This window comes from Mugil cephalus, chromosome 6 (genome assembly GCF_022458985.1).
Source record: "Mugil cephalus isolate CIBA_MC_2020 chromosome 6, CIBA_Mcephalus_1.1, whole genome shotgun sequence".
NCBI lineage: Eukaryota > Metazoa > Chordata > Actinopteri > Mugiliformes > Mugilidae > Mugil > Mugil cephalus.
This window is the reverse complement of record NC_061775.1, coordinates 6,426,059-6,552,578: the sequence shown is the minus strand read 5'-3', so window position 1 is coordinate 6,552,578 and position 126,520 is coordinate 6,426,059. Positions and strand designations below refer to the sequence as shown.

General features: G+C 44.0%; 3 protein-coding genes across 6 annotated transcripts; all 3 read right to left on the bottom strand.

Annotated features, from left to right (window-relative positions):
• Positions 1-3,025: 3,025 nt before the first annotated feature.
• On the bottom strand, positions 3,026-38,338 carry ell (elongation factor RNA polymerase II). The gene is made up of 12 exons (XM_047587041.1): positions 38,120-38,338; positions 22,990-23,034; positions 17,060-17,181; positions 15,467-15,630; positions 14,131-14,381; positions 13,898-14,022; positions 9,288-9,363; positions 7,079-7,697; positions 6,669-6,735; positions 5,936-6,107; positions 5,783-5,827; positions 3,026-5,695 (listed from the first exon to the last, which is right to left on the bottom strand). Exons 1-12 carry the CDS (start codon positions 38,252-38,254, stop codon positions 5,591-5,593), a joined length of 1,926 nt encoding a protein of 641 aa, XP_047442997.1. The 5' UTR covers positions 38,255-38,338; the 3' UTR covers positions 3,026-5,590.
• Positions 38,339-39,097: 759 nt separating this feature from the next.
• Positions 39,098-44,836, bottom strand: fkbp8 (FKBP prolyl isomerase 8). 2 transcript variants are annotated; one of them, XM_047587939.1, is made up of 9 exons: positions 44,680-44,836; positions 43,879-44,129; positions 43,238-43,407; positions 43,007-43,095; positions 42,548-42,768; positions 42,201-42,373; positions 42,048-42,125; positions 40,667-40,804; positions 39,098-40,504 (listed from the first exon to the last, which is right to left on the bottom strand). In XM_047587939.1, exons 2-9 carry the CDS (start codon positions 44,117-44,119, stop codon positions 40,418-40,420), a joined length of 1,197 nt encoding a protein of 398 aa, XP_047443895.1. In that variant the 5' UTR covers positions 44,120-44,129; positions 44,680-44,836; the 3' UTR covers positions 39,098-40,417. The 2 variants fall into 2 exon arrangements, with proteins under 2 accessions (XP_047443895.1, XP_047443896.1); XM_047587940.1 differs by lacking the exon at positions 44,680-44,836 and adding an exon at positions 44,388-44,505.
• Positions 44,837-46,088: 1,252 nt separating this feature from the next.
• Positions 46,089-124,802, bottom strand: ssbp4 (single stranded DNA binding protein 4). Of its 3 annotated transcripts, none has more exons than XM_047586716.1 (17): positions 124,635-124,802; positions 113,822-113,894; positions 109,867-109,928; positions 102,440-102,524; positions 67,794-67,883; positions 58,315-58,398; positions 56,022-56,148; positions 55,833-55,900; positions 54,555-54,619; positions 53,358-53,403; positions 53,221-53,256; positions 53,030-53,084; positions 51,742-51,812; positions 51,439-51,517; positions 51,000-51,028; positions 50,815-50,916; positions 46,089-49,239 (listed from the first exon to the last, which is right to left on the bottom strand). In XM_047586716.1, exons 1-17 carry the CDS (start codon positions 124,688-124,690, stop codon positions 49,210-49,212), a joined length of 1,158 nt encoding a protein of 385 aa, XP_047442672.1. In that variant the 5' UTR covers positions 124,691-124,802; the 3' UTR covers positions 46,089-49,209. The 3 variants fall into 3 exon arrangements, with proteins under 3 accessions (XP_047442672.1, XP_047442671.1, XP_047442673.1); XM_047586715.1 differs by having other exon boundaries at positions 46,089-49,073; XM_047586717.1 differs by having other exon boundaries at positions 46,089-47,716.
• Between the last annotated feature and the right edge of the window lie 1,718 nt (positions 124,803-126,520).

The following is a 126,520-nucleotide window of genomic DNA, read 5'->3' as shown; positions in this document are numbered from 1 at the left end:
AAAAAAAAAAAAAAAAGACCAAGTGGAGTCAAAAGAGTAATGCCTTTAGCACATTCACACAGAAATTGGCTGATTCATCTTTGTAATCTGCAACAGAGCCAGTATTGTTTAGTGGGAGGTTCAGACATGATTGTGAACTGAGATTATAGTTCAGCCATAAAAGGCAAAGTTCAAACATCGGTCCCAATTTTACTAACCTTTATGGCTCCGAGACAGAGCACCTACAGTCAGGCTTTAGAGTCTAGACTATGAAAGTGTTTATTGTATTCACTCAAAATACACCCAAAACAGCCAAAGCTCTCATATAACGTGGACTGTATGCCTCTACAAACAGACTTTCGTGCTGTGCTCATTGATCAGTTAAAACCAAATGAGGATGTGGAATCTGTAACCAGATCAGCACAGAGGGGAAAGAATCTTTCGCCTGTTAGAAGAGATGCTGAAGGTCATACCAGTCGATATGAGGCTGAAACAGTGAGCTTCCATTCACAAATCATCCACTGTCTCAGACGGAGACACGGGATCCATTACAGAGGACAAGACACAGCGAGTATCACAGACTAAAATGTCAAAGAGCTTTTAGCCAGTTAAAGAGGCAGTCTCAAAAAGTGGTACATCCCCGCTGTGGAGACATTCTTACTGCTACGGCTGCAATTAAACACTACTATGTCCGAACAAACTATGAAGACTGACAGTATTCACTGGTATCCCACTAATAATCTGATTCATTGACCAATCAGAGCAAAAGGGACAAATGGAACGGACTGGCCCACTCAGAAGGATTGAGAGGGGGGGTCTAATCACTTGATCATCTTGAACAGGAATATATGAATATTAGTCATATTAATGAGAAAGGAAATGATTGATAGAATAGTTTTACTCTGTGTAGAATATATACACCAATCAGGCACATCATTATGACTACCTTCCTAGTATTGTGTAGGTCTCCTTTGTGCCTCCAGAACAGTTGCGACTCATCAGAGAATAGAAATGGGTCTTCTGAGGGTGTCCTGTGGCGTCTGGAAACAGAATGTTAGTCGGTTGAGGGGAGAGGACTCTGTGGATCATCCCACAGATACTGGATCAGTTTGGGATCTAGTATATTTGCAGGCCAGGTCAACACCTTGTGTTGTCCCTAAATCGTTTCTTTGCGTGTGGCTGAACATCGTATCATCACAAGATGGTCAACGTTATTTACTTCTCCCGTCAGTGGTTTTAATGTTGTGGCTGACCGATTGGTGCACATTCTCTACGGCGTCAGATCATTTTATGTAGCTTTGAATTTAAAGGCCAAACTTGAAACTCTGTTTGGATCAAGAAACGAGTCAGTCACCTGCAAACACCTCTTATACCCCACAGGTACCGCCAAAAGAAACGCAAGAGTGCTACTTTTTGGCTAAGTTTGTGGGACGGCTGCAGATAGACAAACAGTGGCCATAGTTGTCACACAGAGAAATTTCATTGTCGTTTAGCTTATAGCAATGACCCCCAAAATACTCATTTTGTTCTGATGTACAAGACAATTCTCATACTCAACAAGGCAGGAAGGCTTTTAGTACCTAACCTGACAACTGTCAAATTTCTTGTTACAACGCAACGTGTGTTTAAGGGTTCAGAGGAGCGTTGTTACCGGCTCATCTGTCATGTTGTATTGTCTCAGTGGCTGACTTAAAAATGTGACTACATGAAGGATGTTCTGTCTTTTCTGTGTTGTACGTTGCAAACAATCTCTCAGTGCAGGTGCCAGGAGTCAGCGATGTTGGACCTTACATGTAAGGACACTTCTTTGTTTTTCTGTGGTCGGAAGCAGAGATGCAGAAAAAAACGACCATTACACTCAGACCCGTTATGAAATGCACTCCTGTCTAATGCACATACCAATTACCTGAAATAACTGACTGACCTTGATTTCAACCATGTCCCACATTTTCACATTAAAGCGTTGACCTGCTCTGTTAGCACACAACCTAGATCCCGCTTTCCCTTTCAGCACAGAAATCCAGACAAATTAAATCCCGTCTCACTTGTAAAAACCGTGGGGGGGGGGAGCCCTCGGCCCCTCTCTCCGCTGTGTGTGTAAACATGTCAGTGTATACGCTGCTGTATGTTGAGGAGAGGGAGAGATGGCAGCCTGCCACGGTGAACTCGCTGACTGGGCCCCCCCTCCAGCTCCACGAGCAGCGCCGAGGCCAACTTTGGAATGGGAGCCAGCAAAGCGAGGCTCAGGCACAGCTCAGCCCAGCCAACTGGAACACAGTCGCTATGTAGATTTCTGGGATCTTTCACAGTGTGTCAGATTACAGCGGGGCTTGTCCTCCGCGCTGCCTCGCCAGAGCATCTTCTGCTCACGCCTCCATGCCAAGGCCATTTTTGGATCCACGTTTCGGCGCAAGAAGCAACCCTGGCAGCGAGCAGCACGCACACTTAAACACTACAAGGATGCCAGTCAGACACAACACACGCAGGTACAGACTACACAAGCGCTACAAAATGAAAGGTTTAACTATTTTCCCACGCAATCAGACAGATCCCAGGGGGTGTCATTGACCACATCACAGTTTAACAACAGAGATAAACAATGCAATCTGGGAGACCGCAGGGATCTAAATATTTCCATTCAATTTGTTGCATTTGTGAACAAAAACAAGGTGAGCCAGCACTGTGTGAAGGATCTGGGAATTAAAAAGTGTGAAACTGCTGCCACCTATAGGGCAGTTCTTGTACTACACATTTAGGTCTATTAGTAGTTGTAAACTCGTGTTAAAATACTGATAAATTTGGAATTTAAGGAAGCTCAAGTACATCGTCTTTTATAATAATTTTAAGGAAGCTTCCAAAGAACCATTTTTTTGGATTTGAGTTTGATAATGTTCTGTCGGGGGAAGGCACTATCAAGAAATAAACCCAAACTTTTACCGGTGTCCTTCAGATAATCTGTTCAACAATATACCATTTTCAGTCGCTTTAATTCTGATAATCAGAGAAAAAGACCATTGGAATTATAATAACAGACAGCAACAACTGGTTCAGAATTCCAGAAATAAAGATTTTAAAGAATTTTATTGAAACAAAGATCAATTTCAGTCCCAGTCCCTTATGGTTGTCAAAAAGCGTGCTTTGGGTTTTAGCGCCAACATGTCATGACTACTCTCCAAAGCCCTCTTTGCTTATACAGCAGCATGAATATACTCAGAAAAGAAAATGAAAACCTATACAACAGGTTCTTTTGGCACAATCATCTCATACAGTGGTGCTCCCGTGCTGGCGTGTCATTACAGTTCGCTCTCCATTGGATCAAAAATAGGTTTTTCCAATGAACTCAGATTTCTGAACGTACTAGAGATGTAATACAGTAATCATGTTCGAAAGTGTCTGGAAAACAAGGTACAGTAAGAACGGTGAAAAGTGTCTCTCTTGCCAAGAGCTGATTGCGGTGGGGAAACATTCACATCCAGACTTCATCCCAGTCCCAGTCTCAGTCTAGACGCAGCAGTGTTCAGCATTGACCTAAATGTAGTGTTTGGATTTGGAGAGTGATCAGAAACCCGACATCACCCCAGACCATACCCCGCCTGGAGCAAAGGAGCCTCCTCTGACTTCTCTCAAGGAAAACACAACACAAGTTTCCACTGGATGGTAAATTATACTGACAAAAGATAGCGAAAACAGGAAATAGAGAATACTGAGACATGTTCCTTTGCCAACATTTGGTAGGGCGTTTTCTATCATCCATCTTAAGCACTTTGGTATACATGCTGGTCGGAGCCATGTCTATCGTTTACATACTGATTCAGTTGGACGAGGCCTTCGCTTGGATTTTGATGTCCTTGGGCAGTATATATATATATATATATATTTTCTTTTCAAGTAAAGGTACAAAGACTGATCATTGTAACACATTCATAAGGCATGCACTCTGATGGACAACGAGAAAAGTGTCGTTTTGGACAACCCCACCCCACCCCAGGTAACAGCAAGATCAGGAGAAAAAGTGCTGATTTTTCATATTCACATAAAAAGATCCATATAAGAAATGCATCCGCTGACTGAAGCCGACTCGGCCCATCGCCCATCAGGTTAAGTTCTGGTGCAGGGTTTCTCGTTTGTCTTCGGGTTCCGTCTCGACTCGACGCTCGTCGGAGAGGAGAGTCGATCCAGGAAATAGGTTTTCCGGTTGCCGTGAATTCTTGACATCACTTTTTTTTTTTTTTTTTTTTAAAAAAAAGGCAAAAACTGGTCCTTCTCTGAGCAGGAGGTCCACCAGGCTCCACTCGGGAAGATGAACAGAGATGGCTTCATTTTAACAGTCGTCTGTGACTAAATGCGGGTCGATCAGCAGACAAACCTTTCATAGACACTGTAAACAGGATTTTAACGTAATAAAGGTGATAATGGTGCACGCTAGAAGATATCAGATCGGACATTTCAAAGATGAAAAGAAAAAGTCTACAGGTCTGAATCCCGTCTGCTTCATCTTACAATTGGAGGATCTTCCATAGTGTGATTAACACCGACTGCGAACTCCTCAGATAACTGAATTGTTCTGTTGCTACAACTGGAAAGACACCCAATTAAGAGCTAAATATAGGTCCTTACTGATACAATACGGTGAACTGTAACTAAGGACCACTGCTGTAACCGAGCTCGTCACGACATCCAAAGACAATCCACAGCTTTACAGTGATTGGAAACTGACTCATGTCTCCTCTGTTAAGACATCTGCACGTTACTTCAGAAAAGAAAAGCCAAGCTCGCAAACCTGCGTCTGACCGTGTGCATTTGTTTTGATTTAATCAACAGTAATATCTACATCTCTTTAAAAGAGAGAAGAAAATGATCGCCAACAGATTGACAATTAAATGGGCAAGGCAGCTTCTGAATAAAATACTGGTAGACATTCAAGGTGTGAGGACAGAAAGTAGGAGACACAGCTTTTAAGTACTGATATTGAGGAGTGTAAAGTAGACTCACCCCCCCAGTTTAAGTGTCAAAAATAAATAAAAGAGAGAAAAAAAAACAAAAAACAAAGAAATAAGTTCAACATCACAACCGTTTGATTCAGTATGCAGGGAAAACCGATGTATCATTCACTTATTTTTTCTGAACTCAAAACAAATTAGTTGCATTTGGCTTACAAACTGCACGTTTCAACTAAGTGTGACCCCTTCCCTCCAGTTTCTAAAGCAGGAAAGATTATCTGAAAATCCACCCACCCCCACCCCCAAGAAAGTGGGAAAGTGTCCGTGTTTGACTGTTTGGGACCCCTCTAGCAGAGTGGTCGTTTGAGAAAAACAAAGCCAAACCAAACCACATTTTCTGGATGCACCATTAACTACAGCGACAGAGTCAAACCAGACTCAGTCCCATCTTCAAAAAAAAAAAAAAAAAAAAAGAAAACAAAAAAGGAAAGAGAGATCATGTGTCCTGTTTCACCCTCATTAGAGCCTTTGGCTCCAATGAGGGGAACACTCCCTTCATGGCATTTTTTTTTTTTTTTTTTTTTTTTTTTTTAGAGCAAGCTGACTCCAGAGTTTTCCTTTATCTGCGTGGTTTCCAGAGATAAGAGGGAAACAGTGTCTAGTGACTATTTCTAAAGTTGCTGTTGATCATACTCCGCAATGAGTTTCTTTATATGTGCCAGTTTGTTGTGTAGATATTCACAGCGGTTCTTCTCTTGGCTATAGTTTGGATTAGTCTGCAAGGGACAGGGAAGAGCTGTGTTATAATCTGATCACGTACAAGATACTTTCTTATTAGAATCACTCAAGGTGGCGAAACATACCTTTTTAATTTTATGATACTCTTGAAGTATCTGATTGTGGATTGTCTGTAAAGAGAAGAAAATGTAGAGGGTAATGAGTAAAAAGAGTAACTGGAGTTTATTTTGAATTTTTTAAGTGTTAAAAAGAGTTTTAAGTGTCATTTGGGGATCTACCTTGTACTTGTCTGTGCCTTGTTGGAGCTGTTTAAGCTCATTGTCGAGCACAGTGAACTGCCGGGTGATGCCCTCTATTCGAGCATGGAGACCTCGGTACTCACTGTACTCGTTGTTGAAATCGTTTTTATACCTCTGACGCTGCTCCGGAGAGGCAATCACTGTGTACTTCCTGGGAGGAGAAGACAAGAAAATGTAACTAAGCAGAGATTTAAAGACATAAAGTCTGGATAAACCTTTCTTCAGGCATTTAATATAAAAGAGGCTGATAAAGTCATTAGATTTAATGAGAGCGACTCCAGACGAATCAATTAGTTTCATTCTTCAAATACTTTTAAAAGTCTAACGGCGAGAGACAGACAACCTCAGACAAGCCTGGGGTGTGCGCCAAGGATTATCACTTCATCCCTATGATCATAATAATGTTCACGGAAAGTGCAATTTACACTGAAACCTACAATATGTGTACCGTGTCTGTGTGCTCAGGTTGCGACTGTGAGGAGTATAATCTCTGGTGGTGACTGCAGCAATGACGACGTGGTGTGCCAGCTGCACCTTCGTCTGTGGGGCGTGTTTTGGGCTGAGTGACAACCAGTAATAACACGTTGGCATGCACCTGTCTCTGTCACCTTTATTCTCGCTGTCTTTTTCTCGTGTCTGCACCTCGAAACACGAGAAAATGCTTCCAAGAAATAAATTTTTGTGTCTACGCCCGAACTTGTTAAATACTCACAATAAATAGTCTGCCACCTCAGGTGAGGATGAAGGAATACTGGTACTGTTGCACATTCCATTCAGATCTGAAACAAGGTCACACAGTGAGGAAGCAGAGTTAATCTACCACGGGTTATCTATAGAACCTGCTTTGGTGCAAACAGAAAAGCATCAGCAGAAAATTAATCATTCAGCACAATCTAATCACTCTTAAATGTGCAATGCTCTAAACTAAGAACCGCCCCAACTGTTGAATTCAGAGCCCTTCAGTCTTTTGCTGAAGACATAAAGCTGAACAGCAGAGGTCTCAGTTTAATCAGTGTGAAGCATACCGGTCCCATGATTCATCTCCTACTCACAGCGATGACTAACCGGTGTCCGTCCACATATCAACATTTATTCAGAAATCCTTTATCCTAATTGTCTCACCTGTGCTTTTTTGTGGAATACTGTTGCTTTTCAGGTTCCCTGGGCTCATCTCACAGGCTCGGTTGGGCTCAGGCACGCTTTCCTCGCGACTCTTCCTCTCCTTCTCCTGCTCCCTTCCTTTCACCCTCTCCCTGTCTTTGCTCTTCTCCTTGTCTTTATGCTTTTTCGACTTCTTCCTGGACTTGCTGTTTAAAGACGACGGGCTCTTGTCCCGCGGGCCCAACAGGACCGTGTGTCCGGGGGACGACGTGCTGATGCTCGGCGTCGTGGTCACCGTCGACACCGAGAAGAGCGAAGAAGGTGGCTGGCCGAGCCTCTCGGACACCGCCGTTTCCTGAGAGTCACAGTCGCGGCCATTGTGGCTGGAGTCGTTGCTGACGTCCGACAACACTTCGAAGGGACGAGGGATGTCGAGCACGGGAAGGGGCTGGGCGCCCGATGTCATGCCGCCCTCGGACGAAGACACTGCCCCCCCAGGCTGTGCTCCGCCCGCCTCTCCTCTCCCGTTGGAAGAGCTGAGCTTGCCATTAATTGGGGCTGTTGCAGCCTTGTTGGCGAGGTGCGATATCCGTGGCTTTTTGTTGATAAGAGGGTCGATGAAGTCAGCGGCGGGCCGTTTCTGGCAGAAAAAAACAGCCGGTTCAATAACAGGCTCTCAAACAGAGTCTAATATGAATTCATTTCAAGTCAAGAGTGAAAGAGGCGAAACATTGTAGTTAACAAAACTGTGGCGCGGCACGGAAGTGTACAAGGGTGTAAGAGGTGTAATAAGCACAAGGAGATAGATGGACAAAGCAACACAAAGACACAGTATTAAAGGATCTGCCTTCTTGGTTGCGCAGGGACTACCTGTGCTGCATTTCACAATACCAGAGATTACATTACAGCCAGGCCCTGTTTCAAACAGCCCACGCCACATTGGGAGTGGCAAACCCGAAACACTCTGCTTTGGCTTGCAAAAAAAAGAAAGACTTTCTGGAGTGAAACAGAGGAGAACAGTTTGGACTTGCAAGGATTTTCAAACCATTTCGTGAACACATTGATCTCGGTTTTATTTTCCTCCTTTAAAGCTACAATCCAGCCAAGTGATGAAAGAGGATACTTTTTGTAGCACTGCCGGAGTCATGCCAGAGGTTTGCACACATTTTAGCTTCCGTTTGTTCCAATGAAGCTAAAAACAGAGGCTGTCTCATGTGTGTTTGCTGAAGGAGGGAGCGGAAAGTATGGGGCATACATCCGAGGTGAGAACAACCTGAGTGGAAGGAGCTATTAATATAACGGAGCCGCTCCTCCTCCTCCTTCCACCTAATGGAAGAGTAAATAATGGCAAATTCAGAAGACTGGATTGACCTCACAGCAGGAGTGGCAGGATAAATTGAGTAGGGAGATCATTTTCACAAAATGAGGAGAATCATGGAGGACTTTTTTTTTTTAAAGAAAGTAATACTGGCCACAACGAAACCAGTTAAAAATGTGCACTGCAAAGGTGCTTGTGAAATTTGAGAAAACTGAGAATTTTTTTTTTTTTTTAATTTAAAAAAACTCCTGCCTGGAAAGTCCTAGAAACCACCAGACCACACCAACCCAGTTAGCAGGTCGGTAATCTGGCGAAAAAGGAAATGAAAAACCCATTAGCCTGATAAACATTTGATCGTGCCTCCCCTTTCTACGGGATCAGCTGGAAAGTAGACGAAGCCCAAACAAGATCAGGTTTAAGATTATGCAGAGTACTTCAGAGTGGGGGAAATAGTTTAGCTGCGGTCTAGAAATGAATAAAATGCTAAGATTTTTACAGTGGCTGCCAGAAATGACCCAAAAACACACAAGTGTGGGAACTCTTTAAATAGAGAAGATCTGCCAGTTTCCAAGTAAGACCAAACCTGAAAACAACTCTTTTGAGATTTAGTATTTAGTATGTATTGGGTAAATAGTAAAAGCTAGACCTTTATATTTCTCATTCACAAATATCAAAAGATGTAAATAGGATCATGCTTTAATAAACGTTAAATAGGGGAAGCTCTGTTTATTATTTATTGCTAAACTAAAGAATTAATTGCCTAGTCAGAAAATCCTCATCAAATGAATTATAAACGAAATGGAAAGATTAGCTGCTGTGCCGTTAAGTGCATAACTAATACATGGGAAGCAGAATAACAGCAGCTGGATGGAAGTGATTGGAGGCGAGAGACAAGAAGTGAAGATGGCTCACCTGAGATGGAGAGCTACTGGCCACTTCTTTGGGTGGGCTCTCTGGTGGAGGAGTAGAGCTGTTCTGGGCCTGTTTCCTAAAAGACAGTAAATGCAAGCACACAAACACAATGGAAAAATAAATGTCATATAATCACTGGACACTGTAAAGATCAGACTTAGACGGACTGTAATGACCCACAGGGGAACTTGCTTGGTCATAGCAGCTTACCAAACACTGCAGGAAACCAATTTATCTATTCAACTCCTCTGCTGAAGTGACACAGCATTTGGTCGGGCACTGATGCAGCAGTGAACGCTTTAAGTGGATGTGATGCACTCCAGCTTAAGCATCTGACCAGACATGTTGTTACATAGCCATCTACAGGCAGCATGGAATCACACTACTACTTTTATTGTGCTTGAAAAACTAGGAAACTCTCTCGTTGAAGAAAAGACGCTGTGCAACAAACTGTATGACTACCACTTATTTAGTGACAAGAAAATTGTATGTATAAGGACTTCACAGACAAGTTTGAGTCATTTTGTGAAGCGTGAGTGGGTAGCTATGACAACTGAGCAAAGGAGGTGGTACTAGACAGTGCAGCATTTTGTAATAAACAGTGGAGGCAAAGCTTCAGCAATTAAGGCCAAATTCACATGTACCAAAACGATCTTTTCTTTTCCTTGCCATTGTTTCGAGAATTACTCCATTACTCCAGATTGATCCATTGCCAAACTGCATCTAGTTGTAGAAATGCTGTAGTACCTATGTGTGGTGCTGTTTCTGCTACACAACGTCAAAAGAAGATGAAGAAGGCGGGGCATGTGCGTCATCCCAGCATGCCGTATAAAAACCAAGCAACAACCTCTGGATCTGAGCGATGAAGCCCATGTAAAGTGCAAAAAACTGCAGTTCTTCGAGTGGCCACTTGAGGCAAAGGGAGCAAATCCCCATAGACCCCCATGTTAAAAAGCCCAACTTTACAGCATTATTAAACATGTTTACAGCCTGGTACAAAAAATGATTTTGATTATTTCACCATTCATGATAACTGCACTGGAGGTGATTTTTTTTCCAACTCATTTGTTTATTTTTTATTGAGGTTTAAATTCTGCTTAATTAAAGGTGTTCACGCTTTGAGTGACAGGATGTAGCCTGAGCTAACAGGTAGCGGAAAGTTGGGTGGGTGGGTCTAAACATCCAGTTTACATCGAGGTCAGGTGTTGACATCATCGTGTTCATATCAGGCACCCACACGAAAGACAGAAAGAAACCGCAAAGGCTCCATATTTATCTTTTCATTCAAAAAAGGTGACTGAAAGTGACCGAGGAATGACGGCTGGCCTAAACATGCAAAACCTATGCGGTTTCACTCAAAAATCGTATTCATGTAAGCGTGGCCTCAGTCTATACAAAGCTTCCACCAGTTTCCTTTCAGCGTTTCTAAAACATACTACGTTATTCTGGCATTTTACAACCCCAGTGACACAGCTCTGTGTTTATTTCATGGCTGAACAATCTTGGCAGCTTTTTGAAGACAAGTGAGGAAGTGGTATGACACTGTAAAGTGACAGAGAGGAGGCGACAGAGAAGGAATATGGCACTGTAGTTCACTTTGGGAATGGATGCCGTTTGGCCGGTTCACCAATATGATTATGACAACAAGGTCCCTCTAAGCAATAAGGAATGTACTCTATTTGTTTTCACAGCATTTTGTCTGTGTCCTCCTCCACAAGTTGCCTGAGTAAGTGCGGTATTCACACCTGCCTTTAGAGATGTTCACTTGGGATTCACAACAGCTAAGAACCGTCACAGTGCCAGTTGTGAACAGATGAACACAACAAGCGACAGCTAAAACAAAAGAGAAATACCAAAATACAGCTGTAAAAGCTTAAGTGTGCTTAACTCAGCAAAGATGAAGTTAAAGTGAACAACTATTGATCCAGCTTTTACTTAAACTAAGACACACACAGCTGTTTGAGAACTAACTACTGCAGCTTGATTTCAGTCGGCTTGTTTGAACAGACAGTTGTATCCGTTCAAACACAGAGGGAAGAACAAACATGACATGCGACTCCAATGTAAAGCTGGATTTTGCACATGAGGAGACGCTGCTGTCACAGCTAATGACTTTATCAGTAGGGGGCACTTGGGTACACCGAGCCTGGTCAACGCCTCGCCCTCGCTAAATCAGGATTGGAGTGCTTCTGTGTGTGTGTGTGTGTGTGTGTGTGGTGAGGGCAGTCCGGCAGACAGGCAGGAGCTACGAGTGAGGCAGCACGCTGACCAATACGGCTGAACCTTGGACCAGCGCCACCTCACACACAGATCAGCATGTGCTGGAACACTGTTGCATCATGTTGCTGTGCTACTCCTGCGTGACTGGCTGCATTCGCTTCAAACTCTGGAGGAGCCAGGAAGGGGGAGGTGATATTAAGTGGGAGGCTGTGGTTGTTCAACCAGCTGATAAACTCCCAAACGGAGCTCAAAGTACAGTGACACAAAAAGGATGCATGCGTGGATGTGAATCATTTTACAAAGCAAATCAATCACATACGCACATATAAAACACGGAGTGAACAAGTATCTTTGACAAACATTTCATTTGTGCCACGACAAATGCTTTTGTTATCGCACTAATTAAACTATTATGGGCTGTATTCACTAAAACTAAACGTCGTCATCTCAACAATAACATTTCAGGCGTCTTGCAACACCGTGCACGTCGCAGGACTATCGGACTTCATTGCATTTCTATTCTTCTGGTCACTCCGAGTGTTAACATTCAGGCTGCCTTCAATAGCTGTGCCACCAGTACGCTTATCATGGACAATAGGCACCATTCTTGAGTTTATTACGTAAATACAAACTGAACACTGAACAGTGCTGCCTGTTCTATATATAGCAGGTAGTTGGGAGCTTGCAATTCCTCAGCGTCACAGATCCTGAGAAACCTGATTTTTCCACCAGGAAGTAGGCCAGCAGCCCAGGGTGTCAACAAATAAACACATGGATGAAATTTAGTGGAATCCACAGACATTTTCCTGGAGATATGTAATGACATCTAACTTCAGTCTTGCACATCAATGTTTACAGGACGCCAGACACCAGAGATTTCATACCAGCACAGCCTTAAATACAGCAGTCATCAATCACTGTTTTTGGTAGAAATGTTATTTCTACCTGGCCAGTCGTTTACTAGTATGTGTAGTAGAGTAATAGGAAACCAACAGACCCAACAATCAACGTCATGCATGCTGCTAATTCAGTGTAATTTAATCATTAATTGAAAGGACTGTGTTCAAAATAAAAGCAGTGGGGAGTTCAATTAGTGAGGACATTCATTCTGTGATAAAAACATTTACCGCCAAAAAGGTGGCCATTACTGAAGGACGAAGGCAGCACATGCTAGTTATACTGCCTTTCTCTCTGAAAACCAGAGTAAAATGGGTTGTTCTAGCATCGTTCAGAAGAACTCCGTACTCTGATTAAAAGGTTAATAGGAGAGGGAAAAACAAATTCTCAAATCCTTTAAATTTACAACCAAAACCTGAAAGATATGGAAGAAAATGGAAAACTAACCATTCAAAGAAGACTGAACTAATGATCAGCTCCAGAGAAATCAAAGATGACCCAAAGTTACCTGTGAGCGCTGTAACATTTATAAGACTCCTAAAATATAGATGCTACAATTTACCAAAGAACATATTCACTGGACTAAAGAGGAAAGTCGACCCCCAAACACGGTATTTAAGCCACAGCACCCTGTGAGGACAGTGAGGCACCGTGGTGCACGCATCATGATGTGAAGGTGTTTCTTGTACTAAGGTGCCCATTTATTACATACCAAATATCAAATATATAAAAACACTTGAGGAGGTCATGTGGCCTTATGCCAAACAAGAAATGGGTGTTAAAGAAAGAAAACAACCCAAAACACACCAGCAGCATCCTGGTTCCAGACCAAAAAGATTAACATTACGGAGTGGCCAGCCCAATGCCCAGACCTTAAGCCAATAAAAAAACTTGTGGGTGCCATCAAAATTGTTTTTTTTTTCCTGAGGAAAAAACCTAAAAAATGCAGAGAAATTGTGGAACGTTGTCCAATCGTCCTGGGCTGGAATATCTGTTCACAGGTGTCAGAAGTTGGCTGACTGTATGCAACACAGATGTGAAGCGTTTCCCAGAAACGCTGGTCATACAACTAAGTAGCAGTTCAGTGATACCCAGGAAAACTACATTTTCATCCATTTTCCAGTTTATATAGTAAATGGAGATGCTGCTATTATTTCTGAACAGCACAATATTTCCCTTTCTACACTTGCTGTATTTTTTTTTAATCTGGAAAACATTGTGCAGTGTTCCCAATATATTCATGTGTATGGAAATAAAAGCTAAACACACTGCTATTATTCTTAGAAATGTACTTATCTCTCATATCACAATTGTAGTAGGTTTGTTCTAAAATGTCTAACTGTCAACTCAGATAATCTGGCACTGACTCATAACATGTGTTGAACAGAAAAAGACATGACCTCTTAGAGGACAGCTGGGTGACATAAGCATCCCTGTGACAAAACACCGAAGACTTCGATTACACGTCGTTCTATTTCTCATCTCTGACATACCTGAACAGAATTCTTTTCAGAAGCTGCTGGTCTCCCTCTGTGTAGCCAGGCCAGTCCTTCTGAATTTCCTTATACAAAAAGTCCTTCAATGTGAAGGTGTTTTCTCTCCCATTCAGGTTTGCAACCTAGGGAAACAATAAGAGCCACGGATGAGTCTGCTGGACTCATCTGGATCATGTGTGGGGTTAACTCCAGTGGGAGATGTAAGTGAGTGAAAATACTCAGGGTGTGACCTGTTGCAGGTGGCTGTCCAGGGAGTCTTTGTCTAATGGCGAGAGGCCGTCCTTCTGCAACCTGAGGATCAGCTCAGCCTTTCTGTAAGGCTTGAGGGCCAGCAGGTGTATGAGGCGCTCTCGGAGCGGCCTATGCTGAGTCGTACTTTTCTTTAGTGTACTGCTAGAGATGATGACAGGCCGAGACGTCCTCCGTAGGGGGGCGATATCTGAGAGGGCAGGTGCCGGTTTCCGGATCTGAACCTTCTTACCTGGGAGGAAGTTACAGAAATAAGGGGAAATGTCAGGTTGATTTCAAAATAAACAGTGTCACGTGTCAAGAAAATCCACATTCCACTGATGACAATGACCTTAAGTTTGAAATTGCTGTATAAATGATAGATAATTTTTTCCTCTTTCTGGCTGGTGAGGAAAGAAGAATGGTGGGGTTGTCTGAAACAAGTGTGTAAATCCTTCAATAAAAATTAGTTTGTTCTGTTTACAGTGCATTTATGAAAATGAGTCCAGTCAAGCATACTATGATCTACCACAGAAATAAAGGCACTGCAAGAATATGACTCACCACGTAACCTTTTGCGCATACTTATTTCTGTAAGAAGAAAACAAGTAACCCCACAACAAATATAGTGATTTGAGTCAACATCTTTTATCTCAATGTTAATGTCGGGAGAAGCTGCTGATGAGTCAAAAATAATGGATTGTGAACGGATCCTTCGTGCTGCCACACACTCCATTTTACCTTTCAGTGCAGACACCAGTAATTACGTCTCCCACTGACAACCTTTCTTTTTTTTTTTCAGGTCATCCAGTGGGACTGACACACCGTTTGGTTCCACAGCACATGTGGACATGTGGCTTTCAATAGATTTCTTTCTTCACAGGCAATGAGGCAAGACTCCCGTGGCTTTCTGCTGCAACTGTAACATGCTGTGCATTACAGTGCAGGTCATCAGGAAGTTGATGAGTTATGCCTGGAGACATTTCTACCTCTTTGTGTTTGAATTACATTCACAGTGGTTCAGAACAAAGAGGATTAGTGTGTATGTGACAGATTGAAGAACCAAATGTCAAATTCAGTAAAGTCCTGGTTATAGATGAGGCGTGCTGGCAGTGCGATGGCCCTTTGCCATGTGGCCTCAGCCTCTGTGCTCCAGTGTCAACCTGTTCACCAGTAGAACAAGGCTACACATACACATCTTGTACAGCTTGTAGGGTAGAGAAATTCCTTTAGGGAGGTCCTGTGTGTTAACACTTCAGTGGTACACAAGTGGAAATATCCATTCCCACCGGACAGTTAGAAAATGACCTAATTCTGTGTCATATCACGTCTCCTCACCTACGTATCTTCCCCCAGGCTTGATGACTATGGCACTCCTACTCCGAGTCTCCTCCTCAACTTGGGCCATACTTTCCCTGGCCTTCTGGTACGAGTCGTCTGTGGCACATACTGTGATCTTGTCCTGGATCCCGCCCAAACAGTCCAGCTGAATGCTCCCTTCACTGCCAAAACAAGGAGGAAATGGTGTGAGAGGACATCAAGGGGAGAGTAAACAGAAGACTAAATAGGAAAAAACAGAAAGGAAACAACTTTTAAGTGACAGTTATTTGATATCCACCAATCACATTTCATTCTAGAGAATATAGTTTTATAGTAAATCTAAGCTCATCAGCACTGATTCATTCTCAGTATGAAATTTATGGGCCATCTCTCTCTAATATCTCTCATTGCGTGTTCCTGCTCGGGCAAGATCCATTAAATCCCCTGAGGGGACAACTATTATTTTTTCAATTTCCACCCAACTGTGGGTTCCCAGAGTACGACTCACTGCCGCATCAAATCCCATTCTTTCCCTGACTTTCCGGTTCCCTTTGATTCCCCTCCACTTTGATGAGGATTTGGCAGAAAATGAGATGCCGCTGGCACAGTCAGTGGAAGCCGAGCTCTGTCATTTTGGGTTTTAGGCTGCAACTTTAGGCTGATTAGGATCCAGTCAGAGATTCAAATGAACTCCACCTGACCCACTTGTTAAAAATACTTGTAGGATAATGGGGTCAGAAACTTGACAGAGAAGCAGAAGATTCGTGCTGTTCCTCATTCTGTCTTTCTACTTCCTTCCTCTTCGCCACGGACATCTGGTGGCTTTCAGTCGAGTCAGTCAGCATTTTGAGTATGTGTAGCTACAGAAGATGATCATGGTCGCTCGGTTAGATGCACTGAAGGGAATGGTTCCACATCATAAGTTGGGCTTGTTATAAGTTTCTAGCTGATTATTTAAATTATTAAGTGTTCAAACACATTAAGTGTGTTGCTTAAATATGTTCGCACACTTAATAATTCAAATTAACACTGAAAATACAGCTAGCTATATAAAAACGTTACCATGACACATTCCTGCACCGTTTCTGTCTCGTTTAGCAACTGTGCTAAATCTGCAAAAACTGTCCCGTTCAATAAGTCAGATTAGACAAATATCAGATTATTAATATTAAAGCCCATTAATGGTTCATCGACTGAGCACCGCGGGCCACTTGTATCCGTTTTTTCACACCTGACCAGGACGTCATTTACCATTTGTACAGCCCTTTAACCTCAGAGTTTCATCTTTCAAATTTGTAACTGCCTTTTGGAGCCAAAGTCCCCATTATGTTCATCAGCTCTGCCTGTAAAGCTTTTAACTGAGAGGCCTGGTGATTAACATCAGTTCATAATTACGTCAAACAAACAGATTGCCTGCTTGAAAACACTCATTAGGTAATTTAACTGCAAAGAGTGCTGATTATATGAACAGAGCTCAAAAGGTAATCAGTCACATTATTAATTATGTGCATTTGATATTACAATGCAGCAAAGCTGTATTTTTACAAATGTCAAATTACGAATAAGAAAACACTACAATAAAGAAGCGCTGGATTGTGTGTTTTCTTCCACCTGGTGATGAACTGCTGGATGCAGTCGAAGCTGCCCTGGGGGTTATCTCTGCCCACATTCGACAGGTAGAAAGTAAACGTTTGCAGTTCACTGGAATTTTCTGGCCGTGGTATTGAGATTTTCTGTTGAAGACAAAAACACCAACACATTAAATCAGCATTAGATCCAAATGCTTGAGAGTTTTATAACAAATATCAGCGCATGATCTTTTTAATAAAAACGTTACTCTGGGCAGACTACAGCCTTCTTATGCCGCTTGAATTCTACTCAATATTTGTAGATATAAACACTTTTTTCCTGTCTCATATATAAACAATATAAACCATGAAGACTAGACCCTGAAAACTAGGCAAAGCTGTCAGTAGGTGTCAGGCATTTTCTTGGTAACACTGAAAATAAAACGCATCATGTGCACCATAACGTTTTTCTCCAGCATATATGTAGCACTGCAGTATTTCAATCATGCTCCCAACATGTAATTGAGGAAACTATGACAGGTATTTCTGCAGTCTGTGACTCCTGACATGGTTATGCGTATCCTATTTCAACCCTATAATTACCTCCGTCCAGCACTACAGGTGTTCCTTTTTTTAAAGACTGCGGAGGAAGTGGAGTTAACCACTGTCAAGCCTTAGCTGCTAAAGCCAACAAACATCTAATCATAGGCAAGCTGCTGGACACTTCAACCTTGGGTTAGAACGGCTGCTTAAACGGAAGAAATGCTTCGTCAACTGAGAATCAGATGCTGCATTTTTATTTTAAAATAGACACTATTAAAAGGAGCCGTCGAAAATGTGCGATGTTCTTCATGCGGAGCAAAGAAGCATTTTGGTAATCGTCTTAAAGAAAGAGGAAGCAAAACAAGCAGGAGACACGGAAACCTTGCCTTGACACATTTCTGATTCTTACTCAAAAACATCTCTTTAGCCTCTAAAGTAAATGGAGAATGTATTTAACAATCCTGGATAGGAAACACCAGTAAAAGTAAGTTTAGCCTGAGTTTAAGCCCAGCCCGAGGACCAACAGCTAAAGCTGATAACGGAAACTATTTTTTGGATCACCAACTTAGGGAGCAGTTCATCGTTAGAGATCTAACTAGATCATAAACTTAGTTTGTGGCTTTTTCCTCAGTGTTGGAACTGTTGTGTAGCCAGACTGTAGCCAGGTCTCCCCAACACACATGAAACCTGAAGGTCTTCCTTAACCATAAGTTTAAAAACTACTTTAAGATAATACTGTGTGGCTACAAACTATCATAGTATATGTTATATATATAGTGTATTTCATAGTATAGTTTATTTTGCTTTATTATCTATTATTTATTACAGTTAATCATGAGAAGTTTGCACCAGAACACAGGATAGTAAATGTGTTGTTAAATTCACATTCATCATTACAGGAGGTGTATCAGTGAGTGTTGTAAAACATTTCTGACCCCATCACAGAGAACATCCTGAACCACTAATGAGATACCAGTACATCTCCACCCAGCTCTGAGTAACCCGATACATAAACATTAATAATAAAAAAGCAAGAACATTCATTACTTATAATGCTCCAACCTGTCCCTTGCATAACAGACACTCGGCCTAAACAGCATCCTTCACTGAGGCCTACAACGCACAGAGCTACTGCAAGTCTGAGCTCCAAACAAACCAGGAGGTCAGTCCATGTCATTACACCATCATCTACATGTTCACTTTTATCTCTTCAATAAAACATTGACTCCATGCTGATGGAAACTGCAAAGGTACCAGCCATACCCAATACACGACACGTAACATGTTTGGCTGAGGAAACCAGGCCAAATTCTTGCTATGTTGACATGGACATGAACAATAATCTGAATAACATCCCAGTTAAGACTGGAAAAGCCTCAAGTAACCACCTTGATGAGAACGGACTGGCATGATTGGAAGAAATATTCGACTGGATCGAAGTAAAAACCATACATATTAGTGAATCCTTTCCTTAAGGGAATATCTTCAGCGTAAACACAGCTAATTACGAAAGCCATTTTGTATCATGGTATTTTCCCAGTTATACATTTGACAAATAAAATAAAATCAATGTGCGAATCCAGATATAATTAAGATGCAGAGGAACTGAACGGAAAGGCAACGCACAGGGGAGTGACTCAGTTGACTCACTGACTCACACTGAAGAGAATGAAAAAGTGAGAAGAGGCTCCTCCACACCAAATGGCTTGAGCTCCAGTTTAACAAACGTGTGAGTGTTGAAATCACCCTGCGCATGCGACAATACACTCATCCATGAAGAGTTTCTAAAGAAATGGATCATTCTCAGTAACGATCCATTACATGCACCCTTGTCCGTCATTAGTGAGTGTGTCTACATTGCATCATGACTACCAAGACGTGCACACTTGAGTGACCATCTTCTGAAAAATTATTTAATACTATATTATATTATATTAACAAAAAAGTATTCTTGATTTGGCGCATGGGATGAAATGTGTGCAGTTTTATTGTTATGATGATAAGATGTGATGTGAAGATGTGAATGTGTCCATGAATGTTTCAATTCAAGTGCAGCCATCACAATACACATCACATTTATTCAAGACCCAAAGAATCTACTGACACAGTAAAGATTTGAAAAGCACATATGGGTCCAGTTTGGCCAGTTCAGCTACAGCAGAAACGGGAGCAACGCAGCTGTGGGTGCTGTAATATCAAGCTGCCATTTTTTTGTTTACCTTAAATTCTGTAAAAATTGCAAATTAAAACCATTCCTCAGAGATTCAGGAGCTTTAGCCAGTCGTCTCAAAGCCCAGACAAACAGAGCATAACACAAAAGAGCAGAAAAGCACTTGAAGAGAAGAGCATTTTCAAGATGCTGTACATCACCTGCTTGTTAGCTGCTAGTCTCATCTATATCTGCATAGCACGTAGAAAACAATAGCGCTTTTCAAGCCGGGGCTTTTAAGGCGGGCCAACCTCTACGCACTAGCCTCCTTTTCTGAGGCGAGGGGAGAGGAAAGAGAGAGTCCCCGATGAACGGAGACAGCAACACAATGTCAGCAGTCCCAATTAATGATCCTAAAAACACTGTGGAAAAAACCTTCACTCCACTGTGATTCTGTTTACACAACCCAGTGTTGACAATATGAATGGAGGAAATACGGCAGTAAAAAAAAAATGAGATGCAAGAACATGAAGCACATGGAGAGATCAAGTGAAAACAGGTGACACAGCTGATTTTAAAGTCATCCAGATTTGTCTTTTTCGTCCTAGTTCGACAGATCAAACTGTTGTTCACGAGCTTGACTAGTGTCACTACACTTCAGAATCTACAACCACCAGTCGTCCAGGTCAGGGAATGTCCAAAAACACAGCTAAAACAAAGGCAACTGGACTTGTTGGGTTTTCCTCCTCTCATCCAAGCTGCATCTTCAGTTCTAAATGGGCTACAGATGATAACAAAAGAAACATTTAACAGATCAGCTTGGCTAGTGTCATCAGTCCTTAAACATGATCTCCATACATTTATATCTACAGGTAACCTAAACCAATCAAAAATCCCCAAACTGTGCCAAATGACATATATTATGACATGGCTACGGTCATAATATGAAAATCTGACTGCAGCGATGCCTCATTATTTCTTATGTAGCACGTTTGTGTTTTTAGAAATACAACCCAAAGGTGTCAAATAAACTGTTTTTAGTCTCTCCTTTCTAAAAGGTGTGCGTGTATGTGCAAACTTTGTCAGAGCTCAAAGCAAGCTGCACCAAATGAATGAATGCGAGTGAATGAATACGGGTTCTCGTGGTGACAGCCAGGCCATCTGTTCTGTAATTTAGCCACTTTCACACTTCTGACTGGCATTCTCATCTCAACAGTAACATATTTTTCCCTGGAGGTAGGCTGCTGCATCAATACATTTCATTACTTCTAACAGCCTGGCATGATCAGATAATAAACAGCAGGTGGATCTGTGACATGTGGGGGCAATCTCTATTTGTTCAACACATTTTAATGAATATAAAGAGGAGAGGGAGATTTAAGGCCGGTTAATGACAGTCTGTCTGCGACATTCTTATATATTTATGTGACTATATAGAAAAAAGTCAACTTCCCAGAACAGAAGGAATCAAAAGGATTCTTACAAAAATGAATTGTACTTGGCAGAAAAGCAGCAAGCGAAAGATGGGAGTCTGGCTCCAGTGTTCTGCAGAGCACAGATCCCGATTCTACACAGAAATATTGACAGGAGGAAGGAAGCATCAAGAGCACAGAGACAGCTAGAGGAGGTTGTTGCAGAATGAAAAGCCCTCATGGCATTTTGAATAAAAACATGTTGTCAAGAGAGGCTATCTGAAATGACGACTTCTATTGTAAAATACAGAAAAGACAGAACTGGGCTACACCAACGGTCATATCCAATAACTCACAGGAACAGACAATGAGAAAATATGATGCAATCGAAATTTGGTATTTGAAAAGCAGGTGCACCAAGAGCATGAAATGCTTTCAGTGAACAACCTAAGCAACAACCTGTGCTTCAGTCTGGGCAGAGATGAGATGTGTGTCCACGGGTCTTTGGCATGTGAGTTTACTGCTTATGCATCTACAGGTTACATTTTTCCACGAATGCTCATGATGAAATGCTAGAAAGTATTCCTCTTGTAAGCACTGCCACCTTGTTGACATAATTACCACAGACCTTGATGTATTGTCAATAGAATATTTGGATGCAGCAGGCCACTCCAATGTCAAACCAACCTGAAGCTTGCCAGAAGAGCAAAAAGTCTATGTCTGTGCATGTCAGACGAGGCAGGCTCACATTTCTTAAGCCTGCCTTTTGCCCTTGCCGGAAGCAGTTGCCTGCGCAGAGAATGCTTCTCAGTGTGAGAGCATTTATTGCCTTTGTGGCGACAGATAACTGCTGATATGGGGAATACTGATACCCAAGTTTTGTTATGATCATACACAAGCATGTACCTGCTGCACTGAAAGAGACGTGATGCTACATTCACATGATAGGATTTTAAAACACAACAAATCCACTGCCTTCCTTATTAGCTGTGTAGTTTCTAACTGTGTAGTTTCTAAGCTTAACCAACCATGTGTATTCATTATTACAGTAAAGAAGGAAGGCAGGCAGCAGCAAGCGTGAATACTAGCAATATAAACACAAGCAGCTTTCAGTCAGCTCTGAATACTTTCTCCATTTACTTAACTGATCATTTATGTTGCTTGCTTTACGAAACATACACAGTGCTGCTCATAGTAATCGGTTTTATTTCCAAATCATCTGAAGCACTAGAGCATCAGATACAACTCTGGTAACAATGCGATGCATCCCAGAGAAGTCTAACAGGAACTAAAGCACTAAGATCAAATGTCATCAACAGCCAACATTCATACTATGGACAGAAACATGAGTGTGCTGACAAGGAGTAGAGCATGATCCCACCTTTATCCGACTATATCCTGACTTATGGAGAACAAAGCCAGAGGACCTGGCATTGAAAGAAGCTTCCGAGTAGTTTTCTTGTTGTGGGATCAAACTGTCATTGGCATTTTTAAGAGGTAAAACAAAAGAAACTGAACTGTGTCGCCAACACGAGGAGAAGCTCGGCAGGACTTGCCTTAAGAGGCCTCACAGACGTGCGTTAAGGTCGAGCATTGCTGACGCGGCACGTGACACGATGACAAAAAGGGCATTATTAAATTTAGGATAGCTTTGCCAGCATCTTTCTCGCTGTTTTCTAAAGCAGACACACAGCAAACAGCAAACACGACAGCGAAGTGTCACGCAAGAGGAAAAAGGCAGATGACAGAAATGTTGAAATCTGTGTGCGCGTGTGTCAGCTGGTGTATGAATGTACTCTTAAAAAGGAAAACCGTAGCGATACTCTGAGATAGGAGATAGAAAGAGGAATGAAAGGAATATGTTCTTACCCCTTGGTTTCCATTAAATCTGATCAATGGTCGTGATGACAGGACCTGCAAAAAACAGACAACATAAAAAGTTAACATTTTTGTTCCACTGTTAAAACATTGTGACAATCATTTTAGTTTAAAGAAAGATCACACAGGTTTGTGTGGATAATAGTTAAATGAGAAGAAGAACAACACATAACTGGTGGCATGGTTAAGACTTAAGGCATGTGCTAAGGGCTACATTAAAGTTGCATTATGTAGTGAACTGGTCCATCATTTTTCTAACATGTGTAACCCATTTCTGCATGGCCAAGTTTACAACCAGGAACCATCTGCTTTTGTCATTTACCAGAAACCAATTCCAGTTTTGGTTCAGTGTTTACTTCCCATTCACCAAGACTTTACTCGTAACCAATACAAATCTCTTACATCCGTCAGAAGTGTTTGTATCAAGCTGAAATGTTCTTTCCGAGAGTTAAGATTTTCTCTGCCAGATGACACTTGTGATAACACATGAACTGAGCAACACTTTTATTTTTATTTTCCTTCTCGAGTCAAAACAGACAGCTTATCTGACATTACGCTGAGACAGAAATTGCCGTTTGTCCGTTCAGCCAGTCACCCAGTAGTTGGCGCTCACCAGTGACATTTCTGAAATATCGTCAGTCACCTCCAGCCCACATTGGTTCAGATAAGTCCATTCATTGTACTGGTGAGAAAGGGACTAATGCAGTTTGCTATGGAGAGACACGTTAACAACTTTTTATATATTCTGTTCCTCAAATGACCACTTGAGGCCTACTTCATAAGCAAATCAATCCCCACAGACCTCAATGTTAAAATGTCCAACTTGACAGCAGAAATAAAATTGCCCAGAAAAAAAAAACTTTTAGGAATCCGTCTTCTAAAAGTTATGCATAATGATATGAGTCGTCGTTTTGAATGACAGATGGATGACGTCAGATAGCTAGTTGCCGTCACGTCCACTCATGCTCTACCTCCTTGTCCATTTCTTTTTAATTAGCCGTGAGCTACTCAGACTGAGGCACTAGCGAGGTGGTGACGGTCTGAGCCACCACGCTGAGCTTTATAACCGACCCTTATTAAAGCCCGTGGGCGACCTCCTGGGGGTTCCTTCATCTCTGAACACGGCCCCGTCCCACACCAGGACTGAATCTTTGGTTTTTCGGACTAAATTAAACAAAACAACTTGAGGCGAATGGTCATTTCTCATCATTTTCCATGCTTCTAGACACGATTTATCACAACAAAAGTGATTTTTTTCTTACAGTAATTCAAGCTAACCCGAAGGCTCAGCAGCTACTTCAAGTTCTCAGTAACTAAATCAGAGCTTAATTTAAGCAGCTGCTGTCGGTTAGAATGTGCTTGTGATTAACGGTGCTCTGATCAATCAGCGGGACGGGGACAGGGGAACATAGAGGCCTCATACTGAGTCCTTGCAAGCTATGTATGCTGACCACAAATGAACATCTCCATATCGGAGCCAAGTAGGTAGTTCATCCCTCAAAGTGAACTGCTGCTTGCTTTATGGCAGGACACCATAGGGTGTTTTTGCTCATAGTGTAGACGAGAACAAGACCGTGGTCTTCTACTTCTCTTCTATTAGCCTACTGCAATTTAATTAAGGTGTAAATTAATACAGACACTCTCTTTTCATTCTTTTTACCAGCCTACAAATTTAAAGGAGGACATAGATAACAATTAGCCTAGTGGAATTGATCTTCGTGGCTTAGGAATCATTCATTTTCAAACTTTGTGTTTTGTGCACATTTCACTTATTTCTAGTTTTTAATTTTCAATACTTCTCTAAATACTGTTGATTCCAAACAAAATAAGTCATGCGTTACACTACTGTACTAGCTACAAATATCCAGGTTCAGAATTGCTGACTGATGTATATTAAGAAAGCACACACACTGTTCATAAATGAATCAAAGTAAGCATTATTAGAAACGGCTGCAGACAGACCCCGGCCGGCTATTTTTATATCCACAAGCACTCACATAACACCACCAATGAGGTTTGCTTGCGCCTCCTATAGCGAACAGCTAGCAGGGTTAACTTGTGCAACCCAACTCAATGAAGAGATGAGCAGCAGTCGCTGAAGCAGACGAGGAAGAGTTAATACAGAAGAAAGGTCGAAAGGGGTGGACAGACGATGGCCAGAGGAAAACATGATATCAAGTAAAACAAACAAATATACCAATGCTGCAAGCACAACTGGATGAAAAACAAAACAAAACAACACAAAAATGAATCGTGACGTTGGGTGGGCCTAGTGGCAGCCTCGTCTTACATATAAACAAATATCTAGAGACGGTTTTTATGTAGAGTAACACAGAGTCAATGTTACTTAAAACAAAAATACATAAAACATGAAAATGATCTAGAGACATGGAAAGTGAATTTGAAAGGTAAAACGATGTATTTGATTACTTTCATTCAAACAGGCTTAATTAGTATCTTCAGGTTGACTAGTACACTAGAAAAGAAGCATGAAGAGTGTTTCCACTTCGCCTCGACTGTATTCAGTTGTTTCAGTATCAGATCACTGGGTTAATCTAGTCTTTCAGTTTCAATGAAGAAAATCAGAGAGAAGCATTTCCTGTAAGTGAAAGCTTTAACAGAAAGACGTGCGACCGAGTAGGAGTAATTCAGTTCAGGTTGCAGCAACTGGATACCTTCGCTGTTGAACTCTGTGCCTCATACTGACTTTTATTTCTATAGCTTTTACAAAGGAAAGCACATGCAAAGCTAATATAAGCCATATCATGAGTATCAAGCCATGACAATCCACCTTTGCAACCCTAAACCATGCGATCACCCCAGATGCAGCCAACGAAGATGTTTAACATGTCAAAGCCACAGCGCTGACTGTAATAAGTGTTTTATGAAATTATGCTATGAACAGCGCAACAAAGTGAAAGCTATGATAAGAATAAATTTGGAACTGTATGATCTCAACATTACTGAGAGGAAGAGCCAATTTAAGACACAACAAGCACTGTATTCCTGCCTCATGCTGACTCAGAGATGTGGAGCGTGCCCGCAAATACTGGTGAGCATCTGTCCTCGGAATGGTTTCACCGACATGCAGCACACACTTCATTTACTCAAAAACAACATTTAAACCCAACCAACGGAGACCATGGGATCCACATTAAAATGTGAAATATATTATATTAGCTATATTTGGATTGTATTGCATCAAACAGTTCCAATAGATTATCAGAGCCTTAAACAGAAAGACAGAATCCCCCACGTCTAAAGAACTATAAAGATAATCACATTTTAATAAAAATGTTTTTACCTGTATTTATTTACTAGGTTGTGTGTTTTTGTGTAATCAATGTACTATGCCTCAGAAAATACCCAGAGCCTGTAATAATTTTCATTTCTTTTCTTTCTTTCTTTTAAAGTAACAGTTGAATATAGGATCTAACCCCTAACTCTGCATCTCAAAGCTAGTTGTCAACGTGTGCAGGCTAACTTGGTTCTTGCTTGTACATATCTTAAACTCAGGTTTAAATAAGATATTATTTAAGCAATGTCAGCAGTGTAGAGAGATGTTTAGGTCAAAGATTATGACATGACAGAGAACTTAAGCTGATGGTGAATTTTGTTGTGGAGGAAATTCTGCCCAAAGCTTAGTGCCAGAATGCTAATAAGTTAGATAAAACCGGCTGAGGCCCTCGGGCACTTGAAGATAATACTTTGTCTTAAATAATGACTACGTCTGTTGCAACATTAATTTACATGTCTGGCCCAATAGCTTAGCTAAAAATGCTGGATTGTGAGAAATTATTAGCAAAATACGAAGTAATAATACTTTGACACATCCATTCATTTTGCCACTAAACTCCTATAAGCAGTGAAAATTTGTGTTGGTAATATATTGACACAAATACAGAAACATCAAACGTAATACTGACTGTTCTGACCAGAATTACTGCAGAGGCAATTATTTCATTATGGTAAATTTAGTACATGATTTCACCAGTTGAATATCCTGCCTTTAGATCGAGGGTTGTGCCTCGTCATAATTTACGATGATGTTTACAGGCCTTAAGTTTCAGATAATCTTCCACTCTCAAGTATGCATGGTTTCTATTTCTCTCTCTCTCTCACTCTCCCTCGCAGTTTGACAACTGTCCAAGCATGGCTGAGAGGGAGACTGTGAAGGAGACTATGCTGACACAGGGTGACCCATATGGACAGACATCAAAATGCAGCTTTAACTGGGAGAAGTGTGCACAGACATGCATGGTCCCGAGAGGACAGATCATGACTGGTGATCGTCTGAGTTGCCAGCAGAGTCACGTTTTTGTAGACACAATTACTAGAAGGAGTGCCATGACATCTGGTACAGATATCCACGATGCCCAGGGGATTACCAATAATGACTGGTGATACCTTTTGTTTGCTGGGGCACCGACAGCAGGCGAATGTTTGCATACATGCTGTCAATTGTCTACACATCTACCAGATGAACTGGCACGAGATGTGGACAGACATGTATTGTTTTCTGGTATTAAAACCCAGACTTTTTCTGTTGCTCCACAATGATGTTGCCATTTGTATGCCTGCAAAACAAGTGCCACCTACTTCAGGCCCACTCCATTTATTGCCAATTAGCAAACATTCGCATGGTAAACGGTTCAATGCTGAAACGTTACAATTAAACACGGTGTCACAGCAGCAGCAGAACTTAACTCAAAGCAAACCTTTCCCTAAGTACAACCTCACAGATCCTCTAGTATATAGTCATGCTGTACATACAGTATCAAGCCGTGACTGACCGCTGTCGACGTGACTTGGGCTGGATATCAGATTTGATTTTCTGAGTCGTATTGATACAAATCATTTACTATTTTTTTTAAATTTGAAACAAATGGTTGTACGTCAAGTCACATCTGTCACATGGCTTTAGTCAAGCTCCTAATAATTTTTAAATGTAAAACGCTGCTAAGCTGCGGTTCTCTCAGAGTCGGAGCTTCTGTCATGTTTTTTTGATCTTCTTCACAAGTGTAGGAACAAGAGGATGCAGGAAACGGTACATATTTTACATATAACTACAACTTAGCTGATGATGGCAGAGACGGAAGAGCGACGTCAATGAGATCGTGGTTCAAACTCTTGCCAAGTTAGCAAACAACAGAGCAGAAGTTATGGTGCCAATTTCAAGATAATGGTAATTGAAGCTACAGAGTCATCAAACAACTGCCAGGCAGCACGAAAATAGAGCGTCACATAATGTCACATACGTAAATGATGAGAGCAAAAAGGACATCATAAAAAAAACGCAACGGGTCGTCTGCTATTCAGGCCAGTGTGGTACTAGTTTCGTTTTCTCCTGAACTCTGCACGCCCAGAGCCTATCCAGGAACACCAGGCCTTTCATGGAGCCCTGCGCCCTGGTTTAACCCTGCAATGTTTTACGCAGCACCGGTTTTAGCACTCCCCCCTACCCCTCCCAGCGCTGCTAACATAGTGCTACCCTCAGCCTGTTCATTTGAATGGGCTGCTGACATGTCACTATTCTCTGGGACCCGAGCCCAGAATGTTCCACAGAGCTAACCTTCGGGACAGAGTGTGGGTCCTAAGCATGGATCGGGGCCGTGGATGTTCCCACACACTGCCAACCCGTGACAGAAAGGGGATCAGACACAGCTTGGACTTGGAGCCAAGCAGCTGGAGACAAACTAAAGACAATGTTGTCAAGTCTGTGTCCTGTGAAATAAAAGCTTCCCTTCTGACTCTACATTTCCCCGGAGTATAAACAACACAAATAGCGTTTTTAAAGCTAATGTCGACAATAAATGGTTGCAGTATGGTAAAAACAACTTAATATAAGATGAGAGCAACAACGCAGTAGTTTTTGAGAGCCCTGAGTTACTTATGAAAGAAACACTGTTTTAAATGAAGTCTTTAAACATTGGATTAAAGCAGCTAGCATAACAACGTCATAATGGTATCCATTTATATACTCTGCAGCCATTAAATTTATTAAACAAAACAGTTTCCCTGTATGTCAACAATGATGTTCCACATATATATTTTGCTTCCAGTGGACTAATAAGATTTGAGCATGTAACCCTTTTTAGCCAATAGGCGTTAGAAATTCAGCATCAAATTTATCAACTTGACTCACCTGCTGAGCCACAATATCCCTGAGCCCTTACTGAAAAGAAGTTTGTTTCTGGCCTGTTAATAAATTACAAGATGCTATGTATTGTCAAAATGGTATGCAAGTTTGAATTCATTTTCTAAGAAAGTTAAATATGTAAGAAACATATGATTCATGGAAAATAAACACTGAAATTAAGGCTGATTTAAAGGTTGAGGTTAAATGATATTCCAGCAGCTCATCTCCTAGGCTGCCTCGTTGATGGATCACTTTGTTTTGTTGTAAATGTGCACAGGAATAGCCATGCCTAAATCCCTGTAGGTATAGCTGTGGTACCCAAATTGTCAGGTGTTTGGTTGCATCATTGTCACACTGATGAGACGTTCCACCTGTCTAGGATTTCAGAGGTGCAAAGAGCACTTTGTGCCATGCACTCTGCAAGGATGAAATGGTACCGGGTGTCCTTACTCTCAATACGTGCTGTGCATGCATCATTGTTGAGTATGTGCTGTGCGTAAAGACGTGGTACAAGTGTTCCTCTTTAAAATAGCTGTGACAGAAGTGTTTGAAGTAACACACCCACATGTAGGCTTAATTGGCCCCCCCTTGTTGGTGTATTTACTGTAACTGGCTCTTCACCACTAAAAAGCAATCCTTTGAAGCTTTTAGTCAGTTTTCCATCTAATGAATGCTGAGCTACGTTTGATCTTGTGCTTGAAACGGAATCATTGTTGTAAGGGTACATGCAGCATCTGGCAGTACATTCAAGAGACCATTAATGATTCCAAGTCATTTCATCTTCAAAAAAGTCATCCATCCATGCTGAGACACCACCAGAAACAGTTTAGAACAAAACTGCTACGCCGGAGCACTGATCATATACTGAGAGGGACATTAAATTAAAAAAAAGTTATGTAATACCTGAGAACACATGCATAAAATAAAGCTGTGTGGTTTTCTACATCAGTCGTTAAAATGAGTGACACAGTTTTGCTTCCTCTCATATCTGCTATAGGACGTCAACTTGAAAATAATCTGCTCTGGAGATCTCAATGCACTGTGAACATAGTAATAGACTTTTACTTGGATATACCGCTGTTGAATTTGTATTCAAGAGGAGTGAACGGAGCTCAGAGGGGCACCTGTTGACCTGTGTCATTGGACTGTACGTCAACCAAGTGCCAAAAACCACAGGGAGGAGAGATGACAAACATCGAAAACCGTGTTTGTTTGTTTTTAATTAAAATATAGCACATGGTCCACCTGCACTTCCTTCCACCTACCTGGCACCCCTGGCATACAATATTTACTAATCTCATGAAAACAAATACATTTTGTTAGCATGCATCTTCTTCCCCAACACATTAAACTAAGAAAACTTCAAAAACATCCCCGGAAAGCTTACTTTTCTAGTAATCTGCAGCCCTGACAAAAGTGATGTGAAAGTGATGACTCAGCAGGCTTTTAAGCAAAAAAAAAGCAAAAAAAAGAAATAAAAAAAGCCTAATGCAAAAAGAGGGAAAACAGCAATTTCACTTATTCATCTAAAAAATATATAATTTTTTGAGCCCCAGAACTTGACGGCTTATGTATCGGAAGTAGTTTTTCAAAAACGTATTCTGATTACAGTAAATGCCACAATACTTGAAAGAAGATAAACTTGAACTACTGGCCATGGCTGCAGGCTCAAATAGTTAATATCGTACATGAGAAGTTCACACAGGGATAGGCCAGGTGTGTTGGGTTCAACATGACCGCAATGCTATGACTACTATGCATGCTGTTAACTCACACTTAAGTAGTTGCTGTGCCTTGCCACTGACTATTACAGACAGCTTCTCACTTCAGTTATTGGAATTATTGGTAAGACAGGTACGACCTGCTTTGAATTTTCATTTTCCCCCTTGCTCCTTTTTGAAATATATATATATAAACATTTTTTAAATTAACTTGAAGTAATCCTTTTATACACCACTGATTATTGCAAAGGCAACACTATACATAAAATTAGTGGACGTGCACTTTAAGTTAGAATAATTTGCTTAAAGTGCATCTACTTTCATGGGAAAGAGTTGCAAACAGCCAAACTCATTTTTATTCCCGATGTTACTAGTGGCTTCAGGTGAAGACGGGCAATTAGGGAAACTCCCGCAGAGAGTTAATGATATCTCTGGGTCATTACGTTAGGGCCGCTGCCTGAATATTTAATCGCTGCGGAACTAAATTATGTAACCGAAGCTGGTTATACGAAACGTGCAGTGAGTTTGCAACGGTCGCAGTATTGCAGTACTTTGCAAAGCTGTTGGGGACTTCACATGAGTTTCCTTCATGCAACGCCACGAGAGAGGCGTATGGTAGATGTGCAGTGCCATGGCATTATTTTTCAAAGAATCCTCACTTCACTTTTATTGCTCAAAATGTTCGCACAGTATTGTATATGTGTTGTGTCCTTAGTCCAGCGAGCATGTCTCCAGGCTGATGACGACAACAATAAACGCTGGGTCTCTGAGGGAGAAAGGCAAGGTTAGATAGTGTTATTAGCTGAGTAAAAGAGGAATCTCCTTTCATAATGGGCCTTTTCAAAACACAGAGGCCTGCTCTAAGTTTACAGAGATTCCTCCAAGGTTTGGCCTAATTCAGGTCTTCTGTTTTTTTCGTTGCACCTTTCAGGTGTTAAATCTAGGTATTTATTCATTATCATTACAACCCACCAAGTGAAATAATGTCCTCAAAATGAAGGCTACATGCAAATTAAGCTCAAATGTGCATAAAGCACGTCCTTAAACTCAAGGCAAAATGTCTGAGGCACTGAACTGCTCCAATATTGATTAAAACCATGAACACAAAGCATGTTTGAAGACCAAAGACCGAACCATGACCTATGCACTGACTGATCTCTTAAAAAAAGGCACAGCAGGTCCAGGAGTCTGCTCTGTGTGCAGTGACATGGTCACTGATGGTAACCCAGACACAGGACGGAGGAACACCATGACATTTAGAGTCATATTTGGCCTTAGTGGTTACGGTCATCTCTTGCGGTGCCCCGTGATCTGCTTAAACTGGGGAGTAAGCATTCCTTAAATAACCATAGCGCCAGCACAGACCAACCAGGGTCACGCAGTGAAATCCCCACCCAGGCTCTGTTACTTCCCATGCCATTCCCATAGGGGATGATTTAGGGGGTATAAGCCAAAGCATATAGCTTGTCACCCTAAGTGAGGACCCTCATCTGCATAAAAACATTTGGCCATCTAATTTTTTGTTTTGTTTTGTTTTATATCTTGTGGCAAAACCAAACTGCAATCTCAGTAGTTCTGACAATCCTGTATCCGTGATGACAAGCTTTTCTCTCCAAAACAAAACACCAAGTCCAGTGCCAGGCACTTACTCTAAGCATTTCATATCTTATACATGCAACACACAAAACAATGTGGTTTAAAATGAATGAAATGCAGAATTTATTCCACAGGACAGATCGGAGTAGTTGGGATGTGATGGCTGAAGAATACAAAAATCAATGCTCAGAAGAAATCCTACTGCGTAATTCATCACAAATCACTTAATGTCCATGTATAGATTTGACATTTACTTTGACTTTTTTGGACCGTTTAAAACCTAAACTTAAATTAAAATGCTGAACACTGAACTTGTACAACCCCAGGTGGAATTTAAATAAAACCCAAAATGTCATGAATATTGACAAAACTTTGCGGTTCACTTGCAAGCGGTGTTTAATTTACATTTGAAACAATCCTTACAATTGCTAACCTTTTATGTTTGTGAAAAGTATTCTGAGGATTTAGAGATAGCTGCGTCTCAGTAAGAATAAAAATGGAACCTCGTCAGAAAGTGAATCACACTATTGAAACTGTGTTATCCACTACCGTGCCAAAACAACAGTCACCCAGAGCTGAAATTAAAATCTTCTATCTGAACTCTCCACAATCTTCAGCTTGATGACGCTCACTTGCCTTACTCACTTCCTTGCTTATGTCATAACCAGCAAAAAAAAAAAAAAAAAGGAAAAGTGAGTCTCTGGCCTGCCAGTCCCACAGCAGGAGCCCCAGTTCACTCTGTCCTCAGATGTACCAACAGAGCAACTCAGCTGACACTCACGTCTCATGCAGGAAGCAGTGAACACACTGAACTGTTGCTACCTGGTGATCAACAACATCTGTCATTTAACTCACACTGGAATGTGACCAGTAAGCCTCACGAACTTCTGGTTCTGCCACAATGCGGAACGTATGTAGTCACTTTAAAATGACAATTAAAAGTTATTACCATTTTCCTCTCTGAGCACGCATCTGCTGTTGGGTGGCGTCCAGACTCTGGATTACCAGGAAGCTAAAGGCATTCAGCTCCCCTAAAAATCCACACCGAAAGCAATATCTGCCCGAGTTGCGTCGGTGGCATGTGTTATAATTAGTGCTGCCAAATGATTAAAATTTTTCGTCAGAATGATCACAGGGTTGCTGTAGATTTCATTTCGATTAAACATCATTCATTTTTAATCTATATCAATCGCGTTTCATTTCGCGTGAACAAACAGACTCAAGAAGGAAGGAAATATATATATATGCACTTCACGGGTTTATAAAACATTTCAACAGCTTCGACACACATTTCTCCATATTAACGTGGCCCTGTTCCTCCTTTTTCAGCAGCTACTGAGACAAACTAACTTGTTGACATTGTCCGGGAGGAGAGCTGAAAACTTCTTATTTACTATGTTGCTGCAACTGAGAACAGTGTCTCACACAGTGACCAGATATTTGCCAGCCAGCATTGCCAGCTTGTCTTTGTCATGGTTCGTCTCAAACTGGGTGACGCGTTGGCCAAAGTACTAGCAGAATCCCCGGCTAAAGTATGTTTCGCACTGATGTGGTATTTTAAGCTGGAAGTGATTCAGTGAAAAGAAAACTCCTTCTTTTCATGATGGATTAACTTCAAACTTTAACAGCCCTAGTTATAATAAAACCTTCATTTTCTCTCTGATTAACTAAGGTTAATTTGAGGGAATTGACACTCTACACCAACGTACTGGACCAAAAATGCACATAGCTTCAAACTCTCTGATGAACTGGATTGTTTCTTTTCATTTAGATATATTGTTTTCCTCTTTTCATGAAGTACCATAAAAACAAAGAGAAAGGCAGATAAAACACAGTCCTTAAGCTTCTATGGAGTAACAAATCTGAACAACAACAAAAAAAATTATTCTCGTAAGAAGTCTTTGTCGGTGGGTGTTAGAAATTTGGGCTGTATTAGTTCAGTGTTTTATCTTTTTGCTCTGCAAACTAGTCATGACGTCGTTCTTCAATCACTGTCCGAATTTCAACGTTGTACTTTTCAAATATTCAAAGTTGGATCTAGTAGCTCTCATTTATGTAACATACACCGATCAGCCACATCATTAAATCCGCCTGCCTAATGCTGTGTTAGTCCAACACATGCCACCAAAATAGATCTAGCCCACTGACGCATGGGGTCAGCAAGACCTGTGAATGTGCCCTGAGCAATTAGGTCCCAAGATGCTTAATAGGATTGAGAATTGGGGCATTTGGAAGCCAAATCAGTACCTTGAATTCTTCATTAGTTTTTGAATAAGTGTTGCATTACCCTGCTGAAAGAGACCAAAGCAGGCCAGGATTCAAGGTTTACCAGTAAAAAATTGCCAAATTGCTGTATATTCTGACAAACGGTTTATCTTACTGTTGCCACCATTAAAGTGTTCATCAATTTGCTTTTTTTTTTTTCTGTTGGACCAGATCACAGGGGCCAGTTTTTGCTCTCCGTGTGCATCGGTAAGCCTAGAGCACCCACTGCCAGTTCACCAGTTGTGCTGTATTGAACCGCTTTTTGTGGTGTGAACCGCTTCCATTTGGACACTTTGACCTAATAATCTAGCTATCACAACATTAATCAGATCCTTATTCTGTCCATTTTCCTGCCTCCACAACATAAACTTCAAGAACTCACGTGTTGCCCGATATATCCCACTCCTCAGCAGGTGCATTGTAACAGCATAATCAGTGTTCACCCATCAAGTACAATCCTGTGAAATACACTTAGATATGCAGCACACCGACGCATGACTACAACTGGTTCAACATATACTCATCGTCTGTAATCGTGTGAAGCTGCTAACTACGCTGAAGCAAAAGCTTTACATAATTATGGTCTTTCTGTTTCATTGCATCTCAAATAAATAACAAAGTATTGTCACATTTTACTAGTAGCCTTTCCAAAGTGACACAAACTGAGATCTTCTGAGCTGCTGACTACAGTGATAAAGAATTCTCTTTTCTTATTGCGATACCTTTCACACCAGAAGCCAAATGCTTTTTTTTTTTTTAAATACTGGTTCCACTGCAGCATCTGACTTATCATTATACTGACTATACTATAGATTTATCACTGATATGAACCACAAACACAACTGTTGCTTCTATATCCTACACATAATATGTTACTCAAGACCCATCAAACTATGATAAGGTTGAGTAAGACTGCAACGCCCTTCCTAACAAGTGCATTTTAACTGTAAAACCACATTTCAGCGTCCCCTCCTGCCATGTATTTATAAGCTCAGTGTGCCAAAAAGACGGCCAAATTCCTGTCCATAGTGTGCTGATGATTTTTTATTTAGTTTTTGAATATTATTGTACCTAATGACGTATCAATTTCTCATATCCTAGTATCATGTACCGTTGTTTCTAGGCTTATGTGCAGCATGTCCACTTTATTTGGATGCAGTTTATGTGTTTGCTTCTGCTGCTCTCTTCTCCTCCTTTCCTCTACCCCCTCATTCATTTCTGTCTCCCTATCTGGCCAGCCCCCCTCCTCCTCAACATATTAGCCGGTTTCTGCACAAAGTTTTTCTCCCGTTAAAAGGGTGTTTTCCCTTTCTTAGTCTTTGTTCTGGGTGTTCAGGGGTATGGGTTCTGCAAAGCGTCCCAAGACAATGTGGACCGTCTTCCACACTATGCAAGTCAAATGAAAACTAAATCAAATTTATAGAACTAGAAGAACAATACCAAACCTTGGTCGTATTTCTATCAACAAGAAAAGCCTTATTTCTGCTTTAATTATTTTTTATTTTACCTGAAACTTTATGATGATTTGTTAAAGCAATGGAAGACTCGTCAAATCAAAGATATGTTTTGGGTAATGTAAAAAGTTGGATGTAGCACTAATTGCTCTTGTTTTAACACATAAAATGACTAAAGTTCTTCTGAAATTTGCAAAAGAATTTGGCAAAAATCACAACTTAAACAAAAGCTGTTCATTGCAGAAACCAAATATGAGAACAGTACTCTAAACAAACAATCAGGCATAACATTATGACTACCATCCTAATATTGTGTAGGTCTTTCTTGCCCCTCCACAACATTTGTGACTAATCAGAGAATGGACATGGGCCTTCTGAGGGTTTATTGTGGTGTCCAACAACAGGGTGTTGTTGGTGGAGGTCTTTGGGTCCTAATGGTTGAAATGAGGGCCCTAGATGGATCATCGCAGATACTTGATCAGTTTGGGATCTAGTGAATCTGGAGCCAGGTCAACACCTTGTGCTGCTTTCATGTTTTTGAGTTGTTCCTAAAGTGTTTTTGTGTGTATCCATGTGTCAGGCTGCATCCTGCTGGGGATGACTGCTGCCATCAAGGAGTGTCATTGGTTTGGGGTTGATGAGATGCCTGGTCTGGTCTAGGTGGGTGGTACAGATACCAGGACCAAAAGTTTCCCAACAGAACATTGTATTGTCACAAGATGGTCAATGTTATTTACTTCTCCTGTCAGTGGTGGCTGATCGGTGTATCTAAACAACAAAACTCCTTAAAAAAAAAAAAAAACACCAGCGACTGGAATCTTTGCTTTTTTAACTACCATAGCAACATATGTCGAGGAGCCGAGTGATTCTCCTATATGACGATTTCTTTCATGTGTCTAATGAGCAGTAAACACTCTTCCTACAACTAGTAGTCACCAAATCACCTGTCACAATTTGATTGTTCTGGTTTATGGGCTGCAGTAGTGCTTTACACAGCCACTGAAGTTGGAGATAAGGCCCTTTCCTCATGGCCTGCCAGGTTTTCCCTGTCAAATATTTATAGAAGCTGAAACGTTAGACGGCCACCAGCAGACTTAAAGCCAAGCCAGCAAGAAGAGCCATTTCAGACAGCAGGCCCTGCAGACTCTTATTTAAAAACCAGTTCCGACTAAGAAATGAGTTCAACCTAGTGTTTAACAACGTGGAGGAGATTTTAATGTTGCGAGGCGAACAGGAGTCTTTACTGGCAGTGAAGGGGGTTGGGAAATTAAATCTTTCGCATGAATACCGGGTACTTTTCCAGTAAATCCATGAAGCTGTCGTCTTGAAGCTAGGCTCTCGCTGAGATAAAAACTTACAGACAAATCACTGAGAGGAGGACGAGGCTTGTATTTCCAACAGAAGCCGTTGCCATTGTGTGTAGGCAGTTGTTGGCTAGTTCAGCTAGCTGGGTTTGCCCAAAACATTTTGACAGCTTAACAAAGTTTCTGGAAACATCTGTTCACAACATGAGTCGCCCCAGATCCCCAGTTAAGATACGGCTGATTTAGTAGAGCAAGTTATCAACACCCAAGTTTAAACTGTTGCGCCAGTTGAAACAAACACACTAATGTGATGAAATACAACGAACGGGGCTCTTCATCCAGTAGCGCCGAGATTGATCGATGCCCGAGTGCGGCGTTCACCACCAGTCGGTGTGGAGTCTGGGTGTAGCTGAAAGACTGCGCACACCCAGACCATCAGTCAGTCAGCCTGCCCGAAGGACCAGCTCAACTATACACTTCTCAAGCCCAACGAGCCAGCCTGCCGAGGCTGAGTACGGCAGCGTGAAGGCAGCAGCAGCAGCAGCAGCAGACGGAGCGGGGACCGACCTCACTCTGCCTGTCACACAGCACGGACTTGAGCCGCAAACCGAAATGTGTCGGTAGTCGAAAGGGTCCTCTTACCTTGCCGCTTTGGTAGCCCTCGAACGCCCTCAGCGCGCTGTCAGTGAGTTTAACGTGAAAGACGGAGACATTGCTGCCGTTGCTCACTCTTCCACAGGACAGTCCGTAGCACTGCTCCTCCTTCAGCGCCGCCATCTTGCTACCGTTCCCACCACGCGCACGGACGCACTCTGTCGTAAACCGAGAACTCCCGTCGCTCTTCAGTGAATATTCAATGAGCGGTCACTGACGGCGGAGGCACCGGCACCAATGAAGCCCTGTATAGCCACATGTTTAATGTCAATAAATAAAATAATAAAAGGAAATAAAAATACATTTACAGCACGGCATGCGCGACTTCATAATGGAATATTATTGTTTAACTGTTTAACGTTACAGTTACGTTGTAATCATTTTGTTTTTATTTCGACTTTTACTACTTATATTAAAACAACAATATAAGCATCAGTTATTGTTTTTTTTTTGGTATATATATATCTATTCCACTTTCATTTGTGCAGTTATGAATGTCTGATAAAAGTATGCATTCCTCGCAGTATGTAGTTAACCAACATTGCCCATCAATGATGCGTAAGAGCGGGGAAACGATAGGTCATCTGATCACGTCAGCGGTACGTCAACGGCTGGAGGAAGGAAATAAACACAGCAGCTTGGGGATATCCAGAAAGCCTGGGAATGTCCAGCTGTAAACACAATTAAAAGGGGAAATGCTGAATATATAAGAGATGTCAGGGACTGTTGTTTCTCTGAGGACAGCCACTGTACAAGTATTCATTCCTGAGGTTTAATGGGCGCCTCGTACAGGCATTACAGATCAGTAATGGTGTTTCTAAATCAACTCTGTTATAATCACTCATAAATACAGCAGAGGATCTGTAAATGTTGATGGACCAGGAGCATCCGATTAATTACTTGAAAACTGCATTTAAGACAAACTGCATTTGAGATAAAATCAAATACATGACACAAAAAGTAAACTGGGTTTGATAAGAGGCTTATTTTATTGGGATGAATACAAAATTAACAAATACGGTGAATGCAAGGAATGTTTTCTGATCACTTTGTTTGTCAGCAAATCTTTATGCAACTACACTGAAAAAGCCACAGATTTGGTGCAGTCACATTTATGGTATGCGGTGTAAGAAAGTGAAGATCAAGAACAGGGCCAATAAATAAACATCTAAAGTAACACAATTTAAAGGAAACTTCACTGGCAAAGAAACAAAAAACACATCCAACGTTGTAGTTTTAAGGTTCGCCCTTCAACATTTGGTCATCATCAGAAATTGAGGTATGATTTGCTAAAATAAACTCTCATTTCCTACCCACCAGTCCAGGTACCGTTTTCTGCCCTGGTGATAAGGTAATAACTGCATCTCAAAAGAAAGAACAGAATATCTGCATCAGCTAATGATTTAAAGTGTGCATGTATCGTGACCATAAATGAAAACGTCCTTCATCTTTAAACTGTAGCCCAACTCAACAGTTGTACCATATAATCTTACTGTACACTACCATAGTTTGTTTGTGTTGACAGTGTCCGAGTACTGCAGATTCTCTAATATGTTATGAGGTGTTTCTTACACATTTTATCCTCCATACATGGACACAATGGCAGTCTTTAAACAAACTTCAGCATATGTGTGTTGGAATGGACATTATACATACAGAAGAAAAGGTGAACATTATAAATTAGGTAGAAAATCTAGGATAGTTTCATTGCAACACTTTAAACGAGAGTTTGTACCTCTGATCACTCATGTCGTGTAGTGTACCTGTGTCTATACAAAGAGCGAAAGGGAACGGACACACCAGGTTAACTAGCCGTCTCAAAGTGAAATTACGTCTCAGAGATAATTTATATTAATTTAACTGAGCAACCTGAGACATTAAAACTACAGGGCAATCATAGGACCGTATCACAATAGCTATTTTTAAATAAGAAAAAATACTTCTGAGCTGCTCCTATATGAATCTATTTTCAATCATTTTTCATTTCAAAGCTCCAATAATCAGTTCTCACCAACTACCAAAGACAAAGAACAATGGCATCAAAAGAAATGCGTTGGGTGATGTGATAGATATGCATAAACCTACACATTTGCAGGTTTGGAAATGCATTTCTCATTTGCAGTAATTGATGATTTATTATTTGTCACATAGAGTTCTCAAACATAGCAGAGAAAAGAGAGCCACAGTGAAGAGGCAACTGACCAACTGATATTTCAATCCTCTTTGACCAAATGTTTAGGCTCTCCCATTGCATGGTAGTGGTCAGGCCATCACTACAGGCTGGCTTCAGTTTCTAGCAGCTATGACAACGGATAAAGCTACACCGCCGATGGCTACTGCAGTGGCACCAAACAGCCACTTCCAGCTGAGACCCTGGGGGAATAAAAGGAGACAGCACATGTTAATTAGGTTGAATAATATCATGACACGGTGAACACCTCAGAAGCAAGATATTCATCTGACATAAAATAGTCACACACTACTATTATTACAGATCGCTCATATAGAATTAATAAAAACGTATGGGTGTCTCACCCATGAAGCCTTGGCCCGGTGTTTCTGCGTGCCACTACTGCTGGAGGGGTTACCCAGCATCTTCTTATACATGGCCTGCTCTGCACCCCTCTGCTCTGAGTGCTTCTTCACCAGCTTGGAAAGCTCTGCGTGGATTGTCTGTATAGGAGAGATGCCAGTCAAAAATGTGAAAAACCCTCTTTTGTCTACCAACGCTGTCATCCTGACATGTAACAACGATGTGGAAACAATGTTGTGCTACTGTCTAACTGCGCGAGTCTAATTTCCTTGAGGATAAATATGCGTCCGGACAACAACCTCACAACAGACACAAGTGGCCACTGTGCTGTCTGGAAAAAAAGGCTTTTAAAGACCAAAAAACAGCCAACAACCAATCATCGCCTTTGACTGTTCCAGCTGGATTAAGATATTTTTTTAAAATCTCAACATAAATAAAGTTACCCTGACATTTAGCCCACATGTCCACACAATTATTCTAGGATATGGGTGTAATTAGGGCATCAGGAGCCGCCACAAGTGCAAAAAACGCAGGCAGTCAGTCAGTGCCTGCAGAAGGAAACGATAGTGCGTCATCTTGTCACTTCATGACGCCCTCGCCATGACCGCCTTATTGATTATAATGAGAGTGTCCTAGTATTGTCACTGAAGCACACCCACTGTTACTGCTGTTAGAACACTGGGTTATTTAGGGAGTCTTTTCATTATTATAAAACTTAAAAACAAAACTATTTTAACATTGAAGCAACAAATCGGGCACCCATTGGGCATGTGTTGGCATGTGTTAAATATACACTAGTGAGTCAATCATGAAGTGACACAACGCAAAAGGGAGCTTTGGTGCAAATACCTATTTACTCAAGATAGGCAGAGATTCAAAGACGTCAGATTCCCAACTACACGCCCACTTCAGCTAAGCTATACTGTTACAAAAGGCAGTGGTACACTTATTTTAGACTTTATGTGTTGGCTGAAAAGTGGTGTGCAGGCCATGTGCTGTCTGACAGATTGGTGTAGGACGGAAGCGGGGTGTTCTGGGCATGAGTACCATGGTGCAGCAGCTGATCCAAGAAGCCCACACAATTAACGGAGTTCTGTCAAATGGCCTTGTGTAGCCAAGGAACCACATGTACCCGGTTGTACAAGCGGGAGAGCAGAAACGGTGGCTGGGCATTAGATACGGCTGGGGTGCAGGGCGAACCTATTTACAGCAACAACATGAAAACAGATCCTCCGAAAAGATGAATCAGCAGTCCACCTGACCTTGCTACAAGCTGTGTGATGTTTTACCCTACAGCACCATCTACTGGCCAAAAGAGCAGGCTGCCATTTCCCTACAAACAGGTGGTTCACTAAACAAACAGTGAGATGGGGTCAGTAGTACCTTGTTGCTTGGTTCCAGCTTCAGTGCTTTCCTCAAGGTTTTAATGGCTTCTGTGTATTCACCTTGCAGGGCCAGTACCTAAAGCGAGAACACATAACTCATAAGATATCGAGCCTTACAGAGAAAAACTGAAAGAACTACAACAATGGATACCTTGCCCATGCGGAAAAGTGCTTTTATGTTTTCTGGCTGATGTGCAAGTGCTGAGACGCAAGATTTGAGTGCGGCATCGTAGTGGTCCAGTTTCAGCTGAGAAGCAGCCATGTTGTTTAGACATTTCACTTTCACGTCCATCAGCTCATTCTCCTCCTCAGGGCTAATGTCAACTGCCATAGAAGTACAACAAATAAAAAAAACTCAATAGTCAAACCTTCCAGAAGTGTATCATTGTAATTAAGGCACTGGTTAAAATAAATGAGAATTTACATCTTTTTTGTTTTCACCTTAGACAGAACAACCCAACTAATACTATAACAGTGACTCCTTTACATGCATTTTACCTTTAGAGCTAGACTCTGTTATCTGCAGGGCGATGCTGTATGAGTTGACAGCAAAAGCGTAGTCCCCACGCTGATAATGGACATTGCCCCTCTCCCTCTTATGACTGGCCAGGGCAATCTTTTCTAGCGGAGGCAGAAGCTCCAGGTCCGGAGCATCTGTAGCATCCAGCAATTCCACTTCTAAGGATAGCTCAGCATTTGGGGGAACCTCAGGTTCAACACTGGAGAGGAGAAGAAACGATGCCACGTTTAGAAATTCGCTAACAGACATTACTCAGGATTACACAAGAAGAATTTTAGCCGTCATATGTTCCAGTTGGGAAAGCTTGTTGTTGTTTTGTTCAAAGTCAAGAGAGGGAGAAAGTAAAGATTTAACTTTGAAATGGCAGCTCTTGTGTGACTATATTTTTGAGCTTCCTGGGCTAACACCAGGTCAGGTATGTTAAAGCACTCTCATACCTTCCCCGGGCACCATATGCGTATTTTGCATTAGTCTGGATGAGTGCTTTCTCCCCCATTTCCATGAGCTGCACCGTCAAATCCAGTGCCTAAAATCAGAAAAAATGTAAACAACAGATATTTACAATGTCCCACTAGTGGCTGTAGCATAAAGCAATCCATCAAAACAGAATTTCATGTATATGTGTTTTCCACCTCTTAGAAACATAAACAAACTAAACAAGGTTTTACCTGGATGACGTCACCATCTCCCAGAGTGAAAGAGAGGTCACTTTGCTCCTCTACAATAGTCCCGTCTTTCAGGTATGTTTTAAGAACAATCTTTACATTCTGTCCTTTCTGTGGCCGACTGTCTCGCCCTTTCCCTGCTTCCAGGACTTTTTTCTTCAGCTGGTCATTGCCTGAAGACACACATTAATTTAAGTTGCAGCACAGATTATTCTCCAGTGACTGTGGGGTGAATGGTATTGCAGGACAGTGTGTGGATTGGATGGATGGATAAAGCATTTTACACAGCCCCACACAAAACAACTTGCACTGTCTGTTCTGACACCTCTCTAGCAGAACCAGCATTACACTTCCAACGATTTGAGCTACAGTAGCTTGTCTCTTAGATCAGAACACATATGCATCTGTGAGCTTTGTTCATCCATGACAGTGTTGCTGGTTCATCACTGCTTTTCCTCCCTTGACAGGTACTGACCACTGCAAACCAAAAACAACCCACAAAGAGCAGCAAATTTATCCCACAGACTGACCCTCATGAAAATGAGATGATCTGCGTTATCCACTCAACCGATGACCATGACCTGGTGATCAAACTGTTATAGCTGATGGTGTATCTGTTATGTAAAGGTGCATTTGTAAATTACCTAACACGTCCAGCCAGTCATCAACTTGACCTGGAGGATCAGGTTCTGACTGATCAGTCTGTTTCCCCTTCCCGCCCCCAGCATCTTCCAGAGGAGGGGGGTCATCGTCGTCAATGTCTTCTTCGTCTAAAACCTCAAAGTCTTCCCCGCTGTCCAGCAACAAGGTCTGTCCAGTCTTCTTGGCGGGTGGTGGACTGTCGTAGTTATCTGACGCGTCCATACTCTCCTCTTTATCACTCATTGGTTGAGCTCTAACAGAAAAACACACACGTATATATACATATCGTTTAAAAACAGCTCCTGAATGATGTACCCAACCCGGAGTTAGCAGAAGCCCAAATCAGTCTAGAAATGTTCATTCACTGCTCGTGACATTGTCCAGCTAATAACTATATGATGCTAACATCTAAAATGAACACGACTGCTATCCGAAACTGTCCAGAACTACAGCGGTCATTGTTTTTAACATGTATACAGCTAGAGTTATAAAACAAAGTCACATGAGCTACCACTGTGATTCTCGCCACGCGTTTCCCGAAGTTTCCAACAAGGTATCCTACTGTTGTGTCCTAGAGCGGCTAGCCGACTACTGCTAACCAACGTTAGCCGAGAGAATTGTTTGGCATTAGCAAACTAGCATTAGCTCAACTCTAGCCAGGAACTGTTAGTGAACATTAAGTGAATGTTTATGTCTTGTCTTGCGATTAACCGCTGCTTATATCTATTCCAGGCGAAGTGCCGCAAACTAAATGTGTGATGTATATTTTTTTTTAATCTAAATAGTTTGCCTTAATGGTTTACCTTTTAATATGTCAATGAAGAGCCTTATTTTGGTCTCGTGCAGCCTCCCTTCAGCCGACAGTGGTGAAGTCAGCTTGCTGTTGGTGAACAGGCCACCAGTGTAGGGAGCGTGTGTTCGTGCATATACAAAACCAAACTGACTTCGTCGCAGTCTCTTGACATCAAACTGTTTCCTGTTAACCTTGAGCTCCTGTCCTGCGGCTCCGGCTTGTCTAGTGCGCATTTTAGTGCATCTTAATGTCAGTCGTTTTACCAGACAAGCAACCAGAGGACGGCCGTTTTATGTATTTTTTATTACATCAGTTTAAACATTGACTACATTTAAAAGCAAATATAAATCGAAATACTTAAGAAAATACTTGAAAATTCCAAATTTCAACCCTAGACAGGGCATAAGAAGACCTTTTTTTTTCATTTTTAAGGAGAAAATATAGATGAATGAATTTACCATACTATAGAACATAAGAGCCATTAAAACATACGAGCTGATTCTGGCATTTGTCAACATTATCACATTAGACAACATTAGGCCACTTCTTCATGGTACCTAATAAATCAGCTACTCTCAGTGTTCATGCAGAGGTGGACCTTGCAGACCTCATTTGACCCTGATTTCACTTGAAAATGTCATCAAAATCTATTTTTCCTGCTTTAATGGGCGTTGGTTAGAGTCAGAGCTGCCAAAATTCAGTGGAAAATGAAGAAGGTGATAGGAGAAGAAGACATTGTAGTGAATTTACCATGTTTACCTGTCCTTAAGTGGTTCATGCAGAGGTGGACCTTGTAGACCACATTTGACTCCGATTTGACCAGAGGATGTTTCCTTGATCTTCTCTGATTGGCTGAATGAAAACCACATGCTTCTAAATCTTACTGGGAGACACAGGGAGGCAATTTAAAATGTGCATGGAAGTTATCAAAGGTTTAAACTGACATTTGTGCCCCAAAATAGTTTCTGTAAATGTTTTAGCCCTTTACAGTCAAATGTCTTGCTTATTTGGATTAATAAGCCATTAGATTCAAAATATTGTGGCCAGTTACAGTGTATTGTTGTAGCCTTAACCAAAGCCAATAAAACTGTTTCACATAGACTTTATCAAACATTAATAATTTATGAGTATAAAAGTGTGTTCAAAGGTTCAATCTTAAAGCGAGCAGTTATGATAGAGCAGTCAGAAGTTAAAACTAAACCTAGTGCACTGCAGTCCTTTCTAATCATATACAGTATGTCTTAAAATTAACCATTGCCCCCCATGTTTTTTTGACACAGGCTTTTGTCTTAAGCATGGGTTTATCTGATCAAGCAAAGCAGACAAAAAGGATGTGTCCACTATGTGTACATTGATTCTACAAACTATGCTGATGTTGAAAGTTCAAGAGTTCAGAGGAAGGAGATTCAAACACAGAGGAAAAATCAAATGACATTTATTATTGATGCATTGTTTCTTTTTTGATAAGCAAATTATCTGTTTTCTTTCAGTCTAAAGAAACTTTACAATATAAAGAAACATACAAAGAACATCTTTATTACCTACACAAGACACCTAAGTCCCTAAGACAAGATTCTGAACTACCCTACTATGAAATACAAAGCAAACCCAAGAGACAGACTGCTTCATATCGAATACTGCCGTGTCATCAGAGAGGACCATGAATGGTACAGGAGAATCATTAATATCCCCTTCCCTTGAATTCCCACCCCTTCCCGACTCAATATAACCACCCCGCCCGACCAGCAAATCTCCCTAATGGTACAGTATTATACATCACAATAGAAGTACAGAGATGGCCAACGATCGATATACACAGAGGACTGAGAGAGGATCAGTGAGAGAGCTTCAAACTATACAACGCTATTACAGGAGCGAATAGCAAAGGACACAGTTTTTCCCCATAACTATTACTTTTTGATCTACACTTAATTTAAAATGAGGTTTTCGTAAGTATTTTTTCCTTTTTAAAAGTTTTTTTTTTTTTTTAAATCGATAAAAATCCTTCATATTAAAAACTGCAATATGAGGTCACATGTTTCGTTTTGTGAGAAGATGCCCTTTGGAAAAAATTATTCACACGATTTTTCAAACCCAACAGCAACTGTGAACAGAAACTTAAGGAGTCAAGGGCAGAGTGAGGACGCCACAGCTGGTTTGCTTCTCTCTGCCCTGTCCTCTCTCTGTCCCATCCTCCCCACCATACAAGGCTTCAGCACACAGTCTGCATTAAGTGTTACTGTAATCTATACATTTAGCAACGTTTACTGTATTCTATAAATTTTGCCACATGAGCCACATCGTCAGCACATCCTTTCTCTATGAAAAACATGGACAGTTTTATTTATAATTTACTTTCAGCTGTATTCATTGGTAGTGACTGACATATCAAAACATGTCAATGATATCAAAATGCATTATACAGTATTTACAAAAAAGGAAATTAAAGGGTGGGGGGCGGGGAGGGGGTTGGGTTGGGATTGGAGGGAAGAAGGGAGGCGTGTGTCACTACGTAGAAGGAACACCGGAGAGCGTGACTCCCATGCCACCGATAGCCAAACCCTGCCTGCAGATGTCCCTGTTGAATTCTGGGTACAATATGTTCACATTGATATCAGGAATACGTACGTCACCATCCCCCACAGAGGATACAACGTTTGTTATTGTTGGTTTGAACACAGCTGCGATGTAAGTGTTGCCGTGTGGTGCCACGAGAGATTATTTATACCCCTTGAAACAGAGACAGTGAGAGCTGATTAGGCCAACAGTACAGAACATAAGAAAAAAAAAATAATTAAATAGCATAATATGATGCTATGCTTTTCTTAGTGTGCAGATTCTATGGGCTTTCATTTTTTTTTCATCAGTTGAATACATTTAAAATAAAAACAAATCACAAAATGGAAATATATCCGCTGCAAATCTTTCCTGTTACTGTTCCGCTTCTTTAGACCGACGTGGCCGCATGGTCTCTGAATCCCTAGGCGCATTATTCAGCCACCCAGGCATCTGCATCATTTATCCCAGGGAACTCATCGATGTAACCTCTGTGGAGACAATCATTTGCCCTGGGCTTAGAAAGTGTATATCAAACGGGATCTGTGAGTTCAATACAAACTCAAAGCAAGAAAGGCTTCGTGAGCGTATCGGAGGTCCCACAGTATCTCCGAGTCCGAGAGGGGATGCTGGTGAGACCAGAATGAATCCTGGGAGGAAAACGGTGCCACTTGCGAATCCACAGTGTGGTTGAAATCGTAGCGATGAAGGGGGACGAACCACATTTCAGGATTCACAGACAACTTGTAAATAACGAACAATAAAACAACATCAATACAAGCTAAATATGCTGTATTTACAGACCGGACCAAATCCAAAAGAGGAGGCGAGAGCATCCAAAAAACGCCCCGCCTGCTACTGAATTAGAAACGGCACCCATCCCGATAATCATCTCAGGATGTCGTCGGAGCCATTTTCCCGCAGTAAAAACATAGACAGGTGAGGGAGGGTTTGCTTATTAAGACGAGATAGCTACACATCGGATTATTCACCAACAGACACTTTGTACCAGAGAGCAGCGGAGCTCTGGGCGAGCCTCTGCTTCAGCTGTATGGCTAGATTTATCTGACACACCTCAGCACGTCATCAGGTGAAGACACTCGTTTTCGCTCTAACGTTTAAGTGGCAAAGACACAAACTTACGAGATCAGAAGACGCTTTCAGGAGGAGGTATGTGAAGTGAGACAGACCGTGACAAAAAACAAGACGAACGACAAACAACCTAAAGTCATGTAAACAGAAAATCATTGTGCATTTTTCGAGTGTGTGCTTATTCTGTCATTGTTGATGCTGCTGCTGAGATAAAATGTGCCCTTTACAGGAAATCATAACTACATTAGTCAAATAATATCAATCATGAAAATCAGAACAATAATATTATCATCAACAAAAAACAAAAAAACAAAAATACACATTGAATGAAAACCATATTCGCCCTAAAATAACATTATCAGTTCATATTTTTCTGCCACAGGCGCATAGTTTTTGAACGAGGCTCTTTCGGCCCCGTGTCAGTCAACTACTGCGTGCCCTCATGACTTGTGATCAGCATGATATAAAGGTGGGGTGGTGGTGGTGGTGGTGGGTTGGAGCTGAATGCAGAGGGACATCTTGATTGGGCCTGAATGTCACCCATGAGGGCAGGTTTTGGATTTGAGAGAGACGGGCTCGGGGCAGGCTCAGGCTCACGCTGTCCGAGGGCCCCCGATGAGGCCCAGCAGGCGAGGAGAATCGGAGAGGAGGCCTTCCTGCTGCTCGGTGGCCGTTTCATGCTCTTACAACCATTTTACAGGCGTTGGGATGAGGGGCCTTCAGAGGAGTCCTGCCTTCCAGGGGAATCCCCAGGGGCTGTGTGGCACAGCACACCGTCCACGAAGAGGAGGAGGGAGGAGGGAGGGAAGTAATGCAAGACGCACCAGGGTGGATGGGAAAGGGAGATAAAGGGAGATGAAAAGTAAAATAAAAGATAAAATAAAAAAAAAAATCACACACTCATCGTCATGTTGGGTGAATACTGTAAAGAGAGAAAAAAAAGAGAGGGAGGGGGGAAAAGATAAGCCAATACTATATTAAACTTGTTATGCTACCCAGTTTAAGATGAAAGCGATACTTCAAACTAGATGCCATGTCCAGTACACCAGCCCTTTGCAGCAGACATTAAAACATAACTGTTAACCCTCTCTGACGTACTGTCCGTGTCAGTAAACCAAGCAAGCAGAGCAGAGTTCAGCCCAAAGAGAAAATGTTAGGGGGTTTCAGATCACAGTGACGGCGCAGTCTCGTATTAATCACTTTATGACAATCTCTCCATGCATCAGAGAAAGCATACTGCGTGTTTGTTTTTTTTGTTTTGTTTTTTCCATGCTTGTGTCTGTGCATGCTGTGGTTGAGTTAGTTAAACTGGAGAGAAGGGGTATAACTATAAAAGAATCAATTAGGCCACGGGGGCTCATTTTGAAACCATAGTAGATTGTGCTAAATAGAGCAGGGTTGGGTTTTACAAACACAACATTTTGGGCTGACTCTGTGGAGTCATCATTTTGTCCTTAGGTCACTTTAAAGCAAAACAGTTCAACACAAATAAAGACTTAAGGAGTAAATTACAAAGATTCCCCAGAGGCAGAGGAGACATTTGAGTGTACTCATCCTGGAGTCCTGAACATCTTGAGACCTGGCTTTTAATTGCCTCGCGATTTTTATTTGCGGATTTTTTTTTATTTACTGACATTCCACGTACCAAGCTGTGTTTCCATGGTAACAGCCACAGACACACGCTGACCAGTCGAAACCGAAATAGTCGGCCAAACAGAGCTCATAAATGGCAGTTTGTTAGCGGTGTTGTGCAGTGAGCTATAGGAAGAAAAGTTTTTCGGTGTCCAGCACAGTGACCTGTTTGTATCGCAGTCAGACACTGTTAGTTGAAACAAAACGACGTCCTGAGTCCGACCGGTGAGTTTACAGCAATAGAAAATGACAGCACCCCAGCTCTGCCACATGTCGGTGTGAGGGAAAGAAGATCGTTGGCATTGTTACTGGTTACACTCCGAATTATTACTGTAAAATATCGTTGTAACTGAACATTTTCCATCTCAACTTCACTTACTTTAATGTGCACGCAGGAGGTGAAGAAGTATGGAGCGATCGAGACTCCAACAACACTTATTATATTATTATTATATGAAACAACTTTATTAGATTTGATTCTGCCTTCAGAAGGAGAAACTTTTTCTGCACTTTCAAGCTGAAAGTCTAATTAAATTCTTTCAAACACAACTAAGTGAGTTTGATTTGTGGATTATGTGGAGTTAAAGGAGTGGATTGGAACGCTTGAGATCCGTTCAAAAATGTCTTAATTTACCCAGAATTCATTACAAACCAGTCCTGGTCGAGACAGTCAGGTATGGTTTAGCACAACGTCCGTCTGTGTGAAACCAGTCCCAGGTTGCTATGGACAACTGGGTAGTTTCTAATGTGCAGCGGTCTGTATAAGTGAGGCTCGTGCCAGACGGCGGAGTCACAGTGTTACATGTATTGAGCTTCGTTGTGGGTGAACTTCTGGAGAGGTGGTGGTGTACGATACTGTACTCACACTTTCACTTTGGAATGGGTTTAAAAAGTTGCCTGCCATCTCGCTGTCGTCCCGCGGGGTGCCGGGAGGATTGTTCATGCCTGCCATATTGTTGGGAGAATTCTGCAACACACAGGTGGGCCGATGAGGAATAAAGAACTCACACATACGGACAAATAAACAAACACACAGATAGTCAGCCTCACCTTTGGCAACCCATCCATGTCACCAGAGCCTGTGATTAGAAATAAAACAAAGGAACATAACCATTAGCTTTAACAGATCCTCAGCATGCTGCTGCTAATTCAGGGCCAGATCAGGGCATCTAAAGCAAGTGGAAACAACCCTCCCCCCTCTTACACATAATGGTCTTTAATTAAGCTATTTGTTTCAGATACAGATGAGCACAAACTTCACTGGCTTCACTGATCCCATCTAACACATCCACCGGATCAATTGGCCTACTCACTGCCCCACTAATCTGTTTAAACTTTGATCAATACCAGGAAGGGGCCGACACTTCCTCTACCTGCCATTAGAGGGCAGAGTGTTACTTCTAGAAAAGTGTTCAAACAAGGTTTCAGTGAGTATACCCAAGAGCTTATGCAAAGTATCTGCTACATACACTGAGCAGTAGTTACTCACCTAGTGATCCGTTCATATGATGCTGCTCCATAGTACCCATTCCACCCATGGGCCCATCGGGACCTGGCCCCATTGGGAACTGTAGAAAAACAGTCGCGTTGTTTTCATTTACATAGAACAATATCACAAAGCTGCCTCATAGGACTTGACAATTAGAACAGGAACATCACCTAAGGCCACTTATGTTGCTTTTTACAGGCTTATGTAATGTGGCACGGTGACAAATTAGATTTAATCAATGATTATTTAAATGTAGAAACTCGGAAAGGATTTCGAGTCAAAATTAAATAAATAAATACTTACATTGGGTCTATTTACACCAGGGCCAATAGGGTTCATCATTGTGTAGATGTTTTCACTTGAATTTGTTGAATCTGTGAAGAAAGACCAGTTGTTTTAAACTGTGAATACATTAAAGTAGACTATGGCACACATGCTAAAAAAGCTTTAGCACCTTCATATTTAATATCCAGTTATTCTAAAAAAAAAAAGTATTCAATATGGTTTAAGTATAGGATGATGAACAATGACGCCATGTCTTTGAAACAGTTTGATTTACACAGTTTTTGATCGGTACAAGCCTTCACAAGACAAAGACCATCTGTGTTAATTTCTACTGCCTGTACGCAACGTCAGAGAAGCTGTCAATCAACCTCTCTTTTTATCGTAATAATGGCATTTGTCGTTATCCGGACACCCTGGCATCTTAGCAACAACCGCATCCCGTGTCGCTCCCTGAAATCTTCAAAGGGATGAGGTGACCTTGATCTGACATTGCTGTTAAAACGTCATGAACACATAACTGGGAGCAGAAGGAACAAATTCAACTCAAAACACAGAAGCAGAGGCGGATCTAGTACATGGAAAGTGGTGGAGAAATTTTGTCCCTCAGTGTCCCTGAATGTAAGTTGTGCTGTCGTGACTCAAAGAGAGGTAGTGGTGGGGGGTGAGTGTGAGGTGTGCATTTTTGGGTGAGGTTTGTGTGTGTGTGTGTGTGTGTGTGTGTGCCTGTGCGCACAGTCTTGGCGACTGCAGTGGAAACATGTTTTCCATCCTAGTGTACGTGTGAGCAGCCCTGCAAAAGGTTGCCCCGCAACATACACAATAGAGTTATGTACATAAATAATAAATAGTGGACACAAAAGGAAAGTCTCCATATCTACAGGGTATCAACCGGCAGAGTTTTGTTCTCAGACGATCCTCCGCAGAGACACTTTATTGATGAGTCAAGGCTGAGATGGATCAGTGGACTGCAGACCAACATGCCTCTGCTTCCTGTCTCGGCTATGACAAAACACAGCTAGCAGCGCTGTTAGCTTTTCACCGTGTGCCTTAAGTGAAAAACTGTGTCACGATAAAAAATGTCTCTATGTGTGCTACATGTGAAATCGCACTCTGTGTAATATTTTTCGTTTATAAATGTTTTACACCAACAGATTCTCCTAAACACTGGATTCCTCCAGTATTTAGAGGCATATCTCTGTTTACCCCCCAAAGAGAGAGACGCATATCTGACGGATTTGATGTTTCTTCGACAGTGAAGGCTGGATAAAAGTAGAAATCAGAGGGGAGACTGAAGCGCATAACTCACCTCCGGGGCTAGGCATGATGGGAGTTCCTGGTGGGCCGCCTCCCCCTGGAGGGCCCTGAGGGGTTGAGAGGGAGAGGGGGAGAGAAATGAGCGCTGAGTGGATCTAGATGGCAGCGTGCCTGTTAGATATCACCGCTTGACAGGTAATTTATGGCCCGTGGTCGAACACGAGTTCACGACGGTACACTTACCACATAGTTGCCTGGAGATGAAGATGAATAAGCTATCTGTGGAGAGAATAGACCCGAGGTGAAACAAAACATGAGACACAGTTATTGTAAACACACTCAGTCATGTAGGAATAAAGACGTGAGAGAATGTGACTCACTGAGTTGGTGTTGGGGTTCGGCCATGGACCTCTTCCACCAGGACCCCTGCAAAAACCAACAGAGAGGTCCTTAGTAGGAGATTACTACGTAGAGGACAAGTCAAGTTATTTCTACATAAACACAGTCTAGCAGTTCATATGCACAACAGTCTGGAAAAGAAGTGAATTACACGAGAAAATGTTTTTATTTAAATTTCATTGGAGATAAAGCTATTTTGTCCTTTCAACACATCACTGACATCTAAGTTTTTATTCAGTATAATGAACTTTGCAGGGCTCAGTTAACTTTCTGGATTTAACGGTTCATTCTCGTCTTACTTGTGTTTCTGATTATTTTAAGGTCGTTTGTGTAAAAACAACTTTTTAAAAAAAGGGCTTGAAAGAAATGCGTGTCCATAACGTCCTTCGTCTGTGGAAAATAATTTTTCATTTTTGAAATGTTTCAATTTGGCTTTCATAAATACCACAGGAAAGAGACTGCTCTTTTGAAGGTCACCAGAAATCTCCTGATGACTTCGGATGCAGACATGCTACATTCTGGTGCTGCTGCACCTGAGTGCAGCCCCCGACAGAAGTGACGCCACGGTATTTTTAACAGACTGACTCAGGCACTCGAGTGAGGGGGGGTGGGGGGGCTAAGGCAAAGCTTTGAATGTGCTCATCTATAACTATAATTGTATTTCTCCATTTGCAAACATAATGTATGGTGTGTCTCAGGGATCAAATTTAGGTCCAGTTGTATTTTTTACTTATACCTGCTACACCAAATCGGGACAAATCACAAGGGGACAAGGGACAAATCACAAATAACTGGAAATGTTTCCTATCATGTTAAGCTGATGATACTGGCATTAGCATGTAGAGTTGAGGTCAAAAAATGTTCTCCGGCTTGAAACCAGCAAATTTGAGATTCATCGGCTCTGAGGGCATTTAAGGGCAATTCCTGCCCCGTGTCTTTTTTTTCCTTTCGTTTCTGGGACTTGTCGAGTCTGTTGTAAGAAATGTTTTGTTTGTTAGTAATTTTAGTTTTGCAGCACACCCCCAAGATTGCTCCAGGAATACATATTTCAAAAGTACACCCTTTCTTGGTGAGCAAAGTGTTATCGTACCCGACAGCTAAAACAAAAATAAGAAAGAAAAAAAAACAAAGTCTTTTTCTGGGTAATTCAGAAATGTTATTTTTCTTGGTTTACTAACATGTTCATGCCTGGCATCCCTGGCCCCATGGAGTTCGGAGGAGGCCTCATCCCTCCGCCGTAGTTCTGCACAAAGAGATGAACACACACAGTCAGGACAAAGACTCACACCTGCTCTGTCTAAAGGTTTTGAATCTTAATGAAGGTCAGCGATGATCATGTCTCCCACTAACTAGTGTTTAATTATGTGCATGTATGAGCTGCGTGTGGGCTGGTTGGAGTGGGCTGTGTGTGAGAGCGGACAGCTGTGTGTGTGTGTGTGTGTGTGTGTGTGTGTGTGTGACTGTTTGTGTGTGCCTGTACGTTGTGAGCCTCAGTATATGTGTCTGTGTGTACATGCTCTCCTCTGTGTATTTGCATGTATGCCTTCATGGCTGCCCAGTGGGTGGGTTTGGCTGGCATCACATGCGTGTACTTGGGCATGTATGTATGTGCGTGTGACTGAAGGAGAGAGTAGTGGGGCAGGCCAGAGAGCAGCTCCACTCAGAGGAAGAGTTTTGTTCGGCAGACGATTACACTTGTCGAGCAGATGCCACACCAGCTGCTAGTGCGCTCGCTGCCAAAGTCACCGAGCCAGGGTGGCACAGAGAGGGGCCGAAGGGCACAGGGAAAGAGTGTGTGTTTGTGTCTTTGTGCGAGGTGACGCTGGAGTGTGAGGTGGCTGGGTGCGGAAAGAAGCAGCTGTCTGGGTAATGGTAATTCAAAAGGACACTGTTCTTTAAGTGCATTATGCTTTACAATAAATCACATTAGCAAAATTTAAAGCGATGAAAGGAAACTAGCAGTGTTGACTTTGGCACCATCTTTGGTCAAATGTGTTGGTGGTGACTTCTTCATAGCTGCGCATCACACCTCTGTTTGTCTTTCCAGGTGGGAGTCAACAAGTAGCATTTAACACGTAGAACTGGCATTAGCGGTGGGTGAGCTCTGGTCAGAGCCAAGCTAATCACCAGAGCGTGTCTGACATTTAAAGACCAAGTTATGAGGCTGGCTGAACCAAAACTTCTCTTCGGCAGTGGAGAGTTTTATCTACATGCTGTTTATAGGCTGCTGGTTTGACATTATAGCCGTTTTTATGGGAGCCTTTATTGAAGGGCAACCAAACATTGGGTTTGCTCATAAACTGAGAGTCCAAGCACCAAATCTGACTGTGTGGCAGCTGCACAGAGTGAGTGCAGTGTGCTGGTAGAGCTGAGGGACACCATGCGCCTTCATGACTTGCTTTAGGTGTTATATTGTTCTATGCAACTAATATAGAAGTTAGTGTGCTCTGATTTACCTGTGGGCCCATGCCTCCCATGCCTCGGGGGGGATTCATTCTCATTGGACCTCCCATGTTTGGATGTCCTGCAGTGAAACACAGAGAGCATTAACATAGCACAAATGGGGAAAAGGTGTTTTTGTATTGATTAGATTCAAGTGGAAAAATGGAGGCTGCTGGGATTAAAACCACAATGTGGGTCCGCACCTTGAGGTCTGGTGGGGTCCAGGCTGTTTGGAAGGAGAGGCTGTGACCCGGGGATGCTCCCAGGAGGCTGATTTGGCATACGGAGGGAGGGCCTTGGGCCACCTGGGTACCGCGGAGACATGAATGGCTGCAGGAAGGGCAGGTGAAGGACAACGATTACTGCATTTCAGAGTGATCACACGCTAAATACTTGTTTAAATATACTAACGAGCTAACTCATCTTTGAATATCATCAAAAAGCTTATGACTTTGTTTAATCAAGTGAACACTATAAGCTTGGATCACTTACAATGAAGCAATGTTGAATTTAAGTTTCATTCAATTTGAAAGAAATTAAGTATCAACTTAATGGCGTATAAAAATCATTACATTCAGTAGCACAGATAATCAGTTTAGGATTGTTTTTCTAAACACATCGACTCTGATGAATAAATTAACATACTGTAGCTAAAGTGGAAACAATATTAATATAACGCACTCATGAAATTGTACTGACACTATTTATTTATTGCAGAGTTTGTAAAAAAATGAATGCAGCAGGAGTCATTAAACCGACTTCTAAGGAAATTAAAGCGTGATGAAATGACAGAAAGCACATACTAGAAAATACACAAACCGCAACAAGCGCACATGTCTCAACACGCCATAGTGATTATCAGCTCAGCAAACATCAAATTAGACGTCAAATTTTTGTTTAATAACATCACGTGCATAAATCTATTCGAGTCTTTGTTTGGGGATTTAAGACGAACAAATCTCACGTCTGTTTTTAAGAGCTACTCCTCTCATTGAGGCAACCTGACATTTAAAATTAATCAATTGAGCACAGATCTCTGTAAAATACTATTATGATGGTAATATTATTTCAATTAGCTCCAATTAAACGTCTCTCCCTGATGAATGTCTGTCTGCAGACATGTTTTCATCTAAAACAGAGACACTGTTCCTGATACGTGACACTCTCGGTCGGTGAATCGAGGTGGTAAACCTGGCTCCCTTTCTATGACCCGGCCACTATTGCTGCCTTTGCATTTCAGCAGGGGGAGCTATTGTGTTGAAGAATAGTGCTGCTGTAGTTTTGTTACATTTCCCAGGAAGGAGGGGCATGACATTAAGTTCTGGAAAGTAAGACCTCAGGTGGTAAAAGCCATTAGGGTAAAGGTAAGGGAGGACAGAGAAGGGAGAGCGAGACAAGAGGAAAATAATAATAATAAAAAAAATAGAGCGACATGAAGAGGTGCAGCAGAAAAAGAACAGAAATCTGGCACGGGCGGATGAAAAGACCGACATCTTGAAGGTGTCTGTTTTGTGCAGTGACACGTGTGCTGGACATGTTCCTGTCGTCCCTTTGTAACCACGCAGCAGTGCCATTCGGACTGGCTGCACAGTGATTTGTCACAAAAACTTATAGACGCATGTGTTTCCGCAGAGCGGGGACGAGGACAGGCTGGCTCGGACTCGCACACGAGTCAGCGCCAGCGCATAACTAGTGAATAATGTAAAGCACCACAGACAGATGGTTTTCAGAATTACCTATGAGAGCACACTGCTGCAGCTACAAATACCAGCACCCAGAGAGCCACATTTCTGTCAGATGATAGGAATTAATTCCAGACTCAGTCCAACTATTTTGGCGTCGAGGGGATACATGCTGATTTGACTGCTGATTGGGGCAGAGTTGTGTGTTTTGGACTCAGAGCGGGAGCAGCAGAATAATGTTCACATCATCGTTTTCACACAGTGACTAAAACAGACAACACAAAACACAACAGGAGACCGCGTTTGAGTGGTAATTATACGCTGCCTGTTCTGTGCATCGGGTGTTCGTGTGTACGTTTGGGCCAAGCGGAGGACAAGTTATATAATTACAATTAGTGCTTGAGGCGGGGACCCACTTACTACTGTTTTCCTTTACATTCATGTCTACGTTTCCCCTCCCCTCCCCTCCTCCTTTGACCGTGTTGTGGTCGGTTTGCGCACGAAGAGCTGCACAGTGTCAGGCTGTGCTGCAATATTAATGGTCTATTGATGGACTATGGGATGGTGAGTGGTGGGCTGAGGGAGAGAGGAGGCCCTCCAGATGCACCTCCGCTCCTTACAGCTGGGCCAACACAGCTAAATTATTCATCCCATCCACCATTGTGGACGCTGCCTCTCCTGCCTGCTAGCGCAACAAGGGACCAGTGTGCTGTTTGTACCAGTGAGTGAGTGAGAGAGAGAGTGAGTGAATGAGTGAAATGGACATCAGACGCTACAAGGGACGTGAAGTGGCTTTTAAACGTTTCTCCCTTACCTGTCCGTGAGGTCCCATCATGGGATTGCTGGGGTTGTGTGGGGGAGGCTGTGTGTGGGGGGAAGGCTGAGATCCTGGAGGACCCTGGTGAAGAAAAAACATAAAGATGTCAAGAAAGTGCTAAAAGAACGGCAGTAATCGAGCCTGCCTGTGAAACATTATTAAAAACAACAAAGCAACAATAAATTCTTTTACAAAGACAACTTCATTGAAAGGATTGGTTTGAGGGACAGACATATTTTCCCGTAGCCCGGAGCAGTCAGACTCAATTTCTGTCAGAATATAAGTCTGGTAACAGTCGTTTGGACTTCATTATAGGGCCTGTTTCAAATAATACAAAGAAAAAAAAAACATGCATACTACTGAATAATCCCACAACGACACAAAGCCGTTTTATTCCAAGCCAATTTAAATCCACAACATTCAGATGACATGTATGACTACAGTGCTGCTACTCATCTGTCCATCACTGCATAATGCCTTTCCAAATGGCTCAAATGGTCCGGCAGATACTTGCCAGGACATAATCAGTTCCCAACAGAGTGACTGCAGACCAACATTTGGAAATTTGGACTGGCGTTCAGACCAATAAAGCATCTGTCTGTAGAGGTTTGCCTCCGAGCTAATGCAACGAATACATTTTGGGACACTTTGAGCTTTTTGTTTTGGCTCTGCAGGTATGAAAGACATTCCACCAGAAGTCAAGCTCAAATAAGCACGGTAGCATGATACTGAGCAGGAATAAATAATTAAGTGACTGAATAAAGAAGAAAGATGGAAGATTACTACAGCTGTGAAGCCAGTGAATATTGGTTGGTAGGAATCAGAAGGCAAGAAACCGAAACCCTTAGAGAATAATTCTGGCCTATGTCAGTGTGAAAGGAAGTAGGCATTTTCTAACATATTGCTTATTTATGTACTTATGTAAACTAAGAGGCAATATCAAAATTCAGATTCTGTCTGTTTACCCCCAGTGGTCAAAATCAGAAAGTTGCATCATGTCCAGTTTAAATATGTATAATTACTACACGACTATCATCACTATTCTGTTACAGCAACAAGGAATGTGTGTAATAAGATTTGTCAGTGACATTTCCAAATTGATTTTCATGTACAGGAATTGTTAATTGCCAGGATGAGGTCAGATCGGTCCATGAAGTGGGCTGTAATCAGCATTCAATTACAGTGCTGCTGCCAAAGGATAATACGGAGCATTTTCAAACGCTGTGTTATTTTTGTAAATTCTACCATAATGATACTCGATCCAGTTTGCCAGAGTGAAAGCCATCCAATACAGAATCAAGGGCCAAAATAAGCCTAATTCTGGTGCTCAATTTGGCTGCACAAAGAAGTGCCAAATATTGAAACTCAAGCAAACGTCACTGTGGCAATAAAATGGAGAAAAGTCCCTCCTTGAAAATAACTGAAATTATTCTGTCACTGAAATCAACTCTGAGCTGAAGGCTCAATCAGCGCAGTGTGAGAGAATGACAGGACGAAATCTTTCCTTAACTTAATCCCTCCGAACAAACACGGTGTTACGTTAAAGTGAGACTGTCTAAAACTTTGACCTCTTTGCCTCTTTAGTGGAGATGTGTTAGTAGCTGAACATCTGAACGGAGGAAGAGAACCACCCAGTGTCAGACCACGTTTATCTGCTACTCTCACAGTGTCCGTCAGGCAACTTTCTATCAGGTGTGTGTCTGTGTGGGGATGTATGTGAGTGGTGATGAGTGAAAGTACAGATGACAGCAGCTCTTTTCTCATAGTGTGTGTACTGTGTGTGTAGGATTGATTATGTGTGTGGATGAAGGGTGAAGGTGGGCGCTACTTTGACAACTGTGCTTTTAATATCATGGTGAAAAGGATTATGCATATATGTACGTATGTACTGTATATGTATTGTTAGATGCCCTTTATAGGTATTACATGTCCACATACACACATACACTAGGCTCAATGTAAAAGTCAACATTTAACATTCTGACTTATTAAATCAACAGAGATTTTTTATTTTTACGACAGGATTCTAGCGGTTCATGAGTCTTTGTGCAGTTTGGCCATGTGGTTCCTCCACTGGGGCGACGCCGTGATGCACAACCAAAGAACTAAAGACGATGACTTTCTCTACCACATTCAGCCACAGTGTTGTGTGCTATCTGTCAGTGACTGTCAGCTCTGAATATAGTCCAATCGGCATAAAGACCAGGGCTGATTCAAGACACTCCGGTGGCCCCAGGCAAGTTGCACCTTGGAGCCTCTTGCCTGGTTTTTAAACATCTCGTAGCCAAACAGTCGGCTATCGATCAAGACATTCCTCAGTGCAGCGAGTGAGGAGAGAATGAGGGAGAGATACAGGTTTGATTTCAGTGACACGATGGTTGATTGTTTTGCTGCTTATAAGGAAAGGAAGGAAAGACCACTTATCCTCACTAGGGTCGCGGGGGTCGCTGGAGCCTATCCCAGCTGTCATCGGCTGAGAGGTGGGGTACACCCTGGACAGGTCGGCAGTCTATCACAGGGCTAACATACAGACAAAAAACCATTCACACTCACACCTAGGGTTAATTTAGAGTCACCAATTAGCCTAACGAGCATGTCTTTGGAGGTGGGGGGAAACCCACGCAGACACAGGGAGAACATGTAAATTCCACCCAGAAAGGCTGAACCGGACTCGAACCCGAACTGGCATCAGTGCTAACCACCAAGCCGCTGTGCCACCCTTGCAACTAAAACTGTTGACCTGATAAATAGCATCTAGTGGTCACTGTTGGTATTGTAACACGCGTAAAACTGCGAAAAACTACCTCAGCGCAATGTGATAACACCTAGTTAGCCCGCTAAACGGGTCACCTTAGCCATCACAGGAACACTGTCCATCATTGCCAGTATTGAGAGATTTGGCAGGAGCTGCCACTGAGGATTTGATCAGTCTGCTTTGTTACTGCTGCTGATGTTTTTGATGTTACCACTGGGCTGCCAAAGACGTATACAAATTTACATAAAGCTCATTACACACAGTGGTTTCTGTTGATTCATTTTTGGCATACTAAGTGAATAAGTGTCTAGACAGGTGCACAGACACCTGTGAGCATACGTCATCATTTTTCACAAAGGAAGCAGTCACCCCTTCCTCCCCCGCCGCCTCCTTCCTTCCCCTCACTTTCCCACCCTGCCCACTGTGCCGCCCTCCCTGTGTGAGTGCTCTGTTGGCATGGCTGGCACGGCGGAGCGATGACAGCGCTGAGCACCAGGAACCTGTAGGCGCTGCTACAGTGGGAAAATAAACACAGCTGACTGACAGCTCGAAACAAGTGCATTCCCACAGGCTCAGACAGACACACAATGCCCCTGCGTTGCCGGAGTGTGCCGTACAAGAGCACGTCGGGTTTTGGCAAAAGAGATGAGCCTGTGCGTGCGCATGAAAATAATACTGATCATAAGCAGAAGCACCTATTCGTGAACTTGCAACCCTTTCCAAAAAGGCAAAAGTGTCGAGCTCAGCAGCGGCAGCAGGGCTCTCAAGACAGGTGCTTCCTTTCTTTTTGAGACATGGCAGTTTATTTTTCTTTATGCGCTGCTGACTCTTTTCATTTCACTGTCACAAGGCCGGCTCATCTGAGAAGTTTCCACGAAAGCCACTTAGAAACCAGCCACACAACATGCAGCCGGTCCCTAATCTATTCAACCATCTGGAAATGTTTATGTATTACATTTATATTTAGTTGTTTAGTCGTCCATTCACTCTAGATGAGTTAGTCGTTATGACGTTTGTACCGGTGCCACTGTGGTATTTCTGCCACTCAGTGTGTGTATGTTTTGGGTGGTTAGCACCAGCTGTACTGGCTCGCTCTGTCTCTCAGCAGGTTCACACTGGGGCTAATGCAACGCTAGCTCTGTCTGACCTCAGAGGTTATTGTTGTTGCCGAGCCAGTCTGTGTGTGTGTGCCTAACAAGACACCCCTGCGGGGTCTGACTGAACTGACCCAGCTGCAGCAGTCTGGTTCTCCTCTACACACAAACACACAAAACAGGCCAGTTTTAGTCACTTAGGAGGACAGTGCGTTGAACTGCATTCATCTTTTAGAGCCTTAGCGTCAGTGTAACCATAAGCACAGCAAGCCGCACCCCGAGTGTGACCCCAGCCTTATCCTGATCCTTATCCCACTTTAAGAAAATTTGAATATTTATCTTGTGGGAAACATTTTTTTCCCCCCCAGAATGTGGCTTTGTCAACATATTTTTGTCCCTGCAGTGTGGGGAATACACAATCTCTCACACACACACAAATATGCACAGCGCTCCTCTTATGTTCTTCTCTATAATGTGCCATAATGGAGCGTAGCTCCTTTGGCTGGGCCTCCCCAGGCCTTCCTGCTATTACATCTGAATGGGCCAGCATATGGCCTTTATGGCTGTACTGTTCTCTCTACATGTCCCTGCAGAGAGAGGGAGCGGGAGAACATTTCAGCTGTCACAGAGGTGTACGCGGAGCAAGTATGAAAAGTAGCTCGGTTGGAGTGGGTGCCGGTGTGCGTGCGTGCTCATGTGACGTTGTTTGTGCATTTGTGTAGGAGAAGGAGGTGGGGGAGGAGGAGGGGGTGGGGGTGGGGGGGGGGGGGGCACGGGGAGCGTTAAATGAAGCAATTAATAAAATCATTTTCTACCCGGCTAAGGAGATAACAGCTTGGCACAATACCACAAACCCATCAACACAACCCCCTCGCCTCCTCACCACTCGTTTCAGCTTAAGGAAGACCCACACCGCTGCCCCTGATGGACCACTAACGGAGAGACAGAGAAGGAGGTGGAAGAGTACCAGTCCTATGTGGCTGCGCTCTTGTTTATAGCTGCTAACACTAGAGGGCAGTGTGGAACTGCCAGCAAACTACTGGACACACACGCACACACACACACACACACACACACACACACACACACACACACACAGGGAGAACACAAAGCAGCCTGCATCACTGAACACAACAAACAAAGCCAGGAGGAACAGCACCACACACACATATACACACACTGGATGCACACTCATTGTCATTCCTTGCTAACATTCCAGAGAGAGAGGCAGCAGTGGGTCTCTTGCTAGCTCATGGTATATAGCATGGCAACATGTCGCTCAGAGATGGGAACACGCTATCAGGGTTTCTTTTTTTTTCCCTCCCTGAGGACAGCCATGAAACGCTGACAGCCATTTAAACACGTTAGGATGGTACCAGATGATTTATATACTGTGCAAAGGCTTTAGGCGCTGGATGTGCAGCACCATCAAGGAGGCGTCTGATCGGTCCTGTGTTCATACTGCAGCAGGACAAACACGCAGACGGAGTCATAACCAAGTATCTTCAAAAAAAAGAACAAGGGGTCCTGCTACACACAGTAGCATGATCTTAGCATAAAGACTCAGTCTGTGAGTATATAAAGAGACAGACTAAAGCAGCATGGGGCAGCCTATTTTGAGAACTGATACGTGGATACATCGGTTTATTTTAGCTCTGGTCTGCGTACTTTATATGAAGTTAATTGACACGTAATTCACCATCACCACAGCACTGTGTCTGTGATCTCTTCCTCTTATGGTAGGAAGAGCATTGTGAGCATACAAGTGAAATTTCTCCAACACACGGGGAAACGTGTGCGCTCAGAGCGAGTTCTCACGTCTGTCTCCAAACTGATAAAACATACAGTATCGGAAAACATTCTGCTGATAGGGGCGAAGCATGCGCAGGAGGAGACAAAGGCTACATTCAAATCACTGTCTAACTGTAGTGACTGTTATCAGCGTGTTTGAACTCAGCCTAACAGAACCTACGAGCAGACAATGGACTGAGAAAACATTTGCGGAGGGCTGCCTTTCATTTCTAAGTGTCTGTCATTGAAGGGGAATTGTTAGGTATCATTTTTGTTGCTGTCCTCTCAAGGATAAGCAGTGATGATAAGAGTAAAAGACAGTCCAGTCTCTACTCCAGCGGCTTCAGTGCAGACAGTAGTGAAAAGTTTTGCCCGTGCACTTTCACACCAGTCTTTTTGGGTCTTGCATTCACAGGGCAAATTTTGATGAGGTTGAGAAAGAGATTGAAATGTTTCACAGAGCTCCTTTTTATATTCACAATCTCTTGCCATCTTTTGTCCCGGGGTCAAAGAGGTGTTGAGGGACTGTTTGGGGAGTATTTGTGCTGATTTACCTCCTAACAACCTTGTAATTATCTTTCTATCTAAAAGTCTATTCTACTAAAAGCCAAATCAGAAGTCCAGATCCTCCAGTGAAGGATCAGCAATGGTCCCAAATAAACATTTAATAGATAATAAACGATATGTCAGACACTATTCTGTAATCATTTCTGTGCTTCCTAAAGCACTCCACCACATTTATCAGCATCTGACCAGAACGAACCCTGAGAGCAGCCTCACCTTTGATAAATAAATGACTGAGAGCAGATGTCTCTTAATTCACCATGTGTCTGCCATGTGTCAGCTTTGAACAGGTTCTTAAATTTGTCTTTGATACCTGGATTGCTTGTTCTTAAATGTGTAATCAAACCTAATCCTCTTGTTGTGCTTTTCGGCGCTGTCCCTGAAGAGCTGCAATTACCTGCAGTAAAATGAACAGCCTTTGACTTAGGATCCCTCTTTTTTTTTTTTTTTTTTTGGCAAGAGTTTAGTGGAACAGGGCTGCCCCACCCCAACTGGTTTACAGACTTAATGGAGCACATTATGTTTGTTGTTGAGTACCTGACGTAGCGGGGATTTTTTTTTTTTGGGGGGGAGGGGGGGGGCATTATTTGACAGATAGCTCATAGAAAATCTCTAAACATTTGATCAATAATTAATTATTTGCGAAACACTTTCCTGACATCTCTGTGTCCTCTCCTCTCCTCCAGTCTCTGCTGCTTCTCCCCTCCTCTCCGTCATTAACTCTGCCTCTCCTTGAAGCCTCTCCTCCCACTTTCTCCTCCCCCCTGTCATCTCCCCTTTTGCTTGTCCTCCCCAGAGGGCCATGATGCAGCAGGGGTGGACTTTTGCTGAGAGGGGGAGGATTATAAACCAAATGTATGCCCCATAGACACCTATTCCTTATCTGTTTCTTCTTCTCTTGCCTCAATCGCATCCCTCTCCGTAGCCGCCTCTTCTGCTTGCCAGGCTTACACTGTGAGCTACACATGAGAGGAACACGGGAGCCCACACCCTCTTCCTCCTCCTTCCACCTCATTTTCCCTCCACTGTCTCTCTTTTGCCCCTCATCCCTCTCTCTCAGGACCGCAGCCAATAACAGTGCTGGGGTCACCTATGTTAATTACCACGCTAGTGCAACTGGGAAGTTTAGGCGGCGCACGCAACACACCACACGCCAACAGTTCACACACAAGAGTCGGTGAGTAAGCATGTGTCACTGAGGCGGCGTGTGTGAGAAAATATTAGTTTCAAAGACGAGGGAAACGGAGAGAGTGAGGAAATGTCACGGAGAAGGATGCCTGGCGCACGAGGGGAGAGGGGCTCGACCCGGAGTTGGGATGAGAAACGACCCGAGCGCCAAATGATTCCGCTTTAGGAGATTCTCCGGTCTGCATCAAAACGCGCCGCCAGGTGCGGACGGGAGACGCGCGACGAGAAGAGGAGTGAAATCCCAACACGTCGGCGGGAAAGCGGCTGCCTCCGCCTTCATTTCAGTGAACAAATGCGTTGCAGAAAACTCAGTCGCCTGCACTTTCAGCGTGGACCGCAACCATTAGTTCAGCAGGGAGCGAATGTCAGCTACCTACAGAAGGCAGAGTGTGGTTTTGGCTCCGACTCAAGTTCGGAGATGTGAACACGATACGACACAGTAATGTATGTCGGCGTTCTGGGCCTGATTTAAGGAAATCTGATGTAAAACTTGAGAAGATGCAGAGGGCACTGTGTCTTTGTTGGCGTGGTGGTGCACTGTGCAGACTCTGCTCACGCTTTGTTTTTTTTTTTGTTTTTTTGGTTGTTTTCTTCACCTTTGCCTGCTTTCCTCAGATTAGCTGATCTAAGCAAGGAGGGGAGAGGAGGAAGAAGACAAGATGAATATAGCATCCATCCCCTCGCTCTTCCCCCTCTCTCCCCGTCTCTCCTCTGCCCATCCTGCCTGTCTGTCCATCTGTCTGTCTGCCATGCGCACGGGGTCTATTTATGGAAAGCAATGTCACTCACGCAACACCATCAGATAGCTTTCTCCCTGTCCTGCTCATACTGCTCATACATCATTAACATTCTCCACGACCCCGACGCTCACACACACACGCACACACAGGCGGCGCAGCACACGACACGCTGCCAATCATCCAAGTCCAAGACAAATGGCTACAGTCTCACATTGTTTGTACTTAAACATCATGACTCTACTCAGTTGCGGTAGCTGCAACGCAGAATCGTCGTTTAACCTGTTTTTGATTAACAAAAGAAAATTAAATTAATTTTCTTGCGTTTCTTGCTCAGTTAAGAATCCCACAACTCCTATGTTCGTATTTAGTCTAACGGCTAATTTGGCCTGTGAAAGCGTTACAGGTGCTGATAGGTTTTTCTGTTACCGCTGGATGCGACCAAACTTATCGGCTATTTTATGAAATCTAATATCTAAATCTGGATGTAGCTTCATCAGATAGAGGAGTGGCATCAATCTTCTCAACCAACTCTCAGGTAGCGAATTGAATAAATTCCTTTAAACGCTCTCACGCTGACAAAGACAAATGCCCCATGTGAGGAGTTATGCTAAAGGACATGTTGGGGAAGCTAATGACACAGCGTGAGGAGTCTAATATTTGTTGGTGGCTTTTATAAAACGAACAATAACCGCAGTAGTAATTGGGTAATTTTCTGTTCTCTTTTCACTTGCAGCCATTCAATGAATATATTTGGGGTGCAGCTGTTTTAAAAACCTCAGTTTTGAAAGTGTTAGTAGTTTAATGTGTGTCAAAGTGTCAAATGAGGTTCCCGTGTGCGTGTTTGCATACGAGAGAGGGAGAAACGGAGAGCGAGAGTGATGGAAACAGGGAGAGAGGGAGTGTGAGTGACCTCGTCAGCCTCCGGGACAGCCTTCAGAGAACAGTGATGACAGGAGGAATTAGTGAAGCAACACAAACCAGAGAAAATAGCTTCCTCTCCTCTTCCCTCCGCTTCCACTCGCGCACGCACGCATTTCATATATTGTGATAAGTTTTGTATGGGTGAAAACTCTAAGTGTAGACTCCGCAGTATCAGTCAGAGCACCGGAGTTAACAACCCAAACATGGACATATGGGACGGAGGCAGAGAGGCAGAGAAGGGAACACATCTGGACGGGGATTAGGACAGCTAAAGAGGCTAAAAAAGGAGGAGGAGACAGAAGGATAGGCTTAGCGACGGCACAGGGAGGAGGGGTGGGGTGGGGGTGGAAGGGGGGTGATGGTTGGAGGTGATGGTGGGGGTGGCTGAGGGATGAAGGCAGAGACACGGTTTCTTTTCCTTACTTGAAAGAAGCCCGGGGGCATGGGTCCTCCTGGCATGCCATCGTTGGGTGGCATGTTGCCCATCACTGGACTGGGGGCAGCGGCCGCGCTCTGTAAAAGAACACAAGATTCCTCTCAGTATCCCCCTTCAGTGGAGCAGTTCCAGCATGAAGCGGCAATATGCACCGTGTCAACACAACCCTCTCTGTGGACGTTCATGGCAAGAGGCGAGATCAGAAATGATTTGCCACAACGCTTACAGGTATCTGTAACTGAAGACATTTGGACACGTTGTTTGATGAAAGACGATGTTCAATAGGAACCTTAAGGCTTCTGTGTCTGTACGGTGAATCAGGAACATGCAAACATCTAAATACAACATTTATTTTCAGACTGAGCTGAATCTAAAATTGGGACATCTTTCAGTTGCAGGGGCGGTTAATGTTGTGAAAAGGGGAAATTGGTACTGACGTTTGACTTTGAGCCCACCCCAGTGCTTTGGTTTGTGTACAAAAACACTTCATTCCTACATGGAAACCCCAGTTTAAATCTGACCTGCAAACAAATTTCTTGCAATATTTCAATTCTCCTCTCAATTATTATGATTTCCAACATCGCGGAGGAGACAATCGTGACACTCGCTGCTCTGGTTTTCTTCCGAGGCAGTGGAACTCAGAGACAGTCGGGTTTGGTCATGACGGCTTTGTCAGAGCTCAACGTTCACACATGGCCGGGGCAATGACAGCAGGAACAAAAAGTTAAGCCGGATTTGTGCTTCTGCGTTGGTGCGACGTATGTCCGTACCCTACGCCGTCGGTAAGTCCTAACCCGGGATGCACCGTCCAGGAAATGCACTTTAAGTACACGACATGGAGACGCTGATCGCAACGGCTATGATTGGTCTGAAAAGCATTTCACTGCTCGTGTCTCGAACACAAAATAATTATCTATCTCCCAGACACCGTCTACTCAGCGTCTTCTCCCTTTTCGTTGATCTCACTAAATTGCTGATCCACATTTATTAGCTCAAACTCCGAGATGAGCCGCTCAGTTCCAGTCGCCATCGTTTCAAATCCGCAGAGGAACTCAACTCGCCGACTAGCGTTTCAGTGGCGCAACTACAGAACGATGTTAAAGTACGAATGCACACAGCAACACTGTAGGCCACCCACGTAGGCTCCTCGAGCTTTACACTGAGAGTGAATTCTGAGACGGACTCTAGAGTATGTGGAAGAGAAGTGGCACAAACACTGAAAAGCAACATACAATATATTCATGGTTGTACTAACCTTGAAGTTGCTACACGTCTCACAAGAAAGTATGGACATAAAAAATAATCTTGACCTAATAACAGATGTGGTGGATCAGTAAATACTTGAAGTTTGACAGTTAAAAGTGTCAGTATTTCCAATTCACCTTCATAAAGTTTATTTCCTTTTCAATCAGAAAATCACACCAGAAAACGTACAGACGTATACACTCAGACCTCTCCTCCAGGCCCTCCCCCGCTGTAACCGGAGCTCCTCTCACTTCCATTGTGAGCAATCCCTCCGTGCCTCCGGTGACCTGCGCGGCCCAGACACTAACTAACGGGCCCCGGGGCCGTGGGCCAGGACACACGTACATGCACCTACACACACATATATGCACACACACACACACACACTGCGCTGGTAAGAGGGTGTGACTCTGTGGGACTCTGAACAAGACGTAAGAGACTTGCAGAGTACGGACGTGGACATTCACGGGAGTCTGAGACAAGTGGAGAGACAGACATTTGAACGGACAGCTGGCAAACAAGAGAGGAGGAGGAGGAAGGGTAACGAGGTGAAGAACAGTCTGCAAAGGAAGCTTCTGTATCTTTAAGGCCCATATGTGAACTGTGCCTGTTGCTTCCAGCCTCAACTGCAGACGAGGAAGAGGTCAAGAGTATGCACCAAACCACACAGCTGAGGAGCGCACTCGCTGGCAATGGAAAACAAACATTTGATTTGGTTTCACTATCAGTGGAAAGTTTGCTGGTGAGTACGAAATGGACCTTAGCTCAGATTCTATATGTCACTTTCTGCCATTTCCACAGCAACCTGAGCTGGTTTAAGGTGGGGACTTTTTTTGAGTGCCCTCTCTCCATCGTGTTTCTTTCCTCAACTGCTAACTATCCCAAACTCAGCTACGGACCAGGGATGTGGCCCGAACAATTAAAATACAACTGAAAAGACTGCTGTTGTTTTGTTGCCAGCCTTTGGTGTGTCCGTGTGTTATTATGTGTGTTACCTGTGTTACCAGATCTGAGAGGCCCCATTACATCTGATTTGAGATAATAAACATTTTTGTGGGTGTTGTGAACATAAATTTTGTTTCCGGTGACCCCTGCTTATTAGCTGGTGTGTGGCCTGACTGATTCTGGATCAGATCTCAAAACTGGTCTTCCTCTGCCTCGATTTGTGTCCAAATACTAGACGTCCATAGCACACGTGACAGAGTGTATATTTCTGTGTTAGACTACATCTGTGGATGGAAGAACTTTCCTGCGTGTTTCTATAGCAAACTAAGTGGGAACCAAGACACTGCTGACCCTGTAAAGTGTGTAATTGTGAGCGTTTATGGAACAATGGGCAGCAAAAACAAAAGGCTAAATACTGTATATTTACACACACGCAGTTAACCAGCTGTTATCTATTCGGAGAGCATTAAGGAATCGGCAGAGAGAGAAAAATAGGAGGAGGAGGAGGAGGAGGAGGAGGATGAAATTAAAATGAGGAAAGGAAGAGAGAAGATGGTTGGACGGACAGCAGGACATCTCACAGGGTGGAGGAAGAGTGAATGGAAGTGGTGCTGGCATGTGAGGATGTGTGGCAGGTGTGTGTGCGTGTGTGTGTGTGTGTGTGTGTGTGTGTGTGCGTGCGTGTGTGGCTGCCTGCCTCAGCCAGCCAACGAGGCTCCACAGTACTCAGGTGAAGCAGCAGCAAAAGGCCCCTTCTCCTAGTTGCCATGACAACCCCGACCTCAGCTCCTGCTCTCCAGTGCCCATTAAAACCCTCAGGCCGTCAATCATCAGCATGGCCAGGGAGCACAGAGAGAGAGAGAGAGGGGGAGAGAGAGGGAGAGAGAAATGAGAAAAGAAAGAAAAGAGAAAAAGAAACAGACATGGAGTTTAAAGCAGCCTGTGGCTTTTGATAGCTGCCCTGTTTGCCACAGCTATCTCCTTCTTTTTCTCTCCCTGCACACAAACAAACCCGACTCACAATACCTGCTGCACAGCGTTAACTCTCCCTCCACCTCCACAGAAGCATCAGCTCATAATCAGAGCCCCGTTTCGCTACGTTATTTCAAGATATCATCTTTTTCAAACCATTTTTATGCAGGCTTTCCTCACTCACAGTCTAATTTCGCATCCATATATATTGTTAAAGTGCTTTTAAATCAATTAAAAAGTCAATATGTCTGCAACTGAAAAGTATTCAGATCATCTGTTGTCTTCCAGGATCTTCTCCGGAGTGCGCCGCCGCTGCAAGATTAGGTTTAGGGCTCAGTTCCTCGAGGAGAAATCAACTGATTGCAGCCTTTTTTATATGTGTGCGAGCAATTTGAAGGCGCCCTGAACGGTGCACGCTGGAGGTCCTGGACGTCTGTTGTGTTTAACGCAGTAGATCTGTATTTTGGGATCACACTGACCAAGATCAATACCGTTATAGCCAGCAGCCGGTAAAATCAGCTTAGCATAAAAACTGGAAATTGGGGAAAACTGGTAACGAGGCTGAGCCAAAAGAGGACCATCCATCTTCTCATGTGACTCTCCAAGAAAGCAAAATTTCTCTAAATTCATTTGCCTTTAGCCAAAGGCACTCTTCTCTTCTTCTAATCAGGGCCAACTTAAATACACAATATAGTTAGGACAAACACTAAATAATTAAATGGCATGTTTTATTTTATTGATTAAGACAGCTGGAATCTAATGCGGAGGCAGATAAGAAGACTGTCAGCTGCCATCTAGAGGTATCCGGTGACGCGTCCAAGTCATAAACACGGCCGCCTTCCTTATTGGTGGATTTCCTTCCACACTACACGAATGAAGCATCGTCACGTGATTGAAGTATTTGATCATTTCCTCTAACAGAAGGGGTCTGCTCTCCTTTGGCACCTGGTTGTGAACCTCTTTAGCTCCACAGCGGAGGCTGGCTAGCCGGCCAGGCCCACAGACAGTGAGTGAGCGGCCCTATCTGTCCGGTGATCAGACCTCGGCGTCCAGGGGGTAATGGATCTGCTGTTATCTGGGTCCAGACAAGCAGGCCAACACACTGCTACCTGCTGGCCACAACAACACTGATACCGACCGGTTAGCGGTTGTGTCTCTCTGAATAAGTGTGGTAGCCTGTGTTTCTGTCGGGTGGTGAGGGCTCAGCCCGGCCAGACGATACAAACCCACACGCTGTTTACAGAAACATAAAAATGCCCACACTGCCACCTTAAGGCTCTGAAGTTCACATGTGTACACAGCACTCTGTCCCTGTCCCACTTTCTTTTTTTTCATTCTTTTATACTAGCCACACAAAAAAACAAAACACAAACTGCACATTCTTCCAGCTATTAATTTAACTGATGATGCCGTTGAAGGTGAATTATTTGCAGACATAAACAGGGATAGCGTACACAATCATGTGTCAGCCATGGATGACTACTCCATTGTGTGTTAAAACATGTAGTTTGTGTGGATTGCAGACTGAGCTGCAGACAAACAGCTGGTTTCATCTGGGCCCGCGGTGTTATGTGCAAACCAAACCAGGAATTACTCTTCGCGCCGCTCCTGCCTGCCTGTCATTGCCATCACCCTCCCAACTCCCCCATTTGTCCTTCTGTCACAGCCTCCTTCCCCTCCTCTTCCCTCAGCTTCAAGTCCTCCAATAACTCTGTCAGTGAAGTCAACTCTATAAAGATTAGCGGAGACGCGGGAGTGTGTAAGCAGGGCTGCCGGGCCGACAGACGGGTCTAATCGATGGCAGACAGAGCGCTGCTCTGCCAGGAACCCTGCTCCCAACCCTGTGACATGGAAATGCCCCCGATGGCAGGGGCTGCTCTCTGCGCCGGCACGCACTCTCACATGACAGGTATGCAGAAAACTATGTGCGCACACACAGCGAGTGTGCACGGGAGCGTACTGTATATGCCCCGCACCGACACACTGCCTTCCCATAGCTCAGGCAGCTGTTATGTCAATCAGGTGAATTAATTACCGGTAAACAAATCTGCTTGGGATCCCCCCACAGAACGCACACAAACAAACACACGTATATCCCTCCTCCTCGCAACCGCCTCCGTCTCTGAAGATTCTCCTCCCGGGGCCCCAGGAGCCCGGAGCTGCCTCCGAGCTACCCGGGCTGCGCTCCGAGCTGGAAGCCCAGAGGGAAGGCATTCTGGCTGGGGGGAGGCCGCCCAGCTCTCCCCTGCTGCCCTGGAGCACCTGCCTTAACTCCCGCTGCTGCCTCTCAGGCGAACCAATCAACCTATGGCAATCCACACAGTCTGACAGGAAAGTTAACACAACACCGCGCGGTGCAGACGGAATAAACACACACACACAGAGGGGCCTGAAGAAACTGCCCTGTCATGAATGAAACAAACGCAGAAACACACACAACTGTAAACATTTCACAGACGTGGCAGCTCTCTGAGGATGAGGTAGTTAAGAGAGCGAGCGAAGGACAAAGGAGTTATTTGTCGAGATGGAAACCGCATCAGCAAAAAAAGGGAGTGATGGGGCAAGACATGACAAGTCTGACCAATACATAAGTGCTTGTTAAAGACATCCAGCACAGTTTAGAGACTGACAGGCTACTCCAGGCTTTACTTCCTGTACTTGCTGTAGTTGTGAAAACACAGCTTTAACGTTTGAGCAGAATTTCAAGCCTCCAAAATGCTTTTGTTTGCGCTAGTTTAGTTTATTCTGGTCTGATCATCTGGCCAATCACTTCAGGTCTCTTTGGACTTAAATGCAGCAGCGTTTGCATTTTGCATGAGACGGGTAACTATGCTGTCATCATTAAAAGACACAAGCTTTCCTGTGAACGTCATCTCGTTCAATTAAAAAGAAATCCTCCTTTATAAACGATGATGTTAATACGATGCCGGGCTGCGGTCATCAATCAGCAAATACTTTCATAATTAATCAAAAAATGTCTCACGGCCTCTATTTTTATCTTCTGAAACGTCGGGTAGTTCTGCTTCGCTTTGACACAGTTTTAACCTTAATGTACTGTATGTAATGTAAAAAAAAGTGCAATCCTCACATGCTCCGTTGGAAATCAAAGACTTGGATCATCAGCAGGACGTCTTTCGCTCAACCCCACCTGAAACTTTACTGCTAAACTATAAGTTAAATGAAAGTGACACAAACATGCATAAGTCAAACACATATTGATGTAAACGCACACGCACGCATCCACACACACACACACACACACCCGGGAGCCTTTATTGGTCGTGTCGGTAGTTAATGACCAAAGCTTGGCGATGGCCTGCTGCTCTCTTGGTGACCCTTTCTATCACAGGTCCCCCCTGCTGGCACTTCTCTTTAATTACACACACATACACACACAAATACCCACACACACACTGATATGCAGCACATGCCCCCCCTCTGCCTATGGCCTTTCACTCCCTCATTAGGCAGTTGGTGTTGGGTGGAAAACCACAAGAGGACGGGGTGTCGTGATGACGCTCGTTCACACACATGCACACTTTCAATGAAAGAGTCAGACTCACACATGCACAAAGCTATGTGCCTAATTGAAGATTATTAATGCTGCTAATTAGGGAATAACAGAATGTTCGGCGCTCGGAGACAGAAGCCAACGAACAGGAAGGAAAGGTGTGTAAGAATTTGTCAGGGCAAGAGGGGAGGAGACATCAGAGACAGTTACAGAAAACGATTTTATCATCCCTGTCCTTTGAAATGACTGTCCCGCTTTTCTTATCCAATGAGCCTCGATTTTTGCGTCTATTTCCTTGGCATTACTTGCGGCTAAAATATAAAGCACCGTGACGCATTCTTCTAGTCAGTAGGTCAGAATCAAAGGGCACGTCGGTCTTCTGTCATTTGCCCATTTGCACCAATACGACACAACAATGACGGAGAAATTTCTCACTTTCACAGACCAGCCTCCATAGACCAGAATGCAACAGCACAGCCAAAGAGACGTGTCGCTCTTTGCCGAACACACTCGCTATTTTCAGCTCCAAAACCTCAACCTCCGCCGTCGCTTTCATTTTCCCTTTTTATTCTCCCACCTACGCGTAAAATCAACATGTCCACAGCTGCCGTCTGCCGTCTGTACAACGCCAGTTCTGGGAAAAGTTGACGGAAAGCTCAAAATTATTTAAATCGCAAAACAATCTGCAGGAATGCACATAAAATCCCAGACAAATAAAAGCATTAGACGATTAAAGTGCGGGCGAAAACAGCCTGTAAATATGCACACACTTTCTATCCGCTACACGCTGACATTTAGTGTGACACAGCAAGTGACATTTACATATCTGCAAATATTTACTTACATCCATGTTCTCTGCTCCTTCCACCTGTTTACGCTACGCAGCAGACTCAACAGATTTCAATTCATACTTACTTATTACTCAATTATTTCTGTCTGTCTAAACAGTAGCTACTCCTCTCTCTGCTACATCTTCTGCAGTTTGTCTTTAGCGCGTTGAACATTTCTTGCAAGTGAGAACGAAATAGCAACAACATGATAGAAGACCTGAAGATGTCAGAAAGATTTTTCAAATGGCGATTACAGAGTCAAAGCTTTATTGTTCTGGTAGATGTTAGCAACACCTCAGGAAATAATAACAACAGGAGCATCCTACACACAAGCACTGGCCACAAATGGACCTTGAAGCCACACTTTATTTAGCTCCTCTACGTTCTGGACAGTGTTATTGCTGAGGACCATTAGCGTTGGTGAATTATCAAGCACAGTTTCAAAGGATTGATTTGAGAGGCCTGCATTCAATAAATCTGGAGAGAATATTGAACTCCTATCGAGGAGTAGTGACAATGTTGAGGGAAACCTGGTGGTCAGGGCGTTCAGAGGAACTTTAGTCCAAATCCGAGAACAGAGCGGCATTGGTACGTCCAAAGTGTTCAACTCTGACTGAGGACGTGAAGCGTTGGTTCTTATGTAGATTTTCAGAAAAGAAAGAAAACAAAAGTCTTCACAGGAGCTGTCAGATTAAACACTATGAATGTACCAACTAGAGAAAAGCAGCACAAAAAGTTTGCTCCAAAACTCTGCAAGTAAGTGTTATTTCCTTAATAACAATTACTCCAATTGAAGAGCTGTAAAGAGACACTTTGTCTCACACAGAAAATCTCAAAAACACATGTATCCGTACAGGCCGAATAGATCCCGTCCATTCATTTCGGTGCAGTTTATCTAACCCACAGACTCACTTTCACAACTGCTACAGTTGGAATCTGTTGCAGCTCCAACTTCGCCAGGATTTAATAATATAACATAACACTTTATCAGCCAGACCTCCTACGGGACTATTAAAAATGAAAAGAGTCTCTGGCAACCTTGTTAGCAATATCTACCTCCTCCTTATTCTTTGGCTTTCTTTCATATTCTCCCGCTCACTTCTTCTTTTTTCACTCTCTCGCTCTCCTTTTCTTGTGTTATGCTCGCACAACTGGATTTTATTTCTGCAGAGCTCAGAAGGTGCAAGATGAAAAGGCGAGGGAAGTGGTGGTGCCGTATAGCGCGAACATAAAAAATAGAAAGAGCAGTCGGGGAGTTACCGCCGGGCCGTACACATTCCATAGTGCCTACCGCAACACGGTGGACCTCAACGCTGGTGTCACGCGCCTTGAGCTCAGAACTGTTAAAAAAAATTACCATATATTAATCTGTATAATGTAGTCGTAGAGAAAATGAGCTGAGCAAACAGACAGGGAGCGTCCACTCCAGCAGCTCTGGACTGAATTCAATTTACTCTGTCCCACTGTAACAATGGAAAGAACCAAATTCCCACTTCCACCGAGCTGAGTTTGTGTCTGACTGATTATGTTTAGCAACACACACACACACACACACACTCCAGACATTTAAAACCATCAGTCTGATCCACTCACCCCATTTCTATTTTAAAGTGTGTGTGTGTGTGTATGTGTGTGTGTGTGTGTGTGTGTCTAGGGCCAGGCAGGAAGAGGCATTCCCAAAGGAGCAGTCCTCCTGAGCGCCAGACATTGGGGGGTTGGGCATGGGAGACACACACACACACATTTAGAAGCACACACTCAAGACACACGTTACCAATTTCCATTTTGTACCCCAGAGGCACCTCCGTGTAGACCACCTCCACCTCATAAGTCACGACGGAGGGGATCGGATTCAAATAAAACTCCACATGAAGCTTGTTCGCTGGAGGTGACAGAGACTCTGATCGTGCCTCACGCTAAACATAAATTGTCAGAGTTACTCCTCCACCTCACATGGACACAGCAGCCAACAACGTTTTGTTGTTTGTCTCATACGCCTTTAAAAACTTTCACGGAGTTTTCTAGCATGTTTCCCTGCAAATAAAGCTGATTTTTTTTTTCGCTTTATATTTAAATCCATGACTTTAAATTGTCCAGAGTACGTACATTGTAACAGAGGACAAATACAGTACGAGTGTCGAGTATCATCTGTCCTCTCTAAACACTGTTCAGATTTCTGCCTCATGTCTAATGCCAAGTTTAGACTGATCAGCTGTCACGTCCTGGTGCAGGTCCTGGGGTTAGCCAGGTTACAGTCTTTAAACCCAGTGGCCTTCAGGACCCGGGAGCTGAACACCACCTAACCTTGTCCCCCACCAGACGGGAGGAGGAGGAGGAGGAGGAGGAGGTGAGGGGAGACAGCAAACCACATTCCCAAGACAATGGACGGTCTGTGGAACTTGCTGAAACTCCGAGGGCCCCGAGGTATGTTGAGGAGAGGGCGAGAGGGGAAAATGGAGGTGGAAAGGCAGACAGAAAGAGGAGGCAAAGGTGTGCGGAGGACAGGGGAAAAAAGCGAATAAACAAGAAGGAAAATAAAAAGAAAGTGAGTGAGGAGCGTATAGGAGAAGAGGTGGAGGAGAAAGTGCAGGGAGCTGATAAGGAGGGAAATGGGATGGGGCGTAGGTTGGAGGGGAGGGGGCTGGGGTTTCTTTAGGTAACAAGGAAAAGAAAGTGCTTGACAGTTCCTATTACTTTAGCTGACCTATGAGCCTTTTCAGTTGAGTCAGTACATGTGTTTCAAGTGTAAACTTCTGCTATGGCCATCATGTAACATCATACAAACCATAAATAAGGGCCACTATGTGGGGAAAAACACTCCTAGTCCACATTAAGGGTTATGAGGTTAGCTACACTGTAGGCTGTGTAATAAATTCTAACTTCACACCGCGGGGAGAAGGACCTGCTGTCTGTGTTTCCTCTCACAAGTTTCTGATGCTGGTAGCGTTTGTTGATGCCGCTGTCTGTGGTGCTGCCGTCAGTCACCGATACCCAGTGCTATGTAACACTGCCGTTATAAGGAGCCCAGCAATGCAACAAAAAACAAAAATATGAACGGACTTTGTTCAGACAGCAGGCAGTCATCACTTGTTTCTCAAATCCGACTTTCAGGACACACTGCCCACACTGTTACTTGCAAGCGATCAAGTCTAAGTTGTATGTTCATATCCGCTTGTGAAGTGGCCATAAATGATCTTGTTCCAGTGAATTCCTCCCATCTTTGCCTGTGCAAACCTCCCACGAATGTGAATGTGCGATCAGAAAATTGATTTTGCACTTCGACACAAAACAGCGTCTTGTGAAGTGTCACATTGTGAGGTTATGCAAAAGTTGAGCATCCGCAGTCGCCCAGACTGAGACGAACCAGGAGAAATCTAATTAGACTCACAATTAAAAACTTCCTCCAAATGGGGTTTGGATGCAAATTGCAAAAGTCATAGGTTTTTTTGTTTTGTTTTGTTTTGTTTTCTAAAAATCGATCTGGATGTAACAAAACAAAACCTAAACCCAGTCCTGCCACTTTACCGACGATGACCAGACGTAGAATCGGGAGGATGAGAGACAGAGAATCAACCATCATTGGAAGTGACACTTCCTGCCTCCTACCTCCCCATCTTCCATCCCACCTCTCCACACTCGAGCACCGCCTGCCCCTCGGAGGCACACTGGGAGATAAACAGCCTCGGTGGGACCTGTTGACCTCTGGACCACCAGTCGGCAGGCTCCCAGAGTTCAGCGGGGCCCGGCGTACAATGAGGACTGACATTAATGTCCTCTATTTGCATTCTTCCTTCCAGGAACTATTTCAGTAACCAGGCAGCGAGCCTCATAGCTTTCAATAGCCTGTTGTCAGAGACAGTGGCGTCAGGGAGGTGCTCTTTCTGGGATGATTTAAACTTCCATTTCGGTGACACCAGCCTTTCATCTTCCACATGAGACAAGACGGAGAGCAGGGAGCAGCCGGTTCCCGTTCATCTGCACAGGGGTCAAAGAGCTAACACTTCCTGGGTCGGCCTTGCTCTGTCATTAGGACGGAGGTTGACAAATATTTACTCTGGAGGGGCACGGGGACGAGTCGAGGGGATGAAGGGGAGGAAGAGGGGGTAAAGATTTCCAGCGAGCAGCCTCCCTTCTCTCTTGTCACAAGCACACATGTAGGCAGGCGAACTCTCACCAGCATCGCCATCAATAAATAAATAGAGGCTGACAGAAATATCCCCAGCATAGTCTCAGCCAGCATAGCACAGCAGTGGCACGCACAGAGAGAGAACCAGAGAGGGGACGACACACACACACACACACGCACACACACAGACTGAGGCACGAAGATAAAGGCTGCGAGAGATAGCAACAGAGAGAAGAGAACAAGAAGGAGGGAAACAGAGCGAATACAAGGGAAGCGCTGAGAAACTGAGAGAAGAAAATGGAGAGATCTGAATAAAAGGAGAGACCGTGTTCTTTGTGTTTGGTTCGAGTCTCCAGTCAGTAGAAAGGATTAATGGCTGAGGTGAAACATGCTTACTGTTTCATTCCTGTTTGCAGGCAGCAAAGGGGGGGGGGGGTTATTTTCTCTCACTCACTGAACACCCCGCATCCCTCCTTACGCCCACCCCAACCCCAAGTCCAGGTCCTTCTTCCCCACCCCTCACCTCCACACACCAACAGACAGACAGACTAGACATGGGTGTGCAGCACGGCAACACACACACACTCGCCGACCCCCCTCTCCGAGCCTCCGCTCCGTCACCCTGCTTCAACTTCTGGTTCTGATTTGGACCCAACCTCCCCTACTTCACCGCTCTGCCATTCGCAACATGTGTGTGTCTAAAATTTTGCCTCCTGCAAATGGATACACCAACACGTGTGCTAGCACAGCCTGAGACATTTATGCCCCCTGTGTGAGTTGTGGTTACACACAAACACGCGCGCACGAGCGCACGCATCCACACACACACACCACACACACAAACGCGCGCAAACACGGGCCCAGGCACACAGCATGCTGCACCCGAGATCATATTCATGGAGACACATGCTCCCCCTCTTCAATGATTAGTCTAAATATGCCAGTGATCACAGAACGGCAGGAAGACCCACTACACGCCGAGTTACACACGCATGCACGAGCACACACACACACACACACACACACACCACGTTCTCTCTCTCTCTCTCTCTCTCTCCGCTTCACACACACACACACAAAAAAAAATTAAAAATCGCACACACTTTTCATTTGCTGTTTCCCCTTCAAGCAGCGCGGGCAGCCTGCCAAGCTACACATAAACATGGTGCATTGCATTTCGCAGCCTTTTTCTGCAGGTACAGTAACGCAAACACCGGAAAATATTTGAGCCACATCAGCGGCCGGCTAGAACGCACGGCTTCTGCGACTCTGATGCTCACACCATCAAACAACAAAAGGGAGGGAGTAAAAAAAAAAAAAAAAAACATTAGCGGAGGCAGCGTGTCCTCCTGGAACAAACTAGGGCAAAGAACCAGGAAATATTTCATTATTAAAAATACGGGATTTGATAAAACGTGTTAATGGGTTTCACTTACTGGTTAGCTTGGCAGCATAACAAACAATTTGACTTCAATTAGCTTCCTCGTTTTATTGGGTTGAGCTTAATACACTGAAGATTGGAGGAACATCTACACCGGCCACCTCACATTCATTTCCCCGTCCCACTCTGTGTCCTCAACAGCGTGTTAATCTACAAAAGTTGCCTTCTTGGATGCAGATAGCGATGCTGGATCAAAGCATTGAAAACAACTCTATTAATTCACCGAGAACATGCAGCCACGCGCTTTCAGCACCGCACAATCACATCTGCGGAGCCATTCAAGTCTCACACCACGAGAACCTGTATATTAGCGCGTGACATTGGTCCCATTCATTATTTGTTTAAAAAAAAAAAAAAGATAAAAAATGTTCCGTGCGTACTACAGTGGCTACGTCAGAGCTGACCAATTGGAGCAGAGCATGTAAATGATGTTCCTCACGAGAGGCCGGAGACAGCCTCCTACCGCGTGTCTGTGCGCTTAAACATGTTTTTCTGTCCGAGAAGAGCAAAAAAAAAAAAGATTTATTATTCCGCATGGCTCCCTTTCGTGTGGCAGCGAAAGATTAAGAAACTACCAAAGCTCCAGGCAGACTTAAACAGGAAGCCTTAAAGGAAGACGTTTGTGACGGATGAAGACTGATACGGCCGGTGAGGTGGACGGTAACTCATGCGTGCAGCCACGCACACATACGCACAGCGCGTGTATGCAGAGAGTGACCACAGATGTGTGCGCACATTAACACGCAACCTGGAGCGGCAGCTTGATTATACGACCCTGAGAAGATCATTTACACACATGCTTCCACTCCCTTTAACACACGCTGGCCTCTTGCTCCTCCTCGCTCCCCCCCCCCCCATGCCTCCCCTCTCTCTGCCCTCTCTCCCACCTCCTGCTCCCCCTTCTCCCTCTTTATATCCAACCAGCAGAAGAAAACGAACGGGCACAGGCGCAGCCCCGTGAGGAGAAATGGGGTCGTTTGCCTCCGTTATCGCCTTTTTTTTCCCTCACGCAACCCTCCCCACCACCACCACCACCACACACGCACACACACACATACACACACACACACACACACACACAACCCTTTCTCTCTTTCTACCCCTTGCTTAACTTACTCCCGCTTCTCTCGCTCTTTCTCTCCTTCCTCTTCCCCCTCCCCCAACACTCCTCAGCCAATGGCGTCTGGGTGTCAGGCAGCACAGAGAAGCTGTTGTCATGGTGACGGGGCTCCTGTCTGTGCTCTGTCCCTCAGGCATCCCAGATCCAGAAAGCAGCATCGTGTTTACGTGAGAGAGGAGAGGAGAGGAGAGGAGAGGAGAGGAGAGGAGAGGAGAGAGAGGAGAGGAGAGGAGAGGAGAGGAGAGGAGAGGAGAGGAGAGGAGAGGAGGAAAACAGAGCTGGGCAAAGATCTGATGCACAGAGAGGAGGAAGAGGAGGAGAAGGAGGAAGAGGGGGACAAAGATTCCCGACTTTGTCCAGCTTTTGTTCTGAATTATCTTTTGGTTCGAAGGCCTTTCACTTGCATATGTGTGTCTTTGTGTGTGTGTGTGTGTGTGTGCGTGCGTGCGTGCGTGCGTGTCACATGCCCCTGTAGACACCCAGGCATCTCACACCCCTATTCTTGGCACCTCCACCCAATCTCTGACCTTTCCTGGACTCCAGCATGCAGACACACACTGACCCAGCACACAATCACGGTGCTTTATATGCCTGCACACGCTAACCCACCACACACACACGCGCCCCCACACACGCACACTAACCCACCGCACACATTCATCCAAGATCATGTAACCAGCCCAAAACACTTGCACCTGGTGTGGCCTAAAATAAGGTCCCCGAGCAGCCATGTCACAGGGTGGCGAGACATTGACAGCAGCTTGGAGCGTCTGTGTTAACCACGGTGCCAGGGAACAACACGCACACACACACACACACACACACACACACACACACACACACACACTCACAAAAACACGTATTCACAGTCTAGATCATTTACCTCCAGGGGGCATCTGTTGCTGATTGGTCGACAGTATCGTCTGCGCCCTGACCATGACACTCCCAGTATGGGAGTTGCTTTTATACATTTTAATGCTGTACAGTGTGTGAATACGCAACGATTCCAATAGAGCAGGTGTTGAGCAGCACTCCAGGCCCTCCCTACTGTATAATGAACCCCGTCGGCTCCTCTATCAGGGGTGGCCTATTGCACCAAATTCCACACACTTGACTCTTTCCTCTTTTTCACAGGACCATCCAGCACGTTTAATTGCAAGGTAAACAACTGAAGAGGAGCGTCACCCCCACAGGAGCTCTATTCCTCTCCTCCCTCCCTCCTGTTCCTTCCTCTCGTCTTTTCTGAGGCGAGGTTGGTTAAGCCCCCCTTCAGAATCTGAATCTGGACAAGCACCAGTTGGAAGCTAATCCGGCTCGCCGACTGGACCCCTCCTCCGAAACGGCGCAGCGGGGGTGGACTGATGAAAGGAAGGCTGATATGAGGGACATGAAAGGCATTGTAGAGGCAAACAGAGCTGCAGACACAGCTTGCCTCAGACCCCCGTGCTGCGTTCAGCACTGTACAACAAGCCATTTAGGACAATAAAACAGCAAAGCGTCGTCAGACTTGTTTCAGCATTTCAAGGCCGCCGCCAAACTTTCTTCTGGGTGGATGTGTCTAGTCTGCAGCCACTTGGCGGCGCAGGTTAAGACACTCGGCGCCTAAACAGTGTCCACCCTGCGCTCTGACAGCTATTAACACCCCGTTTGATCGAGGCCGACCCTCTTGACTGGTTCATTACGTTTGACCTGCGATCACTTATTTCTACACACTCACAGCATAGTGAACAGCAGTGAGTGACATTTTATTAGACAACTGAAGACAAGACATGCAATTATAATGTGTTACTGTATTCGCTGTATAGAAATACAGTAAACACTGATTACGCATAACGTTATGACCACCTGCCTAATATTGTGTAGGTCTCCTTGTGCCTCCAAAACAGTTGTGACTCATTAGAGAATGGACTTGGGTCTTCTGAGGGGTGTAGTGTAGTGTAGTGGGGGTGTTTGGTTCCTATGAGTTGAGGGGACGGGCCTCTGTCCATCATCCCACAGATACTTGATCAGTTTGGATCTAGTGAATTTGGAGGCCAGGTCAACACCTTGTTCTGTTCATCGGGTTTTTTGAGTTGTTCCTAAACTGTTTTTGTGTGTCTGTGTCAGGCTGCATCCTGCTGCTGAGTCCTAAAGTTGGCCAGTGTTATTTACTTCTCCCGTCTGTAATGGTGTGGCTGATCGGTGTATCATGACAATGCTGCGTTTTCATTTTTTTTCTTGTTTTAAGTAGAACGACCTGTGACTTGTTCCTAGCTTCTGTTGTTAATCACCACATTATCCTAGCTCTTCATGTTTCAAGAGATTAAAAATAGCAGTAAAAAATAAATAAATAAATAACAAAAATTAAAAAACTGCAACAGCCGACGAAGACCGAATTAGTGGAGGCCTCAGCCTGGCCGTTCACCGCGTACGACACACGATGACTTTGACGAGATGGAGCAAAATGAGATTTTGAAGTTTCCAGAAAAAAGGGGAAGAAAAAAACCGCGCGCACCAAGGACGTTTTTTGTGTTTTTTTTTTCTTTGAAACACAGAACAGACTAATTGTCTGTTAATATCTGAAGAGTATCTATTCATAGACGAAGAAACGGATACACACACACACACGCACACACACATGCATGCACAGAGGACAACTTGACGACAGATGGAAAGAAATTAGAGGCAAAGTAGCATTAATATTCCATCTCTTAATAACAACCAAAGCCCTTCCCCCACCTCTGGCACCAGACACACAAACACACACACACACACACGTTTGTGCACTCAAGTAGTCTTGTCCTGGAGAGCATTTCAGCTCAGCTCAAGACAAACAGGAAAAAATCTCCAAATTCAACCGCTCCCATCCTCCTCCCGTCTCCTCTCCTCCCTCCCCTTGCTCCTTTTTCTGTACGACCCCCTCAACTACCTGGTCTCCTTCCTCTCCCCCTGCTCCCCCACCCCTCGGTGTAAACCAGCCGTCCCACCCACCCACCCAGCTCTGTTGCCCTCCAGCCCCGCAGCCTCACAGCAAAGTAGAGAGCAATCCCTTGGTGGGTCAGCCAGATTAAACTGCCACTGTAATCCGCTTGGCTTTCACCTCCTTGTCCTGAGCTGAAGAGAGCGAGGAATGGAGGGATGGAGAGGACGAGGGGAAGCGGGGTGGGCAGAGGAGTAAAAGGGCAGAAGGATGGAGGAAGAGAAACGGGGGGAGAGAAAATGTAAGACAGCGACGGAAGTGAATGAGGAGGGGAAGAAGAAAAGAGGGGGAGGGCAGAGCATGGGGAAGTAGCTAAATGACAACAAGGGCACGGAGAGAGAAAAACAAAGGAGTGGAAACAAGGAGAAAGACAGAAAAGCAGAGAGAGGCGGCACGGGGTTGAATTAAAGGAAAGGAGGGAGTGAATAATGAATCTCATAAAGGAAAGATATTAAGGACGAATGAGAGTCAAATAAACTGTGTTACGAGAGGGAGCGATGAAGGACAGTGGGGTAATCCTGGCGGCAGAGCTTCTGCGGCGAATAAAATGAACATAACGGGAAACTATGCACAAGTACGCCCTCACGTTCACATAATGATCAAATTTGTTGTCTGCAAAATTCGTATGAAAATGACACCGTCTCCCTCATGGCCAATCAGCGCCGAATCCTTCCAGTCATTTCGCTCTGACCTGGGACCGCGGCCACTACCCAGTAATGAAAAGCGAGGGAGCGATGCGCGGCGAAATGCGCCACCGCCTCATGCCGCGTTCAAATCTCAGCAGCAGTGTCGGAGACATCAAACACAAAGGGCGAAATGAGTCAGTGCCACCGTTAAATGTGGACGACTGCACCAACCAGGACTTTCATTAGTCACACAATGCAAATTGGTGACCGTTCATTCACATCCTGACGTAAATCTACTACGCTTCTGGCCCACTAAGAGCAGTTTGAAAACCAGAACTATAATTTAAAACAAATGATTCTGGGATGAGATCATGTTAGCAAACAGTTGCTGAGAGGGACTTCTCTGTCACTCGCTCTTTTTTTGCAGTTATGTGTTGATGCTCTCGTTTTTATTTAATTAAAACGCGAGTGCCACGACAAGAGAAAACCAAAGACGCCGCGCACACGTGAGTAATTTGAAACATTGATGAGCATCTCAGCCCCGTTAATCTTGTTACCCTACAATTATGACCTTAATGCAAATAAGATAAACAAGTCAATTTGTGTACATGACAGTTTCAATAATCAGTGTACTTCCAGCCGCCACTTAAGAGTCCAATTGCTTGTAAATGCGCTGAGTCTCTGCACACAAATGTAAAGTCACAATTAGTCCAGGCTTCAGTCTTAATGTGAGAAACTAATTTCATTAAAAAAGTCTTAAAATAAATCAGCAGTAAGTGAATAAATTGAACTACACCCTGCGCTTTATGGCAGAGTGCTTTTTCAGGCGCGCGGCGATTATACTTCCCAGGTAGTTTTGAAGTTAATCAAATCCAGAAAGTCCACATAAATGAAATTTATTGTATTGTGAAAAGGGTTCAGGAGTTCAGGAAATGTGACTCCAAACAACTCAGCAAGACCACTTACATCGATCCGCTATAACATTAAAACCACTGACGGGAGAAGTAAATATCATTGGCCATCTTGTGACAATTCAATGTTCTGCCGGGAAACTTTTGGATCTGACATTCGTGTCGATGTTACTTAGACATGTAGCACCCACCTAGACCAGACCAGACACCCCCACCCCACAACACTCCTTGATGTCAACAGCCACACACACACACACACAAAAACAATTTTTGGAGCAACTAAACATCTCAAGGTGTTGACCTGGCCTCCAAATTCACTGGATCCCAAACTGATCAAGTATCTGTGGACACAATATTAGGACATAAGGACGTGGTCATAATGTTATGCCTGATCGGTTTGCATCACATCTGTCTGTTTGCTAAACAATACGAAAACCTTCACTCCATCAAGTGTAGCTCCTCTGAGCAGAACTCCAGCATTATCGCCCGTGTGTGTGGGAGCGTGTCTGCTGGGTATATGGGAAGAGAGTTGAAAAGTGTAAAATAGAAGTAGAGTTAGCAGGTATTCCTTCCCCCCCATCCCAACCCCCGGCTGACCACCCTAGTAAATACGGAGGGAAAGAGGGAGAAAAGGAGTGAGAGAGGGAGAGGCAGGAAGAGGGAGGATATCCTGCGAGGGAAGGCTGTGATATATGAGCAGGCCACTTCAAACAAGTGAGGGGGAGGGGGACACTCCTTCTCCAATAAAACCAGGGGAGGTAGAAGGAGGAGAAGAAAAGAGGGAGAGAGAGAGAGATTTAAAGAGAGAAATAGGTACAGTGGTAAAAAAAAAAAACAAAAAAAGAAAGTTGGAGGGAAGTTGAGTGAATGGATCTGAATGTCCTCACTCTGGAAACACAACACACAACAAAACCACAAAAGTAGAAGAAGACTGAGCCGCCGCCGCGTGCAACATAGATGAAACTCCGCAGGAGGGACGCTTTAATGTTGAAATGGCACGTCAACTCAAAGAGTGTGGGAGAAAAAAAAACTGCTTAAAACTAAGATGACAAACTTTTATTTTTTACTCTGGTGAGCGATGTTTGGGCTCCCAGCATAAGAAGACAACACTTGTGGTCAGATGAGACAAGCAGACAAACCCATGGATAGGTAGCCACTTAAGGGCCATCATTTATTAACTAACTAATCAATAAATAGTTGGTGTTTTTTTAAATAGATGCAATAAGAGAACACTGATCCCTGTGGTTCGGTGTATTATTAATACACTGAGTACAGGGCACCATTAACTCTACACCCTTTTGTATAGTAAACATTTCCTTACAAATGAATGGATTACAATGAATGCTTTACTGTACCAAATGACTGAGTAAGGAATGTCGCCACCGCTCTGGAAAGAAGGCAACGAACCTCACAAGTGTACATGCATGTGGACACATGCAGCCGTGGCCCACGGGCAGTTTGATTGATGAATTCAGGAAGGGGCTCTTGGGAAGAGGAAGTCCAGTCTGGGTCAGACTTCTTCCACACATCCATGGGCACCATCTGCATGCACTCACAGATCACACTCACTAAAATCAACCCCCCTCCACACACGCGCACACACACGCACACACACACACAGGAACCGACAGGAACACGACCCTGTATTCATTTCAACATGTGATACTGCTCCTCTCACGCTGTTTACTGTGTAATGTCTTTCCTCTGCCATCGCACAGCAGCGGCGCGAGCGAGGGAGGCGCTCGGAGTCAAGGTGAACGGAGCGCGGCGGGTACGGCGGCGCAGCGTGCTCTCTACGGTTTTAGGCTCGGTGTGCCACGGCGGGCCAGCATGGGGCTGTTTTTGACAGCAGCTATTACAACAAATAATTGAACAGCAAATGAAGACAAATGATATGATTGCAGTACGCGTCCCAGCAGTCAATCCACTATCTAGGTGGTTCCCATTCAAAGCCATTGATCAGCTTTACAACCTAAGTAGCTGGCCAGGAAACTAAATGGTGGCGATCAATGCTATTTAACAGATTATTGACTGCTGACTGGTTGCCTCAGATCAAAACAGAGGGAAGAGGGGGGGGATAAGCAAATGGAGGAATGGAATAAAAACACATGAAATTGGAATCGGTTCCTTTGCTTCAGTGATGATAAATGGGGAAGAAAAACACTGAGACAGCAGAGAGAGAGGGGGGGAGAGAAGGAGAGAGGTGGCCTTTTTGGTGTTCGTGGCTGAATGTGCATGATCATGTGCATTTAATGAAGAACGGAAGTGAGAAAGGCAGAAAAACAAAGAAAAGCAGCCAAACTGAAAGAAAGCAAGCCGCACAGTCGGTTTAATCTGAAGGGACCCTCACGCTGCAAAGGTTGTTTCAAGCATCATTTGTGTTTGGAGGTGGTCTGTGTTCATGCTGCTGGTGCTTGCCGCGAAGGCAGCACACCTGAAAACTCAACACATTAGCGGTGCTTCGGGGGGAAAAAAATCATCTCAAAAAGGTAGAATCTCATCAAAATCAGCCGGTACTTTCTACTCGTCTTTGTTCGGCTGATCCTTGATGGGGCTTTCAAGTGGCACGCAACAACAGCCGCTCGCAACGCAATTACATCCTTTTGACTGCGCGCTCCTTCACGTGCGTTTCCACTGTCTCTGTTTACAATGCGGCACGAACCCGCCTTGAGCCAGCCGTCAGCTCATCAGGCGTTTTTTGGTTGTGGAGGCGGTCTCGTGCCTGCTTGGCTCGGAGTTAACGAAAACGAAGACAAACGAAGAGCCGAGCAGAGGTGGACCTGAGAAGGAGCAGATCCAGAGGCTGTCGTGGAATGAGCGGGGGAAACCTGCGCTGACATTTAAGTGTGTGTTGACACGCGCCCGTTGTGCCTTGTGTGCGTGTGCGGCTGTGTGCGTGAGGAGGATGGGGTAGGGACCTCCAACACTCCCAAACCACTGTAGTGTTTAATACACACAGTATGTGTTACCATGGTGACTGGGCCCAGCCAGCTCCGAGGCCTGACTCATGTTTGTGTGTATATGTTTCATGTTCATGTGTGTGTGTGTGTGCGTGTGTGCGCTGTTCAGGAAATAGCAGCAGGCAGATTTTTTTTATTTATTTATTTTTGAACTTTTAGATCAAATTTATTTGTGATTGCCGTCCAACTTACCGTCTTTGTCTACATTTCCTGAAATTTATGTTAAAACTAAACATCTCTTCATGTTTTAAACTGTGCATGTGCGAGTGTGAAATGCAGTCTAAAATATGGCTCTAACAGTGGATGTAGTGCGTGAGTGTGCGATGTGTGTCTGTGTATGTGTGTCCCAGCTTGCGTCTGAGTGTGTGTCTGCCTTTGTGTGTGTGTGTGTGTGTGTGTACACACTCCCTTTGCCTTTTCTCAGTTCAGCAGAACCTCATTAATTCAGCAGGAATGGAAATCATTTCTGCATGGAGTGCACAGGAGACAGAAAGAGATGGAGAGGAAGACGCGTGGAGGGAGGTGGAGGGAGGTGGAGGGCCACAATGAATACTCACATTTCCTCATTTTTCTTTACTGAAAATAATTCTGTTTCTGAGAATAATTTCTGGATAAAAAGCACAATGAAATTACAGTGAATTCTACACATATTCCAGATTAATCTCATTAGCGCATCTTCCAGTGTTATTCATTCATTCTGTTAACAACTCCTGGGAAAGGAGACATATGTCTGATCTCAGCCTTAATTTATTTAGATTCAAATCTCATACGATTTATACACCATGTCCTGAAAACAAACAGGCCGGACAAACAGCCAAATATAGCAAATGTCCAGATGGATACATTAATAAAAAGGTAATCTTCCTTATGTAGCGGCAGATCAGAGCAGAGCCTCCTCCATCCCTCCCTCTCTCTCCTCCTCCTCCTGCCATCTCTCCATCCTGCAGCCAGCCACCAGACAATATGGAGCAGACAGTAATCTGGCCATGCACTGAAGAGATTACAGCATCCAACAGAACAGTTCAGCGCAGAAGAGAGCAGCTCGGTTGAGCGGAGAAGAAAGCAGAACTGCATTTCGCACAGAAGAGAAACAAACCCAGTCGATCCTCCAAACCGTGTCAATACGAAGCCGGAATCTATGTAGCATACGCCACCAAAGTGAATTGACCCAAGTGTTCAAACAAAGCCGCTTCCTTTTTCTGTCTCGCGCTCGCGGAGTGGCGGCTGGTCGCACACTCTCCTTCAGTGACAGCTGACCTTTTCAGAGTGTAACAGAGTGCGGTGCAGTGCAGTGTAGTGGATCTCTATTCCAAATGTCACTTTTACAGTACAGATCTGATGTGTTAAAAACACAGCAGATGGTGCAGGCCGGACACATAAGAGGAGAAACACATGTACTGTATGTTACCTGTCACTGCGTAACAGTCTTTGGGCATTTCTTTCTTTTTTTCATTATCGTGCTAACACGCGCAAACACCCAGCGAGGCTTAAATACGTCCAAACACCCAGTCAGGGCTGAAACAGATGTGCTGCCCTATATATCCACTGAACTTAATCAAGCGAGATATAAATAACTGATCAGAAGGCTTACGTCCAGACAGAACAGTGGAGGTTGCAAGTTCACACATTGCAGTTGTTACTAAGTACATGATGTGGATTTTTGGATTTTCCATCCTTCTCGGAAGAATTAACCCTGAACAGCAGCTGAAGCAGCCTCTGGCCCCGCGCTGACCTCGCGGCTGGCTAATAGCTGGGCAACGCAAGCTCAGTCAGGGGAACAACATCAAATGGGCAGAAACACAGATACGCTAATACAAAGGTTTCTTTAAAGCTCTATTGTCTCTACTGTGCAAATGAGAAGCCCTAACAAGCCATAACTGAGGTCAACAGCCAGAGAAGCATCGGTGTCGATATGGACGGAGGTAGCGCAGCAAGTCTTCACAGTGATACGCGTTTCCTTTACAAAATTCTGTTTTAAGGAGGAAACTCCCTGTTAATTTATCCGTTGCAGTGATTCAGCTCCACATAAACTCTTTACGCACTGAATTGTCGTGGACAGTAATAAAGACACAGGCGTCCCTCCCACTCCTGTGTAACTATCGCTAAAATATTCTTTTCATCCGCAGCAGCCCAGGTCACCAGAGGCTCAGCCATTAGCAGTTTAAAGGTTTCAAATATTAAGCACAAGCTAATAAGTACATTTTAGGCTGCATGACTTTTATACGTTTGCTTTAGAAGAGTTCTCGCTGTCCATTTGCCGTGTAGGTGTTTAGAGGACTTGGTAATAAGAAGGCAACTTTATATAATCGTTCTCCAACTAAAAACGATAAAGAGCCGTAACAGGTTCATTCAAGTCAAATGTATTTTTAAAACAAATTTAAAAAAGAAAAAAAAAGAATAAGAAAAATGTCTCAAGGGGCTTTTAAGTCTCTGTCCTTAGACCCTGAGCAACACAGAGCATTCCTCAGTGTGTCTATGAAAAGCTTCCAAAGCTGTTCTTTAAGGTGGATCGCTGGTTAACTTGCTGTGGAAACGTGTGAAGTGGAAGGAGCACGGACACTCAAGCTCAAGCTGCAGTGACGCTTATTTGGTTTTTCCTTTGTTATGATTGGAATGTAGACTCAGGAGCATTTCGAGATTAGTTCAGACAAATATTAACTCATACAAATTATTTAGAGATTTCCATTAGCCGGCAGCACTTATGTGGCTGCTTCAGAGGGCGGCTCTAGACGACAGATTATTATTAGAAGCATAACTTATAGGTGCATTTAAAAATGTCACACTGTCACACCTGCACTCAGTTTCAGAGCACGAGCTTAAAATAGTCGTGGTCCGCGAGTATTTTAAAGGGTAAAGCTGTTCGCGAAGGAATAAGTCTGAGGGTGGATAAAAGAGGACGCAGGGGAAAAACACAGGAGGAAGATACCAAATTATCTTAACCCAAAAAACTGGACACAACCGGAAAAGAAATACTTGTGGTTACTTGCCCCCAAAGTAATTAGAGTTATATCAGTATCTTCTGTTATGAGATTAAGCACGAGGAGGAACAAAAGCTTTGAGGGAGAGTGGTGTGCGTAGCTGAAAGTGGAGCTGAGCAGAGGAGCCTGGCAGGGTTTAAAGGTAACAGCTCTACCTCCGATTCGTCACACTACGACTACAACTTGGTCGGGTGTCAGTGAAGCGCTTGGTCACGTCTTTGAGGGGGTTCTGTGAAGTGAATGCATATGGTTGACTGAGGTGTCACCGTGTCAGTGGGGTGGTGAAAACAGTTGGGCGCCGTCTCACCCGACACGCACAGACAAAGTGTCAGACATCAGCTTGTCACTGCACACCACCAACTTCCAACAAAAATGTATCTGCACGAGGCCGGTTCGTAATTTAGCCCGGGAAAAAAATTTCTCGCGTGGCAGTTTCGGTGTCAGCCCTTAGAGACGCAAGTCCCTGACTAGAGTCAACTCTCTCGTTAGATGTTTTCATTAGCATCCCTGTCTGAATTACCCTTCTTCTTCACTCTAGTATGTATTCTTCCAGTTTCTCATCAGTCGCCTGATAGAAATGCCATCAATGTTCCCACTCACTCGCTGCGTATTCTTTAGAGAGTTTGTGTCGTGTTCAAACAGGTACCCATTTCCAAGGACGTCACGCAACAAAACAATCTTTCTGAAGGATTAATCAAGTAATCGGATTCATTTAATGTCTGCAACTGATTTGGAAAGTCTCCTTCTTATTTACATGAATCTATTATTATTTAGAAAGGGCTGCAGTGCGTGTGTGAGAACAGTTGCATCCTAGACCTTGACATGCGACGCTTCTGTGACATAATCAACCACATCTGCACAACCCCTAAGTGATCATAAAGTTTTGGTTCATTAGTGTGTGCGTTACCTCTGTCTGACTCTGTAATGCTTGGAAGGAAGGAAGGAAGGAAGGAAGGAAGGATAAAGGTGATAAAGGTGTAGACGAGCAGGGCACCAAAAAATGAAGGCACAGCCCACTTTTGAATCTAGTTGATGAGTAAAGGTTTACTGAGAAAGGGGAAGGGAGGGAAGCAGGGATGAAGGTATAGTAATAAAGGAGGGAGGGCTGAAGTTATAATGGTGGGGAGAGAGGCGAAGCTGAAGGAGCCAGGTGTGGCAGCAGCCACAGAGGTAATCAGCGGGCCAATGGGGAGTCATTCCACTCAGAGTGAACGGGCTGGCGAAGTACCTGGAATAAAAATAATCATTACACTGCATTAAAGTCACTGTCTGTAAATATACCCTGGGCAGCAGTAAAGCAGGCTCACTGTGGGCGCCGCTATCAGGACACCTTAACGCACGCACATGTGAACATGTAAATACACACGCGTGCAAACGCCATAACCGCGACAACCTCTGAGTACATCTCTCGACGCAATCTGTGGGAAAATCAGCAAGTCCCCTGCTGATTCTGTGCGTTCATCCCGTCATTAAAAAGACGAGCTTTTAACAGAAACAACTTCTCCAAATATAAGTCGAGCCCCCTCCCTCCATAACTTATAAGTGTTATTTCAGCAACAGAAAGCCCAACAGAGGGTTGAACTGGATCTCCCTCACACATTTATTCCGCCTCTCACTACTGCTGCCTTTGGAAAATGGGGATTAAGTCTGCATTTAGGAGAATTTAAATTGCAAATAGGGCTTTGTAATTGTTTTAGTCTTTAATCCGAGCAGGGAGGGCCTCACTGTAATGCAAAGTTGAGACGGGCGAACATCTCGGCCATTCATCTCAGGAAGGTCTGTGTTTGTGTCACCGCCCGGTTCAACGAGGCTCAATAACACACACAGACGTGTACATATGCATGCACACACGCACACCCATGGGTTCAGGGCGGACGGTTTATTTTGGTTGCGAGTCGGGGTGCCCAGCTGGTACTTGAGACTGGTGGACTGGCAGAGGAGGAGCAGACAGCACACAGACAGGGACACACTGTGCCAGGCTGCAGCGTCTGCCAACTACAAGGCTGCCCACTGCTACAATGAGAGGCAGAGGCAAAGGAGAAAGGCCAGGACAGAGCGTCTGTGTGAGGCGGAGGACGGCGGAGGGGAAGAATGTGAACGTGGACAAAGATACGAAAAAGAAAAGAAGAAGGAGCGTTTCAAAAGATGCGACTTGAACCGCTGATTGTTGGAACGGGGAAGAAAAAAAATGACTGGCTGAGGGGAGAAAGTGAAGATGAAGTTACTTCTTTCTAACTTACTTCTGAAGATGGCCGCGGTCGCTGTTAATTATTCAGTTGCAGTTCAGTTTCTGTGCAGGATTTACATTTTGACACGTTCAAAGCCAGTGGTCCCTGTGTAAGTTGGAGATCGGTGGTGAAACAAAGAACAACAAGTCCTGATGTGAATCCTGAGGCACATGAATGCTGGTCACTGAGAGAACAGCTTATTGAAGTTCCACAACTCATATTACCTAAAAGTTGTACTGGCTCATTTTCAGTTGCGTAGAACTCATTTTTGGCTTTAAATAAAATTAAAAAAGCACCATGCGCACTGCCTTCTGGCAGCGGCAGTGACAAATGTAAAGACATTTGGAATTGAAATGACCACTAGTTGGTGCCATCACAAGATGCTGAGAGGAGGCTCTGAAACCTAAAAAAACTGAACAACCACACTGACACAAGTCCAGGATGCAGTTATATTTATTTATTTATTTGGAAGCCAATTTAATATGAGACACACACACACAGGCGCTCACACACTATGGACTCTTATCTACCTCGAACAAACAGACACACACAGAACTCTTTAAAGAAAGGAGGCCAATAAAACTACTTGCAGCGTTATCTAATAGGATTTATAAAGAATACATGAATACATACACCGCTGAGGGGAGAAGTGAATAACATGGACACTTGGAAACTCTTGGACCTGGCAATGATCCACAGAGGCCCCTCCTCAACACACAGGACCCAAAGGCCCACACTAACAACACCCTGTTGCCAGAGGACACCCTCAGAAGACCCATGTCCATTCTCGGATGAGTCACAACTGTTTTTTTTTGAAGGCACAAGGGAGACTTACGCTATATTAGGAAGGTGGTCATAATGTTATGCCTGATTGGTACTCCAGAAACAAACATATGTCATCGGTTCTATGTCACAATCCTCCATGTCTGATTGAGCGTACTCCTGTGTAGTATTTTCTTGGGTGGATTGCTATTAAGCCCACATGGCATGCTTAAGTACAGGAAATAAATATAGGATGTATATGTATTTTATCTGATTGTGTGAGAAATCAATCTTAAATATTTACATTTAATCCACCGTCTTTAAACGGGTCCTCACACGCTTTCACACAACATCCCACTTCTTTGCGTCCTCCACTGCCACTCTTTGCTAAGGTAAGAAGGAACTCTTCAACACACAGTTAACGTGCACTCATGGACCCATTCAACAGCGAGCAATAAAACCTGATTCCAAAATCAAACTTTTCTCGTACTATGTCCACAACAGGAGCTCCAGGGAGGCCTGATTTAATTTAGGAACTTGGTGTAAAAAAGGAAAAGGAGACGGCTTCTGAACTCCACAGAGTTAACCAACAGAGGTATATGTTGAAAGATAGGCTTCACTCCCTGGGATCTGCCTGACAATCACTGCAACCATTGTCGCTATTTTACACCTAATGAGGAATGGCAGGAAAGGAGTGAACGAAGCCTTTCTCTGGGAAACAAGACCCGGGAGCTCCGCAGCTGGAAAAGTCGACTGGAGACGAACGGAGTCGCTTCGCTTAGAAGAAACTTTCTTAGTAAAATGGTTTAACGGCAAAATTCTGTTTAGAAAATCCAGTTACATCACCCTGTTACAACCTCGTGCCAGTTAGGTCTGCCCTCTCCTCTGCGACGCGGGACACCAAAGTTATAAAAACACAAAGTCAGCACCGGTTGCCAAAGAAAAGTTCAAACTAAGCAGAAGCAAAGACGCAGAAAGCATCATAATTGCGGTAATTTACACCGTTTTATGCAGGACGGCGTGTTTTTACACAATGGATAAATGGATAAGTGGACGTGGTTTGGGAGTCACTAGCGTCAGGGAACTTCAAATATGGTGAGAGAGGGGGAGAGAGTGTGTGTCTGCGTGTGCGAAGCGGTGTGAGCGTGAGAATGTCTGAACACAGAGTGAGGGGATGCAGGCTTGGCAGGAGAGGCGTCACAGACACCTCCGGCAGGGAAGGTGGCCCTCAAACCTCCAGCCCCCCTTTACAAATTGCTCACTTCAATTCTCCACGGTAATCTGGTTACAGCAAACGAGTGATGAATGTTGCTTTTTATTTAAACAAAAAAAAAAACAAAAAAAAACGTATTGAACCATAATTTATTTCCGGAAAAATGACTAAAGTGAGAGAGAATTGGCTGCGTTCGCCCGAGTTTCAGCGGGAGAGATAAACAAACGCCCCAAGGAGTTTTCACTATTTCCCAGAATGGGATGTAGCATTCATTTAAAGCATTCGTTCAAATTTTATGGATGATGATGTTGCAACTAAGAGGGTATTCATGGGTAACTGGGTTAGGGAAATTAAATGGGACTGGGTTGGAAATCTGCATGCACGGAGGGAAAGTAAACGCTTCAGGGTTTGGTTTCTACAATAACTTTGCTCCGGCGGAGTGATGGCGTTTACGCCGCTCCGGCTAGCAGGATGCAGCGCACACAGGCCGCACCGAAACTCAGATAAACTACGAAAAAAAAAAAAACGCAGACTTCAAAAAGAGTCCCCAGCGCCTTCAGACACCTCTTTCTTCCTGCACACTGACACATCTCCCTCCCTCCTTCTCCAACTCCCTCTTGCTTTCCGCCTCTTCTCCCCTGCGTCGTTCCGTCTCTGTCCCTGGATTGTTGTCTCCATCTGTCCGTCTCCGTGTCTTGTCTCTGTCAAACACAGATCCAGGAGCTCGCGCTTACCGAGTCGAGATCAAATGCTAAACCGCGGCTCAGTTTAAGCTTGCCCAGAATGAACCTGCAAGGAAGGGGAATCATAAACAATATTTGATCTTGCGCTTCTGTCACTTGCAGACCTCCAGCCGAACACACACACAGCTTGAGGGCAGCACTTTCAGGCTTTGTTGCCTCCCTCAGATAGGGAAAGGTATACACAGACAGAGGAGCCGACTGGCCTTTTTCATTTAGACTGTAACAACGGTAAACAACGGCACACAAAGACGGCGTCCTCTCGCTCGACGCCCGTCTGCCTGCAGCCTGCACTCCACGCACTGTTTGATATTAAAAGACGACACAGGCGTGAGCGGAGGAGGAGGTGGCGGCGGTGGCAGAAACGTAGAGAGACAGACAGAGACGGACAGGAATGGAGACACAATGTTGTGGCATGCCGTTTGTGTGTAGGCTATATTTAAACTGAAAACAGCCAGGAGGATCTGTATGAAGAAGATATCAGTGTGCCAACGCAGGCTCCATTCCTCCACTCTCTCCTTCTCCTCATCCCTCCATCCATACCTACTCTGCCTATATTATGGATGTTATTATTATTCCTGCATGTCGTCATGTCGCCCCCGCTTCTCTCCTTCCCCCGAGCAAGGAAGCGGGCACTGCTGGCACCCAGCCAGATTACCCAATCAATCTCCTCTGAGAGGGAGGGAGGGAGGGAGGGAGGGAGGGAGGGTGGAAGGAGGGAGGCGAAAGGAGAGAGGGGGAGGAATAAGAAAGAGATCGTGGAACACAGAGGAAAGGAAAGAAAGAGCGGCAGGGGAGGTGTGTGTGTGTGGGGAGGGTGGGGGGTGGGGGGGGGGGTGGGGGGGGTGGATGATGGTGAAGGGGGTGTTGGCGGTGAAAAAGACCTGAGAGGAAGGGAGGCAAGGGAAACGGTGCAGGACGAGTAAATTTTGTCTTTGGGAGAAAAAAAAAGAGGCAGACAAAAAAAAAGGGCTTTGAAAAGGGAAAGGAAGGTTTTTTTTTTTTTTAGCAGACGTGTGGCGTTCAAATGAGACAGGCGAGCATCTGAGTCGCCGGGATGGAAAACAAAAAAATCACACACAGAGTCCAGACAAAGGCTTGGCCATCAACGGCTGTTTACAGAGCGCAGCTCCTCCCCTTGTGCCACCTGTTACTGTGGTCAAGCCTAACAAATGTTTAACCCTCTCAAAGAATCCCCAGGCAACAGCCAGTGGGGCATCTCCATCTATCTACAGCCCGCTGCATGCTGGGAGCACATCAGCATTTATCTTCCTTATCTTTTTGTGTGGATTATTATATTTAAACTTCATTTTTTCTATTGGAAAAACGACACATTTGATCACTTTGGCATCTTTAAAGTGAGGATTTAATGTTTTTTGGTTGCAGTAAATGCTGTGAAAATTAATACCTTCATATATCAATACCCTAATTCTTAATTCGATCTGTTTTTAAATTAAAAAAACTAAAGACAACACCCCTCCGTATTTGACCTCTCCGTCTCAGCCATTATCGTGACAGCTTTCATCAGTAAACCCAGACCTGAGCGGAGTCCTTGAAGTTCTGCGACGTGAATGACGCACTTGTGGCACTAAATCTGTGACTCTCCGCAGGCACTGACCCCGGATTGGCACGAATCGCAGATGTTTGGGGTTGCGACCTCGGGCTGGGGCAAAGCAAAGCGCCTGCGACAACGAGGCCGAGTGGATCACTTCCTGAAAGACTGTTTGTCTCAGAGTCGAAGTACGTGCATGTGTGTCGAAGACGGAGAAAACAGAGAGTCATTCTCCCGCCGGCTTTCGTGTTAACAAAAACGCGTGTGTGTGTGAGAGAGAGAGAGCGAGCGAGCGTGCCCACTCGCTCGTCAATACGTGCGCTCTCTTCATCACAGAGCTCATGCGCTTTAATCATTCATATTGAGTTACTAAAGACGTGCCATGTTCTTATAATCAAACACGTTTCCTCAACAAAGTACTTGTTTGAGGAACATCCAAATTCCAGCAAAAAAAAAAGAAAAAAGAAAAAGGACTATAAGCTACGCGGATCTCTTTTAGGAAATAAACATGATTAAAAGGCAATGTGAAGAGGAAGGACAGAAACACAACTTCAACAATTAAGGCGACAAAAGAGAACACTTAAATTACTTTACAGAGGTACAAGACTTCAGGCTGTTCCCGCTCCTTATGATGCAGTATCATCTCACTTACTTTGAGCGTGTGTGTGTGTTCATTTGCATACAAGTGTGGGTGCCTGATGTGCACACAAGCGTGGCAGCGTGTGGGAGTGTTTATGTGTGAGCACCAGTGTCTATGATAGCAGAGTCACCATTCAGGGGTGAAGCCAACCACCTATCCAGCTAGTCAGAGGCCTCCAGTTCTGGGAGTGCGGCCAGGGCTCCAATCCCACCACATTCCCCTGGATTAGCTGTCAACCAGTCCCCAGATCTGAGGATTAGCACATTATATTCCATTATCTTTCCCAAACTGGAGAGTCCACAAAGTCTACATCATTGCTCTCTGTGGGGGCCAGTAGGACAGGGCTGAGTAAGAGGTGCCTTCAAACTGGGCCAAACTGAGCCAAACTGAGCCGAGCCAAACCAAATCCGTAACTAAGACTGTACTCTGGCTCAACGTTGCCTAGCAACCAAATTAGTACCAGGAAACAAATAAGCGCAGTGTATGTCTAAAGATCAGTTTTACAGCACGACACCGATTTTTTTTCCCCCTCATCCACAATAGACACGGAGAAATAAATGATGTTATAAAAAAAATGAAATAAAAACTATCCTGGATTATTGTCTCGCACGCATTCCTCTTTCACCATTTCTCCGGAGCGACACACAAAGTGGAGAGTGCGCGACTCCTGGGAGCCGTGTTGTTTTTCACTCTGTGATCCAGGTGGACTCGGGGGAACGATGGAGCCGTTATCAGCAAGGGGCCGCGATAGAGACTTGATCAGGCCGTTGGTCTGCGGGGACCGAGGAGCCAGAGTTAATCAGAGACAGACAGACCCCTCATCACCCTGGGGATTCACACGCGTCGACCCCGACACTCTCTCTCACACAAAGACACACACGCACACACACGGCACCAGTACAACAGCACATGCGCTCGCAACCTTCTCTTGCGTTTCACAGATTTTCTGCCACACCCTCTGTGCACGCACACTCCCTTTTATGGTCACGCTTTACTGCCGATGCTATTACTTAAGATTAAACCTGATATTTTACTTTATTTTTAGTTTTCATATGCACACATCTTAATCGCTTTAATCAGATGAAATATTTCCCTCAGTGGAAACATCATGAAGCTTTAATAGGACGAAACGTTTACATCTGGGTACATTTATGACTCTTGTAGCGTCAGCAAATCAGCGCATCAGTTCACAAAGTCTGACCCTCTGAACTTGAGCCAGGTCAAAGGTCAAACAACGCTCTTGATCCTCGGACAACAACGAAACGCAATGGTCGCCTGTAAATTCAAGCCGACTCAACCTCTTCATCTCCCATTGTCTTCAAGTCTTAAAGTCCACCTTCTCTCTGTTGAGCCCAATAAACATCAGCAACAGTGACTTTGACTCTCACGCTGACTGATTTATGCAGCCAAAGGCCGAGGCACGTTTAAAACGTGCCTTCTACTGAGGCGCAATTTGAAGCCTGAAGTTCAGCCGTATATTGACCAAGGCTGTCAAACTGCGGCCGTTAAAGAGCTGACATGCAGGTATCCAGCTGGCCTACCTCAGGAGAAAGGTGTAGGAAATTATATGGCATTTAGATTAATTAGACACAGTTGTCAGATTTAATTAACTACTAGGTTTAATTAACCATGTAATTAATCTTATGGTGGTCCAACACATACACACACACACACGGGCGTGGAGAAACACACACATCAACTCAGGCCCACACAGACATGCGTGGTACACGCGCAGCAAATGTAATCTGTTCGGCTGACAAGCGCTCGCACTTTTGCCGTCAAACCTCATAAGAGAGTTCAACCGAATGGGTGACTGGCTACGAGCTAAGAGAGGCTGAATGAAATGTGTACGGCAAGAATAGCACCCTCTAATCCATTTCAGGTTTAACTTCTGCCCAGGTGAAGCGTTAATCTCTCAGCTGAAGCATTCTGCCCAGGCAACATGCGCGCACCTTATTCAAATATGCGCTGGGCTACATGATGCAAATGTTTATTGCACTGCGGACGAGCCAGCCAGGGAAGGAAGTGAGTCCACAAGCACGGCGAGCTAGTCATTTCAGCCCTTCAAAAAATGTGCGTGTGCGTTCGATAGGTTACTGATCGACTGGTCTCACTCTTCAGAAGATGAGAGGGTCGAGGGGTCCGCAGACCCTGACCTTTCATCACTCAGCGCAGCCTCTGTAGCTACGACTAGCATGGGCTGACCCGTTCTAAATGTGTCCTCTGTGTATATGTATTGAGTGTGAATGTGCGCGTTAATGTGCTTGTGTGATCGGCCAGCTGCTTTATGTGATCTGACCTTTACCGAAGCCATGAGCGCGCCAATAAATAGCCAGGCAGTGCCGTGACCTCTCACCTCGGGGAAAACAGATTCGCTGGGACCCGAGGCGCCCGGGGGTCAGCGTTTCAGGAAGTGTAGCCAGCAGCTGAGCTGCAGCGCTACGCTGCAGATGCAAATGCTAGGGAAAGGATCTCCAATCAAAGCAGATCGTAGGAGACGCCACAGAGTGCCGCGAAGACCCCCCTATCAGACTTTAAAAATTCAAAGACGGAGGTCTAAGGGCTTTCCCATGAAATATAGAAGCGGTGTTCACACGTGCTGCATTTTTAAAAAGCGTGCTATTTCAGACGTCTGGCTCGCAGGCTGTCCCGAACCAAAACAGAGGCTGCAGCAGGCACACCAGACACGCAGACATTAAGAACGGCAGGCATGTCAAAACACGAAGCGGCCGCATTATCTCAGACAGAATAGTCCCTTCTTTCAGATACACGCTACGCATGATCGCGTGTGCTCACAGGCATGTGTAGGTGAGGTGGATGTGTGTGTACTTGTGCCCCTCGTGCGGCGCAGGGAGGTTTTTTAAGTTCACTCACATAGTCATGGAAAGCCTTGGCCTCGCTGGAATGTTCACATGTCTCCCTCCGGTCCGGGGCAGCGCAGTACAGATCCCAGAATACACTGTGCACACAGGACAAGACAAGCGACAGCAGTTAGACACTTCACTCCGAACACACTTTGTTATGCTGCTGGTTTGTGTCGTAGGTGTGACTGTAAATATCTAATGATGACAGGTGGTGGGATTAGGGTTGTGATGGACTGATGAAGGTGCAACACATTGTCTCAGACATTTAAAAAGTTCAGCGGGGTATAATTTGAATTTTGACAGTACTATGATTACAACTTTACTAATCCTTTAATTTGAGTAACATAAACCCGCTAATCCTTCTAAACCCCCACTTGTCTAACCAAATTCTGTTCAATCGACCAAATGCTCAAATATAGAAGTTGTCAGCGTCTCCGTGATTCATAGTATTTAATACGGTCTTGACGGAAGAAGAACTTCTATAAAATAAAATAGTATTGACAAAGAAGAATGGATCAAAACACTGACTTGATTCAGTGAATGGAGGAACAGTGAATGAGAATATCTTCTTTTACTAAAAAAATTAAATAAATTTAAAAAAAATAGACCAAGGACCTTGCAAACAAAAAACGATCGTACCTGACAAAGGGGCTGTAACTAAGCGTTCTTTTTGGTATTGATAAATCCGTCGATGTCTTTCTCTGCTGTAATCATAATTTTCCGATTTTAATTCGCTTGTTTCATCTGACTGTCAGAGCAGAATATTCAAATTACAGATGCCGAATCCATTTGCTTAAATGAACTGTTATTGACCGACTTAATTAAATCAGCTGACAATTCATTTTCAGCTCTTCCTGACAGATTTAACAACTTATGAAACTATGGACACGTGTCAGTCAGCAGCCTTTAAAATGTATCAGTGTTTGTAAAAGACGCAGACGCACGGCAGACTTCACGCCGGCCACCGCGCGCCCGTACAGTCGAGCTCAAAGAGCTTTCACAGGGAAGGACTTCCACGCGTTCCTCCCAGCCTGCCCCGCCGACCTGCAGGTTATTGACCAATCAGCTGTGATTATGTTACTTACTGTCCAATCAGCCTTACTCATATTAGTTAATTAGACCAATCCCACTCCTTCAGGGCAGCAGGGGCCACCAGGTCCCACTCCAAATGGGCCCTTAATTACTGCGCTGAAATAAAGCACTCACTAAGCCTGTCCACATGAAGCGGCTCTCCCTCCACCAGATATTGATTTCATGGACAGCGTATCACAAAAAAGTGAAGTGCTGAGAGGGAATTCTTGCCGTCATTTAAAGGTGCAAATAAACCGTTACGTGCGACGTTTTGTGCTGATGTTAGGAACAGGCGTGACACTTGATATGACAGACTGCGAAATGGAGCAGAAAATATTAGCTGATCACCCACAACTGTCAGAGAATCGCTCAGTCACATGTTTGATTTTTTTCACCTCTGGAACATAGTGAACCTGAGACACTGTTGATCCCTCATCTATACATTCCCTTATTGTCATGAGATTTTTTTATTATTATTATTATTATATTATACGAGGGCATCGAGGAAAACGAGGGTGCAACAATGGGCGTCCTAAAAATAAAAATATCAATAAGCAATAAATTTCAACCCACGCAGCACACAGTAGCGACCTCTCAAATCGCACAAACTAAAATAGAAATGTGTTATTAAAGTATTTAAAGATTAAAAGACGGAGTGGGTGCCCCGAGGTGTTCAGCGAGCGCCGGGGTCCCATCTAGACAAGGAGGGCGCTGAAGAACAGGGGGGAACTGTCGCAAAGCCGACGGTGAACACATGGTGCGTGTGTGCGCGTGTATTGTGCTGCCCTTCTGTCACTTGACAATAAAGCCAGTGTACATTATCATATCTATCGGTTGGTGTTAAAGAGATTGCTGCTCCGTCAGAGACGGGCCGCGGCAGGAAGGCGCGACCATCGCAAATCCAATCAGCTCTCAGGGAAATGAAATGGGACGCGGGTTACAGTTTGTTACAGGAAAAGGCTCGACCAGGTGCGGGCGCAGGGGTAGGGGTGAGGTGATCTAACATCTCCTGGCCTGTGAAGTCTGAAATATATTGCGATTTGAGCAGCTGACCTGCGTCTGTCTGAGCCACGCAGGGAAATCTCGTTCTGCATCTCTCTGCATAATCTGACGCAGGATCACTGTCGGACGAGACTAAACCAAGACTTTCATTATTCCCATATTATATTAGGAGGCCACATTTTTCTACACGGAGTCACAATGGGAAGACAGAAGCCATTAGGTGTAAACAGGAATTCCTCTTAACGTCGCACTAGTTCAGCTTAAATATCTGAGGGTCAGAACGCAACCGGGGAAATGAAACCAGCTAACGTTTAGATGGGACCTTTATTAGCTCTGATTTGACAGTGCCTGCCCGTATTAAGAGGGGAAACACATGTCATAGTTGTTGTCACATCCTTTTCAGAGACACTAATCTTTAGAAATTATCGGGGAAGTCAACAATCGCAGTTAATTAGCACCAGCAATCTGCAAGAAAACTCTGCACACCCTTGTAATAGCAAAAAATTCTACCCAATTATCTAATCATTTCAATCTAATCATCTCCTCATGGGAAACTCTTTATGGTATTATGGGAAGTAACTGGTGATCGAGCCACACCGCTCTGCACAGAGGATGAACAGTTGAGCGGCTCTTGCTTTGAAGATTCACAGGAGAGATTTGAATTGCACTTCGGGGTCATGCAAACTCTTTTTTTTTTCTCTTTTTTTTATTTATTCAAATGAAAAACAAGACTTAAAAATAAAAGGAGCTGGCAGAGTCACGGCGCACACACCAACATGCACACTTTTGTATCCAGAACAGAGGAAGGGATTAGAGTCCGCCCATCCAGAAGAAGACAATTACTAAAATGAAATGCCATCACAAACATTATTTGCAATTAACTGATGAAGCCAGTGCTTGCCATGTGCCTTTCTGTTGTAATAAGAAGAGTAAACAAAGACACAGAAATACGGCCACACAGGCTGCTGGTGGCAGGTCTACATGATAATCCATTAGTCGGCCAGTCAAGAACAAGAGAGAGCGAGATGGAGGCAGATGGAGATAAGGACGCAGACAGAGCACGAGTGAAAGAACCACAAACCCTTAAAAAAAAAAAAGTTATAAAGAGGCAGCCCTGCTCCTCTTATCAGAACAGACTCTTCTTAATGGGACAAAATGCTGCAATCAAAGAGTGGAGGTGGGGAAACACAAGCCTTCCAGTCGTCTTTATTACCTTGACTGGAGTATTCTCCTGGTGGCACCAGTACATTCAGCAAGCAAGAAGAAAACAACATCACTGCGCCATGTTAATTTAGGAACACTCCCTTTGGAGTGTAGATAATAAATACAGCAACTGTCATCGTGGAAAAAAAGAAAAGAAAAGGTTGTTGGGGAGCTTGCGGATGGCAAAGACAAAGTGCCCGGTCGCACAGCAAAGGGGCATCAAATGATTATGAGTGGAAGCATGATGACGTCAGAAGAAGTATTTGGACCATTCTCTCCCGTCCTGTGCAACGACTGACAACAGGTTTTGTGGAGCAGAGGTGATGAAGTGGAAAATCAGGTGAATGAAAGATTATTCTGTTTCAAGGTTCCTTTCTTTCAAACGTCGGGAGGGTTGTGTAATCTGACAATAATGCTAATGTAAAGTTGGATAAACGCTCTGCGTAGGTTCACATTATAGTAAACGCAGTTCTACCAATATGGTCAGACGTCAACCTTCATACTACGCTACATTAACAGCCTATTTTAGCCCCTTTCTGTTACACATTTGTCACAATATAAAGTACAAGTACACAAACAGATTTTATTTAGGCGTAACTGCCAGAAAAGATCCAGACTCAACTTAAAACTATGAGACTGACGTTGATGGATCACTAAACTGGAAATCTACAGTCTAAACAATACGACTCAAAAACTTTAGCCAGAAGTATTTTAATTTGAGATTTCAAATCTAGAAGGGCAACAAACGTAATGATGATGACTCAGACACCCACGTTCGCTTCCTGAGTGGGTCTTATCAGTCACCGCTCGTCTCCCGATTCGTCGCGCTCTTATAACATGACCCCTCTCCCAGTAGGAAACAAAGACATCGGGCTTTTGGTTAATTAAACATGGATAACGAATTATAGGCATTGAGGCATTGCTGACCTTGTTGTCTGCGCCATCAGCTTTTGTGCAGTTTAAGTCGGAATACGATCACGTGACCGCGGCTGACGTAAACAAGAAGCGGGCTATTATTTGAGAGGCTTGTGACAGTCCTCGTGGTGTTGTTTTCGCCGTGATGTTCGCTTTCAAATGCCTTTTTTAAAGCAAGAACGCATTAGTGTGGACGCGGCTTCGGACAAGGAGAAAGGAGAAGGAAAAGACTGTCTGGTGCGTGTGTTTGGAAGGGACAGTCCAGACATTCGGGGGCAGAGGACGGCTACTCTCACTCTGTTTCCGCTGGCCCTCACAAACAAGAATTTCAGCTAGAGGCTATCACACAGAGGAGCCTCCTCACACTGTTGTTGTGCTGACGTTTTCTGTGTGTGTGTGTGTGTGTGTGTTTTGTGTGTTGGGATGTGTGGTGCGTGTGCCGAGGATTCGGCAGCCATCCAGTGAAAACTGGTTAAAGCAATCGATTTTGGGATAAGGAGGAGACAACTAGCAGCGACCAATGGAGAGGGAGCTAATGACACAATCAACACCTGCAGCCCTTACTGAGCCTTTTCTTTATCCTTCCACCCATAACAACAGATGTGGATGAGTGACCCCCACCGCCAGGCTCCAACGCGCCTACCCCTTCCCCCCTCTTACAGCCATATTCTGAAGCCCCCCCACCCCACCCCACCATCCAGCCTACAGGAAACAGCCACAGAGGCAGAGACAGGGAGAAGAAAACCCCAGCGCGGTTCTGAGGAGGGGACGGCGGGGGTGGGGCCAAGGTGGCGGTGGGGTCGAGGTCTTAGATTTGGCTGTTTAACACAAAAGGGGCTGGAATGCAAAGAGTTAATCCGTTCGGGGGTTTCTCTTCCGTAAACAAAGGGACAGGCCTCCAGACAAAGGTTGAGGGAGGGGGAGTGAAGGGTGAGGGATGAGGGAGGTTGGTGGCTTTCCTACCATCTGGAGCTTTTGTTTTGGGGGAAGGCTAGAGGTTGGAGTCGGGGGGGGGGTGCTGGGTGGTGTAGCGGTGGACAGGAGGGGACCTCACCCGCCTCCTCCTCCTCCTCCTCCTCCTCCTCCTCCTCCTCCTGCAGCCGACCCCACCCCCCAGAGAGTATCCGTGTCCACGTGCTGCGTGGCCCAGACAGACGCCCCTCAGCTAGGTCATACTACACTGGAGCCCTGCCCCGCACAGCCCGGCTAATCAACGGCCTACTCCCCAACTGCTCTCCAGCAAAAACACACACACGCACAATGTCATCTCCCACACTACTGAAATACATCAATACAGTCAGAAGTCAGAACACACACACTGTGAGCGCTCGGTTTCCCCTTCTGTTTCCCACTTTCACACATACACACACAAACTGGGCCAGTCTCCCCGAGCACTCTTATTGGTTCAGGCAGAGGCGAGAGCAAACTTACGCTGCACTGTATGTTTGTGTATGTCATTCTGTCAGCGTTACTGGTAGCTGTCCAATTGAGAGCTGTCAGGTTGAGAGAAGCCAGGCTCTTTAAGGACCATTATGAACCGTGTCAACAGGCTGCACAATCACAACACACACTGGGGCCAGAGAGGATGAATGAATGAAGCCGCATGTCCGGGTTTATTACACAGGGCCGGCCGGGGGGGCTTTGGGGATGAGCAGGATAGTATGAATGACAAATAAAGCGGGCCCTGTCAAACCTCTTATCCCCTCTCATTGCCTTATGCTCTGCCTTGCCGAGGATTCAGCTTTTCCAGCTCCCTGCCTGCCTGATTCTTTGTCCGCATCTGTTCCAGCTACGCAGCTTCCTCTTTCCGCCATGTTTTACCCCATCTTAAAGTTGGATTGTCTGTCTCACAGTCTGACAACCAGAAAAAGAGGGAATCCCGCAACTGGGTGTTTTCATTCACTCCGACTCAGACATGGAGAAAAACAGGGCACGTTTAGGCCTTAAGTCCTTTCCCCCTGTTTTTCAACCGGAAAACACTGCCCTCTGTTTATCCAGCATTAACAGATCTGAGAGATTTGTTTAAAGGAGCTGAAAGAAAAGACGGACGGCCCACGTCAGAGCCCTGCTCCATTAAACACAGCATCAGGTTAAACAAAGTCTGCAACATCTTGGTGGTAGAGCGGAGTTTTTTCAAACCATGAGGCGCAGTTAAAAGCTGTAAAGTTGAAGAAGAGGGGGAGAGATGTCAGGAGAGACCATGGAATGCCAGCGCTCTAAAAACAATGTGACATTAGTTATTGTCTGCCGATATGGCCTCAACAATACAGTCGGCAGTGACAGCAGAAGCTGTGACACGCAGCTCATGGAGGTTATTAACTTTATTAACTGCAGCAATCTGCATCAGAAATCAGTCTCCGTCTCAGAGTCATGCCTGAGTCAATGCTGACCGCACTGATATAACAGGCGTATTTTTAGATTCAGCTGTGCTGAACGTCAGAAGACATCATTACCTCTGATTTTTGATGAAAATTAACAGCCATAGATCTTTATAGAAAGAATATGCTGCTTTTAAAGAGGGATTTAAGCTCGGTCTAAGTGAGATGGTCATACAGCATCTGAAGCCCTCTTCCTCCACATCCAACCGATGTTGTTCTCTTTCACGCTCCCTTTATTCATTTCATCTGTTGCTGAACTATCATGTGTACAATCCTCTGTAACACTATCGATGTCGTTATGGACAAATTGTCTAAGAATGTGTCACTGTTATCTCAGTTTTTAAACCACATCGCAGTGCTCCACCACTCTACGACGAGCAGCGCTTTACTAGAAGAATAACTTTGAGCACATACACATTTCAAGCACTAGTTCTTGGGACCATAACCAGGCACTAACTCCTCAACTTGTCTCAGAATCACCAGTGTTCTCCAGTGAACCAGTCTGTATATTAACGGGGGCTAAAATCATGGCATGTTGGGAATGTTAGCATACGTTTATTAGTGTTGGGTGAGCACAAAAGCACCACAAACTCATGGAAGAGAAGACACGTCACTGATTCTGACTCTGATTGGACAGCGCAAACACAAGACTTTAAAAAAAAAAAAACTCTGACCCGGGGATGTTAGCTCACTTGTCAATCAGACGGACACCGAGAGTCCGGTGATTCAACAAGTGATGGTGCAGTTAGCATTCCCAGCAATTACTGCCTCTCTTCACCCCTGCACATTCTTTTATTCCATTAACGTCTACGATATAAATGTGAGTTGTTCAAGGAGAGAAGAACAGAGAGTATCAACGTATACATACCACCACCACGAGTGTAAAAATCCCGGAGGTTCCCCAAGTGTGATGTTCTTCTCCCATCGGATCTGCGAGGAAGAAGTGGGACACGGAGTTAGAGGGTTGAGGGTAGAAGACAGAGGAGGAAAATGAAAAATTAGACAACGCAGCATGTTTTATGCATAATGTAGTCATTTTGCTCAACTGTCCTCCCAACTCGAGACTGACAGAGCGATGGTCGGACAGAAAAATAGGCCGGGGAGAAGCACAGAGATCTGCAGTGCAGTGCGGCGGGGAGTTTGCGGATAAGAAACTGTGACTGTCTTGAAGCAGCAGTCCTCTCTGCTGCCCTCACCTACCAGCAGAGCTCCCGCCTGTATCTGGACACTGAGATAAGATCCAATGAGAGATAGCAGACCAACTGCCTGCTTCACACACTCCTACTGACATGACTCTACACACACAAACACACACAGACTCAGGGCATATATACAGTCTGAGAGATGATTCACCGGAGTCTGTGAGGACAGCGTGACAGCAGCAAGATTTCTTTCTATACGCACTGTATATAGATACAAGCTTCAGGTTTCTAGAAAAGTGTCTATTCTACAGATTTCCCCAGTGCCGCTTATAATGATGTGATGCGCCGTATGTTGGTGCGGGCCTGTTGATTTAATGCTGCTAAAGAGCTGAGTGCTGCACTGTGCCGGAGAGCACAGAGTGGCTAAGTCCTCTCGAGGACGGAGGCGTACCGTGTGTGTGTATACTATAAACGTGAGCGAGTGTGTGCTGGCTTTCTCACTGAAGGAGGAACAGAGGCTAATTGAGGCAGGAGAGTCCAGGTGATAGCGCTCTCATTAGATGAGCAGGTGCACGCCTTCGGTCTACCTGCGAGGATAGGAATCCCTTATCTACGGAAACATGCACGTGTGTTTTTTCTGTGTGTGCGCGGGAGGCTGCGTCGCCCAACGACCTCCAAAATAAAAACATATTTAACAAAAAAAATAAATTAAATGTAGAAACAACACTGTAAATGCAGACGTGACGCATTTGTTGAAGAATGGTGGAAGTCCCCCAAATTTAGGGGAGACTGTTACCATAACAATCTGGCAACTCATAATCTTTTGTAAAATGGTATTAAAAGCAATTCTTATTAGGTTATTTTCTCCTTATGAACTATTAGTATAATGACTGTACTGCAAGACTTTCTATTCTTTCTGCTTTCTATTTGTTTTTGCATCCACTGGAAATGTTTTTGCTACGTGCATTAATGCATCTCAAGGGTTTTTGCCCATCTCGGTTTCCAAATTTTCCTTTTTCTGTCTTTGTCTCGTCAAAGCGTGTGCACCGTTCAAGCGGCTGCTCGTGCCGTCACCGGATGCAGGGCACTGAGCTCTCTCGCCCACTGCAGTGAGGTGAAAAAGGATAAGGTTCAAGAGCAGGACAAATAAAGGAACAAAAGAGATGACCAAAGCCTCAAAAGGAGGGAACTCATGAAAATAAAAATCAAAGGAGGGAACGCACTAATATGGTAATTGAAGGTTGAGAAGAACAAATAATTTATGTTGGCAACCTTTGTTCAAATTTTCACAAGAAATCTCTTTAGGCAGAAAGACTACACAAATGGGAGGAAAGGTGAAAACTGAAGCGTGTATCCACTACTGTCAGCCTTAACCTAACACTATGACCACATAAGACGTGATTGAAACGAGCTAAATCATTAGGCAATATTCTCTTGCAGGCGCTATTTTTGAGACTACTGGCGTCATATTGACTTAGCAGGCTCAGCGTGCATGCCTTGTGGGTATGTGCACTGTCTTGTGTGCATTTTGTGTTAATCCCTGTCTGTGTAGATGTTGTTTTAATTCCTGTTAGAACCTCTTGAGAATATGGGAATCTATGTTTGCGTGCCTCCGGTTGCCTGCGACCCAGAACTTCACCCCTTTCCAGCAGCATACCAATAACGCTCAATCTGCGGGAGAAGATTCACCCAGAAGGGCTCAGAAATCAGTGAGGCTCGCTGCTGCCCAACCAACTCTAATCTCTCTGTGCTGCTCTCCTATCTCTACTTCATATTTCAGTCGGCCGCTCCTGGTTGCTGGCAGCTGGGCCGGCCTCCAGCAGCCCTGACCGCGCTGCTTCCTACCTGCACACTATAAGCAGAGGCCGACTCCAGCAGGTCATATCTGATCGACACATTCATGTTCTAGAGAGGGTGTTTTCTTTAAAACTGCCTAACACAACAAAAAGACATAAAAGTTATTTTACTGATTCATTTGGGGGCATTACTTTCTGTTACTGACTAATTTTGTTTTTAAAGTTGCAAAAAAAATAAATAAATCTTACTTCGTCAAAAGGTGCAACCTATTAAAGGGATATATAGACATTTTGGGAAACACGTTTCTGCGGCTTGTTAAACCACGTCTCGGATCACTTGCTATTTTGAGAGCCAAAGTGCACTCGCACTGACAAGTATGGTAGCATGCAGTGCACTGCGAGTGCACAGATGGTGTTCTCATAACAGTCAAAAAGTTGAATGTAATACGACGGGCACTTCTCACCTTCAATAGCTGCCATCTTGGCTATGTGGCGGAAAGGGAGGGTCCACCAACCAAATTTCTAACTTCTGAAAATGCTGGCTGTGGAAGGATACTGCACAATATGAATGCCAAGTTCCTTTTCACCAGCTGCTGTCAGATAGAAGTCATGCGTATGTATTTTGGGTTGATTTAACAAACAATTTGGTTTCGCAAAAAAGTAGCAGTCAAAAATTGCTTCCCTTTTCAAATTCACATGTACACACGGGAAAGTACATTGTGTACACAGTGTATGTCACTCTAATGTTTGTATACTAAATATGAAGCTACAGCCAGCAGCCCCGTTAGCTTAGCTTAGAATAAAGACAGGAAGTGATCTCTGGAGTCTGACCTGGTTGACTGGCAACCTCGCAGTGACAACAGAACTCCAGGAAGTGGAACTAGACCAGTGATACCAGTCCTCACATTCAGCTCTTAGCAAAACAGCAAATATCCCACAAATATCACACTACTCCTTTAATATCTGTGCGTTTCCAGTTTAGTAAAATTTAATTTCTTTCCAATAAATTTGATTAAAAACTCAGCTCTTCCACTTCAAAACCCTAAGGTGACCATATGTATTACTTGCTGAGCAGCCTATTTAACCAGACCCTGTGCGTGTGTGACCGACACATCTGCAAGCTCATGTGGGCGCAACAGATACTGAGCTCACCTGATGAAATTATGTCAGTAGTGAAAGTTGAATGATAGAGACCTGCCTTTGCTTGCCATTAAAGCCCTCTCAGTGCCGGGGAGTGTATTAAGTGGAGCTGAATAAAGCCAACGGGCAGGAGATGTGTTGTACTGGAGAAGGCCTGGACGTGGGACCATTAGCAGGAAGGATGTCCATTAAGGAAGAGGATGCAACACATTAGAGACCTTACCTCCTTGACAGTTCAGGGGTATAATACGAGGCTAATACGTCTAGTAGACCTGGGACAAATGGTGAGGTTCGCAATGGCTTCAAACACTAGTGGTACACTTGGTTTAATGGTGGCTTCACTTCTTAAATGTCAAAACAGAACACAGACAACAACACATGTTTACAGTGTGTCATGCAGCCCTAATTACAGAGCTTATGATTACAAATTAGAGCCAACAATGAAGGGCAGTTAATCACATTAAGTAGCTCGACCAATGCATGTTTACATTGCCCCCAAATTAATAAACAGTCAAAAGAACGCCACTGTTGTTTAGTAACTGTTGAAAACAAGCTATAGCTCATTAATATATTCATATTTTTTTACAGCTTCCTAAAGTCCAGACTCAGGCTTTTAACAAGATTGCTCAACAACTACGTGAACCCAGATCAACCTATGATGTGAATTCCATTCCTGGTCATACAATAGAGGGGGAACCACACTCATCCCTTATGAACAGGAAGTCAAATGAAAAGGGCTTCTTACCTCTGACAGGAAGGTCTGTGCTGATTTCTGTGCGCCAACATGCAGCAAATACTCATAGACATATAAAGCTAACCTGGAAAACAGAGAGAGAGAAAAATAGAAGTCAGTGTTGGGGTCCAAACCTGCTCACTTCACAGTGTTTCAAGTCAATTTAAGATTATTTCAAATGGTGAAAAAGTCTCGTTCTTCATCCACGAATGTGTCAGGTTTCATTTCAAGCAGCCCATCAAATTGGAAAGTCCAACCTTTGAGCACAATTGGCAGAAAATCATCACTGTGTCATTTGAGCTGGAGCTTGGATAAACAAGATTTTACAGTACGAAGATCATATACACGGGTTAGGGGTTGTAAATGTGTGATGTAAAGCTCTGCAGCTCCCAGCTAAAGAGCCTTGGTGGCACTCAGCCATATCCCTGTGGTTTTAGGACCTCTGCTGTTCAGGCATGGAGAGCGAACACAAAACAGTGTCAGACACTGAGAGAAACATGGACTGAGGAGATGAAGAATCTCCCCAGGCAAGTGATGGACGCTCAGATATCACCTGTTGGGTTTCTAGGTGTCGGAAACATGTTGATAGCTACCATTCCAACAGAAACACACATGTAGAAATGACCAAACAATCGAACTGTAGCTGATTTCCGACAAAAACAAACACAGCTCTCAAGTAACGATGAGTCCAATATTCACATGTTAGCACTAGTTTCATAAATCACACATAGAGTAAATATATTTAAAGTCCGTTTAGAGTTTCCATGTTCACTTGCTAGACAAACGAGGACAGTGGACATGCACATGGTTCTCTTCATACTATGTAGCTGCTATGTAAATGGGGAATACTGGCCCTCATGCTGAGCACATAACAACACACAGCTCCATGTCCCATTCATTGGCGGACATAGCACAGAATTACCAGAGATTACCACAGAATTGGGAAAGAATTCTGGCAGAGACTTGAACAACATCTGTGAGTCATTTACTTTTTTAATCCCGAATTATGATGTTGTGGGTAATAGCAAATGTTCTCTCTTTAAAACAAACTGTCTTTGGGGCGTATGCGTATTGGTTATTGGTTGTACAGTCATTCATTTTGGGTTGTGTGGCAAATGACAAAATTTACATCAGGCAGACACGGAAACATAGATTGGTCTTAAAACTGCAACAAAGACAAAGCTCCACCAAGTCGCCAACAACTGAGGAGACGAGTTTTGATTCTCGGAGGGTTTTCGGCTCCAGAAACAAGACTTTTACCTAAATCTTTCCAGAATGAACAATATACTTGTCTTCATATCGACATTTTCTCACTTAAATGGCTAAACAGAGAACAGCCGTTTTGTAAATCACACAAGGTCAACCCACCCTTCCATCAGCTATACTCGCTTACCCTTTAGAGGGTCTCAGGAAGTCAGAGCCAATCACTCGGGTACACCGTAAACAGGCTCCCAGTCAATCACAAAAGGACACTATTCATGCTCACTTTCACACCTACAGGCAATTTTTAGTTGCCAATTAACCCAATCGGCATGTCTCTGGACTGTGGGAGGAAACCAGAGTGTCTGCACTGAGACAAGAACAACATACAAATGGCACAGAGAAAGACCCCAGTCCACCAGCTGGTTCAAACCAAACCCGACGTCTTGGCGTGAGATGTAATAAAGTAACTGAGGAAATTGGAGTTAAAATGAAAAAGATGGTGGCTGTGCTTTACACTGCGATGTTGAGCAATTTAGTCCTAGGGGGGAAAAAAATATATATTTTCAATAAGAATAGGAATACAAATCATTTCTAATAAAATGGCTAACCATGACAGCCTCTAATGCTGGGGATGATTGTTGCTAAAAGACTCATCCTGATGGACTAGAAGCCCACCTGCCCCCCTCCTTTCATAAATGACTGGCTGGTATGACTTCGGTCATCCACATAGGAAAAACTCCGGTACAAACGGAATAGCATAAATGGGTGGATTATTGACGACTTGGGGTCCATTTCTCATCCACTTGGATATGATCAGGGCAAGGTAGGAACCTGACCTGGATTCATCGAGTGCCCTGGTTAACACCTAGTACTGATGCTTTTTTTGAAAATGTACTTACACAATTTGTTTTTCTTACATGTCTGACTCTGGCTATTGTTATTGGTGTCATTGTTTCTTGCTGTGTGCTTTTCCTTTAAATTTTGAAACTTGAAAATACAATGCTAAAAAAAAATGGCTAACCACTATAAGAAAACAAGGCTGGTTGCCTCGCCACAAAAAGTTGTTACTCTCCATCCAGTAACACTACGACACATAACCTGATGAAAAACCTCATGCGGGTCCTTTTTTCATGTCAGCTTCGGTTTGATAGAACAAATACAATTTCCCACAGAACTTGGTGATCGCCAGACAAACAGTAGACATACAGAGGAGTTAGCCAAATTTGTCACCAGTGGCGAGGCTATCTGTTTGCACCTGATTCAAGTCTTTATGCTAAGCTAAGCTAAGCAAATCTAACTGAATAGCTCCAAATCTAGCTATCTTTTCTACTCTTCGAAAGCACAGCAACAAAGCAAAAAAGTATTCCTCTTTAATATTAAAATATTTCTGTGAATGCCGTACTTAGGCAGCGTACAAAGAACTATGTCTTTCTTTCAACACCTGGCTCATCCTTGTTACGTCTCAGTGCCTTTGCTTTGTTAGTGGTGTTCTTAGCGAGACAAGAAGGGATCCAGACTGCTGCAGCCAGCCCAGACATATGAGGAATTTCTCCACTTTTCACAACAATGCCAGAATCACAATCAACTCAGATATTATCAGTCATTTCTACTGAATCTGCAGATATATCTTCTCAAAGACATTACTAAAATTCACAGTTATGTCCTGACAACCATCTACTAATGGAAAGTTACCTAATGCAGCTGGTCCAAAGCAGCTGGACCCAGCAAAAGACATTAGATACTATCTCTTTCTATATTTCTCACTCTTACATCAGATACAACAGCATCAACAGCCATTCCAGTTACCTAGTGTAAACACAGTACTTATAAAAAAAGGTTATTGTCTCACAGAGCTATTAGTCTAGTGTGTGTGTGTGTGCGTGCGTGTGTGTGAGCTGGTTTGTTGGACGTGGTGATGGAGCGGAGGACGGTGTTTCTGCACAGAGGCGTCACCAGTCGGCCCCGTCCCAGATTATATGCACAGAAACTGAGTCACAAGTAGTGGGAGCAAACTGCTGGTTGTAAATGTTTAATATTGATCTCATGTGGAGCAACGGTCCTCGCATCGTCAAGTGAAAGTGATCAGTGTTGTGTTTAGAAACATGCCCATCAAGTTTAATTACGTGTTGTCTGAGAATTTGTGTAACAAAATGACCGCGGTGTTTTTGTTTTTTTGTGCTTCACCTCAGAGGGTTTAAATTGCCCCTTAGTACGAACAAGGCTGTCGTTTCAACTTCAAATGTGCAAATATTATAGCAGCACACTAACATATGATACCTGACGGCAGACGAGCTCTAAACTTAGCTTTGACTGATGTTGATATACTAGCTTTCCGTAATAACGTAGGAAAACCGAGGACTTGTTCAGACCTGGTGTAAAAATCCAACCACTTGAGATCAGATCTCAAGATTTGCGCTCTGTATGCAAATAAAGACCTCCATCATTTCGGGGCACAGTAGAATTTTGTGCAAACAGCGGCTTTATCAAAACAATGGATTGCTATCCACCGTTTACATCCGGACACGGTGATATGATGCCAGTTGTGAAACATAATCAGCTGGATAGTAGTCTCTTTGGCTTAGGTTAGCTTATTTATTTACAATGTCAGTTACATATCTGCTACGATTATAACTCGAACATGGGAAGCATCCGTGTGTAAGAAAAATGTCTTAATGAAGCAAATAAAGGCGATGGTAATTTGTAAGAAAAGATGGAAACCTCCACACATAGCTACGATGTATGTCAGAATTACATACAGCTCACTCATATTCAGTCGTTTTATCGATCAGTTCTTGTTTTTATTTATTATTTAGTCTTCTAGCAGCTACAGAGCCAGACATATTAAAAATCTATCCCTGCTGATGAAGAGACATCTCTTACGATGCATTTGCCTTTCCGGCATCAGTCGGTGGTTTTGAGTTGTTTTCTGAAGGAATGAGGCAAAACTCTGCTCACGCAAGAGCGGCCCCGTTGAGTATAGGCAGTCCGTCACTGTGCCCAGAAGGCGTATGTGTTCAAATGAAGAAAGGAATTTGGTCACAAGCTTCCCAAACAAACAAATGTGGTCTGAGTGGTAGCCCGTGTTCACACCTGTGCTGTTAGGATGTATGTATTCGTAAGCAGCGATGGAAGGAACGGTGTTGAAACACACAATGATTGTAAAAGGAGATGCAAATGCCTCTTAATTATTATCAAAATTTGATCAATTTGTTTTATTTAGACCACCCAGAAGAGGAGTCTGGTTGTTTTTGTATTTTATCATTCACATGCGCAGTAATCCGAAAGGAAATCATCTTCCACTTGAAGTCTCAACCGGCCCAGCTGGAAAAGGATCAGGCCGACTCAAATGAGTGCATCAGCCTTCTTCTCACATCTGAATTTAGCTTTGACAGCCCTGACATAAACATTCGCCTGCGTTTTCTGCTATAGTAGCACTAGCGGTAGTGTAAAGTACACAGGACGTTTAAGTTTCCCGCCCAAGAGAGGAGTCAGTTGGTGGAACATTTAAAAGACGAGGCCCTCTTTGCAGTGTGAAATACCCAGCGGCAGGCGTCAGCTCCTATACGCCCCGTCTGCACCGTACAGGATCGAACAGAGATTCCCATGAGCGCTGCGGCAATGAAATTTTCATGGCAGAGCCTGGTGTGATCTGAGGGGCTCTATGCTCTCGCGATGGGCACCTGCCCTGGTTGCAATGCATTATTTAAAAACACTCATTCAATCCTGGCTTCGGGGGACACCTTTTGTTACTCTGTCAGAAGCTGTAAGTATAACTCGGCCGAGGAGGAGACTTTTCGCGAGCTGATGGAGCAGAGAAACAGTGCGGGTAGCCAAAGAAGACTAGGGGGTTGTACTGTACAGTAGCTGTGTCAGAGGGAAACTGAAGGTCAGGGCCTCAACTTTTTTTTTTCCTCTCTGCTGATACGGCAAACCTCATTTCTTCCCCTGTGACCCCCGCTCTACATGTCATTTAAAAATAAAGCATGAGATGCTCACAAGACCAACCGCACGTCGCCACAGTTCATTTACAGCACGTTTTACCTCAGAGACATCGTTAAATAAAATTTGACAAAACAAACAAAATGATGCAATTTACATGATGAGGAGTGGGAGATGAGTCCGAGTGGGAGGAAGAACATCTGATCTGTGCTTTGACTGCTGACTGGATATCAAGGCTCATGGTATGAAGCTACAAAGCTGAGCAGTAGAGCATCAGTCTGTGTCTCATGCTCCTTCTCTTTAGCTCCAAGATAATTTGCACCGGTTCCTCAGCAGACTAAAAAAAAAAATCCACACAATTTCCGATCTTCCTTCCTTCCCTGTCCTTAACCTCATGCAAGTAAACTTGTACATCACTCCATGTCCACACACGCATCAAGGACATCTCTCCCACCGCCTCGTCCCCAGGAAACACACCTGACATTTAGCCCCAGGCTGTCCCATCCAGCCTTTCCGCTTTCCTCGGCTTCGCCTAAAGAGACAAGGGTATCTCAGCTGAGTTTAGCCAGCTAAAGCACAGACAGTTAGCAAATTAACTTCCATGTCTTGGTTTCAATAATTCAGCAGAGAGAGCGGTGGCAGGCTGAGGTGAGGTATGCAAGAAGGAAGTGATGGAGGATTAAGCAGGGCCTGTTAGTTACTGCATCTGCTTTCATTTAGGATGTGTCATTCAGGAGACAATAAAGACATAGATTTAGCAGTGTTACAGGAGATAGACACTAAACATTGTTGCCACGATATGAAATATTTATACGCATCATATAAAAGCAGTATGGATGGGAGTCTGGTGGTGAAAGGCGTGGATGTAGTGATGTATCACTTGAAGGTGAATGAGACACCTGTGATACTGAAGCTTATTCCCACTGCACACGCTGTTGTTTGTGTTTCCCTGGCTTTGTTATGGCTCTTTCTTTGTCAAAACAAATCAGTGTCAATGAGCATGTAAACACGAAAGGCTTTAGCCATGGGTTAATCCACACATTGTCACACACACACACACACACACACACACAGATGTGCATACAAGTATCAGCGCACACACAGACACATACCTTATTCTAACTCTGCCAGGAGTTAGCTATGGATAGAATCGCATGCAAAATTTAAACAACCTGGTGACTCTATTTTTCAACTGAAGATATAATATTATAATGTATGACAATATATTGACACCGCTGACGTCCCCACAAGTTCCTCCCTCAATAGCAAACCAGAACAAAAATATGAAAAGAAACAGTCAAAACTTTTTTTTTAATGTTTTCCACGTTACTTTATGTTGACCAACACACAGATTCATATTCATATTCTTTTCTCCCCGTGTTAATAAAATACACGCACACTTCTCTGCCGTGTGGTCTGTTGCCAAACTGATTAACAACTTCAGGCATGTAGCTTCAATATTTATACTGTCTCCTTTATTTCAAGTGAGAAAACCAACAAATTTGTGCGGATGCACCAAAAGCAGCTGACGAAAGGCAGCATTAATTGACTGTTGACATATCTGAATGAAAGCACAGTCAGCCAAAGGGTGCTGGGGTAAATCAAGGGTTGCTTTAGTTTTAGAGCAGTGTTTCTGCCTATGTTAGTGCGCAGCTCTTTATGCTTCCTTCAAAAGACTAAAATGCAGATGGCAGAGCCATCTGTGTAGAATCAAAACCATGCATTCAGACCTGAAGATCCCCATTAAACGGCATGTAAATACATGGGAGGAGCCAGGGGAGGAGCGGAGGATGTAAAGGAGCCCGTTCAAAACAAACTGATTAACTTTACACTTGAAGTTGTCTCCCCAAACAAATCCAGCAACCCTCCAAATCGCACAAAAAAAACCCTGTAAACAAACAAAGTATTAAAAAAAAAAAAAAAAAAACAAATGCTGGGAGCAGGATTCTTTAAGAAAATACAAACAGGCATTTAGCGAAATAAAATGTTTGATCAAACTTTGAAATACGGCACTTCTAACTGAGATGCTGGACTTATCATTACACACTTTAAAGAGGTTCCAGTTACTAAATGATGAGGAGACATTAATATTGAAGCTGCTGTACTACACTCGTCCAAATTAAATTAAATAAAATGTCGAAAAAAAAATGTGCAGGGAGTAATTAATTGAATTTTATGTAATGCATTTATTTAATAGCAAGGGCACCAGCTCCTCCTCCACCTTTATTCTTTTTATTAGTTTGTTTTCTCTTTACAAAATGTCTCAACAAGGATTTGCAAAAAAAAAAAAGGTCTCTAGACATTGAGACAGGCAGCTGATTTCCACGTGCATGGCGAGGCCTTGGTCGTGCGGTGGAACCCACATAAGTGCGAGGCGTTCATGTGACTGTTTTATGTTGCGTTTCTGAACAAACAGGTTGGATCTGAGCCTTGGTTTCAAGGCTTTAAGGGAAATAAATGCTCTGTACATACGCAGCCTTGTGCACCGTGTCACAAACCCACTTAAATGCACAATTGTGAAATGGTGTGCTTGTATATCGGAACATTTTGTTTACTAAGCCTTAGATCTCCTGTATGTAACTGGAGCTTCCAGCGCTGTAAACACTTAAGGATGCTCAGTACTACTGAAAGGAAACCGCTTTTACGTACTTTTACGTACTTCTGGCGCACACCTAAAACCAGCTTACATGTATAACTGTACCAAGTCCTCCCTGAAATAAGACAATATTTCCTAATGTGTTACGAAGAGAAGTGCAACATCAAGGCTTGTATAGTGCTAACATACAGTAAAATTCTTATAAAGACACTGTCCCTCATTTCAAGAGTGATGCTAATCCCTGAAAAGCCCCAGCAGCTGGCCGTCGCCCAAAATTACACCATCTTGTTAACAGAACCAAACAGATATGGCGTTGGAAAAATAAAATCTGGGGCCCGTTGCTCTTTTAAAAGAACATATGAGAAATGCTCCTGCGCCTTAATGAGACAAATACGGCCGCAAATGGAATGTGGGAATCGGTTTATGAAAATCATAATTCACTTATTAATATTCTCTTTTTACTACTTCTGCTTTGCAGCGCCACAGCTCTGGTGGTTCTCACATGTCCTGCCCACACCCTTGTATTGTCTGATTGCTTTTAGCCGTTCAAGGAAAACCGTTCACCAGACAAATGAAACATTTCTCTTTCCTCTAACGTTGGTAACGGTGCGTCCTCAACAAGTTTTCGTGCGTCTAACCCGGGGCGTCACTTATTCTAAATCAGAAGAAGAAGACAGGGGCGCGTGTCAATCTAATACGGTCACTTTGGTAGCCTGAAAGGCTTACAAAACCCAAATGAACTAATTATATTAAGAATTTATAGTTGATCTAATTGATAACGACTTGATGATCCGTCCTCCAAACGAGAGCTGTGCAGCTGTGACGCCACACTGAATGACTGAGTGGGCTCTAATGGGATACAAGTCCATCCGGGGTGCCTTCTTTTCAATATCTGAATATGTAAAGGGCTCATATGAATATGTAAATATGAATATGAGCTAACTCTGTGATGCATTGAGGCAGCTGTTGTGAGCTCCGCATTTACAAGGAAACATGTGTTGGCCCTGCGGGGCAGGTTAGGGTGACAAGACAGGTGAGGGGAGAGGGCAAGCGCCGTCCATTATGCGTGGACAATACCTATAGACAGGTGACACACACACACACGCACACACACACAGGGGTTAATCACAAGGATTAAAAGGACAGGATGTTTACTGTGCAGGTTCAGATAAATAAATAGGGGGAGGAAATAAATGCAAACAAACAGGAATTTAGTTATTCACAATCTGCCTTAACACAGGAGCATTCATCATTTCCAGCTCTCAAAAGCCTTGTATTTCTTCCGAGTTAAATTATTAATCCTCCTCCTACACTATCATTTGAAATACATGCTGCCTCTGCACTGATTTCACTCCCAATAACACGTGGAACATAATCCACAGTCCCTGAGCAAGCAAGTGCAACTAAAAACTGTCTAAAAAGAGAAAACACAGCATTTGAATAAGGAATCGCTTTCAGCGTTTGGTAAATAAAGTAATGAATCCGAGGCACACAAACAGGTGTAAGAGGCGGCCAGGCTGACGGATCATATGCAATATTAAAGCATCATATGTCGGTTCAGAGGTCACCCTGCCTGCTGTTCATAAAAACCACATGGGACTGTTTTCATTTAGGATTCACTCCTCCGTCTCAACAGACACACACAGAGCCGCTCAATTTTCCAATAAACTGACGTGAATTCAGAGTGAAATCAAACGCTTGTGGCACCGGGCGAAGTCCTCGTACTCGAGGAAGCTTACACTAAGCACATAAGCGAGCCACATCTCTAGAAGGCTTTAATCAATTGAGTATGACACGGCAATGCATCAAAGAATACAAGAGTCTCTAAAGAAATTTTGTTTCTATTACAGATGTATGAGGTGCCGTGTAGCAGCACCGCCTCACAGGACTTGACAGTGTTGTTGGGATCACAACTGCATCCCAGCAGGGATCCCTGCTCACTCCTCTAACCTCAGACTGTTTAGTGCTTAAAAATAGCTAATGGTGATAAAAGACTGCTCTGATCCAAGGTGCTGCGATGCAAAGGAGATCCAACTGTCTGAAACGCTAAAGAAATGTTGTGCTGTGGCAGAGGAATAAAGGAGCAGGCACGAGGGGCAGGAGCAGGAGCAGGAGGGATAGTGACATTTAAAAGTTACACTGGGATGCTCGCATTGAACCAGAAGCAAAGATGAGCGCACGGACGGATGGATTTCATGTTAAATGACAAACATGTTGAAATGAATAAAGGTTTTAAAAAATAAATAAATAAATAAATAAATAAACAAAGCACTGAGATTTTTTTTTCCCCCAACATTTCTCGACACACTGACGAACACCAAGAATTCTGAGCAACACAACGATCCTCCGCCTGTTTGTAGTAAAAAAAAAATCTGCTGCAGCAGTAATCACAGCGAGCTGTTTGAGGCGGCATGGCTCTGTCCTTCAGGGGAGAGCAAAAGTTTACCACCGCTGAATGGGACAAAACTTTTCCCTTCCTTCATCGCCCGGTTTGATCGCGCCCGGCTTTACGCACCAAAACACACGCGAGCGAGCGGCTCTCGCCCGAGCGATGCCCGTGTCTGTTTCCCCCGCACAATAAAAATGAAGCGGTTCAAGCGTCCGTTGTGTCTGCATCTGCTAAAGTTTCACAGAGACGACCGGAGCTGCCCGTCCGCGCAGGGACGAGCACATCCACGCCGAAAAACGAGAATACGCGTCTCCAACTTTCAAGTGCTGCAGACGCTGCAGGATGTTCTCAGGGGGGGAAAAATAATAAAAATAAATAGAATAAAATACACAGCCGCCTTCGCTCCAAAAATAGCTTTGCACCGAGTTACGGGATTGTTTGCGCGTTGCACAAATAGTAAATCGTGCAAGCAGGAGATACTACAATTCAAAATAATGATTAAAAAAAAAAAAGTTGGAGAGACGCACCTCTAAAGGTGGTCGGGGGGGAGGAGGACGCCGCACGGAGGAGCGCACTTTAGCACAGTACACTCCTTTTAAATTACAGTAGCTAGTTTAGAAAGTTGTGCTCCCCTCCTCTGCCCCATCGCCTCCAGGATAAGCAGGTAAACTCTTACATATAGCGCATAATTCACTTACTTTTCTCTCGCTTGGCTATCGGAAGGGACGACAGCTCCTTTACCTTTGGCGTACATGCTGAATTCTGTTTTAAGACTTTTGCCCCACTCAACACCTGTCAAAGAAAGCAGCCAGGAAAACGCTCCATCTCCATAGCTACCCCTTTAGTGTTTTTCCTCCCCCCCTTCTCCTCCCCCTCCTCCTCCTCCTCCTCCCTCCTCCCTCCTCCTTCTCACTCCTCTCCCTCCCTCTCTTTCTCTCTCTTTTTTTTTTTTTTTTTTTTTTTTTTACATCTCCAACATTGGCCACAAATCAGGCACAGTTTCTATTGGGGGGACTTGAAACCGTCCTCCGTTGGATTTTTTTCCCCTCCTCAGCCGCTGTTCCGCAGTCCTGCTCCTCCTCCCTCCGTTCAGGAAGAGGTGGGGGCTCCTTAAAGGGAAACACACACTTCTTGTTTACGGACCTCGGAAACATGAGGAGAGAAGAGTGGAAGATTGGAGGGAAAGGCATGCCGGGTGCAGGCTGTGCGCTTTCGGCCACCTCCTTTTGGGAGGCTGGCTGAAGCAGTTATGTTATCCCCCCCACCACCACCCCAAAAGAATAGCTCTCGGATTTTGACTCCAACCTGATTCTGGGAATTTCATTCATCGTAATGTGGATACCTTGCTCATCCCGGCATGTTTGCATCTAGTGTCACGATTTCTTACATTTTGGCAAATTGGGTGGTTGGTGTAACAAGTGTTATGTTTCCACGACCTCAGTAAAAGAACTTGTTTTCTTTTCACAGCAAATGCTTGGCTGGCAAGTATTGTTGAAGTATGGAAGCCGAGCCTGGCCATGCTTGCAATTACTTTTTAATGTGGCCATCTCAAGAACACAAGTTAATTGTTTCATTACCTCGAGATTACAAAGCCGGTTTTCTCATGTTAATAGGTTAATTTATCTCGTTATCTGGGGAAAACAAAAGGTCGGTTCCTCTGTTAGGAGAGATACTAAGAGCGACAAAGGTGGCCGTGGTGGTCAAATGGGTTAATCACAGGACTTCAAGGACGCCAGGGTTTGTGCCCTACGTGAAACCTGAATTCAGCATTGGCTTTTTGTTGACTTTGAGGTGGACTCTATGGACTTAATTCACCACTATTGTTGGTTTGATGAATGTTTGACCCCTACTGTAATTATGTCCTTATGGGTAGCTACACCTTGTTGGTTGGTTGGTTTGGCTTTCATTCACCAAACATACTTGATTAAGTTTAGGATGAGATGGTTTGTTTTATACACTACCTTTTTGAACTGAACAAGCTACTCGGATGAGTGACAAAAAGTCCAGTTGCCTTTATTCAACGCCTTTTGGATAACCATGACCTGGATGACTGAGAACCTTCATAGACCTGTCTTTTTACAACTTTGATAGCATGCAACAAAGTCAGAAAGCCTCACTATCTGAAATCAAGCAGTAATATTCAGGTCAGTGCTTGTCATTTAAAAAGAAAACTAGCCTTGCTTAAACCTCACAAATACTTCCAGGTCCGGGTCCTACCCAACAGTCATGAGTGATCTTGTCGTGACTTGATCTTGGCTGGAATGAGGTGTGAACAAATTGTCTAGACAACCATAATCATCCCGTGAGTTTGAGAAAACAAAATATGTTGTCTTTTGAAAACAAGTTTTGTGATCTTGAGAAAACGCAAAAATCACTGCAAGCACAGCCACTGCAGTATGTATGGAATCCATTTTGTCCAGCATCTTAGTCACTTTAATATTAGATATTTACAGAGTCATGTTTGCCCTGTGACCCTCCACAGGGCAAGCAGTTACAGAAAATGAATGAATGAATCAATCAATGAATGAATCAATGAATGAAAGATTTATGCCCTGCACCAGTGTGGAGGCTGGAGTGGGGTTGG

Excerpts from the sequence above, each read along its gene's own strand:
- ssbp4 (XM_047586715.1), bottom strand. The coding sequence starts at position 124,690 with ATGTACGCCAAAGGTAAAGGAGCTGTCGTCCCTTCCGATAGCCAAGCG. Across the intron at positions 51,029-51,438 it reads TCATATGAACGGATCACTAG|GCTCTGGTGACATGGATGGG; the intron begins GTGAGTAACTAC and ends TTCTAATCACAG. Across the intron at positions 49,074-50,814 it reads ACCCATTCCAAAGTGAAAGT|CCCCTGGGGATTCCCCTGGA; the intron begins GTGAGTACAGTA and ends TGTGCCACACAG.
- ell (XM_047587041.1), bottom strand. The coding sequence starts at position 38,254 with ATGGCGGCGCTGAAGGAGGAGCAGTGCTACGGACTGTCCTGTGGAAGA. Across the intron at positions 23,035-38,119 it reads AGGGCTACCAAAGCGGCAAG|GTCCTGTCATCACGACCATT; the intron begins GTAAGAGGACCC and ends TGTTTTTTGCAG. Across the intron at positions 6,108-6,668 it reads GAGGTGGCAGACTATTTATT|GAAGTACACAGTGATTGCCT; the intron begins GTGAGTATTTAA and ends TTCTCCTCCCAG.
- fkbp8 (XM_047587939.1), bottom strand. The coding sequence starts at position 44,119 with ATGAGTGATAAAGAGGAGAGTATGGACGCGTCAGATAACTACGACAGT. Across the intron at positions 43,096-43,237 it reads GAGATGGTGACGTCATCCAG|GCACTGGATTTGACGGTGCA; the intron begins GTAAAACCTTGT and ends TTCTGATTTTAG. Across the intron at positions 42,769-43,006 it reads GCATATGGTGCCCGGGGAAG|TGTTGAACCTGAGGTTCCCC; the intron begins GTATGAGAGTGC and ends TCTCCTCTCCAG.